The following is a 104,446-nucleotide window of genomic DNA, read 5'->3' as shown; positions in this document are numbered from 1 at the left end:
AGGCTCACCGGGACTTTGGGTCTAGCGGGTGTCTGCACCGATGCATTTCTTGCCTCTTTCACGTGTCCACCGCACCTTGCCCTTCCTTCCTTCCTCGGCTTCTCGTTCGTTCATTCGACGGTTCGTTCATAAGTTAAGCGGCGAGTCAGGCAATCCTGACCCTACTACAGACATTCATACGTATACTGCAGAGCTGTACGTGGAACCAGGGAAATAAAGAAAAAAACAAAAAAAAAGTCTACGCTGCAGCAATGCAGGGACGGAAACCTGCAACAGGGTTCTGTTATTTCTTCGCATTTCGTATCGAATTTCATTCGCCGAGAAAAGAAAATCTGCAAATGAATTAATGACAAATTTTTATATACCTATATGTAGAACATGTATGTATGCATGTAGATATGTGCAGGATGCATGATTTTTTTTCTCCGAAAGATTTGGTTCAACATGCAACGTGTTCTCTTACGAAGAATGAATTGCAAAATGAGGTACGTCGACGAAAATTTGCATAAGTTACAAATGAGCTATAGAAAGCCCGGTCGGCTGTCACGAAATAGAAGTGTAGGAATAAAAATAATTGGTATCATTTGTCAGCGCTACAATTGTAACGTGTTCGTTGCCTGGGATCTATACATATCAGGTGTAACATCTGTCACGCGTTATAGGTGCAATATGCAAACGCGAAACGAGAAACGCGCGTCCTTGACTTTTGCAAACTATAAATTGTAGATAATCGCGTCTGTGACGTATATATATATATATATCACGCTACGCGCGTACTGCATGACGTATATTTAATGAAAAAAAATTTGTCAGTATTGCGGTTTGTATACGTGTGCTTCGAAGTGCGGTATAAGAGGCAGAGAGAGAGAGAGAGTGAATCGGTTTAATCGACTCCCTTTTTTCCCGCACCACGACCACGATACCGCGGGGACTTCTATCCGGAGCCAAAAACTTCGATCAGAGGGGCTTGAATTTATTAAACATTAATGCGGTCTGTCCGGTCCGAGCCGAGATCGCGCTCGCTATTTAATATTAAACACCTAGTACGTTGTAAGCCGCCGGAGCTGGGCGTTTGCTCTTTCCAAAATTTGATTTTACGTACGATTTTACGTACATACGTAATGCAGGTACGAAATTAAGATAAACGACTATCGCAATTTAGCGAATAAAACGAAAAAAACAAGATCCTCTCAAATTAAAAGAATAAAAATGAAAATAACGTATAAATAAAACTGAAACAAGATCAAGTAATAAACGTGAAATTTTTATCGTCTAATTCAAGAATAAACCGAAAACGCCTGAGAATTTTCTCAGTTGCAGAATTGAAAAGAAACTATATTGCGATATACGTATATGGAATATTGTATGATGTATTAACGTTACGCAGAGTGAGTTCCTAAAGACTGCATGGTCCGACATCCGCTAATATTGAATGCGCATGCGCTACAATCCGATAGCGGCTGTTTGCCAAGGTTACCAACCACAAAAATTTTCCACAGTAGCGAATCGATCGCAAGTGCTAGCGATAATGGTCAAAAATTTTTAAGGTTACATTTATGCGGGTTGGTCACCCTGGCAAACAGCTGCTCCCGGATTCTATAAGTGCATGCGCATTAAATTTTAGCAAACGACTGACCGTAAAGTCCTTAGGAATTCACTCTGTATACATAAATAAGAAATCCCATAACAAGCTTGCCGATTATTTTCGGTATAGATTGTATAACCAGCGACACGCGATGCAAGATCCGGTCGCGTATTGCAAAAGGTTTAAAAAAAAGAAAAGAAAAAGGAATGACTCATTCGCACTAGAGCCGCAGCAGACTCCGCGTGGCTCGGTGATGTTAGGAAAGAAATACTTACGTGTTTCATGAGACATTTTACACTCGACGGTGAACAAAGGTGTGCGCATGCATACTGCGGCCGTCTATACCTAATTCATACGTGTACAGTGTGAGGAAAAATTATGGAAACCCATAGAAATCTCGCAGGGTTCGGTGAGAAGAAAAAATGATCAAGGTTAGATCTTGAGTAATTTTTAACACGGGATTCAACGGTGACCTTTGATTTGACTTTGAACCTAATCTTCAATGTCGTTTTGAGATAAACTTTGATTTTTCACACGGAAATCGCATTTTTGGTTCCAGAATCCAAATTTCCCGCTCTTTCCGCTTCTGGCACGAAAAACGAGCGTTGAAAAATGAAAATTAATCTGAAAATGACCTTGAAGATGAGGTTCAAAGTCAAATCAAAATTCACTATTGAATTCCTTGTTTAAAATTACCTGAGATTTAACGTTGTCAATTTTTTTTTTCACCGAACCCCGTGAGATTTCTATGGGTTTCCATACTTTTTCCTCACCCTGTATGTATACACGCGACGTGCGTTTTAATGCATAAATTATGTTGAATAGGAGGGAATTTTTTTACCGTCCGTTTATTGCGTCTCCGGATCATCTCCTAATTTCAATATTACCTGTAGAACAACGCGGTGAACGACGATGACTAGGAGGCAATTAGCTCGCCATTATCTTCCCCTGCAGCTCGTCACATTTCTGCCCCACCGTAAAGTGCAGCCGCTGCTGCAGATGCTCGCTTTAATGGTTATTGACTCGAAGCTTATGTAGCTATAAACCGGTAGGTATATAATTATGATTTATACATATACCGCCGGCGATGGCTGATTGCGAAATGTTGATCGATATTTCCTCACTAGGTATTATGTATAAACGTGAGAACGAACTTCCCGTGCATTATATGAATATACTTGGTCACGTATCGCTCACAAATTTACATAGGTTATGTACCTATAAGACACGCCTTGCAGACGGTGCACGAGAAGAATTGAAAATCTTCGAAGTAGGTGCTATTTAGTATTCCATATTTCATGCAGAGATGAAAGTTTTAAAGACGGTGTTTTCCCATCGATCATGATCTTAAATGCAATTTGGATCGAACGTAAGACTGTCGAAGTAAAAAAAATATATCGCTGTACATACATTTACCGAAATCTTTTAAAATAAACGTATAATTCACAGGTCAGCAGGAAAATATCTAGATTTTGTGTGTATGTACAAGAAAGAGGAGGTATATAATATAGACAGTGAATTCTTAACCGCTGCATAGGCCGTCGTCTGCTAAAATTTGATGCGCATCAGCGTTGCCAAAATTATTTTATTTTATTATGGAATCAGGGCCGTAAAATCATAGTATTTTCATGGTACAAATCATACTAGGGAAGGAGAACAAGATAACGAGTGGATGATATTCATAATTTTTTGTCTTCGAACACGTATTCATTTGAATAAAACATCGAACAATACTCATCATAGTTGCTCTTTGAAGGAGAAAAAAATGAATAAACAAATATATTATATTTCCGAAATTACGGTACAAACTCTAATATAAATTGTGAAATGGCCAAATTATGGTACTACATGTACTACACAGTTACGTGTTGGCAACACTGGTGCGCATGCGCTACGATCCGAGAGCGGTTGTTAGCCAGGACTACCAACCATCATAAATTTGAGCGACGGTGCGCCGCGACTTGTGTAGCATCAAAAATTTTTACAATTGGTAACTGAGCACAACCGCCAACGACAGCTGTGAAAATTTTTGAGGTTACACAAAGCGCGGGAGTTGGTCACCCTGGCAAGCAGCCGTTCTCAGATCGTAGCGCATGCGCATTAAATTTTAGCAGACGATGCAGTCGTTAGGAATTCATTCTGTAGGTATACGAATGAGGGGAGATTCCCACGTCCATCCAGGTTATAGCAGTGCAGTGAAGGTTGGCACTGGCAGATGAATAAGGGTACCAACTCTCTCGTATTCATATTACGTATACGGAGCGAGGAACGAGGAAATAAAATCTGCCTTTGTCGGCGCATAGCGGATAAATAGAGCCAAACTTTTACGCCGCCTTAGGTATACTTATACAATATATACATACGTGCGCACTATAGCGAAACAAACGAGCCTGCCCACCGCGGTTACTGCAACGGACACATTTCAACCTCAACTCTTGCAGGATAGCTTGAAACTTCGCTTAATTGAAAATAATCTCGTTATTTATCCGCGTGCTCCGCTACTCGCCCTGCGACAATGACGGACTACGTACGCTGCCTACGGCTTGCTTATTAGGTGCGCACCTGAACATGTCGCGATGATTAACGCAGAGTTCAGCAAGTGAAACTCGCGTCTCTTTTTTCCTAGACACATGTTATACAAAGAGAATAGTTTCGTTTGTTACAGTTATATGCCAGAACATTTCGGTAGAACGAGTAACGTTACGATAACATTTTTGAAATTACAGGAACATTTAGTACAGGTATAACGAGTAGTCGGTGCGATTACAGTTTTAAATGCCATATTTTATGGTTATTGCAAAAGTAAATCTGTTTCTTCAGTTTGTTACATTTTCATTCGGTCAAGCGAAGCCTTGGCAACAATTTATTTGACTCGCACTTGAAATTGTCCCCAATGTGTTACGAAAAAATATAGTTCGTGTGACCGTAATGAATTTTTATTTGGTAGCTGGAACTACATGTTCGATTGTAAAACGAAGATAGTTAAAGACCCAATCTAGAAATATCTCCTCCAATCAGTGCACCGAATAAATTGTATCGTGGGTATCGTAAATAAGCATATCCCAAGTCTGCGGCCGCGTTGCGCAAATTACAAAATAGTACGACTGCGGTGCAGGGGCGCTTATCTTCGTCTTATCTCGAATGCTTGAATTCTTCTTAACCTGATACCCGAAAGTTTGCTTGTTACAAACACCGCGGTGCAGCATGCAAGGCGAGGTATATAATAATGCGCACAGTGTACGCCGCGAGACTTGTGTCCATAAACGACGCAGATGCGTTATACCGTAATCTACGACCCACGCAGATGCCGTGCAGGCTTTATGCTTCATGAGATCGTATAATATATTTTAATAACGCAACAGCGGTATAAGAGAAAAACTACGGGACGTCGCTCTGCCGCTTTATCCATAGGTTGCATAAGAGTGACGAAGTCGTCGCATCGCGCGGCTCCTATGCAGGAATAGACGAAAATCTAATTCAACGATGTTATAAAGGGTGTTACAAAATTCACGCAAGAAGTAATTTTCACAGAAAACAAAAGCTATGATCATGAAAATTTCAAGGAAAAAAAAAATGACAATTTTTAATCGAAAACCTATGTTTTCTCTCAAAATTACTTGCGTGAATTTTGGGACACCGTTTACACGATCGAATAAACAAATTAACCACTTGCGATTGGGTTGCTGAAAAATTCCGAAAAAATCGGCACATCGTGCTTGCGTAAGAAATTACAGTACCTCGTATTCAAAAATTATTCGACAGCAAGGATTTTTTGATATCGAAATTCTGCTTGCTGCTGATTCTCTTGAATCCCGAGGATACACGCGTTGTTATACAGTTGCGATACCGTTAGTCACCCCTTCCGTATTCGCTGGCGGATACACGCGTGTCTAGACCTTAGGCCTTAGGAAATAGATCAGCGATAGAGAAGGTGACAGCGACACTGATCCAAGGGTATTGTGTTCTCTCCGCATAATGCAGGCCAGCCAGTCTATCTCGAGGGTTTCGTCAGCGGTGTCGTAAATTAAACGCGCTAGTCGCAATAGGATCACGTATTTACACCTATTTACACGTATTTACACGTACGTACAATGGGCATACATAAATACATGCATACATGTGCAATGCGGTGTAACAGGCCACGGCGCAACGAACCGCTCGGGTCCTTTGTTCTAAATCCGGATAAAAATAGCCACGCGTTAATAGGCTAATAAGTATAGGTATAAAGCCTATGATAGTAACAACGATTCTGACTAACACGGTTTAAAAAGCATATATGTAAATATCGCGGGGGTAAAACATTCGGCGGTCACAACCAGCTGTTATACGTGATACGGAACGTTCAACTTTAATCGTTTAGTGTACGCCGCAATGGTGAAGATGATTTCTACGATTTCTTCGAATTTTTAGGGAAATGTTTTACTCAATTTTTCTAGTTACTATACAAATGAAATTTTTCTCAGTGTAACAGAGGTTATTATCCGCGGATATAGGATATAAGTTTTCGGTCCCAATTATACGGATAGGGTGATTTAATCCTGCTTACGTAAGCGTGGCGTAACTCGCACTCGAATCAACCCTCGTCCTCCAGGGCGCAATGGATCCTCCACAACGTCAATCGTGTCTTCATGGGTTCGGCGATACCCGGCCGTTCATTGTTGGTTCTATAAATAAAGCTCGGATAGCCAGCGTAGAGAGGGTGGATCTGGGGTTGTTGACCATCCGGTGGGTGTGGCGCCGCCGTAATATCGCTAAGGGATAGAAGGTGGCGTCTGTCTCGCGAAGACTAATGCCCACGGCACCTGGGCACGTAATCTGCACCTTTCTGGACCGAGGGGAGGGGTCGAAAGTTGCAATTAACTCGATCGTCATCCCCTACGTCAGATAATGAGAAAACAAGTAAATTAGTACATTTTCCATCCCCGCGTACTTGAACGCAGGATATATTCACCAGAGATAAGAGAATCATTCGCCAAACATTTTTTCGCGTTATACGTATCTGAGCTAATAATGCAATGAGATTCGTGATAATTTCCAAATGCTCGTTAGTTTAGTTGGTTGCTAATTACAGTCGAGTCAAAGTAGGTTTTAGTTAAAAATATTCGGGATATGGTTACATTTTTGTGTGCTAGTTACCGACTTTCAGGAACTCGAATCTGAAGTCACTTTTGAGCTGGATAGTAGACGTTTCGAGAAAACGGAAAGATTTGACGTTTTTTTTAGTTTTTCTCAAAAACTGCTATCGATAGATGAAAAATGACTTGACCATCGTATACAGCGAAAAATTTTGCATCGAATTATGTCCTCACATGTAGGAAACGGAGTCGGATTATCAAATTAGGAAAAAAGAAATTATTTCACCAAAATTTCCCAGATGCCGTCGATAAATAGAATTTCTTTTTTATCAATTTATTATTCCAATTCCGTCTCCGACAAACGAGGACACAATTCGACGTAGAATTTTCCACTCTACACGACGGTCAAGTCATTTTTCATCTATCGATAGCAGTTTTTGAGGAAAACACAAAAGATGTCAAATTTTCCTCATTTCTCGAAACACCGGCTATCCAGCTCAAAATTGACTTCGCATTTGAGTTCGTGAGGGTCGAAAACCCCTGTTGTACGAGAATGCAGCAATATCCCGAATATTTTTAATTCAGACCTATTTTGATCAGACTAACTAGTTGTTAATTGTAATCAACGGGACTGAAAAGTCTCGAAAGTCTGCAATCAATCGATTCCTCCTTCCTCTTTCAGCACTTCAGCCATATAGTTGCGACGAAGGAGGGGGAACCGAGGGTCGCAAGCGTCTTGGTCACCAGTCGTTAATCAGCGTTGCAGCGTGCAGGATCATGATGAGTGACGATCGGCGCGACTTCCGTTGGTCGCTCCATCTGTTGAGCAGACTCGACAGGCAAGGGTTACTCACCGACCGGCAATGACCCCGTGTGGAGATCGACTCGCAGTCTCTCGAGGGAGAAAATTGTGTTCAGCGACAAGTTCTGACGGCGAATTCGATTCGGATGTCCGGTTATTTTTAAGGGAAAATACGTACAGTAATATTGTACAGAGAAATAGTATCTTCATGCCGTCGAATTAAGTTTTTGGATTTCGTTTCGGCGTTGAAAATTGAAAAGTACCCGAACAATATTATGAACAATTTTAACATTCATTTACTTAGCCTTTTCATTGGAATGGCAAAATCATTCAGGCAGTTATTGATTAGTGAACATGTATTGTTGAGAAATCACTACACTTCTCTTTGGAATAAACGTAAGAAAGTGTGTACAATTTTGTGACACCAGAATACAATAATAATTATCTTAATAGTAATAATAATAAGTCATCTAAATTATGTACAATTACTATAATTGTAAGAAAAACTCGTACATACTTTTTACATAGTTTGTTTTGCTTTTGCGTTGTGTCGATCAGTTTTAATCTTATTTTGTTTTTTCATTCCCCACGCTACTAGTAACATTATAAGTTGTTAGTAACGAGCAGAAGAACAAGTAACATTTACATCGTCCGGCAATGAATGATTCTGTTAAACCTGTACCGAGTTGATAATAATATTATTGATAGTAAGTATAGAAGAAATACATAAATTAATAATTACGACACGTAAAAAGATCGGATAATAATATTATCAGATACTTTTATCTGTCGCAATAACTTTAATGAATTAATATAATATTCTTTTATTCTTTTTTTGATTTCTTTAACACTAGGTTAATTTGCATGTGAAAAAATCGTGCTATCTAAACACAAATATGAACTAAACATTCGTGCATCGAACAAAATTGTTTTTCTACCTGATTACTTACGATTCACTATAGTTATTACATTGTTTATGGGTTTGTTCTTATTCAATTTTTTTTTCCCTTTTCTTGAATATTTTGTTTCTGTACATATGAATAAATTGAGTTTATCTTATCTTACACTGTACCGAAAGTTTAGAACTTATTCTTATTTAACCTGGAACGAAGTCCTAAAAATTAAAACTCGGTTCAAGGGAAAAAAAATGAAACAGAATCTGTAGATGTAATGGCGAGTCAGGTGATCCCTGATATGATAAATATTGTGCGGTATAACTTCATCTTAGTCACAAGAAAGTGGTAATATCAGATGCAGCCTCGGCAGAAAAATGATACAGATAACAGTGAAGAACATTCAAATAATGTTTCCACGACTAAAAAAATAGAGTACGTTCTATGATAACGTTTGTGAATACCAGGAAATCGATTGTCTTACTTTGATAACACATTGCCATTATTTCATCATCGTTTTAATTAATATTAGACCATTCAGAAAATCTAAAATTTTTTGTGAGTGCATTGAAAATTGGAAATTACGTTTGTCGCGATATCAGATAAACCCAATTACGTAATCGTGCCAGTAGACACATGATACACCATTGAATCAGAATATATCTTGTCCAAGTTTTGTTTGTATATTTAATGTACTTTATGTATATCTATCGGCCCAAATCTTACTTGAAATATAGGTAACATAATCATAATAAGCACTTATTTACAAAGCGCATTGAACTGGTTTCAATTTTGTAAGTTCGTCAAATTTTCGACGAGACTTCATTTTTGTACCCAAGATGAAATTGGTAATTTCAATGTATGGTGGATGATAATGCTTACATATAACACTTTTCAATACCATCAAATCACCTGTGTTTTGAAATAACAAATTTCAAACTATTATACCGTATATCGTACCGCTAACATGTATTCAATTTAACTGTAAATCTAACTTCTTGCTATCCACTTTAAAAGAATTACTGAGCACGATGTAAATATGTTCCAACATCATTTTCGCCGCGCTCGCTTTACATATTACAATTGTTGCATAACCTAAGTAGTACCTCATATTTCATAATAAAAATAATAACAACATTAATAATAAGGTCATCATTACAATTATTATCCAATGTAAAAGCTTAAAATTACTACATATCTATAAATTATTATAATATGGGTGTTTATCTGTGGGTGTATGATCTAATCTGTTCACACAGTCTCTGCAATGTCACTGCTTATCACTTATGTATAGTTATATGTAACATATTTGAAGAGAAAAATATTTGACTATTAAGTAGGTAGGTAGCTATGTATAGGTACATTACCCCCGGTGTTTCTTTATTACGATATTGTCTGTAATAGATGAATATTGCTATCGTCTTCCTCGTCCTCTTCCTCTTCCTATGTACGAGGAAAAAATAGTGAAAAATTATTATCATTTAGGGAAAACAACGGATCACAATTAATGTGAGTATGAAGTTGTCACTCAGAAATTAAAAATTCAATTTATTTCGTTTTTTCACGCGGCATTGAACTGAAATAGTTAGTCAATTTACCTCGTCAAAACCGAAGCAGGTTTCCATGTCTTTTTGTAGCTTTGGATCGTTTTGCGATGATTCGGACAATCGTGTTGATTTTCTGGTATTATGGGTACTATCTTCTAGTTTCAATTCGATGGTTTCTTGATGTTCTTCTACTTCCTCTTCTTCTTCCTCCTCACCTTCTTCCGTTCCACCCACTACTTCATCCTGACTCAAAGGATCTTGCATCACCAAATCTCCATCTTCGCTAGCAACAACAGCCATCTGTTAGGAGGAAAGAAAGTAATTACAACAATATTAATTATACAAACGTATAAATTATTTTCAGAAACAGGTATTTCATTTCAAGTTTGTTTCAATTCAATCAATAATATACCTGATCAGTTCCTTGATTATCTGCTAACTGGATCACTTCCAAGACGACATATTGCTGCCCGTCGCTTCCTTCGACGGCCATCATCTCATCCTCGTCTTCTTCATCTTCGTCATCGTAACCTTTAAGTTTAGAAGCTAAGTCTCCTGCCACGGCAACACAACACATGGAGATTAGTCAATGATCTTCATCATATCGTAAGCATCCTTGCGAAAATAATCTTAGTGTAGAGAATCCACACCCCACACGCAATCGGAATAGTTGAAGCGTTGAGAAAATGGGTCTACATTTTTCGATGTCACACTCCTTAAATCAGCCATTTCTAGTCTAAGATTAAAATTCTCATCGTATGGACAACTTTTAAGAATATTTCTCAACGTTTAAATTTCTTGAATTTGGTATCAGATTAGAAACAGCAGATTTAGAAGGTAAGGAGTTACATAATGACACCCTTCTCTTAAAAACAACGCAATGTAGTTCTGAAGAATGATAACTTGTGCCAACATACTTCAAAGAAAGTTTGGGTGGAAATTAACGAAATTTATCCATTTGTGTGAAACCGGCTGAATAGTAAAATGAATCAAATTACCGGTTCAAAAACTTCGACTTACCAGTCATAACTTCAACCCTTTGACCATCAATGATTTGTATCTTCTTTTGACGTCCAATTTTAAGGGCCAGTTGTTTTTCTTGAAGGGACGATTCAGGATCATGTACAGCCATGTGTCGTATGAGGTTTCCTTTGTGCCTATTCAAATATCAAACATTGATTTATTCATCTACTAACATTCTATCAGATTGCATTCGACTTCTTTGAACCCCTTCGCTATCAGCAAATATTCACCTGTATTTAGCACCAGAACAAGACACTTTCCAACCCATAACCGGGTTGCAGCTGTTGATCAGAAAAATACAAATACATTTTCATCGTAATAATTTCTACACTTACGACTCTGACATTTGACATTGTTTTTATTTGTTCATTCTTTCTATATTCATAGCTTTTTTTTTTGTTTTGCAATAGTGAAGGGGTCAATTAACTACTGACTAACAATGTTATTAATTGTAAAGAAAAAAATTAATAATTCGTTTCAAACAATTGATCACATACTCATTTTAACAGTATTTAATTGTAAGATATTCGAGATTTATTACAACCACGCTTCAGTCGCAGTTGCCATATTATTTTTAGTTGGTTAATAACTTATAATGAGATTTGTAAACATTCTAATTCTCGATTGAAAAACGATAACCATCCGCATTCTAAAAGTTCTTTTGAATTTAGAATGACGAATTAGTTTAGTATCGATGATTTTATTTAACAATCGAGAAAAAAATAGATGTATATACGCATGATTAATAACAATTTTATACCTGAACGGTCTTTCGCACTCTGGACATTGATGTGTCTTCTCTTGAGGTGGTGGCGGTACGTAGGAAGGATTGTGGTATAGATTACAGTGGCGTTTAAGCAATTGTTTTTGCCTAAATGATTGATAGCAATGATCACACTGATACGGTTTTTGATCCGTATGAATGAGCATGTGACTCTCAAGGTGACGAGCTGATATTGAAGCGTACGGGCAGAGGTCGCACTTGTAACATTTCTCACCTTCATGCGTTTTATTGTGAAGTTTGTAACTATACCTGTAACATAAATCCGCGATTTATGTCATCATTGAGTATCAAGTACCAAGAAGTGAAGTAGCCGTCGATTATATTAAGATTTGTCATAACACATCAGATTCTCACCTGTCAGGGAATGTCTTGCCACATCTCTTGCATTTCAACGGCTTATCAGAAGTGTGTAACTTTTGAACGTGAATTCTGAGGTCAGTTTTTCTTCCGCACGTTGTTGGGCATAATTCACATTGAAATACGGGCTTATCTCCAACTGAATAAAAAAAAGTGACAGCTGATTAAATAACGCTCAGTCGCAGACGAAAACAGAAAAAAAAGAAGAAGGTAACAGGTTCAAGAATTTTTTTTCCACTCACCGTTGTGAACTAGCTTGTGAGCCTTTAAACTGTTAGACTGTGTAAATCTTGCTTGGCAGATATCACATTCATATGGTTTTTCGCCCGTATGAATGCGCAAATGACGTTTCAGCTTGAAGGTGTCTGGACTTGCATACGTACAATGTGGACACTATATCAAGAAAAATATATGAATGAAAACAATGAAGATCTATCATTATTTACAGGAATATATTCAAAATTGCTGTTACAATATATTTTTGAATTGCTAATTCAATTATGTAAATTGCAATGAGAACAAAGTGTTTTGCATGAAGCAGATAAGTTTTGTTAATAATTTATATTTTATGCAAAAAGGCAACTTAAGTTGGTAAAATTTGGCTACAATTTTTGAAATTTTTTCAATAAATACGTAAGCCATTCCACAAATCCGTGATAAGGAAGGATCTTTTCGACCATCCTATTCTTGAAAGAAAGGCAAAGAAATCCGTTTTTCATTCATTAGACTAGGTGAACTGTGAGGTAAAGAACGTTATAGGATGAAAAACCTCGTATGGACGTTCTCCCGTGTGAATGCGCATGTGATGATGCAGTTTGTTCTTCTCAACACTAGCGTAATCGCAAATGGTACATTTGTGGGGTTTGTCGCGCGTGTGCATGTACCGAGTGTGACGAACCAGTTCCCCTGAATAATGAAAAGAAAAAGAAAATTGTATAATGTAATAAAGGGACGTACCTGATAGGGACGTTCTCCAGTGTGGCACCTAATGTGTCGTTTAAGTTTGGACAACTCAACCGAGGCGTAATCACACTCATGACATTTGTGCGGCTTTTCATGGGTATGTCTGTACCGAACATGTCTTACAAGTTCACCTGCAACCAAAGATAGAGACCCACACTATAATCGCCAGTCTTACTCACAGCTTTTTTATTTCACATTCAAATTATTTTATACAAGAATGGGAACAAGACTAGAAAGATGGTAGTTTAAGCACAGTACGATATAAGCCACGTGCTGATTTTGCGCACTGGGATGTATTTCTAAGTGTTATCGGTACAAGTTTCTACAACGATAATATGGTTTTTTTATTTCAAAGCGTGGAATGGACCTCGAAAGCAAAGTATCTGGTGATTGACATGCACGAGGAGTTGGGATCTATATTATATAAGCACATATGGTTACTGTGAATAGAATTGAACTTTTCAAGCCACGTACAGCTGGCAACAAGTAAGGATGTTTTGTCGAATTAATCTAGAAAATTATAAGGTTTTGTAATTTAGTAACCACAATATTTCTCAAAGTTGATGTTCAGGAAGAAAAATAGAACTGGCGAAGTTATAAAAAATAAAAAAAGAAAAGATATTGTGAGACATTTTATTACACGGCTTCATTAGAATGGCATGACAGGGATAAGAAGTGTTAAGCAAAATGTGATTACCAAAACTGTCCAAGGCCTCCAGAAAAAAAAAAAAAACATGTCGGTACACACAACGCATGCAGATATACACACAAATTCACAAGCATAACAACATTTACAAAGTATACAAAGAGCAGATACAATTCATGGTACACAGTATGAACATTTCACTTCGTTTCGATCCAGATCAGACCTTTGTTTTCATGAATTTTGACTTCAATTGTGTAATATTTAAACTCTTTTCGAATACTACGAAATAATAAACACTTTTTGCTGATAAACTTCAACGCATCGTAAGTTAGATATGACGGTCAAACAGGCAGGGACTGCTTTAGAAACATGCATACAATTTTCTAAAATGATTCAACTGATGTCGATTCTAGTATTACCAATTATTATTGCAAGAAGATGAAATGTTGTACCAGTTCATGACAAATTTGCAAGAAGACATGATAAAATTTATAAAAATATATCATACCAGACGTAGTGAAAGCGCTGTCGCAGAACTTGCAGTGATGAGGTTTTGTTCCCGTATGTGTGTTAACGTGGTTCTGCAGGGAAGCCAAAGTCTTAAAGCCTCTTTCACAAACGCTACATTTATGTGGTCTTTCCTCGGAGTGAGATTTCATGTGGCGAGATAAGAGATATCTGTTTATAAAATAGGCTTAGTATCATGTGGCCGATATGAAACGATAGCAAACCGACTAAAGTGGTTCAACATTAAACGATATGCAGATTAAGTAGAGAAATTATGAATATTTCTCACCGCTTGGGACTTGTGTAATTGCAGTAGTTACACATGTGAGCCTGTGTCACGGTCTGTGATTTCTTAGGGATGAATTTGATTATTTTTGTCTTATCATCTTCAGCTTCGGACTCAACAGGTGCGTCGTTGTCCTCATTGTCCTCAAAGTCATAAACAGTTAAATCTTGTTCCCCTTCCTCACCTTCGCCCACTTCCACGTCTTCCGTTCGACCATCTTTTTCCTCAGATTCAGGCTGCTGCACGATTAACACGTAGCTAACTTCACCTGGGTTTGTATCTGACGGCACAATTGTCACTGTTTGATACGCGTCACCAGAGTTAATAACCACTTGGCTATTTCCATTCGTGGATACTGTACCCTGATAAAAGAATAAAAGTGTTGAGTTCTTGCAGATGGAATTATAAAATCGATTACAGTTGTCTGAAAAGTAATCATGAGTGGTCATATAGTAATTCCGTTTCTATTCCATCTAGTTGACGAAGTTTTCAACCTTTTATTTGAAGCCTGAAATCTGACGAACCTGTTTACTCGCATTCTCTCCACTCTGCACATTCTCAAGCTCTTCTATTTCGTGGTACTGTTCATCCTGACCATCTTCGCCGTCGTTCTGACCTTCCCCATCGTCTGCTTCTTGAATTTGTACTTGAGTCATAACTGGTGGGTCGTCGCTACTGGCTTGATAATAGTACTGGCCAGATTGATCGACAAAGTAGGTGCCACCATCGTCCCCACCGGTGAGACCCTCAACTTGTTGCACTATCAGAAATCAAAATTCTCAGGTGATCGTATCGAAAGAAAGAAATTCAGCGATGGATAAATCTTGGTGAAATTTTCAATTTGAACTTGAACCGAAGCAGGGAAAATTAGGCTTATAGCTGTGCTCACGTTGTACATGCTGAAGCTGTTCGCCCTGGCCTCCCTCAATTTCTTTGTTGAATGTCTCGAGGTACGTCTGTATCTCCGTGACAGACTCTTGCCCCTCTTCCAACTTAATCGCAGCTACGTTACCGGACATCGTGTGTAACCATACGCTAGTGCTCCTCGGTCCTCAATATTCTTCACCTGCAACACAATTGAGAAGTTCATTTTATTTATGATTTTAATATGCTTTCTATGAATCTGTCGGTAGATTACTTCAAATGTCTTGGCTAACCCGTATTAAGTACCGCCAATTCATCTTCTGAATGGATTACCAGAGAACAGTGCTGCGCATGTATTTCGTTTTTAATTCCACCGATGGATTAATGGAATGTAATTTATTTTGGCATGGCTTGAAGAAGAACGAACAATTTATTTTCCAACAAAACATGTGCATGTTTTTCAACCCTGAATTGTTACTGTGTGTACAGCTACAATGTTTATCTGCTGTTATCAATGGACAAACGTGTCAAATATGCAGTGCGTTTTCATGCTATGTGTTGTATGTTGGGACTAACTTTCACATCCATATACGATCTCAAAGTCCGAAGAAATCATCAGGAGCTATAGTTACGTTTTATCCTGAACCAAAATTCACTGCAGCGAAAATACAAAGTGACGAGGAAAAAATTCCGTAAGGAATCAGCAGCAGTGAAGAATAAAACATGTATCAAATCAGGTAAATTTGCGTATCAACGGCAACGTGACACCACGTTCCTACATTGTTAGGGTGAAAATATTCTGGGCCAGCGTTGTGAGCTACATGATGTTGTAATTTGGGGAATTCGTGGGTTGATGGGGAAAAATCAATAGAGAGAGAGGGGAAAGAAAAAATTTCATTCCACCGAATACGGAACGGATATACGCACACGCAGCAACGCAACAACGTGCCGATTACGCGGGGCCTCGACATATTCGTTCGGACACCCGTATTCCGACCGATAGATGCTCCAGATGATCAGCGAAGCCGAGAACGCCGAGCGGCGTCAAGCATCGGCCAAAGGAAAATCGGTGCGGTAAAGGAGGAACGGCGAGTAGTTAAGAGCATAGCGTGGCGATAGGAGGAAAGGCAGAGAACGGGACGTCAGACAGGCGAGCAGGCATGACTCGGACGCCATGGGCAGAGCGGCATTATCGTAGGCGATAGGCGTCGGGGCGAGGAGAGGGTCAGGATTGGGTTAGCGATGAAAAAATTCTTCGATCCTCTTTCAGCGGGAAGCCGCAGGTTGGATAAGAAATCGCGCATTCTGCCGGATAGCTTTTAAGACAATATCATGCTTTGGATTTCAGGACACAGGGGGCATTAACGGCAAAAATTTCAGAAAATTATCACCGTCGGCGCTGTCATCAATATGGAGGGCGCAGCTAGGAGGATGCGTTCCGTCCTCCGCCACAACGGACCGAAGCATTTACCGTAATACTGCGGGGTTCTACTCACCGTGAATAGTTCGATGCCGCACGGAGTTTCACACGCTCACTTAGTACGCGGATTATCACATTAACACTGCACTTCCAAATCGTTATTCCCGATAATATTCGCTTACCTTTTAACTCGGAATTATTCGTGTGAGGGCGTTGTGTAAGAGCTACAAGCCAATATGGCGACAATCGACTACGAAAGTTCAAATGCTGCGCGACCGAACATGCGCAGTGGTTCGAATGCATTTGCCCCCAAACTGGACGACTGGCTAACCAGAATTCTGCACACTTATCGTACGGCTCCTCTCCCGGCTTGCTACTTCTAACCGACGCATGATCCGCTCGCTTTGCCGATACAATATTATGTATTTCGCGATAACGCTGCTCCGTCTCCCAATACTACTCAACGCGATTTTCACTTTTCTTTACCCGACAAAATTTTTAAAAAATCTACGCGTCATATTATACTGTATAAGTATGTACACACATCCGATTGACGCCAACACGAAATTTGGGCGGGAAATTAAGGGGAAAAAGATGACGCACGATCTTGTTGTGGAGTGGGGACACGGCCATTTGTAAATAAATAATTATTTATGAAATTCTCATACCCATACGATTGCTGAAAAACGTTAAATTAATTTCGTTCTAATTTACATACCCGATTTGAGCATTTTTATTTCCGACGTATATTTTGCATGAAGAGTAAAATTAATTGAACACTTAGCAGACAAAAAATTCTACGCATACTGCTACGTAAATGTATTGAATCGTTTATTCATCTGGTCATGTTCGTTGATCGGCACGGGGTGGAGATACAAAGGAATAAACGATTGAAACACGTTTCATATTACGTAACATTTGGATATATATTTTTTTTTTTCTATATGTATATATTTTGGTGGTACTCTAGACCGAACATAAAATAAATGATATCAACGGTTTTCTGTTTAATCTTTTCCCGATTCTTCTTCTTTGATACATTTTAGGTCGCATGGTGTAACATTATTTAATACAGATTATTCTAATACTCCGATACACAGCATAAATAATAATATTTATACGTATATTATTTATATTGCAGCCTAGACACAGAATTGAAAAATACAATTACGTATATTACTAAAAAATTTTTTCTATTTAATTTGTACTGAAATTATTCATAGCAGTATAATTACGAGATGTAAATAAAATGATGAAGAAACAGAGCAACTTCACAAGCTTAGTAGGTATCACGATAGAAAGAGAGAGAGAGAGAGAGATGTAGATCAGTATGATAGAAACGGTTTGTCACTTACAATCCAAAAGTTTTCCTTATTATTGAGTATTTCGTTTTTTTCATACTGCTCTAAGGCGGGAGAGTTAGAAACGAAAAAATGATTCAAATCTCATCAATAGTTACTGCATATTACGGAAGTCATAACGTTTGATTAGGTATAAGTACAGGTATTGTATAAGGAGAGGTTTACATAAATGATAAAAAGTAAATGTGTAAAACGTAACTCGGTATTTGAAGACATAAAATTGAAAAATCTGAAAATATCGTAAATGAGTAACTTTATGTGATGTTATATAGATGGACAGATATACAAAACAGAAACAAAAAACAAAATATCCAAAATATAATCACATACTTTTTCAAAAATCAAATTGCCTACAATGTTATGAGTTATGTGACAATAGCGTATAGAAACACGCATTTTGAATTAATACAATGGTAGCATACATCAAGTTACATAGGTAGTATATAAAAAAGCTTATAAAAATATGTGTAATGAAAATTTCAAGCTTAAATAGCACGTTTAATGAGTTGTACATCTTTCATGTGTTTTTTTTTTTCTTTTTTTAATTAGTATTATTATTACGTTAATCATATGTATGAAAAGGTTCTCTCACTTAGTTAGTTTGATTTAGTGAAGTTACAGTCATTTCTCATATTACAAAACGTATCGTAAATTTTTGACGAAGTTGAGTTGATTTTTAATTAACGCATGTACGAGTGCGAAATTGCATTTCAGTTGTGCGCAAAATATGAAAAACATAATAGTCGAACACTTTCTAAATAAAATTTTATTGAATTTCTAAAACGAAGTAGTTCCAAGAATGAATATAGATAACAAACCCAATGAAAAATAGATATGAAATTCAATATTATTCTAATGGTGCTAAAAGCTAAAATAATTTGGACAAATCATAATATGAATAGCATACACAAATACTCGCTCGGTTTTAAATTTTTTTCTTCCCGTATTCTTTTTACAGTATATTCAATAAATTTACGTAGTAATAGTAAGAATGGTCGTCTTACGAGTATGTATGACATGCATGTGTTACGTCATATTTTTACGAATGAAAGTTAGTTTAGCACGTAGCTGCGGAATGTTATGTAAGAAATGGCAATAATCAAACTCCTTGGGTCGGACACAGTTGCACATCTAAGATACCATAACATTTACATCGTAATCTAAACTTGGATGAATTGGGCTTGCTCAGAGATCATTGCGACAACTCAGCCCACTCAACTAAACTTTCAGCAAAAATTACAATAATTTGGCTACGCTAAGTTTCTTTTAGGCACGAATTTCAAGTTGACAATTTTAATCAAGAGATGAACTATGTCAAACTATGGATGTAACAAATGAATTAAGTTGTCGTATGGCCGTGTATACCTAGCGTGTTAACAGCACCCACGAAAATAATGCTTACTCATTTGTTAGATTCAGGTATTGTTATTTCGTTCCATTTCAATTTTACATACTGTACATGTTATCGGTGATAACACACCTGTTCAGCTGCGTTTCTAATATCCGATCTCAAAATGTAGATGATCGCTATTGCCATGAGAACGGTTAGGGCAATTGATATCAACTGTAATCTTCTTGAGAATACTAAATCCCCATGGAGTTTATTTTGACAGTCTTCTAACTGCGATACCTAGAAATAGAAAACAAGAAAAGATATTCATAAATCTGAACAGTAAAATAAAGATGTTTTAGGTTCGTGAAGAATGGTTAAATTTATATCCCGATTGTTCTCACCTTTGAAAACAGTCTATCCAAAGATCTATCACCACTCGAACCCGAATTGTTTGCAAAAAAATTCGATTTTGAAGTGTCTCCATTTTCTGAACCCAGACCTGCGCATCTCAATCTATGTTGCTGTGCACTTTTTCCCGAAGTCTGTAAGAGAACAAATGATCATATAATTATTGATGAGACAAAGTAATGGGAGAAAATTGAAAAATTTTCAATAAAAGCTGAGAAGAAAATGATTAATACTCTAAAAACTTGAGACATTATATTTTGGTGAGCTTATATTAATACCTTCCAAAGATCTGGTATAGAGGCGTTCAAATCTTTCATCGGTAAACACATGACTAGAAATTTATCGTTGCGAGGAAGTCCATGCAACGCATAACCGGGCTGCAACATTACGGTCACCTGAGCAATTTGCGCAGGTTGTAAAACTCCCATGCTAGGGCGAACTCTGAATTTATCTGGGGATGTTGTCTTGATCTGAAATAAAAAATTCACAACAGTTTTATCGATCAATTTTTTTAAATTAAAATTGCCGAATACTAATTTGTAAATCGTTTAAAATAAATAAATAAAATTTGGAATATTTAGTCTAAATATGTAAAGATTAGTTTGGTAATCAACGAAAATAAATTGCTAATTGCATGATATTACCTTGTATGAAATGCATTTATCCGAGGTAATGTTTTTGAATGTTATTGTTCCAGAGTATTCATTTTTTTCCTTCTTAAACGTTATTACTTCAGAATCGATAGATAATACTGTAAAAATGAATATTATCCACATGAATTTAAAAAATATCATTGATTTGTTGTACTTGTATTCATTTGAATTTCACAATTCTAGTATCACACATGACAAGCATATCTCCAGGCTACGTCAGCGTTTTTAATTTGCCAACACATTTATAAGTTGCAAAACATAATTTACTTCATTTGATTTCACAGAATTAAATGAGACTTTTTGTATAATTAAAAATATTTTCAACTTTACTGGGCAGCAATGTATACGTATATCCTGCTGCTTTTTTAAACAGTCATAATATTGTTAAATATGATCTGAATTTACTTACAAGATTCTTCATTTTCGTGATCCCCAAATCCGCTAGGTCCCTGTTCAGTCATTGGCGATCCATCGACAAAGTGAACCTGAAAAAGTATCTATCAGTTATGAAGGGACATAAAGTAACGAGTATAGATTGAAAATAGTAGCGAGGCTATTGAAACATTTTTTAATAAGTGTTATACTGCCACCATGATAGTTGTAAAAAAAAGGTACGTATATTCAGATTAAAAAAATTTATGACGTAAAGTAATAAGATTACAAATCTATGAATACGTGATGCTAGACTCTTATTCAGCAGGATGCAAAAGACCAAGTTTAGTGTTACATAACTGGCCGTTGATACCTTTGGAGTTTGTTCCATGTCCAAAGACGAATGAATCTATGTATGACACAAGCAACTCGGCGATAAAAAGTGGTGGTATAAATGGTATACTTGTCAATTTGACAAGCAGGGTAGACGGACTGAGTGCAAGGTAAACTCAGCCACTGCTGAGTCACTAGTAACCGTGAATAGTTCACGCTCGAATCTGACCTTTCAGCAAAATGCCACAATTAGGTTGAGTGGGGGAAGAGGGTAGTGGGGTTTCCATCAATATAGGCAATCTAGGTCGAAGACCCTACTGACATATCAGACAGCTTGATAAAAGGACCCAATTAAAGTGCGCACAAGATATTGTCAATTCCATCAATTTCAGGAACCAATTAGTGATATGTCAAAGTACCGACGAGTGAAACTATTTTCAAAATGAATGTTTGTACAGGTGAGAAACAAAACCTTTAATCGTTTATTCAAATAAAAAATTCATTTTTATTAACATATCCTCTGCTTTTCAAACATATATCTGAGTTCCATTAAAATATAACAGCACTGAACGAATAATTTCCATTCAAATTTCTTTAGACTTTGTAGATTTTATGCAGCTTATTTTGCGAAAATTTTCGCGAATTCGAATTGACATTGAGAAGTGCTTCATACCTTCTTGTTCTCCAGTTTGCCATTATTTGACGTGGTTGTTGCTCGTTCCTCGGGGACGAATGTGAAAGAATAATCATCATTTCCTCCCCATGCAGACAGAGCGTTATCTGCATCCACATATTCCTTCAGAGTCGATTTGTTGACAAATTTGATTTTCTGAATTGCCTTCGCCGGCAGCCAGGACTTTATTATTTTAAAAGCGGTGTTTAGGACCCAAGGCATCTCATAGATGATTATGTAGTTGAGAAAATTCGGATAATAGGTTTTAAAAAGACCTATCAAGTACTTGGTGAACTCCATGTCTAGATTCGAAAGACCAGTGTCCGCCATATCAAAGAACACAGATATTTGGGTTCCTTTGTCTTGTCTATAACATAAAATAATGGAAACTGTCTGTACCGATTTCTATCCTTAAGTTATTAATTTGTGGACAAAAAGAACATTTGTAATCGCGAATATTCTATTTATCACATGTACCCCATGTTCTTCAATTTATGAATTGCTCAGTTAAAGAAACATTATCGTACGATTAACAAGTTGGAAATATGATATTTTCGACCATAACTGCAAATAAATGAAACATAACACCGTTTCTGCATTTATTAATAAATTTGTCAGGTGATATGGAACGAGGAACACAATCAGCAAAACGCCGACGACCAGAGGCACGGTTTATATACTTGTGATACGAACAGAACTTCAAATATTCTACCTTTCCAATCTTTCGAACCAGTATACGATGCATCGTTGTAATTCTCCAAAGTCTTTAGTGCCCTTGAAATGTAGTTTAGATTTAAAAATAAGCAGCGTTTTTCCATCCTTATCTTTGTTGTGAGGAAAGAAGATTCCTTCCTCTAAATAATCCCTCCTAACGTTGTTTTCAGTGATGTCTATAACAGTAATTATTTGCAGCTAGTAGAAATCTTACAAGGTTAGCACTCTGTGCGATCAAAGTTCCAATCAGTTTTTTGGTCTTGCGCCAGCATAATAATTCTGATTCTGTTACAGAGTTTAATTATCCTTGACCAACGTAAATGAAAGGCGTCAAAGTAAAGGATCGACATATGAAGTATACACTGACATTGTAAAAAATCCTATATTACCATTACAACCAAATTTTTTCCTCCAGTCGCACGAATCCCAAAGCATATTCAGTGCTTCTTGTACGTTCAGTTCGTTGTGTTGTAAAAACCTCTTCAGCCAGTTATCCGTATCTCGTATTCTGGCAATATCAGCCGGATGGAAGCCATCTGGAATGATATAACAGCAATATAAACTTCCAGTCGCATTGTTCGCATTCCAATTTCTGAATATTCAATTAGAAAACTGTAGGAGAAAACTCTTCATTTCTCTCTAAGGTGGGGATAGTCTTAAGGTAGGTATTTCATGCTTGGAATCCTCAAGTAGGCCTCAAAAATAAATCTGACACAATCAGCTGGAAAGTCATAGAACCGACGGATAAAAAGTTCAGCAAGTGCGATGAAAGTATTGCAATTTAATTTGAAAAAGCTAGTTATCAGAATGTTGCAAATAATTAAGTTAGATATCAATGTCAACTGTGAAAACTTCGTTCATTCATGGTAATTGCAAGTTTATATTTCAGTTATGATCTTGAAAAACTGGCTCCGACAAGTATGTTCCTTTTACATCGTGCTAGGGTTAAGAGGCTAATGATTGCTGCCAGTGCTAATGATTCCGTTTTCTTTTGCCCCTTGTTTGTGATAACTTAAAGGGGAAAACAAAGGTAGTAAAAAGAATGGGGTTACCTACCAGGGTCTGGTGCGCCGTCTGCCTCGAGTTTCTTGAAAAATTTATTTCTGAGGTCAGTAATGAGTTGAGCAGACACCTCCATGATTAATCAATTTATTAATCTTTTCTTCTCACACGAAGCACACTTTGCGAAGCGTAACCGAATTGTATCCACGTATATTTCAATCGTGAGTTTCGAATGTCTCGGGACGTCGGCAGGTGGTTAAACAATAACACAAGCAGTGGTTTGTACGCGACAAATTCACCAGCTAAAATTGACCGCGAAACGTGCGATAAATTACTGATTTATCGTAACGAAATCTTACGCCGCTCCCGGTCTACGTCTTGTGCCGATATGCAATTGCTGTCAAAGTCCATCCAATCTCACTCCCTCCCCCCCCTTCGACCCAAACATACCTTTGCCGCTCGGAGTGGGCGAGATAACCACGAACTGTGTAGATGATAAAACAAATTGGATGACGAGAAGGGGGGAGGGGGGATTGGAGAAAGGCGAAAACACTGTACGAAAAAGAAAAAAGCTCCCTTAAAACAGTATTCTGTCTTCAATTTGCTGGATTGAGCGGTAGTTTTTAAAGAAGGAACAATTTCAATTCATTGACTATGAATACATATATTCAATGTGACACATCGAATGGCTCTGATCTAGCACGAGGTCGGTTTTTCGTAAATATACACAACAAACTACGCACCAACGATTGAACTTAACGGTTAACAATTGAATAAGTTCACAGTTGTTTCAATTGGTGGTTTCCATAATCGACACTACCTGTAGAGTCGCAGCATCTAGTGGCACTTGTTTCAGTCGTCACGGTTGACAGCCTGCACCGTTAACCGCGAAAATTGAATTTATCTTGGATCGCAGAATTAAAAAAGTCTTGATCATTATCACCACCATCCCCTTGACAGAAGGTACGGGAATATTTTGTACGTCAAAGCTTTTAAGGAACCGCATTCCGAACATTAATTAGGTAGAATTATTTACTTATTTTAATGAGACTCCGATTGGACGTTATACATAAAGTCCTGAATTTGAATGTATAAAATAGCGAGTGATTTTATTCAATTAGTAAAATATTTGTACATGGTTAATTACAATTTAGATCACAGTTAGGTACATTTTGAGGAAGGCTATCTTATTATCAAGCCATATATTCGTTCCGTACTCATATCCTTTTTATTTTTAGTGCGGATTTTACGGTGCTACTTGCTTTTTAACCGTTCCTCCACCCCTACATCATGGAGCAATGCAACTTACACTTTTTGCGTTTAACTTGTAATGGTCAAAGTTGTTTATTGCTAGCTTTTATATTTTCTGACGGCAAATCAGAACCATGAACACGTTCAAGTCTGTTTTCTGCTTGGCTTTCCGTACTTGATTTTATAGTTTTTTTCTTCAAAAGCGTTCCTCCAGTAAAACCTATTAGAAAAACAAAAGCGATATTACAACTTGTAACGATATTGACGACTTCATTACACGAATAACTTTTACCTAACAACCCACAACCAATCGCCGTGAGACCACCAAATTTTAAACCAGCGATTAAACCAACTGGACCTCCAAGACAGGTTCCAATTAGAGCCCCAGCTATTGGGTATGCCGCTGTTTTGTATTTTCCTGCTTTCTCTAGGAACTTTGTACCTTCTGTGACATTTACTTCAGTCTCTTCAGTATTTTCTTCTATTCTGTTTACAAACTCTTTTTGATCCTGTGAAAGTTTGAACAAAACGTTGAAATATTATTTGAAAGAATTTTCAAACAGTAATAGAAGCAAATTTCTCAAAAGTTAAACTCACGTGAACAAGTTGATTAAAGTCTACGAACAATTGATGCAGCTGTATCATATCATCCTGCAGAGAGTTCCAAGCATGCAGACAGGCCTGCTGCCTTTCCAATTCTTTCTCTTCTGCGTGCAGTTGGATATTGCCATCCTGAAATGGGTGGTTTGTGGCCTCATCTTCATCTTTGGTTGACAAACGGTTCATTGTAGGCAGATTGAGGTCCAGCGCTGCAATTATTGATAACTGAGTATTGTTGTTGTTAATATTATTATTATTGCTGTTATTATTATTATTATCATTATTAATAGTATGGAAGAATAAACAAATTATTTATAACATGGCTAGAATTTAATCATTTCCATCTTACAATATCTGCTTTACTTTTTAGTTTTTAGTTTTCATTCAGTAGATGTCCAAAAAATTTGAACAATGCGAAAATTATTCAATGCTTACCCAAATATTCTTTGATGGCATTCATTGTACTTGCTCTAGAGTATGCTGTGAGTTGATCGAACTTAGCGATATCGCTGTCTTGTACTTGGCCTCGCAGAACATCCATTTCGTACAACAACTGTTTAAGCTGTTTGACCAGACGAGAAGCATTCGTCTGTTCTTTATAGATACGGTCCCAGTCTCCGGTTTGTTTTAGCTAAAACGTAAGACCATGATGATCAAGATTACTGATCATGTTAGCTGCCGTTTTTCTTCTCATGAGCAAAATATCGGGCAGATGGGAGATTGGGTTATCGATATATGAAAAAAATTCAACCTTGGCGATATTAGTCTTATGTCTTCTGAGCATTCCTAAGTGATGTGGTATTGCGACGTCATTGAATTTGCTAATTGGTATTTCCAGCCGTTTGATTGGTTGCTTACTTCCTACGGTTTCACTGTGCAACGACATGGTTTGCCTACGTGTTTTAACCCAAGAACACTTTAGCTGCTAAATTATCGTCTGACAGCGCTTGTTTATTGCTGATCCTTTTCAGTCACAAAACGACGTAGTTCGTTGGTTTGATTTTATTGCTTTCTAGTTACTTGAAACTGCAGATTTTAGCACCAGGCGCACTGAAAGTTGTTTTTCTTCTTTGTTATTTCTCTTTCCATTGGCGTATGTATCAAGGTACACCCCTAGACATGAAGACTAGAGGGAAGGAGACCGAACGCTGTACTGGGAACGTGCTCTATGAAAGTGGAGTACATTTTTAGCGTTAAATCCGATAGGGGTGCTGCTGTCGCTAAGATGGACAACAGAGAGAGACTGAGAAAAGAGAGAGACCGCTATATCGAACTGAACCACTGATATATATACACGCTGCTAAAAGTGGTTCGCAAGATGTTCCCCGATTCTGCCGCCAATTTCCACCACTAGTGACGCTAGTAGTTATCTGACAAGCTTGCGCGCGGTCAGCGAGGGCAGTGAGCGTGTCAGAAATCTACTGGCGCTACGTAGAGGAACTAAAAAACGGGGACAAAACGCGTACAATTTTTTAGTATGCGAGCAGTGGCGAGTGTCAGGGGGCTGGGCAGAGCTACTCAAGAACTCAGTAGCGCAAGAGAGGTAATAGATTGTTGATAGTACACTGGCAGCTAATTTCGGAACGCACTTAGAGGTGTTTTCATTTTCAACTGGGAGCCAGAGTGCCCATGAGTGCATTTTCCCTAGGATTTCGTCCTTGCTATTGAGTGAAAAATAAGGATAAATTGCACGCAGCGTAGCCAATTGAAAACACCATAAAACGGAGTTAGAGCTACGCGCCTGATGGATAGGGTGAGAGAGATAGCAGATCGCTGGTAGTACAGGCGGCTAACTTCATGTTATTCACGTACGGATCGAACGGAAACTGAACGCTTAGGATTGGTCGGACGGCAGATGTAAGAGAGCGCGACATTAGCAACGGCGTATTTGTTACCCAGTTTTCGCCCGTTAGACACTTTGACATGTGTTTATGTCATCGTGATGTTTTGACAGTAGAAACGTCAAAACATTCTATATCGGGACAAGAAAATCGAAATATAATTGAATTGGTGAATGGCTTCCGGACTTGGAAATTGATAGTCAAGTAAAAGACAGAAGAACAAAGAGAAGTAGAAGATAGAAATAAGTGATGAAAAAATTGATGTGATATCACCAGCTCGGGGCTGACGATGAATTCCCGGTGCATCAAAGTAGAACCGCTTGTCGAATTCCCGGAAATTGAAGTGGTGCGGTAATAAATAAATATAATTACATGTTATTACAGTTTAACCAAACTTCACGTTCTGTCGATATTTTCTGCACACAAATAACAATGTGTGGGTATTCGATTTTATACTGCAATTGCTGAAACTATGTCAATACATGCAAAAATAGGGCTGGAAAGTATTTTAACTTTAAAATAGAAGCAAAAAATTCACAAGCGCTGCGATATTCATCATTTTAATTTTCAAAGGTTCCGATGGATACCGAATTTGATGCGACAGATAACAGATTAGTTGGGGAAGAGGTGCTGGCATTAGAAGAAGTGGACAATCCGCAATTCTACGCAACGATATTGATGAAAGAGGAGCAGTCTGAGGAATTCTATGAGGAGCCGAGCAGTAGATTGGATCATAATATATCGCTTTTGTCTGAGAGGGTGAAGAATCGTGGCGACGATATCAGTGTGGAAATAAGTTCGTTGAAGAGGAGTTTTCGATGTCCTTTATGCAGCAAGGAGTACGCAAGGAAAGATCACCTGAATTACCACATGAAAATTCATGCCGGTTTCAAGGATTTTAAATGCGACGTTTGCAACAAAGAGTTTCGACAGCGAGTCCACCTGCGTAATCATAAAAAGGTTCATACCGGCGAGAGGGAGTTTAAGTGCCAAGTTTGCGGCAAAGACTTTGTCCTTAAGCATCACTTGACCACTCACAATTCAAAGATACACACATGCAATATGCAGCATGTTGTCGGTGGCCCGAAGAGATATTTTAAATGTCAGATATGCACCAAAGAATTTGTTAGAAAAGATCACTTCTTATATCACACCAAGATTCACACAGGTTTGAGAGATTTCAAGTGCACAATTTGCAGCAAAGAGTTTAGGCAAAAAACTCACTTGAAAAACCACATGAAACTCCACACAGGCGAAAGAGACTTTAAGTGCGATTTGTGTGGGAAAGAATTTTCCCTCAAACACCATCTGACTACCCATAATTTGCGAATTCACGCCTGTAGTGTGAAACAGGTCAACGGTCAGGATAACAGGGACTTGCCGACTTGTAGAATATGTAATCAAGAATTTATAACCAAACGCCATTTGAACGGACACATGAAAGTACATTCCAATTCAATCGAGCTCAAGTAGCTGGCATCAAATACGAAGGTTTTGTTCAAAAGTATTTCCTATTTACTGTATATTTAAGTGAGGCAATGAAGTGAAATTTATTTATTAGAATCGATATCGCTGATTTTTACATTTAAGGATACCGCACGTTGTATAAATTTTTGTCTACTTTGTGGGGCTCACTATCAGATATAATATCTGTAAAATTGTACCAATCTGATAGAGATGGCTCTATTTATTTATTTATTTATTTATTTATTTATTTATTTATTTATTTATTTATTTATTTAATCACGCACTAATTCGTTGAATTATCTTAGGTAGATACAATATTTTGAGTGTATTTATACATTTATACATTTTATCCACCGAATCATGTCTCACTTTTTTCGATATGTTAGTAATCCATTGGTAGATGTTGATTGCTCGCAGTGAACCCAAAAAAAAACATCCATAATTCAATGATATTTTCTAATTAAATAACAACAATCTCGAATCTTTAAATAAATATTCATCATTCTCGAAAGCGAACATCTTCTCGTACAGGATCTCTGAAGTTTAAAATTCTACGATCCCGCGACAAGTTTCCTTTTAGTAAAAAATCTCTGTACCATATTCACTGAGAAAAGAAATTGGGCCTTATGGCGACAAGAGAGCGTCAAAGATATTGCGTGATTTCAATTCAATGCGACACCTTACCTTACACCACGACCGTATTGTTGGAAGAGGTAAAAGTTTTATAGGAGAATCTTCAGAGTCCGTGCGATCGTGTCAGGTGCCAGACGGTGCTCACTTGCGTCTATATACTGTGTCTGGGTGTACATGGAAAAGATCAGAAATAGTCGACAACTAGCTAGAAAAGAAAATCTTCTTCCAGACATCCTCCTCGGAGGGCAGTTTCCCTCGAACTCGAAGCCAGATTTGCCCGCGAAATTATTTTCCCGTGACTCCGAGAACTTTTATCCAATACCTCGCGTACCATCTGGCTTCAAACACCCTCGAGTCGCAACTGCGGGAAATTGTCGAGGAAAATGTTTCGCAATTACGCCTTGCTTTGGGGGAGCAGCAAGATGAGTTTGAACAGCCACACTTGTGTACTGCACACGTTTATGTATACCCATCTCGTTCTAACATCATTACCCACCTGTAAAACTTACTTGCTAATAATATATCATGGCGGATTCCGTCTCACTGAAATTGAAATGAATTTAAACTTAGATTTCATGGTGTAGTTGAGGATTTTATTACACGGTATTCTCATTGTAATTGCATCGAAAGCATATCAAAATATCCAAATTTTCGTCTCCATCACTAGAATAACATTAAAATTTAAAGGATTTTTAACTCCACTGAAATGACGAATTCTATATTCATATTTATAACTGAAATCACACTTGAAATCTACTGAAATTAAATAATGCGGAAAGTTTGTATTAAAAAAAAAAAACTTGGCAGTGATACTTTAGTGATACCAGAGTGGATTATCTGAGTTTAATTTTAGCAAAACCGCAGTGGAGAAATGTTACAACTGCACCGAAGAATCGAGTGAAATTTGAGTTATTACCTGGAATATCACTTTAGTATCACTTATTTTAGAATCAACTGAAAAAACACTCTAACAACGCGGTAGGAACGAATTTCGTCGCTAATTCTGAAGGAGCCGACAAAGAGTAACGAAAACCGTATTGATTGGTACGCTTTTCCATTGAATCAGGGACGACGACTGACTGATTTTTACTCTGGAATGATTTTTCCTGAATTCTACTTAACTCGAAATTCACGAATCCTCTTCAAGATATTATACGAAGCATGGTATAATTTGACAACGTTAAATCGGCTGAATGCATTTGAAAGAGACTTTACAGATACTTAATATACAATATAGAACCTCCAACAAGTTCAAGTGCGATATTAAATTCTGCGTCAATAAAGGAAAGGCGTTGCAGTGGAGCGTATAGAATGAAATCCGCGTTTTCTCATTGTTCTTCGTTTACGATGTTTATTTCATCTCGTGAAAATCTTATTCAACAACTGTTCTCCCAGGAAACACGTAAAATCGCAGATCATACACACAGTAGGAATTCCGTTATTCTAAAATATACCATTTTTACAATTTTCTAACAACTTTCCTTCCATTCGTGTTACGTAAAACAGATATTCTGCCGTTATATATGCGCTGAAAGCGGGGACATTTATAGGAACGATGCCAGGCTTGAATTATAAGATCTTTATAAGCGTCGAGGCGCTGTGTGTCTGACCCTACCGCAGCCGTACTACTGAAAATATATTTCACCCTTCTATCGCATCTAGAACCGTGACACTCGGCATTCGCTTGACTTCTCCGAGGGAATGATGAAGGGTTTGTTGCATCGAAGAGAGCGTAAACATTCCGGGACCAAGGCTTACACTTTTCGTGCTGCTCTATTAATAATTATGAATCATCTCTTTCGCGGTGTGAGCTGTACCTGTGTACCTATATATTTGACGTTAAAAGCTGCGATCCATCAAAAGGTCCGTCTAACGTGACGTCACCGGTCCATTTCGATGTTTCTAAATCTTACGATAGGCGAGCTTTCGCGTTTTCCTGCCGATCTGGAGTGAAAACGGCGGGTGTATGTCAGCCGGGAATACACACGCAGACTAAGAATAAATGAGAAAAAATAATCGATTACTTTTTCCCGAATAATCGAGTATAATCGATTATTTCGTAGACTCGGTTATTTTTGCTCGTAATCGGTTTTTGCTTTTTATTCCTCAATTTATGTGATTAAAGTATCAATTATTATTATCATTGTCTTACTTACCAAGTGCCTATTTGATGTAATAAGTGAAAAATAACTGAATATTTTTACCTGAAATTGAAAAATATTTTAAACGAAATTATAAATTATGAAAAAATGTTTCCGCCATTAAGACTACATACTTATATTTATGAAATTTTGGTTTCATACGCACCATTTTAAGAAAATACGAAATACCTAATCGATGAATCGATTGATTTTTACCGTTTAAATCGAATCGTGTTCGATTATTTTTTTTCACTCGATCAATCGATTCATCGATTGTTTTAAGCTTGGCGGTCATCACTAACACGTACCAGCTATGATACAAGAGTGAAATAAGCCCGAAGGCAAGCAGTTACGCAGGACTGCAGGTCTTCGCCAATACAATACAAAGGTCGTTGACTTTTTACACACTGCGAGACAAACGCCACGTTCAAGTGTTATTGGTCCGACGCCTGCACCGTCATTGATATTTTTCATATACCGCAGCCATGCTTCCGCCCCCGTGTTTTCATACACTGGAGGGACACTATAAAGCGTATTTTTTATATTCCAGTCAGACGGAAAAGCGCGGAGGATTTTGTATTGCGTTTTCGTGCTTCTTCCTCCTCTTTCTTCTCTCCCGACGATCCCTTTCATTTTTTTCATTTCATCGTCGAAGCTGTGTACGGGTATAATAGGCATGGGTTTTCAATGGCAGTGTCCGTCCTGCACGTAAGCAATTTTTGCTAGATTATTGCTCATTCAAGGAGCTCCTATTCTCTTTAGACAAGATTCATTGCGATAAATTTAACGATTGAAGAACAATCAGCGAGACAAAAGAACTTGACCGACCAAAATGTTCTACGAAATAACGAAAAATCAATCGAGATATGTCAAATCATTGAAAATAATTGCTGATCACTCGCAAGCACGTGACAGCGATAGACTTTCAGTATTTGTAGCGATTCTCTGCGTATTCTGTCCAATCCAGTTACCGCTCAAAGTCGGGTTAACATTGTAAGTCAATGGAAATAGCTCTAAATACATTTTAACGAATAGGAATCATTCGTTTTATTTACAAGCGAATTTCACCTCAAACGATAAATTGTCTACTGCAACAAAAACGTATTATCACCTGATATGCCCGTTTCACTCCGCAATTCTAAGAGCACACAATTCCGCGTAGAGCCCTAGACACAAAGATGGTCGTTCCCTTGACAGCAGGGTCGAAGGTATGGCGGCGATAAAGGTGGCGTCTACAGAAACTGAGATAAATAAAGTAAAGCCTGGGTGCTCGGGGAGGGGCTGAAACACGAGGACAAGATGAGCCACGCAAGTTAGTCGGTAGTGCCTAAGCCTGGAGGCTGCTGCGTAATGGTCCGCGAGACTTCATTTCTCTCAGCTGAGAGAACGGCGAGTACCTTGCGCCTTTTCGCGGTAAGGAACATCACCCTGTTCAACCCGCGTAATGAAATTGCTTGCAGTAATATGATATGTGCGAGACTCGCGACCGATACGGGATGGAACTTGCTGTGCGAAAAGAATTTTGAGTCTAGGTTCTAGATGTCAAATTTTGATTTCTTTTATGTAATTAATGAGTGAAAAATTAGTTTTATTGGATGAAGTTTGTTTTTGTAGAAGTCAAAACGGTATTAAGGATTTAAAAAAAAAATTACCCATTTTCTCAAACATTTGTTGTAAATAACAATTAAATAAACTTCAGTTTTGTATTTAAATCACTTTTGTTCAAAAATGATGATTAATAATCAACTGCAAATGTAAATGAATTGATAAACAGAGTTTAAAAATGAATATTTTTCGTACTTCTTTTATTTTCGCATGGACGTTCTCGTATCAAACTCCAAACGTAATCTCCCACCATGGTTTCATTACACTGCGCCTGATAAGGTTAATAACAATAAAGTCCATCACATCTTGGTGAAAACGATTTCCTCTTTCTTCCTCATAGGCACCCATATTACCTATCAACCAAAAACTTCAACACTTATTTACCAACGTACAAACGATAAAAACAAACTTTATGATTAATAAGTAAAGGTTTTGTTTATTATTTGATCTATAGAATCAAAATTTATTTGTCACAATAGAAACTCAAGGAAAAAAAAATTTTTTTTATTGACCTATATTAATTGCATTATATACGGTTTCCGGTTTTAGGCTTTAGCTACGTGCAACTTGATGGCAAAGTATATTACATTGCGGAATGAGTCCCACCGTATGAGCTATTACGCCTGAATAGTAATGTTACCGGGGAATTGAAAATTTAACCAGTCGAAATAAGGGTCGTTCGAGTAAATATTTGCGCGCTGTGATTCTGAGACCGAAATTATTAAATTAAATCAAAACTCGACTCGCGGAAACGGGCGGAAAACGAGAGAGAGAGAGAGAGAGAGCGAGAGAGAGAGAAGGAGGGAGAAAGCTGAAAGGTTGAATTGCTGGCTGCTCCGTAGCCATCGGTATAAGGAAAACGGTAAAAACTTTTGTTATACATTTGACGCGTGAATCAAGTATAACAGTGTGTTTACATGTAATGGCAATCTCTCGCCTCCGGCTTCTCGAGTGAAGCCTGGCTGGAAAATTAATTTTTCAGAATAAAAAAGACGGCTCCATTGCTTCGCAGAAACGCGGTTTGAACGACTCTTGCGTGTAACCGAAAAAACGGTTTATTAAATTTCGAAAAGTGGCGGTATGAAAAATTGTCCCTCCTCGAGGCAATACCGAATCTAATTCATCCGAATCGGTGAAGTGATGTGTCATTTGAAAACGATACAATCGACACTCCACTCCATTGTGGCGCGTAAATTGTGCTCAAATCTTTCTCGGCGTGAAGTTTTATAACGTTTTCCCGGTAAATAACCAGCCGGTTCAATCAAGTGGAATTGCATCGGGATTGAAAAATTCGCCCGGAACTTTCTTCAGCCCGAAAAACAAAATTGGCAAGCCCGATCATGAAGCCGCGATTTGTGACGGTGTGAGGCGTCCATGAGGCACTTTAAGGGGAGAAATAGGTTTGGGACTACGTTTTTTTAATTTTAGTGATTTTCATGAATTTTTTTGGCAAGAAAGGAATGTATATAATTTATTGAAACTTAGAGAACATTTTATACATATATTCAAATTTACTTTAAGGACATGTCATTCTTCTGTATGAACTACACTCGATTGAATTTTTTTGAGGAGTTTAAACACAGTAAAACTTAAACACAATAAAGAATGTATGAAAATCATTTTATAAATTAGTCCTAAGCCAATCCGCCCTCCCTTAATGATGCAAGTAATGAAAAACGATCGACGCCTGATGCTCGACGGTATAATTATCACCAACGCGTCGAGATTGCGAAACGATAGGTCGAGGTGTGTCCAGCTATACTTCCGAAGAATCGAGGGTCGCGGCGAGAAAAGCCTTTGGGTCTATTCAAGTACACAGAGCCGGAGCTTTCGAGGCGTCTTTGAACTCTTTGAGGCATCAAAGTCTCGGGTTTTACCGCGTCGAGCCGAGGTGGCGTCATTGAATTTACAAATATACGAGAAGGCGCGGAAGACGGAAGACGCGCCTCGGGTGCTTTCTCAAAAAGAAAGGATTAGCAGCGATCAAGGAGAGGAGCTACTGGGACGAGAGAGACGCGAGGGTTCAGGCAAAGAGACATCTGAAAGAGCTTAAATAATCAATTGCACCCGCTGGCTCCAGCTAGGAGACACTTGGACCCGGTTGACCTGTGTGTCGAGTGTTTGCCGACCCCCCTCTCCCCGCCCCGCCACCCTTCCTCTCACCCTTATTTCTCTCCGCTTCCTCGCCCTCCGCATCCTCCACGCTTGTCCCTTTCCTCTGCGCAAGAATAAGGCAGAGGTGGAGCACAAAGGGACCTTAGTCGTCGAGTTTTATGGACGCGAGGACGGGAGAGGCCGACTTACTCGGTTTATGAGAGTGACCCTATCTATACCTATACCACCGAGCCACCCCCTAGTTCGAGGACCTTCGAGAGATGAGGTCCGCGCTCCTCTGAGGGTCTTTATTAAATTTCAGAAAAATATTTTCCCTCAATAACAAATGTGGTATGTCTACCTATATATACACACGGGCTGTATGCACTGCAGCAATTGTTTTCTATAAGTCTAGATGGTGGTAATATTCGGGATGAATATTACCGCAGGAATATTTCCTGTGAAAAAATACTGTAGCACGTGATATGAAAATTAATGAAAACCTTTAACGTGGTTCATGCGATGCGACATCGCGCAATTTTTGAGGTCCTTCAATTTTCGATGCGGGGATTTCATGGCGGGTGTATTAGCGTTTGGGGAAGATGTGGCTGTGCCCCCCCCCCCCCTCCCGCCACCCTCGCCTCCTCCTCCTCCATTTTGCTCGGTTCTATAGCGTGGAGGGAAATTAACATGCGGCAACAAAAGGATGAATTTCAAGCGAGTTAATTCTCTCGCGCACGAGTTAATTTGGGAAACGTGCTTCCTGGATTGCTGCTATGGAAATGAGACCATCCTGTTTCCTTTTCCACCCTTCCTGTACCTCCCCCAGTCAACGCGGGTAGATGCCTCGACGGTTTGTCCTAGTTTTCTCCGCCCACGCAACACCGCTTTTTCGATCGACGTACAACACGAGGTACAAGAGAGCGGAAATCGTTGAATTGTTTTACGACCCTGTATTCTGATGCTTTGGAATTTTATCATCTCGCAAATTCAATCTTTGCACTTGTTACGTTGATGGGGTTTTTAACTCATTTAAATACTACCGGCACATCAATTTGACTTATACAGCCGTCTTCGCAATGGCTCATTTAGTATAACCACCATTCGCAAATCACTTCACCGCAATTATACGCAACGTGTCTCGCAAGTTTCTTCAGTGTTAAGACGAACGTCTCTGGCACTGCGAGTTTCTAAACTGTTACCTACTTATCGTTAGCATAACGAACTTTGCGATGTAGCGTCAAGCATCGCCACTGATAAGTCACGTGCCTCTGCTTTCAACGTGTTGGCAAAGTATCGCTTCTTACCATGACGGAGCGTTTTGCAGTGCGGTTCAACCGTTGAATTATTAACAGAAATACTCCGATATTTTGCAGTCGCTACTGTCGTAGCAGCTCTCTGTCTTGATCTTCGGTGATATTGCCAACTACTAATGGGTGTCAAAGAGAAGTATAATTACTTTTCATTATTCCGGCCTTATGGGGAAAAGGGGAAAACGCGGATGATGTGCATTTGTCTCAAATACAGAGTAAGTGAATATTGGATATCGATAAAACTGGTGATATTTTATTGACGGTTGATAACTGATCATGAGTTACAATATTTACACAGGAGTTGATATACCGATGTGACGAATTATTTGAACATTTATGATAGAGTCGCAACTCTGGACGGTCTCAGCGAAATCTGATTATTGTGTAATGGGAATGTGATCATTGTACCTGAATGCCGTTGATTATTAGTTGAAAAGTTTTGTGGTTAGTGCCAAGATCACGGATGCGCAAAGGACTGTTGGACTGAACGAGAGAGTGAATCCATCACTGGTGGTTTCACTGGTGGTGTCCTTACCCAACTCTTCCCAATAACTTGCTTCTACGAAATAGGGTAAGATCTCCAAGGGTGCTGGGTAGTTATAGATCCAGGTTGGACCCTCGTAAGTTTGATACGGACTGTAGGAAGCGTCGCGCCAAGTACCGCTGGGCAAAAAGATGTCTCTGGTCACGGCACCCTCTTCGATGACTGGAGCCACCAGAATTACTTCACCCAGGAGGTACTCTGCGAACGGAGTCGATTAGGTTTCAGTTATGATGAAGAGGCTTGAAAAGTGATACTGATATACTACGGAAAAAGAAGAACTGAATACGGCCTGTTGTAAAGGACTTTAGATATTCGTTTGCTGGAACCGGGTCAATAATGTGGTAACGTATGATCTTATCGATAACTTCCGTAATACATAATATTGCCTGATAGATTAATTGCGATGTTGTAAATTCCTGATATGCGATCTCGAGCCGCTTTTAACGCGTGAACAATATATTTAGAACATTTGGGAGATAAGCGCAGGCTTGATTACCGTCGGAAATGTTGAAGGCTTCACTGTTTTTTGGATCGAGCCACCAAACCGGAGGATTGACGGGGGTCCCATTGGCCACGAGGGCGTTCATTGCCTCGATTATTGTCGGAGCATACTCCTCGTGGAGGTCGGTGTACGTGCGACAAATCTCGACAGTCTACGGGAGAAAAATGATATGAAAAACACTGGATGATATCGGATATCAGAGTCCATTTGTCGCCGCGACGCTTACTTCGTTGTCGTAGTCCCAGGGAACAAAAGAGTACTGGATCGAGGGCATGAATGTGTTGGCCTGCAGCCACCTGATGAACAGTTCCTTGCTCGGGTACTCGGTCAGGGTGCTGGAGCTGTTGATGTAACCGTTGCCACCCACCATGTCTGGAAGTACGAACCCGTAGCCGGCCAGGTTCATGGCCAGTAAAGTCGTGATCAGTGTCGGCAAGCCGTTGTCTATGGTCCAGGAAGTCTCCTTGTCCAGCATTCTGACGAAGATTGGAAGGTCCTGAGTCTGCCATCCCGTACGCACCTCGATTGCGGTTCCAAACGCCGCTACGGCTCTTGTGTACTGGTATGTCAGGATCCCGGGTGACTCTTCGACGTTGCCTGTGAGGACCGCTGGTTCCGGGGCCCAGGACGCCTCGCCCGCATCGAATTTGAACGAGTCAATACCGGCACTTTCCTTCAGCGCAGTCAATCTCGCGCTGAACCTGTGAACATACACCATTTCGTTCGATGGCTGTTTGGCAGAACCATTAATACAGAGTGGAATGTACTTATTTGCTGGTTACCATGTCACAGCATCTTCGTTGGTGAAGTCTATGAGGGATGCGTTTTCCCCCCGCCACCAGGTGGTCAGCATATTTCCACTCTCGTCCTTAACGAAGTACCCGGCACTCTCGGCGATGGCGTACCACTCGTCACACTCGACGTTTATGAACGGGTGGATCCAGAGGGTTACTCTGAATCCAAGATCGTGGAGATCATCGGTCAAGTTCTTGATGTCCGGAAACTTACTGTCGCTCGTATTGAAAGTTAAACTGCCGTAGCACGTTTCCCAGTAGTCGTCTATCTCCACCTGACTGTGATTGAACCCGTTGTCGAGAATTTCCTGGGCGTATTCACGAACGATGCTGTCGTTCACGTTAACCTTGTACCTCGCCCAAGTCGACCAGATCGGTAAGGCGATCATCTGTTCATCTGGGATGTCAGTTGGCTTCGTAAAAAATTTCTCCACTGCAGCTTCGTGGGCAGTTTTCGGATCATCGTATCTACCAATCCAATACTCAAGGCTGGTGTAATTCCGCGCTCTGTACGGGCTCACGTTCTGTGCGTACAAGCAAAGGAATCCGTCGTGAAGGTGGTTTTGATCTGAAAAATACGACCAGCTATTTCACCGGTTCGGATTCGTCACCGCCAGAACTCACCTATGAACAGAGATGTCGCCGGATTCGCGTAGAGATACGTTCCCTCACTGCTGACCCAGTACGGTTCTGCTATCGCGACTGCATCGTCCTCTTTCGTATAGTAGGCGGTGTAGTTCCACTGGTCATTTTGAACGGGCCAAATTTGTGTCCACTGTTCTGGTCCACCGAACCAATCTACCCCATCGACAAGTTCCAGACAAGTTCCAACCGTGGTGTTGTCGCTGGTGGCATTTAAACTTGCGTGTGTGTACCCAACTCGAGAGCTGACTTCTCTTGTTAGAACCAGAGTCACGTCATTCACGACGAATATGAGACAGGCTTCCTCGTCCGTCGTGCAGTCAGTTACCGAATATTCTTGATCACTCTTCGCCCAAGACGATTCATCCGTGACAAAGGTACTCCTGATCGTTGGCTTATCTATTTCAAAATGCGTAAAAGAATAGGTGGAAAATTAGTGTGTGAAAAAACTAATGATTTCAAGCGGTAACGTCTAGTCTAGAGTTTGGTTCAGCTCGTGAAAAAGAATTGTAATAATGGTCACTGGTATTTGAGTATGTCCTCGTTAAATAACAAATGACAATAATTTTAGATGTAAAAATATATTTTATAACTCTTTGAACAGCCCACCTTCTTCGGAGATTGTGTAAAACACCCCGTTAGTTTCTTCTGAGAAAGTTACCAAGCCATGGCCGAATTTCACGGATAAAGGTAACGTGATTTCGGAAGTGGAGATCGCACCACCGATTAACCATAGAGTCAATACCGAGCTCCACATGCCGCGCATTTTATGCACTGTATACTGTTTGAGAAATACACAGCCCTCTCTTTTATAGCCGTTGTTGCACTGGGACTATCTTCACCCTCTTTACCTAATGAAAGCAATCCTACCTTGTTAGATGCAATCAATTCAGTTTGGGAATTTGATAAACTGAAAGTGTGCCTTATAGAGTTCTCCACTTATGAAATCAATCAGAGTTTCGTCGATAAGAATGTTTACAGATAGGTACCTTGACACTCAATTCCTATCGCAAAGCGAAAGATTCGGCAATTGGTTACACACGCTTCGTATATTTCTAAAACGATTAGGATACTGCTGATTATGGTGTCAATGAAATGGGTTGTCGCGATAAAAATAATGACAAGACTCGAATAACGAGTATAATTTTAATGATCAGTAACGTTCGGGACTTGTTAGCCCTTATTATTAGATAAAGCTGCTTTGCAATGTGGCATGACCTCAAGTTACATGTTTGAGACGATGATGGCTGGTACCGATATACATTTATCCATTATCTTATATTTCTAAATTAGTTACATAATATTTACAAAACGCCAGGTAAGTTATAGATGTATGACGTGTGAAGGCTATGGAATAATTTTTTATCATGAAAGAGCGAGCATTCGTCAGAGCAAATATAATTGTTCCGTTCGTATCTATTCATGGCTTCAAATTTGAAATGGATTGACCATAACGTTGCTGGCGATTAATTGAAAAGTTGTATGAGCAGAGCTAAAATTGCTGACGTATAGATCACTGTTAGACTGGACGATGGAAGAAAAGCTCCGCTCCCTGCACTCAGCGTTTCCCAGTAACTTGATTCAACGAAGTAGGGTAAGACCTCTAGTGGAGCCGGGTAGTCGTAGATCCAGGTCGGACCCTCGTAGATGTCATACGTGCCGTAGGTGGCGTCTCGCCATGTTCCGTTGGGCAAGAAGATGTCTCTCGTCACGGCACCCTCCACGACAACTGGAGCCACCAGGATTACTTCGCCAAGAAGGTATTCTGCAGAACAAAATCCACATCGTTTTGTTGTCGAATAATTTTCACCCTGATCCGCTATTGCGTAACGCCTATGCAAGCTGGATGGAATATCGGATCGTGGTCAAATGTGGGTACTAACGATAAGTCACCTGTTCAATGGAACTAAGTAGGTGGATCTTGTTTGGGGCATAGAGAATAATCATAAATTTTGTAGATATCATCGAATATCACACTTCACCTTCGCCTCACAATTACAAGCGGTGAATTCAATACCGCCAATTGACTATGACACGCGGCGTTATCTAAAATTGCTTTGAGTACATGTAAGCGGTCTTGATATGTGATAGCGGTCGATCTGATTACCATCTGAAATATTATAGGCTTCACTGTTCGTTGGGTCGAGCCACCAAACCGGAGGATTGACGGGGGTCCCGTTGGCCACGAGGGCGTTCATCGCCTCGATTATCGTCGGGGCGTACGCCTCATGGAGTTCGGTGTACGTGCGACAGATCTCGACAGTCTGTGGGGTTAAAAAATTGCATGAAAAACTTAGAATGATATCGGATATCGGCGTTCATTCATCACTGCGACGCCTACCTCGTTGTCGTAGTCCCACGGCACGAAGGAGTACTGGATCGACGGCATAAATGTGTTCGCCTGCAGCCACCTGATGAACAGCTCCTTGCTCGGGTACTGGGTCGAGACGAGTACGCCGTCAATGTAGCCATTTCCGCCCACCATGTCAGGAAGCACAAATCCGTAGCCAGCAAGGTTCATGACCAGAAGAGTGGTGATCAAAGTTGGCAGGCCATTTTCGAAAGTCCAGGAGGTATCCTTGTCCAACATCCTAACGAATATGGCCAGATCCTGAGTCTGCCAGCCTGTACGGACTTCGATGCCGTTCCCGAACGTTGCTAAAGCCCTGGCGAACTGGTAGGTGTAGATGCTCGGTGATTCTTCCACGTTACCAGTCAGGACGGCTGGTTCCGGTGCCCAGGATGCCTCGCCAGCGTCGAATTTGAACGAATCGATTCCGGCGCTGGCCTGCAGAGCTGTCAGCCTCGAGGTGAACCTGCGAAATTTGACGGACATTATGGAAGGGTTGTAGGAGGCAGAAGTTTGGTACACTGTGAGATGAGAATCAGGCAACTGATTGGTACCATTCGACCGCAGCCTCGTTGGTGAAGTCGATAACAGAGGCGTTTTCTCCTTGCCACCACGTGGTCAGTATCGTTCCGTTAACATCCTTAGCGAAGTACCCGGCGCTCTCGGCGATCGAGTAGTACTCCGTGCAGTCTACATTGATGAAGGGGTGAACCCAGAGAGTGACCCTGAACCCGAGATCGTGGAGGTCGTCGGTGAGGCCCTTGATGTCGGGGAACTTCTCATCGCTGGTGTTGAAGGTCAGGCTGCCGTAACAGGTTTCCCAGAAGTCGTCTATCTCCAGCTGGCTGTGGTTGAACCCGTTGTCGAGGATCTCCTGGGCGTACTGTCGCACGATCGTGTCATTCACGTAGATTTTGTACCGCGCCCACGTGGACCAGACTGGCTGAGCGATCATCCGTTCGTCCGGGACATCGGTCGGTTTAGCGAAGAATTTCTCCACTGCGGCTTCGTGGGCTGTTCTAGGGTCTTCGTACCTACCAATCCAATACTCGAGGCTGGTGTAATTCCGTTCTCTGTACGGGGTCACATTCTCCGCGTAAATGCAGAGTGATCCTTCGTTGAGATAGTTTTGATCTAAAAGACACAGTGCATTATTTGGTTCCAATTCGAAAAAACCTTCGACCGGTTGTGTCAATTTAAGAACTCACCTATGAACATGGATGTGGCAGGATTGACGTACAAATACGTCCCCTGGCTACTGAGCCAGTATGGTTCTGCTATTGCAACGGCGTCGTCCTCCTTCGTATAGTAAGCTGTGTAGTTCCATTGAGCATCTTGAACCGGCCATAGCTGGTACTTAGCCTCTGGACCGCCGAACCAATCAACGCCATCGCCAAGTTCGACGCAAGCACCAATTCTCACACCATCAGTACTCGAGTTTACAACGACATGCGAGACAGACGAAGCTCGATTGCTCAGGTCCTTTTTCAGGATGACATTCACGTCGTTTATGATAAATTCAACGCAGGCTTCTTCATTAGTCGAACACTCCGTCAATGTGTATTCTTGATTATTCCTGGCTACGTTAGATTCTCCAGTGGAAATGCTGTTCTCCACGGTAAGTCCATCTATTTGAAAGAGGAAAAAATACCGTTAAGCAGCATATGTGGGTGCAGAAAATTCACCCTTTATAATAAGTGTAGATGATATGAACGTCGGTGTACCGAATCGATCTGTTCTATTGCTTCTCACTCTTGTGAAAGCTCAGACTGTGTATTTGTACGGTGTTCTGATCAATACTCATAATAAAAACGATTTTACTGTCTTACCTTGTTCGTTAATGGTGTAAAAAAGTCCGTTGGTATTTTTGGAAAAGCTTAGGAGGCCATCACCAAACTTCACAGAGACCGGCAACGTAACTTCGTTGCCGAAAACCGCGCCGAAACCAGCACACAGAAACAACACTGGCCACCACATGCTGCTTACCCACATAACCGTGTAACTGTTCGAGAAGAGCTAAGTTTACTTTTATATCCTTTGTCAGCGATTAGTATTATCTGCTAAGCTCAGCCCTGGCGTGTCTAACTTTGACGATAACAGAGTTTTTCGTTGGTGCATGTCAGTAGATCGACTCACATTTGATTTCCCGGGGATTAATCCAAGTTCAGGCTCCATAAGCAGCCTGATGATAAATTTCTGGTACCTATCCATTCGGGAATATTTTCCATGTGGTAACGTAACGATGTTTTTGCGTTCCGACGTATTCTACATTATTCATGATTCCTGTCAACTTTTTTAAACGTAACATTTTTATCCTCAAGTAGTACCGCGTGTCTTTTGTATCCCATCGCAAATCTTGCAATCAAATTCTATTGGTACAATAATAACGTTATCAGGAAATATGACTGGTGAGGTTTACGGCTGTCAAGATCAGCTCTGACGAATTTCTACTTGTTAAAATGAATTGGGGCGAGCAAGTTGACATTGTTACGTCAAATTGTCGGTACACATAGGTCGGGGAAAAAGAACAAGTGGCAATTTTGTAATCTCGTTCATCATGGCATGAAATAATTTCATACCGAAAGGTATGTTCTTCGTTGAAATTGATTGAACGGGATTACAGGCAATTTGAGGCAGTCCTACATTGCGGAGAAGTGAGTTGAGCGGTATTCCATGTCTGCGGGACCCGCTACGTGGTGTGCAGCTCGGTCTGGCAGCAGTTTCTATGAGCTCACAATCAGCTCAAGAATTCAGTGCAGTTTCCTGGCGCAATAAGGTTCGGGCGAGATCTCGGTCCGGAGTTCTGCGGCTTCTATATTTGCGACCGAGGATCGGGGAGGAAAGGGATTGCCGGGTTTCTGGGTGAAGGTGGGAGGTAAACCCATTCCCTACAAGCTGAGAATGGCTGAGCTACCACACCTGGTTCATTAGCGGAACACTGCCAACGTAAGCATGCTCATTTGAGCCACTCGCTCCTGAATACGTGCGAGCAAAGTCTGCTCAATGTGTTCATGCGGGCAAATCCACATGTACGATAATGTACATGTGCAGCAATTCAGCGACTGTTATACTGACAGATGTGGCATGAATTTAGCGGTGAATTGAAGGGTTCTCTTTTGCCGATTTCAGGTCAGGATATATGCAAATTTGCTCCTTAAAGATGAGGATAAGATACGATGTGATTCCTATGTGTCTTGGAAGTCAGAGTGTCGAAGAGTGCAGAACCGAACGGATTTGACAACGAGAGAGTGGAGTTGGTTGAGAGAGAATTAGAGGGAGCCAAAGAAAACTGCAAAACGAGAAAAAGAACAGTTGAGTTAAAATCGAAAAGTTGAGTAGTGAAAATTTAATCAATGGAGTAGGAGCAATCAATATTGAAATTTAATAATAAAAATGAAGGAGTGAAGTGAACAGAATGAAACCAAAGTTCAGAGGAAAAAATATCGCCTTACCTTTTTTTTGTATTTGAATCTTTGTCTTATCGAATGGAATCACATATTAACCTCAATCACTGATTGTGAGTCAGACATGTCAACCCTCTCGTCAACTATCATCCCTCAGTGGACGTTATCATAATTCATTTGATAATTTATTTACACTTATTTAAGCTTCGTTCATCCAATTAAACCTTAATCCATCATGTTTATCCATTAGGTTTAGGTTTAGGATATTGCAAGTTGGCGTAAATTGCGTGAAATTTAGGAGTCGGGGATTTTTGAGCATTAAGACAGCGCGCGGATCGATAAGATCGAATAGTAAGTTACCGACATTTCAAAGAATAGCCAGTAAATATGCATTCTGCAATGCTGGAATGCTCACTGATATACTGACGTCAATGCCTTGTCCTTTCTTATCTCACGCTTCAGACGAAGATAGAAAACGTAGAGTTATCGACGCAACACCTATACCAACGTCTCATCTTACCGGCAACCAACACCAAATTGCCTCAGGCTGGCTCTCTTATGGTAAGATCTAATTACACGAAAGATTAATAATTTCCACGAGTATAAAACGAGATAATTAATGCATGACTGGTGTCAGTGGATGTTTTTGAATAACGATTAGTAATTGACGTTCAAATTATACGCTGATGTAAAATAAATTTTGCAACATTTATCAAATACAAAATGTTATTAATCACATGCGTATCAACAAAAATACACCATCTATTTCTTTCTCGTCTTTACTTACAAATTGAGCAAGTTAACAAGTTTCTCATATTTTCTTCATTCTTGTATCTTCCGTTTGGAACTTATAGAAAAATTCAACTCAGAGAAACTGTCCACCGGTATGTGCAAATTACCAAAGGTATCATTATTTAAGTGGTAACAGGTTTTGAACATTCCAGGATCAACACTTGCGAGAATATGAATAAATTGAAATTTTTCTACAAAAGTAAACGTAAATGTCAACTGTTTAACCAGAACTTCTTAGCGATTTTTGGAGGTTCGAAAACATTGTTCATGTCTGCTTGAAATACTTGACTTAATATTTCACGAACAATACAAGTCAAATATGATTCGACGGTGTATGTTTACTACAGGAGATACGACCCTCTACCGACAAGATGGAAAAGTATTGAAAAAAAAAAACAAATAAAAATAAAATAAAAATGCAAGGATCGATAAAAATTCCTATACACATCCACTCTTCGGTAGTCGGGAATTTATATTAAAATATGCAAATTTATCGTAGCGTATATTTGAAAACAGATAAATTATGCCCCGGTTTTGTACATCGGGCTCCTCGCTCGTGATGTAAAATATAGGCGATCGCGACTATCGCGAGCTGTTCCTCGCCCTTCGCTCGTTCATTCGTTCGTTCGTTCGTTCGTTCGGTCGCTCGTTTCGTTGGTTGGTGGGCTCAGATGCAATTTATGATGGTTATTGTGTGACGACCATAAATTAGGGTGTTATTCCACCGCGTTTCACCGATATAGCCCGTTGTTCTGGTTACCCGCTTAAAGGTATACGTCCTTTATTTATTTTTTGCTTCTTCCTTTTTCCTCTCCCTCCATTTTTACCACTTTTTATCCTCTTCCATACACCTCCACATACAGCACGTTCTTTCTTTGCCCGCCTTAACACCGATGCAATGAGATCCAACTATACAGAACCGTGGAAAAGTTCTTCCGAAAATATCGAAGCCAGAATCCGATAGACGACTTCTTTTCTCCTATTCTTTTCTGTTCTCAATTTTTTTTTTCTCTTTCCACGATATAATGCGAATAAAAAAAAAAAAGTGGAATTTGAAATCAATATCGCATCTGCCCCTCTCTTGTTTCTCCGAAATCTAATGAAGTGGAAGAAGAAGATTCTCTGGGAAAAAAACAAAGGGGGGAATAAAAGCAACCGCGGCGGCAGTTTGTTGTAAGGGTGATGAGAGAGATAGATATTTATTTTTTGTAATTAGAAAGAGATGAAAAGAATAAGGCAAGCGGGGAGGTATACTTGTATAAATCTGTTTCTTCCGCCAAGTGACCGATTAGAGTGAGAGGTCCGGCCCCAGCTGCTGCTCTCTCTTTCTAATTACGGCTTCAATCGAAATTATTTCGTCGAAATGTAAAAAAATGTCAACTACCCCCGACTCTTACACCTTATACTTACTCCAACTCGACATCCCTCAGTACACGCGAAATTTGAATGGAATCAATTCATATTTTTAGGGGTTGTTATTGCTCAATCATATCGAGTAGGAATAAATATAGAGGGCGATTGTCGGGGCGACTGTAATTACGTATGATTTATATGATTTTGTGTCGGTATTCAGCGACCGCTGGATATTCAATTTTTCCAGTGAGATTTGGAGGTTTTTTTTTTTTTTTTATAAAAGTTGGAACATAGTTTTTTTGGTAAAAGTTCAAGTTTCCAGCGTACTGGAGAACAATCCCTTAATTAAAGTCATTTTGGGAGATTTTTTTTTTAACCAGGTGAAAATATTATATCACATATTTATCCCCTCTCACGATAAACTCCGACATTTGACAAGTTTTATACGCTTATATATTTCAAGAGCTTTCAATTAAGCCCTACGTCAATACGATCGATGCACGGCGAGCCGAAATATATCATTTGTAATATTTGCAACGTCGTCGAAATCGTTAGATCGATCAAGAATTTTTGTTCTCATTCAAACCATATCTCCGCTTTTTGGTGTACCTACATAGGATATAGAATCAGTGATAAATCCGGTTGTCCATCTCGCTATAATTGACCCGTGGTATAAGCGATTTGTATGCATAGTAGAGAAGTACTAACAACATTACGGAGATAAAGCCACCAGCGGAGCGACGTGACGAAGTTGGTGGGTGAGAGAGAGCACGAGAATTCAGGCGTGCGGTGACAGTTTATGTTGGCTTGCCAGCAGCTGGATAGAGGCAGGAAAAACGCAGAAAAGAGCGAGGCAGAAGCAGAGAGCAAGCCGAAATGAGTGGCTTGCGGAAGGGCGCACGTGGAAGAGACAGAGAGAGAGAGAAGCTTATTAATATCGGACTAATGACATTTCCAGAGTGGAGGTTCATGATTCAAAGTTCAAGCAGTTTGTGATAACACAAATTACAGCTTGGCCAAGACCATAATATGACCATCATCAATGTACAAGGAATAAAAGTGACAACGTGTCAGTGATCACAAAAGTAAGTAAAAAAATGTAAACGAAAGACAATAAAAATTATAAAACGCAGTGCCGTTAAAGTGTTTCAGGGTATATAAAAGTATTAAAAGTGTAGAGAAGATGAAAAATGAATAAGTAAATAAAAATATATAAATATGTACATTTTCACAGTTGTTACGCTTTACGATTAAACATGCGCTCGAAGGTATAATCGTGGAGTAGCTTTCGAAAATCACGCTGGTTTCACAGCCGATCCTGATGAAAATTTCTACTACTACGAATTTTTACAGAAATTAAAACACTTCGTATTACATATTTCTTACAAAATTGTAAACATGCATAGTTTTTTCGCAAAGAGTTGTTAATTTTCGTTAAAACATGGAGTAGCTAAAAAAAAACACAAATTTTCATGAAAATCAACAAGTTTTTACGAGAAACTATGCATAACTACAATTTTTCATGAGAACTATTTTTAGCACAATATTGTACGAAATGTCCCGATTTCTCCACAAAATTCGTAGAAAATCGTCGAAAATAATTCGTACCAGGGGAGAAACTTCTACGTATAAACGGTATATTTGAAAAGAGAGGGCGACTTGAACGACCCGGCGATATCAGGGGATGGATGCAGCGGTTACCGATGCTTAATCTCATCAATGCGACGGGCATCGCGTTGTAGGTGTAATAAGGGTAGAAGAGAGTTTACGAGGCGGACCCAAGACAAGGCAGATGTTATAAGAGGCTGTAATTTCACCACGTATCCGCAGGCTAGGTCTTCGAGCCGCGATCTGATTAATATATAAAACAAACAATAATCAGAGTGGGGAATATCGCGAAAAAGTCAAATAAAGAAAGCGAAGGAGCGATAATGAAATGTACACAGCGAACGAACGCGGCACACGCGTCGTCGTCACGTGCGCCGGATGAAAGGAGATCTGGGTAATATTATCTGGATCATTTTTCTCCGGAGGGTGGGGGGGTGAATGCGTTTCACTCCCTCCTCCCGGCCCTCCAGGGTTCCTTAAATCCCTTTGTCCTGCGTTTTTCGGCTCGACTGTATACTTATATTTCCTTTACGTATCCCTCGTGCCCGTGAATTTTTTGCGATCCCTTTTATGTTCCTTTCGCGGTGCCGTGAGTCATGTAAGGCTCTCAACGCGAGTCGAGGAAAAATCTCCGCTAAAGACTCCCCCGTTTTCTTTGACGTACAAACGATCTTCCCGCAAGAATCGTGGACCAAATATCTCGCGTAAGGTGTATCGGTGTTCAAATAAATATTCAAAAGTGTTACGAGAGAGAAGGAAATTGACAGGAGCGTCAGAGAATTAGAATCCACGGCGTTACTCGGCCTAGGTTTCACTTTATTCTCGGAAATAGTACACTTCCGGAACTCGGACAAACCGTCGCTCAGCTTACTTCACGGTTCTCCGGTGCGTCTGATGGTTAATTCGGTGACCTGGGAGAAAAATTTTCAGTTGTGGTTGACGAAAAGTTGTTTTTTTTTTTTTTTTAATACTTTCAGTTTTTGCCGTAATCGAATACAGATTTATCTACGATATAAAAATGATTTTTGTCATTGCGATTAGAAAACTTAGTAGACGTACGACTGCTGTGTGATTCATCGATTAATCGATTAATTGAGTTTTTCGATTAATCGTTTTCCCAATTCATCGATCAATCGACGGTTTCCATTCATACACCGATTGGAAAACTCGATTAATCGATTAATCACACAGCACTGATACGTGCTACTATTATTTTAGGTTACGGTGAGTTGTACGATATTTGTTCATACGTAGCTGGGACAATTTGAAGTTGGCGTGGCAATAAATTAACTTTCAAGCTTTGTTTGATTAAAATGAAAATGTAGCGAAGTAGACAAACAACAGAAATGTTGCAATGACTAGAAAATGCAGTACGGACATCGATAAGTCACCTCAAATAGTAACGTTTACCAAATTTGCTTGCAATATATCAACAACATTTAAACTGTCATTGCAGCGATACCCGTTTCAATAGAATTGTCAGTTAAATGTAAATAAATTGAACCTTCCTCTACCTGGACTTCCGGCCGAGTGCCCAAAGCGTAGGCAACCGCGTCAGCCACGTCAGCTGGCTCGAGAGTCGGAATTCTTTCGAACAAGTTGCTCAGTTCCGGAGTGCCGGACGTTATCTCCGTCTTGACAAGCCCCGGACTAACGCTCTTAAAGGGGAATATAATTGCGGGTGAAATTCCCGAGATCCTTAGGGAAAATCCCAACCATACTCACGGTCATCCTGACTTTGGCCTTGACGTCGATCAGCTCCCGGCGCACAATGCTGGACATCGCTACCGTGGCGTGCTTGCAGCTGGGATACAAGTTCCAGCCCCGGTGAAGAACGCCTTCGGGAATTTCGTGGCCCAGAATGCTGAAGGATGTATTATTACGCATATGGTGGAGGAGACTTCGGAGGTGACGATCCTAAAATAAGAGGTGATCGGGCTTCTGACCTGTTGATGTTGAAGACGTGGCCTTCGACGTTCCTGGCGCGCATCGACGACACAGATTCTCTCGTGCAAATGGCGACTGCCAAGACGTTCACGTCCAGCATCCGCCTGAATACGTCGGTGTCGCTTTCTGAAAAATACAGATTCACATGACCCTGAACGAATACTGGAACACATTTGATTCCATCTTCGAAAAGTGTTTTTGTGTTCTTTAGTTTTTCAACAAAGATTTTTTGGCCGCAACTTTCGACTTGTTTTTTCTTACGAACAAAAAACATAGAATAAATTTAGAAGAAAAACGGAATGGTGGTAAGGAGGATAAACTGTACAAGCATGTCTCCAAACTTGAAGTAAAACATGTAGTGAGAAAGATTTCATTTGTTACAGTAACTAGAAAAATTGAGTAAAACACGTATCGTTAAAAAAACTGTTTGAATATTGTTGGAATTACGAAAAACGAGGTACGCCTAAACATTTTGCGCTATCGTCTATCCTTTTTTGGTTATTGCAACGCTGAATCAGTTTCTGAGGTTTACTCTACTTTTTTAGTTAAACGAGGCTTCAACGTCAATTTATCGTTGCACGAGCGTTAAATTTTCGCAACAGTTGCAAGAAAATATAGCAACAGTTATCGTAATGATAAAGAATAGTAACGGATACTAAACTTTCCGGTAACAGCTAGAAAACTAATTTTCATTTTCTACCTAGAACTATATTTTTCAATTGTGGTAAAAAATGAAAATAGTTAAAGGACTGAGCGGTAACCGGAACTAAAAATTTCTTTTAGTGTGGTTGACGAGTTATCGTCAATAACAATTATTCTTCCTATCAACCCTTTCATGCATGCATTTTTTCTTACATGCAATTCACGTGAAATTTTTCATTTACGGGCGCTTGGGGTCGCTAATTACGAATCTGAACTCGAAATTCAAAAATTCATAACGGTGGACTACCAAAACCAATAGAAAGAAAATTTTTTTTCATACGTATTAAGTTTGTGTAAAAATTGATTTCCAGATTAAGAGAAAATGATTTTTTTCTTAAAAAAGTACAAATTTCGGCCATTTGTTTACATGTGCTATTTTCGCATTAAATAAATAAATAAATTTCATATTTGTTCTGGACTAAAAAATATTTCACGGGCCACGTGGAACCAAAAAACTTGTCAGTTGTTACCAAAAAAGCAGCTTATATAAAACTGAAAAAAAGATGGGACGCTGAGCGTAATTCATTCTGCGTGATAAAAGAAAGAAATATATAAATGAACCAAATCGAATTGAATAATTACTGGTTAAGAGGTAAGTTCTGGAAATTCATCCACTTTTACGGCCGTCTTATATTCATTCGTACGACAAACCCTCTTAATCCCATCAACGTTCCCAACTAAGAACAACAGTTCGATAATTGATAAACGAATACCGATCACTTTCGAGTAGTGGGTGATCCCGGCGTTGTTGACGACGACGTCGACTCCTCCCAGGTTCCCCGCCACCCATTCAAACCCAGCAAGGATGTCCCTCTCGTTCGTCAAGTCGCACTTGACCGGGAAAAGTTTCCCCCGACCTTCCGACTCCCCTCTACTTCTCATCTCTATTTCCCTGTCTCTCAGACGTTGGTACTGGATGTCAAAGGCAGCAACGTTCATTCCCTCCTCGATTAGTCTCTCGGTAATCGCCAAACCGATCCCAGACGCCGCTCCAGTCACCACGGCCGTCTTTCCTCGCCATCGATTCATCGGAATTAGAGCGCCTGGAGTATCGCCTGGAGAACGAGAAATTATGCTTGCGAATTGACGTCAAGGTTCAATCATTCGCACTCGAGTCTAACAAGGGAATTTCTGCGGTCAGCTACCAAAGTGAGCACATCAGAGCAGTTGAATTGGATAAAAAACATCAAAGTTACAAAACGTTTTCTGACATCGTTGGTATATTAACTAATTACGCGTCATTCGAATTTGTTCAAATTTCATTCCTGTTACGAAGTATGAACGTTGTTCAAAGATGTTATTCAAACCGTCCCTTTCTACTTTCCTAACTTTCGGTTAATTCGTCTTTATTACAAAAGTTCGCTGCCGGTTGATTCGTAAACACTGATCAGCTGTTTACACAACCCTGTCAGCCCGAGTCGAAATTTAGACCCTCGTGTTCGCCTACAAATCTAACGTTTGGTAGGTCGTAGTAGGACAAGTGGTGGACTAACTTTGTGTTGAAAGGAGAATCTATTCTAGACCTAACCTTGGCCGATATTTCCCTTTCTTCCACGTTTAAGTTTAAAGTAGCACATATTTGAAATTTCTATTGGTCCTCTATAGCCTCAAGACCTCTACCATAGAATGTGAAATTTCATTCATTGAATATTAAGATCAATACTTGAATTTGATTTCGATATTTAGATTGATCGACGTGTGAGTAGTAATACCAAATTGAAGTGTTAATCGTGTAATATTTAATGGCTGGAATTGGTCGAGTTTATTTTCCTGGCGTTAAGAATCATCTCTAAATTAAAAGCGATGAATCGTAGACACAATTATTGATAGTAAAAAATATACGGAAGATTTATTTTCATACATTTATGTCGAATCTTACGAAGTATAACGGTAAGTATTGTGTTCATATTATTCTATTTGTCATGACACTTGAATTTAATTCTCTTACTTCTAATGACTTTTGAAGTTTGTTTTCAACCTTGTTTTTTTTTTTTCCATAAACTTGAAAAACAAGGAACTTACTTCAACTTAAAATAATATTTTAGTAACCACATATGGAGCTGTCCAGATAAATCTACCCAGCCTCCAGATGTCACCATCTTCGATTTCAATCCATTACTCATTACTTTGGTAATAATTATCGTGTTTCAAATTCATTTTTCATACTCTGACAATCATCAGTTGTGTTATTTAATTTTTCGGGTGATTAAAGATCTTAGGTTTGGGGCATTGTTTATTATTTTGGTAACAGATAACGCATTACTATTCGAATTATTATACTTTCGAAACCTTGGTTCCTTATCGCATATAATTATTCCAAGCAAGTAGAATAATATTATCACCAAACCAGACAATACTGCAGTACTTTCCGAGGACCTCGAAACATAAAACAGGCTCTAACATGAGAGGAGTATCACACCGAGTACCAGAATAGTTTATAACAGGACGTTAACGTCCGCAAGGGATCCAATTATGAGAAACAGCTCTCTCAAGATTCTGATAGGACCCGGGAGGTGAAACCTTATCAGTCGAGATGAACTCTCGCGTTTGGTTCACCGCAAAGAAGACACACTTGAAACGACTTACTTGCTCTTGGAAATGCTGTAGCCGCGAACCGACCGCTGAACGAAATGGAAATAACACTTCCTCGCGTCAAGACTCAACTCTCACAACTGATAAGTCTGAAGGCTGAGCGTTTGCCGGGCGGTTTATGGAGTGGGGTTAACGAGTTTCATCCATACATAACAATGCTCGCTTTGCTATGGTGACGAGTCTTACTCGCTGGTCTTGTTCTCGATTCATTGCTGAGAGGAACGGCGTACCGAGCAGAAATACACGCGAGACGATCGGTCGTTTGTCGGTCAGCTTTTGAATCAGGCTTGATTGAATCGTTGTACTTTTTATGCAGTTTAATTGGTAGTTTGGTTTACGTTTTGGAATGTGAGACGTCTCAATGACACCTGTAACGTCGAGCGTAAAGTTTCTGGAGTCAGGAAAGTTCTAAAAAGAAGATAAATTGTGCGGTCCTGTAAAATGTTCAAAAAAGTGTGACTGAGGATAACAGAATCGTTGTTTATTTAATTTTTTTCTCCTTTTTCGATATTGAAAATGAACTGTTAATTTAATTTTGTCCGATCAGAAGCTAATGTTCGTAAAATATGATTTAAATTTTTTCGCTTGTGGCGTGGAAAGTTCGACAATGAATGTATAATTGAAAGTTTTCAGAAATTGATAAAACAATACCGCGATTCCAGTTTGAAACAAGTGGAATTACACAAAAAGTTATAACCATGGCTTTTAAATTGAGTTTTTTTTTTTTAATAAAAAGCCTCAGCTAGGCGACGGTGGGCGGGTATTATAACATTCGGAAGACCCAATTGGCGTTGGACAAATGCTTTTAGGTGAAAAATATGAAAACAGAGTTGCGAAAGAGGGGCGGGGGAGGTGGGTGCGTATTAAATAAACTCAGGAAACTGGCGGCGTTGGTAGAGCGGATTCGGTATAAAGGAGTCGGGATGAAATGGGAAATGGAACCACCAACCCTCGTCTCTCAGCTGCCGTAGAGAGCGACAATTTATCGCAGGTCTAAGTACACATGCGAAGGGCGTTAAAATTCGGTTAGGAAAACGGCAAACCTCTTCCCCGAGGGCAGACTTTGAATGTTCGGAGAATTGACGTCTCTGCATGCTCGTTTCGCCCTGAAAGACAAGAGAAATTACCAACGCTCGTTGACTTTACAAATTGCACAAAATTTTGCGCAGGTGTCTGTCGAGAAATTTGGACTTATTTTATCACTTCAAATTTACACGTTTCGTTTGATTACGCGCACTTCACTGTTCAGAGTCAAGGTTGAAGACCTTTTCGAGATTGTTGAAGTTTCGCGTAGTGAGGTGAATTTGTTAATTATTAACGGTGCGATCGGTTCTGGATATGCAGGCCGTCCACGGTGATTCACGAATCTTACGCTGACGAGGGAGCGACGGAAATTGATGGCTTCGAGATTAGAAGAGACTTGCGTAATTTGCCGAGTTTGATTAGAACCGACTTTTCTACAAATTGCCTTTAACTCAATGCGAAGGAAAATGGACCGGCACCCGTAATTATTCGGTATCAAAAAATTTTCAAAAATCGGATCTCCCGTAATTGGGCGCGGATGAAATTCCGAATTTTTGGTCGTGAGACTTAAAGTAAAGAAATCAAACTTTGATGAAACGTGAAAGTTTCGAATGGTCCGAAACACGACGCTCAAAGTTCCGAAAGGACAAGATGCCGAAAACGTGTAACTTCGACAAATCAAACTTCCGAACCTGCGGAAACGAGAAAATTTAAATCATCCAAGATTTTCAGTTCCGTGAATTTCTGTCTTCGTGAAATTTCACCTCTTTGATCGTTCTTTGTTTTGGATTTTCGATATTTTTATTTTCGGAATCCTGGTCATTACGATTTTTGGTTTTTCTCATTTTTTACACCCACTCGTTGAGTAAACTAAACTTTATTTTTCGGAATTTTTCTCTATCGGAACTTCAATTTCCGGAACTTTGCTCAATCGTAACTTGAATTTTCGTAATTTTGCATTTCGGAGCTTTGAACCGTCGGCCGTTCGACCATTCGAAACTTTGTTGTTTCTTCAAAGTTTGATTTCTTTACTTCAACTTTCGCCGTTGAATAATTCGCAATTAGGCGCTTCCGGAACATCTGAAATTCTTCAACCCCGCCTCAAAAAAAAAAAAAAAATAGAAACAGGTGAAACTTTCTCCGACGAAATTCCGATCTAAAGTCTTTAACGCAGCTGTCGAATCCGTTCCACGTTTGGTGAAAATTGCTAGGAAAGGAAGGATAGAAAAACTGCTCAGCGCGTCCGGAATAAAAATGTCCGAGTTGTATTTTATCGGTGAAACTGGCTTTCACCGTTCATACTCTTTACGAGTGACGTTTGGCTAAGCAACGGATGTTTCCTTCTATATTTTACGATCATAGTTCCGATAAATTTTCTCGCACCGTTTTACAGCCGACGGACACTATACTTACCCCTGTGAAATATACCGGCTCGCCGTATTATACTTTTGTCTGGAGATCAGAAAAATATCCCCGGTTTACGAGGCCGGCTCGTTTATCACCATCCCTCCCCCCTCAAAATTATTTTCGTGCCAAATTTCCAGCAGCTGAATCGCTGTTCTCTGATTGGATACTTACTGCAGTAACGTCAACGATCTTTTCGCCACACTGAGGGAAATTTTTAGTCCCGGTTACCGCTCAGTCCTTGACTATTTTCATTTTTTACCACGACCGAAAAATATAGTTCTAGGTAGAAAATGCAAATTAGTTTTCTAGTACTATTCTTTCTCATTACTATCACTGTTGCTATATTTTCTTGCAACTGTTGCGAAAATTTCACTCTTGTGCAAGAATAAATTGACCTTAAAGACTTGTTTAACTAAAAAAGTAGAGTAAACCTCAGAAACTGATTTTGCGTTGCAACAACCAAAAAAAGATCTACAATAACGCAAAATGGTTAGGCGTACCTCGTTTTTCGTAATCTCAACAATATTCGAACAGTTTTTTTTAACGGTACTTGTTATATTGAATATTTCCAGTGACCGTAACAAATGGAATTTTTCTCAGTGCAGCAAATTTCACAGCGTGAAGGAAACCATCGAGTTCAGGGTTGAAAGTGAATTTCGTACATCAGCAGGTATAACTGACGCAGAAAAAGGACAGGTGAATTTTTTCCAATTCTCTCCTGCGCGGATCTGTTTTCTTTTTCGCCCTCTTGGCAAGTCTCCCGAAATAAGGGTGGAAGAAAAATGTCTTCGACTCCCCCAAATTCTCTTTGGCGAAAGCTGCAGGCACCAGGTGATGAGCTTCACAGATCAATACTCCACTCTACCCGGCTCGTATAGAAACGGTTTTACTCCCGGCGAAGACGCTTTCCGTATATCAATTCGGTCGATGGACTCTTGATTCGTGTACGAGGTACCGTATTTTCTCAACGATTATCCAGATTCATTTCTGCCACTTCCTCACGGCTCAGTTACGGAGCCTGCAATTTCGAATTCGAGTTTCCGCATCGTACCTTCTGAGAATAATATATTAGATACCGATAAAGGATCAGCGTTTCACGATTTCGGGAAGCTTCCGTCGATTCCATGAATTTTTCAAAAACAAAAAAGTGAAGATATCAGCACGAATGAGACGCAGCCTCCGATTTCAGAGACGAACGGCTCCCGGGTTTCAGCCGATGTTTAGCGACGTGAAAATATGAGAAAACAGAGCCTGTCGGTGATGGTTTCTTCGAAACAAAGAGAGCGCAGTGCCGACGCCAGTGGAGGACGCGTACGCGGAAGGATGGTAGGTAACAGGATCAGACTGAGCCGAAGGATCTTGCAGCGAGACCTGCATCCTTTGGATTTGCTTTTCTTCCTTCTTCCGCTGGCAGAATCCGTCGGACCGTAAAACGCGGATTTGTTTCCCCGCAGCGAAGAGGCCGTTTTCACCGGACGCGAAAATCCGCGAAGGAGATTCGAAGGAAGGCGATGAAGGACGTCCGAAGCGAAGTCCGCGCGCAAACCCGATTTCCAATTTTCCCGAAGAAAGGGAAACTCCAAATCGCCTTTCCGCTACGGTAGTTAGACTTTTTTATTCTTACCACTCGACCGAAACTTTCGTCCCGCGGTAAAAACTTGGCCGCGGAAACGCAATTTTCAAAATTTGGTCTCGCCGATCTTGGACCGTTGGGAATATAATGCTCCGATCTACATAATACGAACTATCCGATTAAGATTCGGCTCGAGATGTAGTCGAGTTGAGCTGGGCTGGGCTTCCCTCAAATCTTAACCACTTAACAACTTTGGCAAGTGTAAGGAGCACCTTCTACCCTCTCTCCGATCCTTCGCCATCCCGCAGAGCCGACGGACCCTTTCGCGGTTGCCTCGGGATGCCGCAGGTATAGTCAAACCCAGCCTTTGGCGACATTTAAAGGGAAGCGAACAACGCGGCGGAGCAGGAATCGGAGGTTCTTGATCGGATCGTCAAATCGTCGGGAGTTCGGATTTTCATGAATTTGTTGTAACGTGACGAACGAATTCGCTGTAGCGCGAAAGGACCTCGCAGAATCCTGAAAAAAATCCATGTTGGCTGGATTTACCGGTATGTTACAGTACATATCTTCCCGATCCGAAAAGCTCTCATGCACTGAGAGAAATTTTTAGTTCCGGTTTCCGTTCAGTCCTTAACTCATTTCATTGTTTACCACAATCGAAAAATATAGTTCTCGGTACAAAATGAAAATTAGTTTTCTAGCCGTTACCGGAAAGTCTGGAATCCGTTACTATTCTTTCTCATTACGATCGCTGTTACTGTATTTTCGTGCAACTGTTGCGAAAATTTAACGCTCGTGCAACGATAAATTGACGTTGAAGCTTTGTTCAACTCAAAAAGTAGAGCAATCCTCAGAAACTGATTTTGCGTTGCAATTACCAAAACAGGATCGACGACAGCGCAAAATGGTTAGGCGTACCTCGTTTTTCGAAATTGGAACAATATTCAAACAGTTTTTTTAACGATACCTGTTTTACTCAATTTTTCTAGCTACTATAACAAATGAAATTTTTCACAGTGTAGACACTAGTCCAAAAAATCATTAGTTTCCGAAATATACTTAGTTTCGGAAGAAAGGTGTTCAGATTTTTTGATATCTATGGATTTCGTTTTTTCATGAATTACAAAGCTTCAAGGGGGACTTGAAGTCGAATGTATCACTTAAACTGCGCCGCCGATTCGCAGAGACTCCGCACATGTGTAAAACTGAGTCTGAGAGTCTGTTTCTTTACGCAAAATCTGACATTGCACATCCTTCCGGTAAACCAGCGAGTTCATGGATGGAATCGATGCATCTATGGAATCAATCACAGCGTCCTTCCTATCTTTGAGAATCAACCGTACAGTTGTTCGAGTGATTTGTTCGATTTAAATTCCCCTTGAAGCTTCATAATTCATGAAAATCACGAAATCCGTAGATATCAAAAAATCTGGACACCTTTCTTCCGAAGCCTCTACTTTGGAAAGTACTGATTTTTGAGACTTGTGTCGATGAGAAATTTTGATCGGAAGGATATTTACTACAATATACTGAAAATCCAGCCAATTTCCATAAAGTTGCCGGGGGGTTCTTGTCGATATTATAAGTGGTAGAGAAGAGATAAACGAAAATCGCAGCTTCCAAAAATGACCCAATGTAACATTCGTTTGTTCGGATTTTAGTGACTCGAAACCACAGTTTTGACTTTTCGTGCGAGGAAGCCGGCGCTTCGAAATTCTTTTTCTCGACAATGCGGTGAGCGAAATGCAAGTATTAAACCACCGGAGGGGGGAGTCGGTTGACATTTACGGTGTCTTGATGTCCCATCAAGAGAGAGAACTGCGAAGAGATTGGTCGCACGGTTTAAGGATCGTGATTTAGGCATAACCCGGATGAAGGGATCGAGCAGCTCAGCGATAAGTGGCTCATATAACCCCCGTGAACTACTTCCTGAACCTGAGCCCCGCTGCTCTCGCTTCTTCAGTGACATACCGCCGCGAACCGCGCTCTAATCGTCGCAGCCCAATTTCCCACTGCCAAATTATCTCTTAGCCTAAGCGAAGTTGCGCTTCGATGGCGCCAATTCACTCTCGGAGATCCCAATTTCTGCAGGAGGATTCGGGCCGACACAGCGAGATGAAGCAAAGAGTAACTGTGAGGTGGAATCTTGATTTTATGTAGCATGATCATTTCCAAAGCATTATTTGCACTGCTTGTTTTTTTCCTCGAGTTTGCGTGCCTTCCGGATGCAAATTTCGAATGGTCGACCATTCGGGGTGATTGCATTGCGTCGAATCTCGTCAGATCAAATGGTCCAAATTCTGACCCGCGGTTCCAATTTCATGAAGATCGATGTTCCGAAAGTAAATCGTCGATTATACTATACAACTTGGGACTACGTGTGTGGAATGTTGACTCATCGGGAATTTGTACCTTGCGAAATTCGAACCAGTGGACATTTTGATCCGACCGCGTTTTCGCCGTCCCTACTAATGAGATCCAAAACACGCTGTTAATCAGGGGACACCATACATTAACACCATTATTAAGACCAGCGTCGTTCAACAGCACAAAGAGGTCTGTTATTTGTAATTAATATGTCCTGATATTTTGCAATAGTTTACAGATTACTATGTTGAAATAGACGTGTTTTAGTAATGCATCCTGTATGATTTGTAGGTTTATCAATAATTGAGTAGACAGAGTTTTCCAATGTAACATTATTCGTTCGTTCGTATTTGATTATTGGCATGGAGTCAAAAAGTAGAATGGTTACACAATTAAAGGGTGACTATATCGGATATTAAAGAACGTAAAAATCTATTTTACACGATTCTAAAATGTACGAATTCGAATTATGGTAGATTCAAAGTGCGGAAAAGTAAAATATAGAAAGACAAAGTATAGAATCGTAAGAATTTCAATGATTCTACCTTTTGTCTTGGTACTCTGAAGATTTTATATTTTCACTTGCTACACTTTGCTTTTCCATACTTCGAAGTTCCGCGATTGAGATTTTCGGATCATTGCAATATCGATACGATTTCATCCTTTTATACTGTGCTTCTTGTTCTACTTCCGCGAATGACGAGAGAGACTTGGGGTCGATGGGGCGAAGGTGTCACCGATTTTTTCCCGTAAACAAAGCTCGTCCTTTAATATACTCCAAGACGCAGCAACCACACAGGAAAACCACGCGACGAGAAGAGGAAGGCGAAGGCAGGCGAGGGTTCAGCTAAGCCGAGCCGAGGGATGGAGGGAGGAAGGATGTGGATATGCTGGGGGGTCGAAACGTGCCCGGCTGAAGGTGAGGGCGATCAGTCCTCGGCCCAAAGTAGAGTAACCTAATGCCACCGAGGAGCTAACCGACGTCGTGCGTCACTTCGTCGAGAGGATCAATATCGTTCCGCGGGGTTTTACTTTAACGGTGAAAATTGAACCGTGGATTAGGTACTCGAGGCTGCAAAGAGTATGAGAAGAGAAGATGTATGGAGGAGGTTAACATTAAAAATAGAAGCTAAAGAAAAAAAAAACAACTCGAAATCAACCAGATTACCCGGGGGAAGAATGTCCCGCAAATTATAAACCAGCCGACGAGTGTTGCCGCCGAAATGAAGGTTGGCAACCCCTTTCAACCAGACTTCCGCTTTCCGTTCCGTTCTCTTCTGTTCACCACCCCCGAGTACGGTATCCTTGGCAAACTTTTCCATTCTTTCGCAGTTGCGGCGAACACGCGAAATATACAGCGCATACCTGCACCAGGACCCTGAAGTGGTGGCTCCTCTCAGGAGTCATAAACCCCGAACTGCGGACATAACACACATAAACCACCGCAACCTCAAACCCCCTCTTGACTCCTCTGCTGCGGTGAGATTAAGCCACGATCGTGACTCTCGGATCGTCGACTCGATCATCGGAGACTCGAGCCTGGGAGTGAATTTTGATCGCAAGTTGCGAAAAAATTAAGACCCGCAAAATTATACTCCCAGCCAAATGCTTAGAGGGTTGAAAGTAGCTTAATAAAGAGAATTCTGCGTGCAGATCCCGACACCAACATCTTACCGGCACTTTAACCGCTTCACAGCTTAGACACAAACCCCTTTTTCGTGTGAGAGTAATCCCCGCTCTGTTCGACTTTACCGATCATCGAAAAAAAAGGGTTTGCGTCTGAGCTGCGAAGCGGATACTGTGTTGGTAATACATCGATATTGGAATCTGTGCGCAGAACTTTCCTTATTATGGTACTGGTGAGTGTTTTTTTTTTTTTGCTCAAGACCCGATACCTCCCAGAGTCACGCGCCTTTTCTGGTCCTGAACGCGCCCTGAATTCGGCCGAGAATATTTCCCAGACTTTTCCATCTGCAGAGGCGCTTCGCGTCACGAGACACGTGCGTATTCTCTCGTTATCATCATGTCGCGCGTAGGTGGAGATAGATATAATGTTTTCGAAGGTGCTTCGTCTCTCTCACGGATCCTGAAGTATGTCCAAAGTTTCATCCCGGAGCCAGGCTTCCCTTTAACTACGCTATATCACGTGTGCAATACACATACGTGGATTGTTTTTCGCATGCCCTGAGCCCGGCTGTCCGTAACCGAAAACTTTTTTCATTCCTCCGCCCAGTATTCAACCCCCAAAAACGATGCCAGCTCTACCTTTGTGAACATTCCCACATTCCCCTTGCACGTATGTATACCCGTTTATATCTCGTCGCTATCAGCCCCGATCTTTGTTCAGATATCGTTCGGCTAAAAACAGCTGCCGGCTGATTACGTGCGACACTTTGGAATTGGCGATAGATAAATGTACGTACATTGATTGATTTGCTATTAAGCGTTTAATCTCTGGAAAATTTGAGTCCTACGAATTTTTTTTTTTTATTGAGTTACTAAATCGAAAGATTGATCAGCTTCTTAATTTCGTTTCTGCCACTCATCAGGCTGATCAGCATGAATTCAATTTTCATATCCAGTTGTGTTAACAAATTTTGGCTGAGAAGCTTTTACCCCAATTGTACGATGTGTTTAATGGGTGATGCAGGAAACTAAGTGACAACTTCCGGTTTGACCTACATACTCTCATTTGATTCGACGTATAAGGTTATAACTAAATAGAAACCGAGGCGACGCGGTGCTGTACAATGTTGAAAATCTCGACGTTTCAAGTGCTATCTAAACAGGAAAACGATAAGGGGAATGCCGGAGTGCCTCTTCGAATTTTTTCTCCCTACCCTGGATCAAATTTCCCGGGAATTCAGTTTCAACAGGTCTCAGCCGGGTGGATAGAGGAGGTAGATTATACATTCCACTTTTTGTGCTGCAATTATGAGTATCCACTGTACACTATTCTCACAGTATGACTAAGTCAATCAACACCCTTGCACAATACAATAATAATATTATCAGCGCGGCTTGCGATGCTGTATAAAAAGATACAGTCGGTTGTTACACTGTGCTGATAAACGCGGAGTAGTGAATGAAAAAAAACAAAACAGAATGTATGACTATGAAAATTGTTGCAACTATTTGGGGTTGAAAAAAAAAAAAAAAAAATGCGTTGCTAGTAAAATTTGAAAATCCGGCTCAGTTGGAATAGGTGGGAATAAAAATGTCGAGTGATCAGGAAATAGGAAAATACAATAATATCGGATATTTCAAAAGCGAATTCTACATTGTAATTCTACAAAGTGAAAGTGATAAATAGTCGAAGTAACAGAGAATCGTCAGAGTGCGAATTTTCACGTCGTAAAGTTTGTGGAAAACCAAATTTCGCGGTTTATTTAAAATTCGCCTCATATTTCCTCATCTTCACCGCCACTCGTTTTCAATAACAATATATTTGAACGACGCCGATTACGATACGCGCGGTAAAAACTCGCGGAAACAAAGAGTTCGAGCGAGTGATTCGAGGGCGAGGCCGATATAACCGGCGTATGAGAGCTGATAACGCGGTTCCACGCTGGGGAGATAAACGCGGCGATAAACGTCGCTGGTCTCCCGGGTCGGCAGTGTCTCCGGTTCCGCGATGGCGGAGGACGTGCAGGAGGCAGAAATCCGCGAGGGATCGGTTCTCCGGGTGTCGTGGAAGGCCGACGGGGGCCGAGAGTTGCGGCTGCAGAACCGGGGGATCGGCCGCATAGCCGTAAACGCCTTCGCCGAGGCGCCGTCCGACCTGGACTGCGTCGACCTGCGAGACAACGGGATAGCCGAGTTGCCCTCGGGACTCTTCGTCGGGCTTTCGAGGGTCAGCACCTTGCTCTTGTCCCGTAACAAGATCGGCCAGATCGGCGGTGGCGCGTTGGCCGGATTGGCGAACCTTCGGGAGCTGCGGCTCACCCGGAATAAGATAGAGGAACTTCCGGCTCGCTGTTTCGTCGGGACGCCGTTTCTGGCGAGCCTGAACCTATCGCACAACGAGATATCCCAAGTGGACCCGGAGGCTTTCCGAGGCCTTGGAAGGCTGCGGGAACTTGATCTGAGCAACAACAATATCTGCACCCTGCACGGTTCTGTCTTTGAGGACCTCGCGTCCCTCGAGTCCCTCAGGCTCTCGTGCAACGGGATATCCGAGGTGAACGCCGGGACCTTTGGGAACCTGCGAAGGCTGAGAGAGCTGGACTTGCATCTGGTTAGGATAACCGAGCTGAAGGAGCGCGTCTTTGGCAACCTTTCGAAACTCGTTAAGCTCACTCTGTCATGGGGAAAGCTCGATACCATCGCGTCGGGAGCGTTTGAGGGGCTGGAATGCCTCGAGGTTCTCGAGTTGAACAGGAATCAATTGACCTGCGTACCCGACGGGGTCTTTCGCCCACTGGTGAAAGTCAAGAAACTCGTTCTGTGCTACAACGACATCGCCGACGTCGAGACGAACGCCTTTGAGCGACTGGATAACCTGAGGGACCTTAATTTGAGCAGGAATCAAATCGCTCAGCTCCCCGACGAGGTCTTCGTCGGTACTCGGTCTCTCACGCATCTCAATCTGTCATGGAATAAACTCTCCGAGGGTTTGAATCCCGGGACTTTCATTGGGCTGAAACACCTCGAGGAACTCGATCTTAGCAGGAACGGCATACACGGTGTTCAGAAGGGCCTCTTTTCCGAGCTTGGATCTCTCGTTAAATTGATTCTATCGAACAACGTCATCGCTGATATCGTGCCGGGTGCTTTTCAGGGATTGGCAAAACTCAACGAGCTCAAGCTCAACTGGAACTACCTCGTTAACATACCTGAGGGAGCTTTCCTCGGTCTCGATTCCCTCGCCGTTCTCAATCTTTCCTACAACAAAATAAGCCAGCTGGATGCTGCTGTTTTCAAGGGTGTCGAACGGGTCAGGGATCTGGACCTTTACAAAAATAGACTTGAGGTATTACCGGACGACGTCTCGAGGGTTCTCGTCTCCATTGAAAAGCTCAAGATAACTTGATACCGATACTCGATACCCCGCGCGCAAGACTTTCATTTTCACTGCACGAGTTTATTTTTCACCCCAATTCCATTGTTCGCGTAGAAGATTATAAGGATTAGCATCGACGGTTGATTTGTGAGTTACCTTGCAGTTTCTTAATTAGTGCTATCGCTATTATTTTAACCGATGACGGCACACTCTCCCCAAATAGTGTTGCACGCATACATATCTAGAGACAATCGTAAATCATTAGTCATATATAACAGAGTTAAGAATATCAAACGACGATAAGGTAAGATATGTTATACACCTACACTTGTACAGTTATCTCTCGATGTGCGATATCTTGATAAAGAAAAAGACACGCAACGTGTCGCGAAAATTTCATTTAGCGAATAGACGAACACTCATGTACCTCTCTGCATGTATTATACATATAATCTTGCACATTGTAATATATTCTTCAACCCAAGCGTTTTGCAAATATATAAATCGGTGCCTGGCACCAAGAACATCTTGTTCTCATTCAACGTGTTACATGAATCCATCCTTGCACCAAACGATGCTCCATTCTCGACACCGAGTCTTAAGTAAGCATCGAGACAAGTAATGCTGGAATCTTTTATGGATCATAATGCTAACCAAAGTATGTTGATAAGCAACAGCTTTCCTGATAGAGAAAATACATAGTAGAACTTGTATAATGCACCACAAAACTTACGCGGAAGGTATAATTTCTCAGATTGATCTCTCCGATTTGATTTCTTTTCCGATATGTCATAGTAGACCAAAGATTAAGCGACACGTGTGTTTTTTCTCTCTGCCGTTAAGCAATTTAAGGGGCGAAACCACCCTCCAATTAAGGTAGTTTATTTTTTTTTCATTTCTCGTTATGAGAAAACTTTTTCAGTTGGATCGGTCAAAAAAAATATTATATTCTTGCGCGTGAAACTGCCAAATCGCCATTTGACATGCCTTACTTTGAAGCGTGGCTTCACCCTCTTTGAGTGTTTAATGGCAGATGAAGAAAAATTCGTGTCGCTTAGTTTTCAGTCTACCATATCATATCACAAAAGAAATCAAATCGGAGAGGTCGACTTGGGATACTTTTCTTCTCAGTGGGTGCGATTTTACAGGCACGTCTTTGGGATTGGCAAATCAGTGCGAATTGTAATACGCATAAAACGAACCGATTGGAGGAGGATACTGAGAATCAGAGGTGGAAACGCAGAGGCAAACCGAATTGCTGAACAAAGGCGTGTCGTCGACTAGCTGCTACGCATTGCAGGGTCGAGAGTGAAAGCGGCTGCTGCCGGGGTCGAGGGTCAAAAGTAAGGGCTGCCGGCCGTAAGCTCGGACCTCGACCCGGCATTTGGTTTCTCTCCTTTCATTCTCCGAGTAAAACCACAGGTAGCCCTTGCAGAGGGACTCCGAGTTTCCGCCATCCTACGTACCCCGAAACCTCGGGCCATTCGTTCCTCCATTAGGGCTGACCAAGGCCTGTAAATAGGCATTCATGCACAGATACCCATGTATACTCGTGTCCCGACTCTCCCCTCTTATCCTCTCCCTCACCTCCGTTCTCCCTTTCCCTTTATCTGTCCACGTCTGCAGCTAAATGAATGCGTTAAAAGGTCCTCGCGTCGCTCCAGCCTGACGAGTTTAATGCTTTACGTTGATGCACTTTATTGTCCGAATGAAAATCTTCTTTTTCTCAGTGTGTTCGTTAATGATACTGTTTCACTTGTCAGCTTACCACGAGATAATCCGAAATTAAGACCCTATCGAATTCACATGTTTGTGAAATACGATGATTTTTCTTATAAAAATTGCTGAGAAGAATATATTTGTTTTAAATCACTTTGAAACGGTCTAAAATCTGAGGGGATTCGTTCGATCTGATTCCGCGATAATTTATCATGTTGAGATATTCTCAGTCACAATTCCACTGACAATCGAACGCTTCTTTTATCACGTTGCTATCGGTAAATATTAAATTTTCTAACATTGTGCACTGATTTGATTTCGCATGAAAAAGGAATATTAAATACTAAATTCGATACGAACGAATCTGATAGATTTCCAATAAATTTCAAGTGATTTGAAATGAAAAAGTGAGTTTTTTTTTTTTTTCATAAATTCTGCGAAAAATCATCCTAACTCAAGATTGTAAAAATTTAATAAATTCCGAATGTTCCATCGCCTCGTAAAAATGGAATTAAGAAAAAGGTATTGAATTTCAAATCGCCAAGCTCCTTAAGAGGGAAATAGCAATTTGGCGCCGAAAGGGTAAGAGATGATTAAATTATTGTCGGTGCTTTTGGAAGTCAGTTTTCAAGGGAATTTCAACGCCGGCTTCTATTCACCGAGCTGATGGGCCGAGTAAAATCGCTCGATTGAATTCCCGGATGATCGATTCCGCACGGGTTTACAGTTAGCTTCCGGGTAACGGGTTATAGGTATGTACTCGAGTTAATAGTCGAGTGCGTTATCGTCGTCGGCGGTAGAGGACGGGAGAATTCGAACCCAACTATAACTCAGGCTGACAATGCGTTTAACAAGCGCGTGCATTACCCGCCCGCCAATTAAGTGCCGGCGCGTTGTAATACGCCTCGTAATTCACGCGCGAAACCCTTTAATATTCAGGGACCCGCCACTGGCACCGCCATCCTTGTCGCCTTCTCCTCCTCTCCTCGTCCTCTTGTCCTCTTCCTCGTCCAGAGCCAAAAACCATGCGTCGTCTCTCCAGACGCTGACCGATTTCCAGTGAATTCTCATTCAGGGGACATTTACAGGAATTTTATTTCGTTTTTTTCTCATTCAGGAAGATTGTAAAAAATGCTTATACATGTTTTAGGTATGCATTTCTTACATATTTTTCGGAGTAAATTTGCCTCGTTGGATCCTCATTTAAATGTATCAAGTTGATGCACAAAGTACAATTTTAATAGAGTGTAAAAAGGTGAAAATTCATTGCGCGCAAGGCATTTGTAGCTTGGCGTACGGGTCTTTTCAATAGTTTCATTTTGAAAGAAAGTCGATCATATTTTAAAAACGTGACAAAAAATGAACCGTTTTTCAACACAAAATTTAGGGTATCTCACTTCCAGGTGAGAATTTTGGAAAAACTCTATGACAATGCGTGAAAACTAGTTGAAAAAACAAAAACTAAGTGTAAAAGTTTCAGGCGAATCGGTCAGAAACTGTAGAAGAAACCCTGCGCGCAATTTTGAAACATCAAAAGTGAAGAAAAATGCATTTAAAGTTTAAATTCTTAAAGTGTTGCATTACGCAAACTCATACAAATTAAAGATTTTCGACACCGAAAAATTTTTTTAAGGGCAAAATCGATACGCTCCCATCCAGAGGAGGGATGAAAGTGTACGAAAATGCAATTAGCCCGTAAATGCTCCCTTCATCGGCTCAGCCGCGCAGCTTTCGAGCTTTTTCTTAATTTTCCCGGGAAATAATGATTTTCCGGGATTTTTCCTTCAGGCCTTGTAAAGGAGGGTTTTCTTTTGTTATTGTACAATTTATGCTCGTCTTAATTGACTTACCGTTTCGGTTATTAAATTCTTTATTAGGAGTTGAAGAATCTTACTCCGGAAAAATTAAGGCAATATATTACAATGCAGAAATTTTTCTTGATGTCATTCCGACTGGAATGTCAAGAAATTATGTCATCTTCTCCACAACACGAGAGGAGAAATCTATAACCGTTTCCTTCTTCTTATTTTTCTCAAGTTTCATTCTATTCCGGAAGAACTTGCAATGAAGAGAATGCGAGAATTAATAACAAACTATTTATTTTCTAATTTAAATAGTTTTAAGTTTGTTTAGAGTTTCGATATGATTTATCATTCGGATAAATTTAAGTTCAGATTTTATAAACAACTCGCTACTTTATCTCGGGATTGTCGGAAATAAGAAGCAGTTGAAAAAAGATGAAATAAGGAAAAGAGAGATTTGTGAATGAATAAAAGTAACTTTTGAAAAGCAATTACTTCTGTAAACAACTAGTTGCAAAGAAATCAGTGTATTTGATAGAAGCTTTTTCATCCTCGTTATTCTTCCTCAAGATTAAAAGCGCAATTGATAGATTCGCTAAACTTGTGAATATCGTAAAAGAATAAAAAGACTTCCAAAATTCAATTGCACAGAATTAAACTAACAAAGATTTAAATAAAATTGACGAATACAAATAAACGTAAATTGGTAAATGATCTTCGTAAAATAATCAATTTCAATATTTATCTTAGAGGATAAGTTTCAAACGGAAAAATAGAAGTCAGATCTTCTTTCATCGCAAGTTTTGAACGTGTAAATTCGATCGCCAATATCTTTGACAGATTCTAACTCCCGCAGCGCGGTTAATCGATCCAAGATGAGAGATGCAGTCGAGCTTTCATCGCGGCCATGTAACAACTGGTAATTATTGGGCAAGAAGTTACGACCGACCATCGCTATTACCAGCAACCGGCCTTTTCCTCATTCTAGAGAGTTGAATTTAACCGATAGTTTAAGCGTCGGGGGAATCAACTCCCGAATCGAAAGTTTAACTTCAACCAGCATCACGGAATTCTTCGAAAATCATGTTACAGCCAATTATCGACGAGGTCGGGCGATCGTCTGGGACTCCATCGTGCAAATCTACCGTCGTCGGGTTTTTTGTTCATCAAGAAATCGATGACGAATTTCGGATCCAAGGTTTGACATTTCGCGGCTTCGCCAAAGCTCCGGGCAATGGATTAGTTTCGCACTGCAAACTGCTAACTTCTATGGAATTAATTCGATAACGAATTCTCCTGCGGTCGGATTATATATTAAATGCACAGCTGGGGCATGTCTTGTCGGCACGAGTTTGTCATAGTATCGGGTCGATTAATATCGCGGAATAATATGGATCGCTCGAATAGTGCAGGATAAGCTCGCGTCGCACATCAAGGCGGGAAATTGCTCGCGTGCCTGAAACACCGAGGCCTGTACTGCACTAATTCCCGTGAGAACCGCGAGGAACCGGAATGCAAGAATCCTTCCCTGCGTCTCGATGAAGTACATCGGCTAAAGATTCACATCTGCGAATATTGCAGCGCACGGTAATCTGCATAATCCGGAATAAAATGGAACAGATATAATTTTATGCAAATTTTATCTCTGTTCAACCCTTTGAGTCACACGTTGTCGTGGCTAGTCAACTTTTGTAGCAAGATAATATTCCGTGCTTTTTGGGAATCACTGATTACGAATCTGAAATCAAAATTCAAAACTTCAGGATAGCGGATCCAGTACAGTGGAGAAAAATTTCAAATTTGATCGAATACGGTCAAAAAACTGTACGGAAGGGTTTTCGGGGCTGCTGATTGGAATTGCTATAATGAATTTTCAAAATCTGATTTCAGATTCGTAATCAGCGACCCCAAAGACTTATAATTTATGCAAAGCACGTATACGTGTAGAGGGGTAACTTTCTCGGAAATCAATTATTCCTTCAATTTTCAAGATTTTTTTCAATCAATTTGCTTCCAACAATAATAATTTACGTCAAATTACAATAATTGTTCTCGAGTACTGGAAGCCTATCGGTATACTATCAGGAATAGCAAAAAACCGAATAGAAACATGTTTTCAAAGTTCTCTGAATATACGAAAAATGTATATAAAATAGGTGGTAAGAATACTTATCGCACTATGATTCAAAAGGTTAATTAATCCATCGATTTATAGTTTAATCTTATATGAAGAGGTAAATTTTGTATCTGTTTAGATATTAATTAATTTTTTTCCTCTCTCGTGGGAGAATAATCTCCATTTTTGATACACTGCTAGTATCAGCGACGGGAAAATCTCTCTGCTGAAGCTTCCGGTTCTCGAAATCACAGTTGAAGATAGTTGGGAAACTAGCGGAGAGCACATATCCTCTGGGCTTTGCAGCCCGCGTTTGTAATAATGGCACCCCGATGCCCGTGCGAACGCAATTTATACAGCAAGCTGTATAAGAAATTAAATTATTCAGTCGTCGCACTGCGGTATAAAAGTTAGCGAATTAATGTTGTATTTTTCGGTAGCACGAATTTTATTTAGGTTGTTGACGATTTTTTTTTTTTGGCTTCGGCTCAAAATCAACTTACAATAATTGAAAAACAATTCTGTAAATTTTTCAGATTTTCATCTCAATTCTCATACGTGTCTATAAGAGGGTGCATTTAAAATAAATAACAGCGACCCTAATTCCTACAGCTATACAATTATATTCGAGGAGAGGAACAATTTTTGAATTGGTAAACAGGAGGAGAAAAGATTCCAATGATCATTCAAGCCGGCGAATAAGATGAGGGTTTTTAAACACCCCGCGGGTTGATTTCCACCCTTCGTTTTGCGGTCCTCGACGCATTGGCCACCTGTTCGCGAAATAGAGAGCAATAAACCCGAAGCTGGAGTGCAGAGGTCGCTTGCAAAGCTCTTGCCAAGGAAAAGCCTGTATTTTAAGCGTATTACGGTAAGCCGATTACGTAATTGCCGTCGGCTATTCGCATGCGGATCGCATGTACGCGCGTGTAAAAAATCTCTATATACGTACGTACACATTTAACGTGGATAAAACACCCGCTGTTTTCCATTGGAGCGTTAAAAACGGGGATCATATAATCGAGCGCGATAAAATATTTTCGTTTATCTATTCGCAGCTTTGAATAATAGTGAGAGAGAGAGAGAGAGAGGAAGTTGAATTACGTTCCGAATAGACTTGCACTGCGAGCGACCCCGTAAATTTATGGAAATATCAATTTGCGGCAAGTTTACGGTCTTTGATGTAATCAGAGCTCAATTACCGTGGCATTTACACTTCTGCATACATCGCCTATGCGGCTCCGAGCCTTGGGGATGGAATCTGAGGCGAGATGCATTATGCATCGACTGGCTCGAGACGAGCTATTAGTTACAAGACGTAAAATGGAAATCAGATTCAGACTCCTCTTCCTCTCACCTGGCACCTATCACTTCTGGCGACAAAATCTATTCCCGATAACTTGACACGCGGTGACGAATTATTAGAATGGTAACCGCGGAGGATCGATACGGAGGCCGATTTCCGATTGGCAAACAGTCACGCAAGCTCTGCGAAAGACGTCGATGCAGCGATACGCTGACACTTGTTACGTGAACCGAAAAATGTAACGTCTCGTTCTTGATTTCACGGGACGAATTTTTACCCGGGAATGAAGGACGGTGAAAATCTCGGTGCCTTGGCGGAGCTTTCCTTAGTATTTTTACCACCAAGGTGGTGAAAAGCTTGCTGAAAAAGCATCGCGAGGTTCAACGTTGGCCTGCTTTTGCTTCATTTAAGACATTCACCGAGTAACTGTGTTACTTAACGAGCCGTAAGAAAACTCAGTACCGTATATAAACTCGTGAAAAATAACACCGTGGAAAAAGGGCTTCAGACATCGGATATTTCTGTTGAAAATAAGGCGAGAGTTGCCGCTATCTTATATCGATGAATATTGTTATTGCAGTCTGAAGTTAATGCAACTTCATTCTCGGATGATAATATTTCAATAATTATGCATCTCCCTCGAGTTTTCCAGACAATTTATACCGCCGGTTGAAAATAAGAAAGAGAGAGAGAGAGAAAGGGAAAAACTCTTCGTTGCGAAATCACACCGAATGATAATTAATTTGACGCAGAGAGACGAGACGAGAGCCCGTCTGCTGCTGACGGGACGAAGGCAAAGTTTCAGCTACGACTTGAGTTCTGAATTGAAAACCGGCGGTTTGACGGGCGCGCAACTCGAAGGATCCCGGTCTCGATCCGTTGAATTTTCCCTATTAATACTTCCTGCTAAAGGACGGAATCAAAGTTGTACGTATACTACCAAAGTTGACAGCCTCGATTCACTTCGGGGATGGGAGTAAATGCCGCCCCAGACGCAACTGAGAGAGCTCAGCAAGCTCAACTTTACGGCTAATAACTGCGGAGGGATCCCAGTTTTACATCCAGGGGTTTTTGTCAGGTTTGCTTGCAGGATTCAATTCGTCCCGATGACTCAGTATCGTGAGATTAAGTAACCACAATCGGGACGAATGGAGGAAGAGAATAAAAATTTGCTGTTGAAAATTTTTAGTTCCGGTCACCGCTCAGTCGTTAACTATTTTCATTTTTTACCACAATCGAAAAATATTGTTCTAGGTAGAAAATTAAAATTAGTTTTCTAGCCGTTACCGGAAAGTCTGGAATCCGTTACTATTCTTTTTCATTACGATCGCTGTTGCTATATTTTCTTGCAACCGTTGCGAAAATTCAACGCTTGTGCAACGATAAATTGACGTTAAAGACTTGTTTAACTAAAAAAGTACAGTAAATAGAATAAACTGATTTTGCGTTGCAATAACCGAAAAAGAATCGACAATAACCTAAAATGGTTACGCGTATCTCGTTTTTCGTAATTCCAACAATATTCAAACAGTTTTTTTAACGATACATGTCTTACTGAATTCTTCTATTTACTGTAACAAATGAAATTTTTCTCAGTGTAGGAGGGCGAAGTGTCTGCGATGCCAGATCGAAATAGTCGAGAGAGGATCAGAGCTAGCCTGTTCTCTGTTAGTGATGTAATTATTGAAATTTCCACCCCTAAACCGCCGCCTACGTCAAAGACGAGATTCTCATTACCTGACCAAAATTGGCGAGTTGAATTCCTCGCAAAATTCCTCGTCAAACCATCCATGCAGCGACGTGACACTCAAGATATATCGAAACCCGTTAATTTACAAAATTATGATGATTTGACTAGAATTCAACTCGCCAATTTTGGTCAGGTAACGAGAATCTCGCCTTTGACGAACCTATCGGTATCGAGTAAGGAGCAATCCTGTGATTTCTGGATGACAGGTTTAATACCCGCGTTAATTACCGGATCGAACTTGGATAATTCGGCACCCAGAAGATAATAGATTCGTGGAATCTGTTGCGAGAGACGATATCGCATACCGTACGTGATTCCTGAAGCACAGGTATTAAAAATAATAAGGATAATTGAATAAACGTAACTAGATAAAATTTTGCAAACCGTGCTTAAATCAACTCTCCGTACGAGGACTTGCTTTTTACATCTTTTTTCGAAGTGTTCCAGGCATTCAAGAAATCGGAATAAATTCAGGACTGCTTCTGAAAGCGTTAACTACATTATCCAAAAGTTGGTAGACAGAAATGTTTTCAAGTATTGTTCATAAAAATTGATGTTCAGAAAACGCACTGTTTCCTAAAAGACTCAGTCTTCACGCAAATGTAAAACAGCGAAGACTGCGACGCTGCGAGTGCAGCAGCAGAGTCGAAAGCTTCGTTCTCTCGATCCCCGGATTGCGGAATTGGTGCACTTTCGCTCTTGATATTCCTTTGCCGGCGGTCTTTAGGCAATGTAAACCGAAAGCGAATAATGGGCGGGATAAACGTAGGACGGGGATCGAGCTCCGGGATAATGCAGCGCTTTCGGGAGATGATCCAGCGTCTGGCGTAAGTGTACGAGGTTGGTGTATAAACGTTGATATCTCACAGGGGAATATCAACACACGGTATGCCGTTTCAACCCAAACATTCGGCGGGGATCAGAAAAAGCAGGAAAACATACCATCTAGCTGCAGAGTTGAGTGGCGAACACACAGAAATATAAGAACACCGTCCAGTGATGCTTAAGTAGGGGTTTAATTTCACGTGTTTTTTCTCGAGGTAAAATATCCGTCGCCCTGTAATTCGTAATCTTGAACACGACTGGAAAATAAACATTTCGATTTCATTCCGGAGAAAGGTTCCGTGCGTTTCGATTCTCGCCTTTCATCACCCATCAAGTGTAATACAAGTTTTGTTGATCCTTGTTCGTTTTCTCTATCAGGCTTTGATCCTGAGATCTTTTACTGTCAGCGAGGATCGAGTTTTTCCTACCGTGATCACAGTTTCCAGGATACTATACGCCGATCCTGGTATCGGATGCCAAGTATTCGGATAGTTAAGAAACTTGTAATAAAACCTTGTGAAAGTTTGTGAGTAAAAATGGTGGAAAGACGACTTTCGGTGTCCAATTGGGAAGGAGTTCAATCAGGAGAAGTTGATCTGCGATTGGCTTGGCAATTTCGACCGTCCTTAATCGCGTGAATTCCACGCCGTATAAAAGAGGATATCATCACGGCTGGTGGATCGTTTTTCCGGGGTTCGTCAGCTCTTGATAATGCAGTTGATCCGTTTGTCGACGCTAATGAATTGAGAGATTCGGGTTGTATTGATCCTCCACGTTTCCTCTGAAAGCGCGGATCCGGACTCGGTGGTCATCAATCCTCCAAAAAGGCGGCGAAGCCGATCGAAGCCTCTGACCCAAAGACCCCGAAAGACCGTGAAGAAGACGTTTCGCCGACGGAGACGACGAGCTTCGATCTTACGGAATTCGACGTCGACGCACAGATTGACGAGTCGGAACGATTGGATCGGGAATGGATTAAAATTGTTGGGAGAAAATTAGAGGTCATGATTCTCGAGGCTTTGGATGGACGCAAGTCTCGTTTAGACGTCTCCGAAAATCTGTGACAGCTGTGAACATCAAGACGTTAGTATTGGAAAATGTCCTCACGAGGTCAGAGGTTGGTTGACGGTGCCATTTTATCACCACGTAATCCAAGTTTTTAATTTTAATCCAGGCAAATTGTAATTCATGTGCTTTCAAATTACTCGTGTCACATAAGTTAATTAAACATAATTAATGACACAGATCTGCAACCAGAAAACTGCATAGATTTTTTATACCGGTACTTGAAGATTTTTACTCACTGAAACAGGTACAAGTACTCGAAAAATTTCATCACGTCTGATTTTTTCTTGAACCCGTGTTCGTAGTTTCATTTAGAGTGAAACTCCCGTTTGACTCGAAATCTGGCATCCTATTCTCGATTCAGAAAATCTTACGCAAAAGTGATTTCTTACTTTCATTTAATATGTATTAGAGTGAGACTCGAGAATGAGTACGAACAGGGAATGAGAAAATGGAAAGCGGAAGCGTGTTCGGAGAAGTATAAAAGAGAGGAAGAAAAGGTTTCATACGGAAAAAGAACGAACACGGAATGTCAAGTAAATTTCATCAAGAAATCGTTTGTTTAATTTTATAAGAAATATTGTTCAGTTCGTTGATAGGAATTGGTAGTTTTTTCATTATTCTTATGTTTTTTTTATGCAAACAATTTGTATTTTGCAAAAATACAGCACACTCGAAAACATAATATTTACCAAAAACATTCCGTGCAGTTGAAATAATATATTTCTTTGCAGACATGTGTAATACGCTTGTTACGGTCAAAACAATCAGCTGTCAGCCTGGTTGCGTTAGTTTGTCGTTTTTTCCACCAGATGACACGTTGGAAAGTGAGAATTCCGCTTCTCGTCGCTTGCGTCGAGGCTGAATCTCGGCTGGTACGTAGTAATACCGGAGTCTGGTCGGCCACGGCGGAAGTCCCGATTCATGTAGATCCCGCTAAAGTCCTTATTACGCACGTATATCCCCGTCGGGGACGTGACCAGTTTGAAAAATGACGTAAGCCGCTTACACCACTCCTGATACCAGCAGCGTCCCTTCTCCCTTCATCCTCTCATTCTTTTTTCTCTCCCGATCCTCGACTGGGCATCGCTTTGCCGTATAACGTAAAAGAGGCGGGGTGACGGGGAGTCTGGAGCACCGAGGAAAACTTTGTCTATGTTGCGAGTAGAATTCATTTTCATTTTTTACCTATCTCGTCGTATTTTCTCTCATCGCCGAAAGTGCAGCCTTGATTACGCTACAAGGAAAACGTTGCATCTTCAATTCGAAGAAACGTTAACTGAGAAAGAGAAGAGAGAAGAAAATAAACAATAAAAACAAAAATTGTCAGCGTCCTTGAATCCTGCGTAAAATCGACCGCCCGATTATTCGAGACGTCGACTGAATTAAACGAGACACGCGGTCTGCAATTTCTTCGGCCTGCCTTTCTCGCTTTTGTCCTTTTTTCGATCTTCTCCCCGAAGGAGCTGATAGACACTGGAATTTCATATATAAATCGCTCGCTGCCCGTTCCATGGACTCTTCTTCTCTGAATAGCAGCGGAGGGGGTGGAAATGCTGCGGAGCCTGAGGAAACGGGGCAGGGTCAATTTTCGAATATCTCGCTCGTCCTGAAAATACGAATCCTGCAAATTCGATATGGTTTTGCAGGGTTTTTGGACAGATCGAGAATAGTTTTGCGTAAAAAGTTAAGCCATAAAAATGCTTTGAGCATTTATTGAATTATCACATGTGTAAACTGCGCCGAGCTAAGATCTCTCGAAGAATATGAAAGTAGGAAGTATATTAGAATTATAAACAAAAGATTCGATATCGATGCTTTATTTCAAGTGGTTTAAAAACGGTCGTAATCTATTAACAATTTCGTTAGATTTCATTATACACTAGTTTACTCAATTCATTCACCATATTAGATCGCCATTTTGGATCTCGCCATCTGACTTCAGATTCGTTATCAGCCACTCAACAAACCGACCAGTACCAATTTTCGTCATAATCCAAATGTTTTTAGCTTTTTTCAGCTTTTCGAATACGACAAATTAAAATTTTCTAAATCTGACCCCAAAAAACCTCACGGTGCCACTTTTCGTTCGAATCCGTTCATCCATCATCAAGATATAACCGTTGTAATTTGATTTTTTTGAAATTTTGTTATTTAAATAATTGAAAAAGTAGCGAAGCATTCAAAGCCAAAATCTAATCAGTTTTCAGTTTGGAAAAGCCACGTCGATTGAGATGAAAATCATTGAAATGCGGTTACTCGTCTGCAGATATCGTCGGATAAACAAATTGATTACATACGTACGTTACGTCCTCAAAAAGTTGATATCGGTTCTTGGCTGAATTTTCGAGGCTATGCGCATGCATGGACGCAAATGTGTGCGCACGGTTCCCAATCTTATCAACGCATTATTCAACCGCGGATGCTGTTCGGGACTCTAACTGCCTATATTTGCATAAATCCATAGATCTCCGGTCCGCCGGGCGGCGTCTATCCGTCTCTGAATGCATGCATACGGCAAATTACGGTCTCGTTGGCAAAATTGAGGGAGGCTGGTCGTCGAGGACGAGAGGATACGTCCTGGGCCACTTCATGGATCCCAGGCATACAAATCCAGGCCGCGTTTGGAGCTCGACGCGGCCGAAAATTCGTAACGAAGGACCGCGTCGCGGGGGGAAAAAGTGCCAAGTTCAGCTTCCGTGGGAAAACCGGAATAGAGAACGGGGATTCGAGGATTTGCAGTACAGGAGCTAATTTAGTGGAAAAATTAATCGTCGGGGTAAGAATGGGCGCTAGGCCGACCTTTTTCCGTGGATGTCGCACATGGAAACCGGCGGTTTGTCCCAAATTTATTCCAGGGTAAATTAAGGGTTGCGTGGCCTCTTAATGGCCGGCGAAAAAAGACGGATCCATTTTCGCTCTTTGCTAAATCAGAATGCGAGGACGAGAGGAGCCCGCGTTCTTGTTTATTCGTTTTTTATTCTTTCGCTAACTTTCTGCCCAAAGGAACTGCTCGCTGCTGGGCTGGGTTGAAGTTCCGAATTTGAAAAGTTCCGAGAGCGCCTGATTTCGAATTATTCGGTGGCGAAGCTTGAAGTACGGAAATCAAACTTGGGAGAAACGACGAGATTTCAAATGGTCGGAAAGCCGACGGCTCAAAGTCCCGAAATGCAAGATTTCGAAAATTTAAGTTACGATTAAGCAAAATTGTGAAAAGTAAAAATTCGATGGAGTAAAATTCCGAAAGTTAAAATATACTCACAGAGCGTAGTTTACTCGACGAGTGGGTATAAAAAATCAGAAAAACCGAAAATCAGATTAATCAGGATTCCGACCGTAAAAATATCGAAAATCCAAAACAATGAAAGATCAAAGTGGTGAAATTTCCCAAATCCGGACATTCACGAACCTGAAAATCTTCAATCATTCGGAATTGCGATGTTTCAGATTTTTAAATTTTCTCACTTTGACGTTTCATCATCAAAGAGTTCGGAATTCGGCGCTCTCGGAACTTTTAAAATTCGGAATTTCAATTGGTCTGCAAATTACTTAAAAGCCTCCGACGAGTTTTTGATTTTCACCGACTGTTGTCAGCCGTTAAATTTTCAGGACGGTCAAAGCGCGCAGACTTGAACCCAAATTTGAAGGTTCGACAAAAATCCCGTTCCTGCGGCCGCACTTATATTCTCGCATGATATATCGATTCGTATCGAGAATACAGAGCCGCGCGTGATTCATCCTGTCGTACAACGGGATGAAAATACGTCGACGAATCTTTTTGTGTTCTGACCGCAGGATCGAAGTTGTGTTTTGAATATCGCTAGATAATATTCAACGAAAACTTCGCCTCTTTTATACACGCATTGTGCAAGGATATAACATACAATACAGCGATTCAAAGGATCGAGATACGCTGAAAGCTCCAGACACCTGACCCTCGGCTATGATGGAGTGATAAAACCCGTTCAACAAGACCATTTATCATAGTTCCGATGATCTTCGCACCAATTACATAAATCGATCTGTGTTTTCCCGATTCGTACATACCAATCGCGTGATCGAAACGACAGAAATCGCGGCTCGTAACGAAGAGAAATAATAATTCTCTCGAAGATTCGACCAGTTTGGAAAGATTAGTTGAAAAATAAACGAAGTGCTGACAAAATTCGCATTGTTGTTACATTCGTTACTTATACTCAGGCAAACAAGAAGTGCCTAACCGAGATAAAAAGAAGTAGAAATTGCCTCGTTATTCCGCAGGGTGCGTTTCTTCGAAACGATATGAAATTGCCGTTTGAACGGTTCGAGGGTTAAACCTATAGGTACAAGTCTGGCGTCAATAATGTACCTACCTACCTTTTAAGTTCGACATTATTGGCGTGCGATATTCACCGTCGACGGACGACGTCGCGAACACGTCGAGGGGACGGTGACTCTCAATAAATGTCTTTTTCAAGGGTGAAATTGAATTTCGCTTTCGGTACAATGTTTCGTTTTCATATTAGGTTGCGTCGCTCTCTCGCATCGAGAACGGGACAAGAGAAAAGAGAGAGAGAGAGAAGGAGAGAGGAGAGAGACAGCCAGTACAGCCGAGTTAAATCGAGCTTTCGCTGAATGTCTGTGACGCGGCGCGAGTAGTTAATTAACACCTCCCTTCGCCAGCTCCCTTACTTCTTTGGCTCCTCCTCCTCCTCCTCCTCCTCCACCTTTCCCCCCCCCCCCCCCTCGCCTCTCTCTCGACATTTGTAATTAAGTCGCGCTCTCGCCGAAGAAGAAAAGAATGAACATCCTGCACCCGGAGAGCCGGGCTCATGTATTTTTAATTTAGATAGTGCCGGCCCTCCGAGACGAGAATCGCGGGACGGGAATAAAAGCTCGACTTGCGAAACGTTATAAGGGAAGGAAGTCTGTTCCGTTTATTCGAGTTTCAGTTACCGGCCGGCGACCCGCTAACTAATATAGTCAAGTGCTAAACCGTGCTCAAGACAACCGAGAGGCGGCCTCTTTCATTTCCCTCTCTTATAACTTCCTCAGGGACACGGTGCACCGGGTGAAAATTCATAAGTGGGAAAAATGGTACGGTCAGATATGATTTTTATTCGGAGAAATTGCACAGAAGGAATCAGTCGCTTCAATCGAGGCTTGCATCTATTGACTAACTTGTTTCGCTTTCCGTTCGTGTACCAATGCACGAATTGGAAACAATTCTTCAGATAAATTATTCAGTTCTTATTTGGTACAATTTTCAGTATCTCTGATCATGCGAGAAAAAAAACCGGTTTCGTACGAACAGAGAAACTCGTGATAAAAATTTCATTGTTGGGAAAGATATTCTACTTTCAACCGTTCGGTGTTCAATTTTTCCCCTTCAACCACCATTCATTTTTCTAAGTTTGATCAATAACCAAAAAATGGTAGTTGATTGAAAAGTTTGAAAATACAGAGAGATCTCCTCCTTCAAAATATTCCATGAAAGCTTGTTAAACACGTGCTCAGAATTTTTCGACAAAAATTGACGAGCAAGTGTCGAAAAGCAGCTCTTTCAAACTCCTTCTTATTTTTCTGTCAAAATATCCACCATGTGGCAAATGATCGGAGAAGAGTGTTTGCCGCAGGAAAAGACTGGCTCGCATCATGTTAAATTATCGTTTACGATATTGGCAACATTATCACCTCTGCTGCCGGCGAAGCTCGAGCTTCGGGTTCTTCGGAGCCAACCGTTCGGTAGCTCCGATCGAAAATCGATAAACCACGGTATAGACGTCCACAGCAGGGCAGACAAAGAAGAGCCGCGGGCTGTTCTGCATGGAACAACAAGGAGCCGGTTAAAGCAGTTCGTGATTAAAGAGCCGGTTATAGGTGTGCCGAACCCGAGAAGCTGCTCGCCGCTTTCCCCGTTGTAACAACTACTCAACGCCTCGTTCTACAACCTTTCAACTCCAGCCAATTGCCCGTGATAAGTCTTTCTCGATATTATAAAACCATTAGAATCTCGACACGGCTGCAAAGCTCCAAGACTTGTTATTAACTACCCGGCCAGCCGGCCTACAGGTGCGGAGGTTGCACATGTCTAGGTATATATGGGGCATTCCATGCCAACTCGGTAAACGGTTGACCGTTACATTTTTTTATTTTACCTAGAATTTTCCCTACGTTAGTAAGACACCTGAAAAGATTTCAAAAAAGATTTCACACTTCTTTGTACCATCGTCTTTACCCTGTGATTTTTTAAACCCATCTGAAAAACACCGAAATTGATTTTTGTCAAACAAGAAAAAAAAAAAAAATGTTTGGTTTCCGAAATGAAACGTTTACACGCAATATTCAATGTGGGAACTCGTTTCTTTTAATTTTTTTTTTTTATATTGTAAACCGTTATTTACATTCTCACGTCTGTTAAATTTCTAACAGAAAAATTTCGAAACAAATCGTGAGTTCGTTTCAGAACCAGAGAAGCAATAAAACAAAAACATCAGTAATGAAATCTTAGATGTGGTGTCTATGTAAAACGTTCAAAAAAATAGAAACAATGATTTAAAACATGGAAAAAAACGCGGTCCCATTCCGAATCTTGCGCGAAAATGTTTCATTTCGGAAACCAAATGTTTTTTTGATTCTTGTGTAATAAAAATCAATTCGGGTGTTTTTGAGATGGGTTTAAAAAATCATAGGTTAAAGACGAGTGATTGAAAGAACTTGAAATTTTTTTTGGAACCTCTTCAGGGGTCGTACTAACGACGGAAAAGTCCTTGTTGAAATGAAAAAAATGTCACGGTCAATCGTTTACCGAGTTGGGATGGAATGCCCCGCATACATCTGGGTTCTATATCCTTCCACCTTACGGAACACGCGCAAGTTGTACTTTGTAAAGCAATTTACACCCAAGCATTCGAAGCCACGCCAGCTCTTCACCATCCGTTTAGCCAGAAGTTTGCCTAGCTTGAAATTACTTTTCTCCATGGCACAGCGATCGTTGATGAAAAACGAACGCAGAAATGTTCAATCCCAAGTTTTCATTCCAACAGGCAATCCTCCGTTAAATGGATCCTGATCTTTTATACATTTTTCAACAATCCTCGTTACACCGTCCGTTGGAAGGATCGAAAATTTGCTTGAACAGGCGTCAAAGTTTTTATACATTTTCCTGCAAAAAAGGTTTTCTCTCGCAAGCTCTAAGACCGATCGAAGGTTAAAAGGGTCACAAAAAAAAAAAAAAACTAAGCGATTCTACCTCGTAGACATTTTAGATATGACAATAAAAAAAAAAAAAATCAATCAATCTTTAAAGCCTGTATAATTGTTATTTTGATTGGAAAGCAATATCTCTAAGCTTTTAAATGTCTCGAGATTAATATAAAACGATGTATCTAAAGTATTTGAATAAGCCTAAACTTCGCGGAGTAAAATCCATTCGTAACAGGGAAATTCCGTGTGACATAATTGAAAAATAAGAAACGGAAGAAGAAAAAATGAAAAACAAACAAAATTGTATCTAAAAAATTTTCTTTTCACTCCTGACGCAGGTATTCACCTCCGCTTTACCCTCTCGAAGCTGCTTTGCGATGCGGATATTCCACATGGTTTGAAATTCCGCTACGTGCAGTCTGCACTGCACCTGGGCTCGATCGTGGATCCGAATGGGGTTTGGGGGGTTATTTTGAGCGCGTTGAACCGAGTCGTGACGCGCCGGACGCGGAGGCTTAATTGTTTCAGCACTGTACTTAGCGTCCTGAGCGATCGGTCAAGGGTTCATTCCTGGGCTTCATCCCCCTCAAATTTCCCTTCAATTAATGGTTGCGCCGATGATTGATCGACAGTATCCCCTGATTGTCCGTTCGAGTTCTGTTCATTTGTGAACCAACCGCGATTTCCTATCCGTACCCGAAGCTTTTCTCCCCTCCCAAAATCGATCATCCCCTTCCCGAATTATTCGCACAACCGATTCCCGTACGCGGAAATTATTCATTCCGCGATAAATCGTCACTTTCACCATCTACTTTACGTGTGGAGACGTTTGTGTAACGTGGATTAATTTTTTTAAACAAATGTGGGTACATATTCGCGGCCCGTCGAATCCAAAAACGAACCGATAACCCTTATCGATGATTTTGGAACAAGCTGTAGACGTGAATTCGACGCGATGCCCAGATTCCGTTAAATCGCATCAACACGAAAGCATCCGATGGGATGTGTCAGGGATTTTCGGGCTGATCAAATCCGCGGGATGATTGTTAATGCGCGTGACAGCTCTTCCGAGCTTTCCTGTATGCGGATGTGCAGTCATCCGCAATTGAAAATTGTGATTTGCGAATATGGAGCGTTTCGATGCGTGATATGACTGTAATTGTTTTCACTTTTTCATGAGGCTACAAGCACGTTATATCAGATAGTGAAATATTTGATATCGCTGCGTGAATCCCGAGCGAGTCAGGTGTGAAAAAGAGGCTTTGGAAATGATAATCCGATTCGCAACCGCGCGATTCAGATATTGCGAAAATAAGAAGCTGGAATTGGCGAAGCTGTGCGCAGATAATCGCGGTGAGCGAATATCGGATAAAGAAGACTGAAGCTGCAGCCGGAATCTCTATAAAAATCGGAATTACAGCTGGCTTCAAGGAAACGCTGGACTGGCCAATACGTGACCTGCAGGTTTACTGCGGCAATCGAGGAAAACCAAACTTGCGGCCAAGATAAATAAAGCCTGCACGTACTGACACGGCTCCTTGGCTGAACAGTTCTCAAGGATAAGATGGCTGCACACAGATATACCAAATACCGGGCAGCTGAGTATATATGAGGAATTCCCCCCGAGTCACAAAGCGTGTTTTACGCGTTTTTCCGTGCGTAATTTCCGTACACAAAGTATCCGTTTCCACAACGATTGAGTGAGTCAGGGAACGCGCATGCGCGGAGTACAGAAAATACCACATTTTAGTCCCAAGTGTTGAAAGTGGTCTTTTCTGCACTCCGCGCATGCGCTGTCGCGAACAAGTCTGACAATGTGCGACCCTAACCTCAGTTTCGTCGTTCCAAATAAAACGCGGCTCATTCCGATGCGGGAATAAATTGAAGCTCGTGATTGACGGAGAGGAGCGAGGAGACCCTTTCTACAATACCATTTGCCAAACTGGAAGGAACATAAAAAACGACGCTGACGGATTAATGGCGTCAGGTGTGGACTGGAGTTTTGTTCGAAACTCCGGGCGATCACTGCCTGCAAGATTGGGTCACGTCTCTCGTGTCTAAAGCAACGGAGTTTGATCCTCGAGGAACCATTTGGGGGCTCATAATGCGACTCGGGTGGAGGGCCTCGGTCCCTTTGTCAAACCGAATTTTCTAACTGACCTTCGGCGTGTTTCTGCCTCCAGTGAATGGCGGCCGGATGCGGAAGCTAGGCTGTGTTCCCCATTCGGTATAACGGTGAAAACGAATCGGCAGAGATGGTGTAGGTACCGCGAAAATCCCTCTTCAAGAAAGAAGGATGGAGTTTAAGGGAAGAAAGGGAGAGGAAGGGAAAGGAAAGCACTCGATCAAATAGCGTCGCTGGGGGAGCTTAACGAGGACACGTAATTCTCGTCTGAAAAATTATGCCCGACGAAATAACAGTGCGCAGCAAAGATCCTCGGGAGTTATGGAAAAGACTGGATAACGAATGAATTAACCTCGTCAAGGACTCGCCAAGGAAAGTAGATACCCGAGATGTACCTCGCCGATTTTCTTCGTTTTTGCGATACGTCGTAGCGCATCGAAACACATCAGACGCGAAGTTTTTTTCAGGTGCCAATCCGGCCGTTTAAGAGGTGAAACCACCCTTAAAACTTATCCCGAAAGAATAAAAACGCTACACGCTTTGTTGTTGGTGAATAGTGTCCAATAATTGAATTCCTAGAACAATTCTACGTCTTCATCGTGGGTTCGTTCAGAAAAATCGATTCTTGCGGTCGATTTTAGCGTCGATTCTTAAGTTTTTAACCGAATTGGTTCGTAAAAAAAATTTGTGTATCATGTTTTTTAACGCAGTACAACATACCGCGGAATTAAGAAAATCGATGACGTGCATTTCATGCACTTCCCTTGCAAGTGGTCACGCCGTTTCAAATGTTCAACGTTGTACTATTGCAGTGATCGTTAACCGAACTTTTTACGCGAAAATATAAAGCCCTCGTAAACCTGGAACAAATCAGATCCAGAAGTCCGCTTCACGCTAGCGAAAGAAAGGAGGAAAAAAATAGAAAGAAAAAATACAAAATCGTGAACCGAGGGAGGACAGCCGCCATTGGCCCTTAGCCACTCACTCTCTCTCTCTCTCTCTTGAGCTCTTTAAACTCGGAAATATCCGATCCATCAAACTGCATCGAGTTCCGGGAAAACCCTGACTGGCTTTCACGATCAAAGAGAAGTCCTTAATCTTTCAAGAAGAGAGGAAATAAGTGGGCCGAGGAATGACGGGCGCGTCGGTAGGTTGACGGCCACTTCTTCTTCCAGTTTTTCCAAAATATCTCATGCGGTGAGGTCTAAAAGCGGTTCGTCGATACATTGAGCGATGATCACGGAGAGAGTCTTTTTGCGAGAGCTGGATGAACGCGGGTTCGGAGAGCCGGTGCTCGACATTAGACTATTTGATTAATATCAGTCTGACCTTTGTCAAGCGGCTGACTCGACGGTCGCAAAAACACAAAACGACTTTCCAAAAGGGAAAACTTTGGAGAGTTGTTGTTTGATTAATGCATTCTTCCTCCACGGCCTGCGGCGTTTCCACGTAGGGAGCGTAGCTTTAACTCTCGAAACGGTAGGAGGAAAGCTCGAGCTTTAAAACAATCGAAGACGTACGTCCGGGGGTGGATGAACATTTTTTTCAAATTTTACCAATCACGGGAAAATCTGTCCGAAAGCGTTACGGCGGCGGACGACTATTTGTGGGTAAATAATGCATTAGGCTCCACGCGGTCCGCGCGTGGACTACAGGTTTCTTATCCTGAACCGTGCGATCGAGATTTGAAAACAAAATTTGCAATTTAGATATCGCGTGGCAGCGACGCGAGCTTTTAACCGAAAACGAGACGAAGGAGGAGTCGCGGTAAGTAAGGCCAGGAGACAAATGTTCGGAGGGGGGACGGATCGTGTACATATATAATAGATGATGTCACACTGCTAAATAATCACGTCGGCAGCACGTTTTCTCCTTAACGAGCTCATTTATCAACGAAACAACGCCCGAAAACTAATTTACAACTACCTCCGATCTCCTCCTTCTCCGTATTTCTGCACTTTCTCCTTGGATCGCCGAGCAGCCACCGAAGCCACAGAATCATTTCCAGATCCCGATTCCGATTCCGATTATTTTTCCAGATTTTTCACATCACCGTCCAGCCTCCCTCATCAGACCTCGTAGTTTTTTCTTCCAGCCCGGTTTACATCCTGGCTGTGAATTTAATTTATGGGTCGAGTTAGCTGCTGCGAGAGGGTCTAATCTCTGATTCCTGATTATGTAGTTTACGAGGCCGGCGTGCCGGAGGGCGGAATAAATCGGAGAGAGAGAGAGAGAGAAGGAAAGAGAGAAAAAAGTAACACTAATTTTCGGCATTTATATTCCGCACGAATTTAGGGGAAAGGCAGTCCTAAACGAAGAGGCGAGGACTTTCCGAGGGACCTAGGTAAGGAGGGGTGAAGGAGGAGAGGGGAGGGGGAGGGAGCGGGGTAATGTAAGACACGCCGTCCTGTCTCCGGGGAAATCATTTTCACTAAGATTGGAGGCCGATGACATCGCCCCCGCCTTCTTCTTCCTTTCACGGGACAAGCTTTTACGTCGAATAAATTATTTAACGACCTTCTCGCCACGTGCCCCTAGCGCGAAATTTGGCCAAACGCAAACGAATCCGCGAGCTTTTATGCGAAATTCGCAACTCTGGGACTGTTCGAGTAAGGAGGACGAGACTCGATTGCCGAGAAAAGGCGCTATTCGTCATTTTTTACAAGCCTTTGTTTACGCTTGAGATGAGGTCAAGTTCGATATTTGGTTGGTTCACGAGCCGAGCTGAGAAAAGGAGGCGAACCGGTTGAAAAACTTTTCCATCAAGGATTTAATCGTCCAGACAGAGAGAGAGAGAGAGAGAGAGAGAGAGAGAGAGAAGGGGTGACCTTGATACATGAAATATTGTATTTGAACAAGAGTTGGGTCGGCGAGTGGGGGGGGGGGGGGGGGGGGAGGAGGAGCGATGAGGGGGCATTAATCAGACTTGAAGTTATGAAAAACGGAGCCAAGTTACGAGCAATTTACAGAATAAATGCGGGGCATTTTTTATTTTACATTCATTACGCAATGCGCGAAGAGTCTAACAACCGTGCCTCTCGGTTTTTTTCCCCCTCACCTCGGTCTCCTTATATCCCCTTCTTATTCTTATTTTTATTCCCATTCTTATTACCGCGGTTTGTCATCTTGTCTTTTTCGCGACTCTTAAATCCCACCGACTCTGATATATTGCTCTGCATCCCCACGGCTTACACAACCAACCCGCCCCCCCCCCCCCCCCCCCAACGACATTGCCGCGGCTTTTTCTCCGACTTGGTTTTTGCCTCGCTTATATAATACTGAAGATACAATTAAAAAATTACTTCGAACGCTCGAGGCGTTATGTTAAAAAATTAAATTATCGTTGTACGAAACGGATGCTGTTCAATTTTCTCACTCCAAAAATAGAACGTGAATTTTCATGGTGAAAAGTTTATTGTAAATTATACCTCGATTCCGATCACTGTGTGAATTTTGAATTTCGTCAGAAATATTTTTTCAGTCAGATTTGTGACAATTGAATTAAAACTTTACAAATCAATGTCGGCAATCGGATCGTACCAGAATTAGTTGCAGAATTAGTTTACTCGGTTAAAAGATTTCGAAAAAATTTACACCGCCTTCGGAATCGCAACTTGATTTTTCCGCCACGCGACGATTACAAACTTCGGGAGTCTTGGAACTTCCGAAACGATGGAATTATCGTTAAGCGCAGTCTGAACGGAACTGATCAAGGTCCGAGCAGTCGGCCATCGACTTTGCGAAGTTTAGATTGCGGTGCGGACAAGATGCAGGCTTCAGTGATCATCTCGAGGATCCAAATGCATTCAAAAAGCCGTCGCAAGCCGTGCGGAAATTCTGCTCAACGACAGGAATTGCCCGATGCAGAAACGCGAGCGGAATCCCCGAGGCTTGGGGGGGGGGGGGGGGGGGGGGGAGGATATGCATGCAGCCGTCTAGGAGTGACGAAAATTCGCGGCTCGCAGGCGAATTCTCCGACGGACCGGAAATCGAGAGCTTGCATAGTGACGAGGACGGAAATAACTGGGATCTCGGGGCACTCGAGACGAGCTTTATACACACCCTGCGGAGGAAAGTCGGCATACGTGTCGCGGTGACCGCTGCCCGAAGAATAACCACTCGAGCTTTCGACTCCGAAAGGACTCTTACGCTCTTCCTCGTTATTATTTTGTTCGTCCACGGCGGAGCTTCCGGATCCTGGACGGAGTCGACGAGTCCTGTATGGTGCTTGAAAAATTCTGTCTGTTTCCACGGTGCGGGGTTGAAGTTCCAAATTTGAAAAGCTCCGAAAGCGCCCAAGTCCGTGTGAGTTGGTGGCGAAAGTTAAAGTGAAGAAATCAAACTTTGAAGAAACAACAAAGTTTCGAATGGTCGGAAAACCGACGGCTCAAAGTTCCGAAATACAAGAATTAGAACGTTCAAGTTACGATTGAGCAAAGTTTCGAAAAGTAAACTTCCGACAGCGGAAAATTCCGAAAAATGAAGACTCGATGGAGTGAAATTCCGAATATTAAAATATAATCACACAGCGTAGTTTACCCAACGAGGGGGTGTGAAAAATCGGAAAAAAACCCAGAAATATCAAAGATGTGAAACTTCACGAAGACAGAAATTCACGTAACTGGAAATCTTCGATCATTCGGAATTTCGATGTTTCGGATTTTTAATGTTTATCATTTTCGCACTTTCGAAACTTTGAGCGTCGGGTTTGGGACCATTCGAAATTGATTGATTAATTTCTTTACTTTAAGTTTCGCCACCAAAAAATTCAGAATTCGGCGCTCTCCGTACATTTGACATTCGGAATTTCAACCTCGTCCCGTTTCCACGCTGTTTTTATTTTTTCGTTGTTTATGTTTTCCAAATGTGCTTTTCTTTTGTTCGTAGGTACTCGTGCACCTTAACAACCCAATGCTTCAGCTATTACAGGCACTTCGATAAGAGATCGAAATCGTAATCGCGAACTCGCGGAGCTCGGACGACTCGACTTCCGGTTCCGTTTCCACCGCGCACGTTATTTATACGTGCATATGTATACCCTACGGCATCTTTATCCCATATGCACCTTAACCGTCGGGATGTGGCATCATAACAAAACCCATTTAGAACCCGGCGTAGTCTCGTCGTAAAATAAATTAAATGCAATATCGGGGGCGTTGCACCCTGCGTTTATCTATACATACACACACACACATATATATATACATGTATATTGTATATAATGCATAATACGCTTCCGGAAACGGTATTCTGCATTTATCTTATACGTCGCCATTGTACGTAAAAGCGATCGTGGTAAATGAAAGCTAGTTGAAAAATCTAATCGAGAAGAAGTAACGAATTAGAAAAAAAATTTGACAGTTCTGAATTCCACGAGAAAAGTAATTCGAGAGCCTGAAAAATCGAGTTTCATTTATCTGGAATGTTTTTTCCCTTAAAATGTATTTCTTTTCGACATTTTGGCTGATTGTACGAAACGTTTCAAGCTTTTTTACCACCAATTTTACATCTGCGCTCAGATTAATGCTGGCGGGAATAATTTCGAGCGAGAGAAATCGGTCTGTTTGTTCATTACACACCGGGAATAAAACAATGCGATAGTCGTGCCGGCGGGTAACGCACGAGATATGTATACATATCTATATACACACACATATATATATACATGTATGGCGGATATCTATCGTGAGCCGTGAATTAATGCACGGGGAATGATAGTCGGTGGTAGGCAAACAATGAAATTTAAGCGTCGTAATTCGAGTCGGCGTGCCGCTGCAAGGCCATTAATAATTTACGTTATTCCAGCAGGATCCTGATCGTGTGTCTGTGTGTGTGTCTGTGTGTAGTTGCGTACGTATATTATGCACGGTTATACGTATATAATTTAAAGGGGCTTCGGACTCGCGGGCAATCAATAACACGCTTTATTATCAATGATAAAATCGTGACCGAGGCGTAAACATGCGGGACGCGGATGTTTGACGATAAATTAGCGAACCCGTAAGATTATTATACTAGTTTCGGGCTGCATAATGCGACGCGTCTATCCTTCGGCGTGATCAACCGGGATCGCATATATTTATTATATTTTCATATTATATTTAAACCAGCAATTTACATCGTATACATACTTGACTTATGACTAATAGTCCCAAGGACAATAATATATACCCTGCAAAGACATTTAGCATGTCTGTGCGCAGGACTGGCGAAAGTAGATAAAGAAAAAAATAACAAAATAGTTATTTAAGATATAACTAAGAAGGTTTATCAACAATAATAATAATAATATAATAAAATATAATGTGAATATAAAATAAAATGATCATTTTTGTTGTAGTTTTTCGGTGCTTGAGTAGTTTCTTTGTGATATTTGGTAGCTTTTTATTTGCCTCTTTATATTTTTTTTCCTACATTCTAATATTTTCAGCTCATGCGTGAGTCTGTTATAGCTCTTTATTCCCTGAATCACATGATTTTTAGCGCCGATTTAAATGCCTCCTTTTTAATTCTCAACGGTATTAAACCGCAAGCTCCGCGCGTGTCACGCTCTTCTCGTTTCATTCAATCGTCCCAATTACCCGGGGAGCTTTTCGCTAATTTCCTTAATCCCGGGCGCGAGACAAAAACCTGGTCGGGTATAACGCGGGAAATCAGTTTGTTATAAACGGCATTGTTTAAGCTGTCAGACGCTGTCAGCCACGCACTAATTAGAGACTGAAAATAATTCTCGTCCTTATATTCACCAGGGGGATTAGCTTCGGGACACAGCGCGGTTGAAAACATTCCGACACCGAGGTGAGGCTTTTTTTCTTTTCAGTCATTTCGCTCACACACGCACACGGAAATCAAATGGATCTATATTTTGTAACGATTTAAATATCTCCACCGGAAATCGAAAAAAGTATCCGCTCGGTTGTAATTAACTCTTACATTTGTCGTCTCGGAAAAAAGCTCTCTCTCTCTAAAAAGCTCTCTTCAGAGAACAACGTGCCGAATTTTCGTCTCTTATAACTGTCTTCTATATTTTTGAACAATTTGACTTTGGTAGTAAATATAGTACCTTTCTCGCATAAAACATTTAAACGAAGAGATTTGTTAAATAGTCACTAGTTCAGTGTAAAGTTGTAAACTGTTAGAAAATTCACCGTGCGGATAAAAATCCATACCGATTAGTGTAAAATTAAATATCATCAGTTTAAATCGTTCGATTCTTTACACTGACTGGTCTTAAAATGAATACCAAAATGGCGTGGACTTTTATAGAATATTTTCGGTGCTATACCGAATTTTGAACAGTGTACGGTAAATCTTGTAAGACATCTCAGAGAATGAAAGAACATTAATATACACTTTCAACGAACGTATCGCTGTTAATAACATCGCGGCATCGACAGATCTTCGGTAGGGGTTATCAAAAGTTAAGTCATTATCGAGAAAACCATTTTAAACACCAAAGAAACAAAACTTCCACGAAACCTATAAAAATTCAAGAGAGATTATTTATAAATAAGTAAAGAAAGAACAGCGAGACAATTCTATTGATAATCTGATCGTTTAAATTTACAATTTTCAACGTGACACATCTTTTGGATCAATATTCTATGTACAGAATGAATGAACGAATGATCGGGTGAATGTTTGTACAATCTCACGTAACACATATTGCTTCAAGTTGAAAAAAATATTATACACAATAAAATCCATTGTGGATCTCTGTTGTGATTTTTATACTGTCCAATAATAAAAATACTACAATTAACCGGTAAACAATAAATATTATAAGCTATTTGAATTAATTATATACGTCGAAAGTTCGGATGATAATTAATCGACCGTGTTTGAAATCACGCGCAAATTAGAACTTTGCCGCAGAGTCAAGTTTGAGTTTATAATCGTGTAAGAGATCGCCGGCTGGTGAACAGGAGACGAGACGGGATCACGAGGACTTAGTTAGGTGTACGAATTCCACTCGGAAGTACCGGAAGAATCTTTCTATTAGCATTTAAATGCAGCCTCGCTCGGTTAGGACGAGTGCTGGGGCTAAAATTCATTTAATTAAATTTAATTAGAAATCAAATCAAGAAATTTGGCAGAGCTACGCGGCTCTCTCCGTGTCTTCTTCCTCTTCTTCGTCTTCTTCTTTCACATCTTTTTTACGGAATTCCTTTTCTTTTTTCCACCTCTTACCGTCGCTTCGGTCCGAGAGGATTTTTAATTGAATCTCCATCGATTCCCAGCTGTTCCCGTTTTTCTTTCCCTCTCTCTCTCTCTCTCTCTCCGTCTTGTTGGGATTAAAATACGAAGGAGGGGGTAAAGGCGGTAGTGAAGCTGCGCCTCTTCGTACGCGACTTAAAACCAGACGCCACTCGCTCAAGTTTGATTGCCTCGAGATGTCGAGTCGCATATTAAACTCGATGACATTTGAATATCAAAAGTAAGCAGTGTGGTAATTTCCGTACGGCAGAAGGTGCGGAGTAGTGCTCGTCTTGTTCTTACTTCATCACCGTTGACGGTGAATCCGCTGCAGTGATGCTGGAAAATACCGGCAAAGATCCGAGGGCTTAAAGGGGAGGGTGAAAATACACGAGGATGAGGCGTTTCGGAGGGAAATTTTGTCGCATGAATTTTGAGAGGTTATTATGAGACCGGGAGAGGATAAGCATTTTTAGAATGTATACGTCTCGTCCTCTCCCCTTTATACATATTATACATACATATATATACACAATATACCCCAGAATACGTAGAACCCGGCTCGGCTTGCGGGGGTAGTGACGAAAATTTTTATTTTATTCCACTTTCACTTCCACTTCCTTTCCTTCACCTTTTTTTTTTTTATTCTTTTCTTATTTCATTTCTAAACGAGACACTTTTTCCACAGGTAGCCTACAGCGGCTTACAATAAGCACGAGTTTATCGCCCACTTGGCGAATATACGAATTTCTTTTTTTTTTTTTTTTTAACCATTTATACAAAGCCACCTGCCCAACGAGAAGGAATTTATATTTTATTTTTATATCTCAGAAAAGGTAGAATAAGAATGAGAAAATCAAGGGAGAAAAAAAAATATGCTCACTTTTACATTTCTTCGAATGTTTTATTATTCGCACCTTACTTTTTTCGTATAACAACACATACGTACTATTATAGCGCGACGGATTTAGTCTGCAAATAACAATGGATTCTGTAATGGAAAGGAAGCGCGATAAAAAAATAAACGTTTATCGCAAATTATTATACATTTGCTCACCTTCTCTTTACGCGATAGAGTTAAGCGCGATGCGAAATTCGGTGACTGTTGCATTAATATAATCGTAGAAGCAGTGATTTATAATGCAATTTATATTTCCGTCAAAATTTCTACCAATATTCCAGCTTTTCCGAATACATGTTAATAAGAATCAAACCTGTGTCGTTCTCAAAATACGTAGAAGACGGAAAAAAGAAAGAAAGAAAAACAAAAAAAAAACGGTTTCCATCGACACGCATGAACAATTAAACGCAGACTGGTCGAGAATGGAATAAAGATCAATCTTTATATCGAAAGCTCAGTTTATACCGAGCTTATCAGAGCCGAAGAGCGAGGCCCGGAAAAGGAGGAGGTAGATACGGGTTCCTAATGCTGAAATAGCGAGCGGTCGTTACTGCAGCGCTGATGCACACAAGCTGCACCAGCAAACAGCTCTCACTACAGGTTTTTAGCCTGCAGCAGGAGCGGCGTAGCGCAGAGCAGCGATTTTTTATCTTCTATACTTACCGTTTCTTATACATGTATACAGCTTATACGTATACAACGCAGAGGTACGCTGTGTAAATTCGGATTTATCGTTGCAGAGTACGCGACCCTTGTCTGGCTCCGTTCTTCGCCTCCCCCCTTATTTACAAGCTGCAATATCCTCCTCGGTGTACCTAATGCGCACTGAAAGCTTCCGAGAAAGCATTTTCAGCGACCGGAGTCACGCAACTATTTTTACGCCCGGTAGAGATTGACTTTTACAAAAAATCGATAATCCACGGGTCTGCGACGAAAAAAATTACACTGGTTTTTTATACTGTTTCTTATAGATTTTTACTCACTGAAACCGGGAAAAATACTCGAAAGATTCCATCACGTTGGGTTTATTTTATTTTATGTCTTTTTTTTTTGAACTCGTGTTTGCAGTTTCGTTTAGAGTGAAATTCCCGTTTAACTCGAAATCTGGTGTCCTTTTCTTGATTCTGAAAATCCTGTGCAAAAGTTATTTCTTACGTTCATTTAATATGGATTAGAGTGAGACTGAAGAATAAATACAAACAGGAAAAGAGAAAATGGAATGCGGAAGCGTGTTCGGAGAAGTATAAAAGAGAAGAAGAAAAGGTTTCATAGAGAAAAAGAATGAACACGGAATGTCAAGTAAATTTTATGAAGAAATCGTTTGTTAAATTTTATAAGAAATATTGTTTAGTTTGTTGTAATGAATTGGTAGTTTCTTTATTATTATTATGCTTTTTTTATGCAAACACCTTGTATTTTGCACAAATACTGTATGTGGTGGAGGGAAATGGAAGTGATTTTTCGATTCAGCACACTCGAAAATATGACATTTACCAAAAACATCCCACAAAACTGAAATCAAATATTATTTTCCAGACCTACAGTGTAATCCAGAGCGACTGAGATTGAGCTTGAGAATCAAAAAACCGATATCTGTTAAAGTTTCTTCGAACGGTTAACGGAGGGTAAAGATAAGGAGAAGTATCCCATATGGATTATCAACTGAAAAAGTGTCGACCAAAAAGGTAATCAACAATCAAGTTTCAATCTGATTGGCGCTGTCTTTTAAATGTGAAACTTTCGTCCCAGCAACGCCATCTTAATTGTAATCTATTTTAAGGACACATTTTATACACGTCGAAAGTCCTCCGTACCTTTAACGAATAGCGGTTCCAAAAATTCCCGCAACCCCGGAAGAACGGCGTTGATATTTGAAAAACATCGAGACCATTTTGACCCTTTATATAAGGTGCGGTAAACTCTGTTAGACTCGCGTATACGCGTCGTTTCATTACAGCCTTCTCAGAGTTAGCAGAGAGAGAGAGAGAGAGAGAGAGAGAGAGATCGCGTATAGGTATAAGGAGGGTTAAAAATTTCAAGTTAGCGATGAGTCCCCCGGCAGTTGGGGGGGGGGGGGGGGGGGTGAGGCTGGAAGCTGACAATTTATCAAGCGAGTCAAGAGTGCCGCCCCTACTTAGGACCCGGGAAAAGTTTGTCAATTTTTTTGCGTCCTCGGGCGGTGTCGCGGATTTGACAAGGGTCTGACTGGTATTAATAAAATAGTCAAATCACTCCATAAACTTGCAAGTACCGGAGGATGGCGCTAAACGAAAAACGTCGGGCAGAGGGAAAACGGCGAGCTTGACGTAAGCTTGCGCAAGCTCAAACCGCAACAAACTACCGGGCCGTAATATCATTGGTAAAAAATACAAACATCGGGGGGAGCGGAATTTTATGCACACTTGTATACTATACCTGTACTTGTATCGCGAATATTGTTGTTTCCTCATGCTCGAAGTCCCCCCCCCCCCCGCGGCTCATTCAACTCGTCGGCAGTTCTTACCGCGGGGACTATTTTCGTCCTGGCAAAAACACCCTAATGGCGACGTGAACTTTTACGGTAACTACTCGCGAACAGCGAGTGAGACGGGCTGACGGGCGCAGCTACGCCAAATTACCCTGGCCAATGTCTGCGTATTACTCTCTGTGCCCGTTGTCTGACTAAACCCTCTGTTCCGCACTCGTTTCCGGCTATGGTAACGCGGCGAATACGACGAAATCGTCGCACCTCAACGGCTTGGACATATTTAAACAGCGGAAATGAAAGTCGAAACAGTGACGGAGCTGGATCATGGTTCTAAGCGAATGGTCTTACTGTTCTGACAAAGTGGCATATTCTCCGTGTGCAGCGAACGCTGGTGATATCAATTTCGAGAAAAGATTGCACAGGTTAACAAGAAGAAAAAAAAAAACACATTTCTTTCAAAGTTTCTGTTCGGATGGATAAATTTCGATTCTATGCATCGAATAATAACCAAAACTTTTATTTATTAGTTGCAAAGTTTGTTTTCGTCGTTTTTACGTTGATAAATAAGTCTTGTAGTTTTTGGTTGATTGCTGATATGGGTGCCTGTTCAAGTGGAAAGGGAAACGTTTTCACCGAGATGTGAAGAATTTTATCGTTATTACCGTTATCACGGTCAGTGTAATGAGAGCATAATGGGAGATCGCGTTTGGGGTTTGATAGGAGAAAGTCCATGCGAAAATAGAAAAAGTAGGAAAAATATTCATTTTTAAACCTTGTTTAGCAATTCTTTTACATTTATAGTTTATTATAAATTATTATTCGTGAATAAATGTGATACAAATGCAAAACTAAACTTTGTTTAGTTGTTATTTACAATAAATGTTTGCGACAATAGGCAATTTTTCTTAAAATCCAAAATATCGTTCTGGTTTCTACAAAAACAAACTTTATCTAATAAGACTGTTTTATTTATTGAGAGTGACGAAACGTCTCCAGGATTAAAGATTCTATACGTTAAACTTGCAGTTGTTTCTGAGATGTATCATGAAAACAACGGAGTGAGCGAAACTTTGCGAGAGGTTTTCCTCTAAGAGCAGCCAAGTGCCATCTTCTTACACATTTCTTGATAAAAGAAGCTTCCCGTGCAATTTAAGAGTACAAAGCATCAATTTCAGCTTCTCTTTGGAAACGCGGGCGTTCTAAGTTGAAAAAAAAAAAACGAGGAACACGGTAGATTGCCCTTAAAGAATAGGCACCGTGGGCGGAGGACGAAAAGGTAGAAGAGATATATACACTCGGATGGATGGGTATCAGTGCCGCAGTCCGAGGACAAAGACTAAGCGAGCTGCCACTCACTGCCAGTCACTCGAAGTCCCCTCGCATTAGTCAGTCTTTCTGGAAAACCTCGTTTCTCCTGAAAATTTCCTCCAAATCCCGAAACCCTGGACGTCCAGCATCCACGCTTCGGCCGGACATCCCCATAAAACACTCTTGTCCCCAATCGTCCGTAGGATGCGTTCCTAATTCCAATGGGGGGGGGGGGGGGGGGGGGGGGGATCAACCGTGTTTCACAAGTTCACAGCAATCGATTTATCCAGGTAGAAAAATACAGTTGTATAAAATAATTAGGAGATGAATAAGGTAATCAAAAGAGGGAGATGCGAACGAGGAATTAAGAAGAGTCGCTCCCGCGCCTCGCGAGTATACTGAGAAAAATTTCATTTGTTACAGTAACTAGAAAAATTGAGTAAAACAGGTGTCGTTAAAAAAACTGTTTGAATATTGTTCCAATTACGAAAAACGAGGTACGCCTAACCATTTTGCGCTATTGTCGATCTGTTTTTGGTTATTGGAACGCAAAATCAGTTTCTGAGGTTTACTCTACTTTTTTAGTTAAACAAGTCTTTAACGTCAATTTATCGTTGCACAAGCGTTAAATTTTCGCAACAGTCGCAAGAAAATGAAGCAACGGTGATCGTAATGATGAAGAGTAGTAACGGATACTAGACTTTCCGGTAACGGCTGGAAAACTAATTTTCATTTTCTACCTAGAACTATATTTTTCGATTCTGGTAAAAAATGAAAATAGTTAAGGACTGAGCGGTAACTGGAACTAAAAATTTCACTCAGTGTAATAAATGGGAGAAAGGTAGAAAGGGGTTGTTGTATAATGCAGGCGTGTTACACGGATAGAATAGAGCCGGGTGTTGGCACAGCGATGAGTTTGAGTTTGAGGAGTTTAAACGGAGCGGGTGAAAGCATTGATATAGTTTTCGCGACATGCATGGTGCCCCAAGATGCCGGGGTGGTGAAATCCGTCGGCGGTAAGCAAGACCACGCGCGAAACCGTCGGGATCCCGGTTGTCTAGTCTAATGAATCTGATCCGTTCTATTCACGCTAGATCCTCTGCCTGGGTAATTAATTCATTGTTAGTTTCCCGGGAAGAGATTTAACAAGTATCAACTGACCGAGCCCGACGACTCATCAGCTGTTATACCTACGCGAATTGAGCATCGAGGTGTCTGCAAGTTATTGAAAATGAAAAAAAAAAATTGAAAAAGACATCTTCGACGGATTAACGGAGAGGAGATGCAGCTAAAACGCGTGATAAAACCGCGAAATTCTGTCCATTTTTCGTCCGGCGTATATTAAAGTTTATTACACCTACCCCGCAAACGTTGGGTAAGGTATAATATGAGAAAAGTTTGAATAGTAAATATTATTAGTTGGGATATAAAAAAAAAAAAATAGCGAGGGGGGGGGGGGGAGGGTCGGAATGATGCTGCCAACTTTTTACTGCTTCGACGCGGTTTACGGTCCGGGTATCGTAGGTATAAGGTGTAGGTATCCTCCTTCGCTCGGCTCCGCGTCTCCCCGCTTATGAAATATCGGTTTTAATACATTCACCCAGCGGGTATCACGGCTGAATGCAACCTTCGTTATTTTCCACATCCTGCAGCGAACAACCTCGCTGACTAATTAAAGCAAAAAGAAATTGCTCGACGGTTAGGGTCTTTTTAATTCCGAGGCAACACACGATCCGTCAGACGAAAACAACTTCAATCGCACGACGCGACGTATCGGATTGCCGTGAAATAGCTTTGGATTGACACGAAATTATAGTCCGCCGAAGTCCACAGAGCATTTTTCTTACAATGCTCCGATCGGTTGACGGACTTTCGATTCGAGGATAGAGGAGTCGCTTCGAAAGGTCAATTTACCTAACGAAGGATCGAGGATCAGCCCGAAGAGACCGCGGACAAGAACCAATTACGTTCGAGAGGCTAGAAGAGGACAAGTTCCAGATCATCCCTCCCGTGCATGGTGCAGGTATTTCGAGAAATCGGAAGAAAGGAAAGACCAAGAGCTGATTCTCTTGAGCGTCGTTACGTGTCGAGCGACTGTGCTTCGACCACTTGCAGGGTCCATCAAAATTCATCGCGAACCAGCTGTGACCATCCGTGCCACCGGGGACCGTTTGAAACCGATTCGAACGGCTCCGACTCCAGTTTCCTGATCGTAGCTTGGCGCCCGCTACCAGCGTCGATTTATCAACACCGCGGGCCCGTAGGAACTATTACGCTCGTACGTCAACACCGTTCCAACTTCGACTGTCGTTTTACTCGCCTTGGCAATATCTGCAGCACGCTGAGATTTACTGTTCGAACTGCAGTTCGTCTCTCGACAGTTTAGATTTCCCACTTACCTTAGATCTATAACCCCAGGTTTTGGTCTGCAGGAATGAATTAAACGGTTGGTTGGACTAGTCTGTGGTTACGAAAAAGGCGCGGTGTCTGGATTCCGAGACAGTGGACTTGGGTGTTGAGTCTGTTATTCACCGTTCGGTAACGAGTATGAAAGGTACCAGTCGGAACGGTCGTTTCAAAGTCGACTACACTCGTGAGTCGTAGAAATTGATTCAAAGGTCAGTATGCTCTTCATTGTTTTGACGGTGGGTGGAGGTTGAAGTAAGCAAGTCTGAATTAGACGGTTGGACTATTTTCTGGATTCAGAAAAAAGTACAATATTTGAACTCGTTGTGGGATTCCAAGACCATGGATTTGGGTACAAAGTGCGATTGAGATTAAACGGACAGCTAGAGATTCAAGGTACAAGTTGAATCGTGAATTGAATGATTGGACCAGTTTCTGGGTTCAGAAAATGGCAGAGCATCTGAACTCCTTGCGGGATTCCAATACCATGGACTCGGGTATGAAGTGGGATCGACTGTATAATTGGATAGCAGGAGATTGAAGGTAAAAGTTGGATCATTCGTTTCAAAGTTGACAACACTTATGGTTCAAAATTGATCCGGAAGTCGATCCGCTGTTTGTTGTTTCCGTGGCGTGTTGGGAAAGGGAGAGAGGTAAGTGGCCGTTGTGGCGAAGACAATATCCCGACAGCTTAATTCAGATTCTGATCTCCTCTCGTCTGGTGATTACGGCCGAAACTTCCGTAACGAAAAGTTGAACTTTCAGGGATTGGGTTGCGGGGTAGTTGGAGTGTGGTCTGTACCGCATAAAATTCTACGGCCGTGTCGGAGAACTTTGAGATAACTAGGGCTAGGGCGCGAAGCGGAAGAGCAAGAAGAAGGAATAAGAAGCTCGGAGAAGATATTCCTGCAAGTTGGACGATCTCGCCGATCCGTGCGGCGCGCGGTTGTCGCCGCGAGGCATCGGGCCTAATTTCGTATTCATGACATCGTACTTTTTTCCGAGGAGAAACCCCGAATTCGGGCTTTAGATATCGTGTAATTTTCTGCTTCGCTCAGTTTGCCTTGCCCGCCCACCTCCCCGCACGACAAGACTCTTGACGTTTGGTTAACGGCTTTTTTTTCCTCACCTTCTCTCGCTTCCCATACCTTATCCTTATCCTTATCCTCTTAAAATACCGGGAATTAACATTTGTCCCCGACATCCCTCAAGTTCTTTCCCCGGCCGAAAATCCCTGTGCCTCAAAAATTGTCTCAACGTTACTCGCAAATTTACAATTCCTTGCACTGCACAAACTGGAACACTTGAAATTTTCAACATTAGAAACAACTTCGTAATCCTCAAGTTCGAACTATACCCACAAATTCAAACCAAAATACTCGATAATTCTCATCCGCGAATTATTCCCATGATTGTTCAGAAGTGTTTCTGGGCCAACATTTTTTTCCGATGACATTACAAGCCAATCATCCGGTCGGTAAGGTAGATTGTTGGATAGGTGCTTTTGGTGCTTGCGGGGGTGAATCGACCCGCAGGGAAAATGCCCTTCTCCCTCATCACCGTATCGCTAGGACACACGAACCAGGGGGTGGGGGAGGGGGGGACCAAGCTCGAAGCGCACTTCACCCTTTCACCGCGTAATACAAGAGGACCCGATCTTGCGGCTAGGCAGGCGCAAAACCCTCGACCAAACTGTTGTTTGTCATCGTCAATGTCAGGCGGTTTCTTTCCCTGTACCACCTATACCTGCCTATACATATACCCTAGATACTTGCTACCTCCTCGACATTCCTGAACTAATTAAAACTTCGACCCCTCTCTTCACCTGCCGCAACCAACGAGGAGGTGAAGAGATTCGTGTCCCAAAAAGATGAGAAAGTTTTAAAACCGAATGAGCACCCGCGTAGCGAGCACTCGTTTATCAGAGATCGGCCGTTTGCGGTTCGGTTTCGAATTTATCATCGTTTGATGTTAATATTGTACCATTACGAAAAACCATGTTCAAAGATAAAAGCGAAACTAGCGAATGAATTTTAAATGCGCCAGTGTTCGTGGAGAGAAAAGAAAGCCCGATGAAAAGTAGGGAGGAGAAAAGAGAAAAAGAAAAAATGTGAAAAGAGAATTCTTTTACCTATGTTCGGGACTCTTGATATTCGATTGGAAGGCGACAAGTAGCGCTGATCGATTCGTAAGACGGAAAAATATCTCTTTGGTTATTGATCAGATGCAGATGTAATATTCGGTATTCGGTTCGCACAGGCGAACCTGGGGAGGGGGGGGAGGGGGAGGGGGTGAAAACCGAATGGGTGGAGGGTGTTTGATATTCACATCGCGTCCTATTGGATGAGACCGGGGAGGCTGACAGATGCTTGCCGTGTTTGCGTCGCAAATATATTGGTCCAGAAAGGGGGCGCGAGGACAGCGAGTCTATCAGTTGCCTACGGGCGTCTTTGAAGCTCCATAATTCAGACCTTCTGCAACCTCGACCTTGTGCCTTACGCGTTTACACAATAATAATAATAATAACTACAATAATAATAATAATTGGGGTACCGGTGATCGAGAAGGAACAGTGAGGTGCTTTTTATTTTTTTTTTTTGTGTGAACTTGGATTTTGCGAACCTCGATCATACGGGCAGGCTGAGAATTGACCCTTAGACGATTTTTCTCTCTCTTTATAGGTATACAATATCGAGGTATATAATATCTGTTAGAGTTTCGCTTTTTCTATCATAACTTGCCCGGGAGGCCGTTACTTCAGAGACGGTGGTGACAATTTATATTTATGATAGATATATAAAGGAGGAATAATACTATATCACGATATTAGAGACAGGTAGGTTCTTACAGACGTCGGTACCGGTTATCGGACATAAACAAGTCATTTAACAGCTGCAGGGAACAAATCGACGCCGGACGATTACATCCCGCGATTCGTCTTACCTTTGTATTGTTTCCGTTATTATGGATTATTATATATTGCCAAGATCTTTAACCGGGGGCAATTTTTTCACTCAGAAAATAATAACAAGCCTGTAGTTCGCGACGACGATGACGAAGTCTACGACGATTATCGGTATTCCCGCGTTCGATCGGACGTGATCGAGCGAATTGGGGGAGGGAGGAATACTGCCACAGAGGAAACAGAGAGTTGGGAAAAAATCCCGGCTTGGATCAGGACGGCCCGCACGAGTCGGCAGAACGTGAGAAATTTGCTGACGTACATCAGACGTTCGTCGACTCCCGATGTGGGGGTGCAATCCGCCCACCTTTTCGTCCGATATACCTTCCACCGTAAAAGGGGCAACGTCCTGTTTCCCCGGTGTTCAAACCCCAGGCCCAAGAAGGACATTGCAAAGTCCAAATCTGCAAGCGGCTAACGATTCAGCCCGAGCTGGCTGCGGGGATCGGTTGACGAGGGAATAAATGTTCTTTTAACGGTCAACCATCAATCCGTGCAGTTTTATCGACGCCTTAACGATTCCGCCCTGCAGCGTCGCGCCATCGACCGTTGACTTCAACGCGAGGAAAGTCGTGCCTATCCGTTCAGTTTCACTGAAATCGTAGTGTAATATACGCAAATATGCAATTCATTGAGTAATTCCAACAAAATTCAAACAGTATTTTCAACGACACCTGTTTTACTGAAATTTTTTAGTTACTGTAAGAAATGAAATATTTCTCAGTGTACTCCGTGCATCAGGAATTCCCCAACAGCCACGACGTGGAACGTCTTATAACGACTGCTGGCCGACGGGTTTCTGGCTAATGATGGGGTCGTGACCCCCAGGAACTGGAGCGAAAAAGTACGCGAAACATGGGCCGCCTTTGAAAGCGGCTTAAACGCGTCCTGGTTTCTCGGTGAATTTTTCATACGACAACCTGAGACGCGGCTTGATTTACGCTCGCATTAGTCTCTGCTCTGTGCTTTATATACCTATACATATATACAGGTATATCTAAAGTGCCGGGAAGTTGGGCTTGCCATTTCGAATCGCCACCCCAGAGGCCAACCCTTGGTCCCATAAATATGTCGAGTGGACTTAAAACTGTCACTTGAAAGCTTTTAGAAGTGGTCCAGGTTATCGCAGTTTCTGACCCACTCCACCCTTTCCTCACCTTGG

At 41.1% G+C, this 104,446-nt stretch overlaps 8 protein-coding genes across 22 annotated transcripts; 2 read left to right on the top strand and 6 right to left on the bottom strand.

The window, feature by feature from the left end:
* Nucleotides 1–8,270: 8,270 nt before the first annotated feature.
* Nucleotides 8,271–17,021, bottom strand: LOC124298916 (transcriptional repressor CTCFL). 11 transcript variants are annotated; one of them, XM_046751578.1, is made up of 14 exons: nt 16,829–17,021; nt 15,358–15,534; nt 14,993–15,228; nt 14,472–14,830; nt 14,184–14,353; nt 12,836–12,972; nt 12,309–12,459; nt 12,064–12,205; nt 11,686–11,958; nt 11,156–11,206; nt 10,923–11,059; nt 10,315–10,457; nt 9,954–10,202; nt 8,271–9,798 (listed from the first exon to the last, which is right to left on the bottom strand). In XM_046751578.1, the coding sequence occupies exons 2-14, from the start codon at nt 15,485–15,487 to the stop codon at nt 9,739–9,741; spliced, it is 2,238 nt and encodes a 745-aa protein (XP_046607534.1). In that variant the 5' UTR covers nt 15,488–15,534; nt 16,829–17,021; the 3' UTR covers nt 8,271–9,738. The 11 variants fall into 11 exon arrangements, with proteins under 11 accessions (XP_046607534.1, XP_046607528.1, XP_046607527.1 ...); XM_046751572.1 differs by lacking the exon at nt 12,836–12,972 and adding an exon at nt 13,024–13,160 and having other exon boundaries at nt 16,724–17,016; XM_046751571.1 differs by lacking the exon at nt 12,836–12,972 and adding an exon at nt 13,024–13,160 and having other exon boundaries at nt 16,829–17,015.
* A 638-nt stretch (nt 17,022–17,659) lies between these two features.
* Nucleotides 17,660–24,542, bottom strand: LOC124298917 (motile sperm domain-containing protein 2). 2 transcript variants are annotated; one of them, XM_046751584.1, is made up of 10 exons: nt 24,345–24,542; nt 23,656–24,153; nt 22,989–23,135; nt 22,598–22,775; nt 21,886–22,252; nt 20,917–20,992; nt 20,499–20,605; nt 20,133–20,324; nt 19,848–19,988; nt 17,660–19,743 (listed from the first exon to the last, which is right to left on the bottom strand). In XM_046751584.1, the coding sequence occupies exons 2-10, from the start codon at nt 23,735–23,737 to the stop codon at nt 19,576–19,578; spliced, it is 1,458 nt and encodes a 485-aa protein (XP_046607540.1). In that variant the 5' UTR covers nt 23,738–24,153; nt 24,345–24,542; the 3' UTR covers nt 17,660–19,575. The 2 variants fall into 2 exon arrangements, with proteins under 2 accessions (XP_046607540.1, XP_046607539.1); XM_046751583.1 differs by having other exon boundaries at nt 23,656–24,542.
* Nucleotides 24,543–24,683: 141 nt separating this feature from the next.
* LOC124298918 (syntaxin-17) lies at nt 24,684–26,575 on the bottom strand. Its single transcript, XM_046751586.1, has 5 exons — nt 26,204–26,575; nt 25,888–26,083; nt 25,450–25,661; nt 25,145–25,361; nt 24,684–25,072 (listed from the first exon to the last, which is right to left on the bottom strand). The coding sequence occupies exons 1-5, from the start codon at nt 26,336–26,338 to the stop codon at nt 24,936–24,938; spliced, it is 897 nt and encodes a 298-aa protein (XP_046607542.1). The 5' UTR covers nt 26,339–26,575; the 3' UTR covers nt 24,684–24,935.
* A 771-nt stretch (nt 26,576–27,346) lies between these two features.
* LOC124298112 (gastrula zinc finger protein XlCGF8.2DB-like) lies at nt 27,347–30,017 on the top strand. 2 transcript variants are annotated; one of them, XM_046749730.1, is made up of 2 exons: nt 27,347–27,644; nt 27,867–30,017. In XM_046749730.1, the coding sequence occupies exon 2, from the start codon at nt 27,873–27,875 to the stop codon at nt 28,764–28,766; it is 894 nt and encodes a 297-aa protein (XP_046605686.1). In that variant the 5' UTR covers nt 27,347–27,644; nt 27,867–27,872; the 3' UTR covers nt 28,767–30,017. The 2 variants fall into 2 exon arrangements, with proteins under 2 accessions (XP_046605686.1, XP_046605685.1); XM_046749729.1 differs by having other exon boundaries at nt 27,348–27,639.
* Nucleotides 30,018–36,777: 6,760 nt separating this feature from the next.
* Nucleotides 36,778–39,967, bottom strand: LOC124297872 (myogenesis-regulating glycosidase-like). Its single transcript, XM_046749216.1, has 6 exons — nt 39,638–39,967; nt 39,011–39,427; nt 38,375–38,954; nt 37,819–38,293; nt 37,587–37,743; nt 36,778–37,288 (listed from the first exon to the last, which is right to left on the bottom strand). Exons 1-6 carry the CDS (start codon nt 39,792–39,794, stop codon nt 36,972–36,974), a joined length of 2,103 nt encoding a protein of 700 aa, XP_046605172.1. The 5' UTR covers nt 39,795–39,967; the 3' UTR covers nt 36,778–36,971.
* A 188-nt stretch (nt 39,968–40,155) lies between these two features.
* Nucleotides 40,156–43,810, bottom strand: LOC124297873 (myogenesis-regulating glycosidase-like). The gene is made up of 7 exons (XM_046749217.1): nt 43,515–43,810; nt 43,208–43,380; nt 42,587–43,006; nt 41,933–42,512; nt 41,370–41,844; nt 41,136–41,292; nt 40,156–40,793 (listed from the first exon to the last, which is right to left on the bottom strand). The coding sequence occupies exons 2-7, from the start codon at nt 43,368–43,370 to the stop codon at nt 40,495–40,497; spliced, it is 2,094 nt and encodes a 697-aa protein (XP_046605173.1). The 5' UTR covers nt 43,371–43,380; nt 43,515–43,810; the 3' UTR covers nt 40,156–40,494.
* A 2,226-nt stretch (nt 43,811–46,036) lies between these two features.
* LOC124298145 (farnesol dehydrogenase-like) lies at nt 46,037–53,855 on the bottom strand. Of its 3 annotated transcripts, none has more exons than XM_046749792.1 (6): nt 53,771–53,855; nt 51,898–52,239; nt 50,482–50,608; nt 50,261–50,399; nt 50,050–50,193; nt 46,039–46,696 (listed from the first exon to the last, which is right to left on the bottom strand). In XM_046749792.1, the coding sequence occupies exons 2-6, from the start codon at nt 52,211–52,213 to the stop codon at nt 46,484–46,486; spliced, it is 939 nt and encodes a 312-aa protein (XP_046605748.1). In that variant the 5' UTR covers nt 52,214–52,239; nt 53,771–53,855; the 3' UTR covers nt 46,039–46,483. The 3 variants fall into 3 exon arrangements, with proteins under 3 accessions (XP_046605749.1, XP_046605748.1, XP_046605750.1); XM_046749794.1 differs by lacking the exon at nt 46,039–46,696 and adding an exon at nt 48,976–49,446; XM_046749793.1 differs by lacking the exon at nt 50,050–50,193 and having other exon boundaries at nt 46,037–46,696.
* Nucleotides 53,856–63,753: 9,898 nt separating this feature from the next.
* On the top strand, nt 63,754–65,688 carry LOC124298094 (insulin-like growth factor-binding protein complex acid labile subunit). The gene has a single exon (XM_046749695.1). The coding sequence runs from the start codon at nt 63,784–63,786 to the stop codon at nt 65,179–65,181; it is 1,398 nt and encodes a 465-aa protein (XP_046605651.1). The 5' UTR covers nt 63,754–63,783; the 3' UTR covers nt 65,182–65,688.
* The last annotated feature ends 38,758 nt before the right edge of the window (nt 65,689–104,446 follow it).

This window comes from Neodiprion virginianus, chromosome 2 (genome assembly GCF_021901495.1).
Source record: "Neodiprion virginianus isolate iyNeoVirg1 chromosome 2, iyNeoVirg1.1, whole genome shotgun sequence".
Classification (NCBI taxonomy): Eukaryota; Metazoa; Arthropoda; class Insecta; order Hymenoptera; family Diprionidae; genus Neodiprion; species Neodiprion virginianus.
This window is presented reverse-complemented; position numbering and strand designations above follow the sequence as displayed.

Coding starts and splice junctions, on each gene's coding strand:
- LOC124297873 (XM_046749217.1), bottom strand. CDS start 43,370: ATGTGGGTAAGCAGCATGTGGTGGCCAGTGTTGTTTCTGTGTGCTGGT. Junction 42,513..42,586: donor TGCCACATCCATGTTCATAG/GTGAGTTCTTAA, acceptor TGTGTCTTTTAG/ATCAAAACTATCTCAACGAA. Junction 41,845..41,932: donor AACGAGGCTGCGGTCGAATG/GTACCAATCAGT, acceptor CAAATTTCGCAG/GTTCACCTCGAGGCTGACAG.
- LOC124298112 (XM_046749729.1), top strand. CDS start 27,583: ATGAATTCCCGGTGCATCAAAGTAGAACCGCTTGTCGAATTCCCGGAA. Junction 27,640..27,866: donor AATTCCCGGAAATTGAAGTG/GTGCGGTAATAA, acceptor TAATTTTCAAAG/GTTCCGATGGATACCGAATT.
- LOC124298145 (XM_046749792.1), bottom strand. CDS start 52,213: ATGAATCGATGGCGAGGAAAGACGGCCGTGGTGACTGGAGCGGCGTCT. Junction 50,609..51,897: donor CCACTACTCGAAAGTGATCG/GTATTCGTTTAT, acceptor TGTATTTTTCAG/AAAGCGACACCGACGTATTC. Junction 50,194..50,260: donor AGGCCAAAGTCAGGATGACC/GTGAGTATGGTT, acceptor TTCCCCTTTAAG/AGCGTTAGTCCGGGGCTTGT.
- LOC124298094 (XM_046749695.1), top strand. CDS start 63,784: ATGGCGGAGGACGTGCAGGAGGCAGAAATCCGCGAGGGATCGGTTCTC.
- LOC124298917 (XM_046751583.1), bottom strand. CDS start 23,737: ATGGAGGTGTCTGCTCAACTCATTACTGACCTCAGAAATAAATTTTTC. Junction 22,253..22,597: donor TGGTTCGAAAGATTGGAAAG/GTAGAATATTTG, acceptor TTTATGTTATAG/ACAAGACAAAGGAACCCAAA. Junction 20,993..21,885: donor GCAAACTGGAGAACAAGAAG/GTATGAAGCACT, acceptor ATACTTTTTCAG/GTTCACTTTGTCGATGGATC.
- LOC124298916 (XM_046751578.1), bottom strand. CDS start 15,487: ATGTCCGGTAACGTAGCTGCGATTAAGTTGGAAGAGGGGCAAGAGTCT. Junction 12,973..14,183: donor CAGCGCTTTCACTACGTCTG/GTATGATATATT, acceptor TTCATTATTCAG/GGGAACTGGTTCGTCACACT. Junction 10,458..10,922: donor AAGGGTTGAAGTTATGACTG/GTAAGTCGAAGT, acceptor TTGCCGTGGCAG/GAGACTTAGCTTCTAAACTT.
- LOC124298918 (XM_046751586.1), bottom strand. CDS start 26,338: ATGTCGTTGCACAGTGAAACCGTAGGAAGTAAGCAACCAATCAAACGG. Junction 25,362..25,449: donor ACTTTAATCAACTTGTTCAC/GTGAGTTTAACT, acceptor AAACTTTCACAG/GATCAAAAAGAGTTTGTAAA. Junction 25,073..25,144: donor GATTGGTTGTGGGTTGTTAG/GTAAAAGTTATT, acceptor TTTTTCTAATAG/GTTTTACTGGAGGAACGCTT.
- LOC124297872 (XM_046749216.1), bottom strand. CDS start 39,794: ATGCGCGGCATGTGGAGCTCGGTATTGACTCTATGGTTAATCGGTGGT. Junction 38,294..38,374: donor AACGAAGATGCTGTGACATG/GTAACCAGCAAA, acceptor GTATGTTCACAG/GTTCAGCGCGAGATTGACTG. Junction 37,289..37,586: donor AGCCTTCAACATTTCCGACG/GTAATCAAGCCT, acceptor CTCCGTTCGCAG/AGTACCTCCTGGGTGAAGTA.